We start from the raw sequence: 115,482 nt of genomic DNA on the forward strand, positions 1-115,482 counted from the left end.
TCCATCCACAGACGAATGGATAAAGAAGGTGTGGTATATATATGTAATGGAGTATTACTCAGCCATAAAAAAGAATGATATGATGCCATTTGCAGTAACATGGGTGGACCCAGAGATTATCATACTAAGTGAAGTGTCAGACAGAGAAAGACAAATACTGTATGATATCACTTATATGTGGAATCAGAAAAATACAAATGCACTTATTTACAAAACAGAAATAGACTCACAGGCATAGAAAACAAACTTATGGTTACTAAAGGGGAAAGGGGGAGAGGGATAAATTAGCTGAGCTTTTCTCAAAAGCATGATAAGCAAGTGCTACAATTAGTCTGATGCCAACTTTACAGTTGAGTTCACAGAGATCATGGTCACTGAACAACTGGCTATAGCTTTTCTATTTTACCTTCCTACTCTTCAGGTACCTTCAAGACTTGTACTTGATTCTGGCTGCTTGGCATATACTTTTGTTTAAAGTAATCGCTATAGATATTGTGTCTGTTTTTCTTTTCTAAATGCGAGATAAGTCACAAGTCCTGTGATAGTTTACTCTTTTCCATTAGTCTTTTTTTTTTTTTGGCTGTGCTGTGTCTTTGTTGCTGCTCATGGGCTTTCTCTAGTTGCGGCGAGCCGGGGCTACTCTTTGTTGCGGTGCACAGGCTTCTCATTGTGGTGGCTTCTCATTGCGGTGGCTTCTCTTGTTGCGGAGCATGGGCTCTAGGCGCGCGGGCTTCAGTAGTTGTGGCATGCGGGCTCAGTCGTTGTGGCTCGCAGGCTCTAGAGCGCAGGCTCAGTAATTGTGGTGCACGGGCTTAGTTACTCCGCGGCATGTGGGATCTTCCCGGACCAGGGCTCGAACCAGTGTCCCCTGCATTGGCAGGCGGATTCTTAACCACTACACCACCAGGGAAGCCCTGATTGTGGGTAACTTTTATTTTCACCTTTTTGCTTATGCATGTTTCCTAATGTTGCTACAATTCTTCTGTATTGTTCGGTTTTTAAAATAGGTTTTAAAATGTTAACTGCCTTCATCAACAAACCTCCTCCATCTCTTTGCCCTAGGGATGCAGTTTCATTTAGGGACCCTACACAAAACCCATCATGCTTTCTTTTCCTTCCCATTTTTGCACCTTTTGGGCTCCAGTCTCCACTGTCCTAAGCTGCATCTAGTCCTAATGACAAAAGAATTAGATGTCACTATTTTCCTTAACCCCAAGACTCAACTTGTTTCCTTTCCCCCTTACCTCCTCTGCCTTCATTTCTCCAAGAGAAATAACCTCAAATCCATCCTCTAGAGTTGTATGGTTGAGGAGCTAAATGTGACTATTGACTTAAGAGAAAAACAGAAATGAAACCCACCCCATCCCTTCCTAATTCCTGAATATTTTACTTCTTCCTTTTTTTGGGGAGAGGTGGATGGGTGGGGGTGGTCTTCTCCTTTCACAATCTTTTTCCTTTTCTCTGCAAAGAAATACATAACACACCTCCACCACTCCCCTCAAAAACCCTGGATTCGGGTCATACCCACTGTTAATATCTAGCTACTTACTGCATATCTTGCATAACTTGCTTAACTTGTTTCTTCTGTAATGAAATTAATCATACCTACCTTATTTACATTACAAAGTGGTTGAGTTGGTAAATATAACCTGAAAAAGCTCTGAAGACATAAAATGCACAGTACAAATTCTGAATGAGGCATGATTGTTTGTTCTTTTTCTCCTCCTCTTATTCTTCTACTTCCGGCCTCCTTTGATTACTAGTTAGGTTTTCTTCCTTTTCTGCTCTTTCTCCTTTCCTCTTTCTCCCTCCTCATCAATCTCTTTTCTTATTTATTTATTTATAAAAATTGAAGTATAGTTGATTTACAATATTGTGTTAGTTTCCAGTGTAGAGCAAAGTGATTCAGTTACACGTATATATGTATATATCTATATTCTTTTTTTTCAATTCTTTTCCATTATAGTTTACTACAAGATATTGAATATAGTTCCCTGTGCTATACAGTAAATCCTTGTTGTTTATTTTATATATGGTAGTGTGCCTCTGTTAATCCCATACTCCCAATTTATCCCTCCCCGCCCCCTTCCCCTTTGGTAACCATAGTTTGTTTTCTATGTCTGTGAGTCTGTTTCTGTTTTGTAAATAAGTTAATTTGTACTATTTTTTTGATTCCACATATGAGTGGTGTCATATAATATTTGTCTTTCTCTGACTTACTTCACTTAGTACGATAATCTCTAGGTCCATCCTTGTTGCTGCAAATGGCATTATTTCATTTTTTTTATGGCTGAGTAGTATTGCATGTATGTATGTATATATACATATGTAAATGTATATATATCTTCTTTATCCGTTCATCTGTTGATGGACACCTAGGTTGCTTCCACGTCTTGGCTATTGTGAATAGTGCTGCTATGAACGTTGGGGTGTATGTATCTTTTCTTTTTTTTTTCCATGTTTAAAAATACATTTTAATATGAGAAATAAACTACATCAAAATAACAATAGTGGGGCTTCCCTGGTGGCGCAGTGGTTAAGAATCCGCCTGCCAATGCAGGGGACACTGGTTCGAGCCCTTGTCCGGGAAGATCCCACATGCTGCGGAGCACCTAAGCCCATGTGCCACAACTACTGAGCCTGCATACCACAACTATTGAAGCCCGCGCACCTAGAGCCCGTGCTCCACCACAAGAGAAGGCACCACAATGAGAAGCCTGAGCACCACAACGTAGAGTAGCCCCCGCTCGCTGCAATTAGAGAAAGCCCACACAAAGCAACAAAGACCCAACACGGCCAAAAATAAATAAATAAAAAATAAATTAATTAACAAAAATAATAATAGTGATTGTAGTTGAGGTCTTGGGACTGTTGGTGCCTTTTCTCCTAATTTCTAAGTCTTTTATAATATGAACAGATTTATTTTTTTTCACATGTATAAGAATTTTATTGTTGCATTGTTTTTTAAAATTTTTATTGGAGTATAGTTTCTATTGGAGTATAGATTTACAATGTTGTGTTAGTTTCTGCTGTACAGCAAAATGAATCAGTTATACATATACATATATCCACTCTTTTTTAGATTCTTTTTCCATATAGGTCATTAGAGTATTGAGGAGAGTTCCCTGTGTTATAAAGTAGGTCCTTATCAGTTATCTATTTTATATATGGTAGTGTGTATATGTCAATCCCAATCTCCCAATTTATCCCTCCCCCGCTTTCCCTCCTGGTAACCATAAGTTTTTTTTCTACATCTGTGACTCTATTTCTGTAGATAAGTTCATTTGTATCATTTTTTTAGAATCCACATATAAGCAATAGTGCATGGTATTAGTCTTTGTCTGACTTATTTCACTTAGTATGATAATCTCTAGGTCCATCCATATTGCTGCAAATGGCATTATTTCATACTTTTTTATGGCTGAGTAATATTCCATTGTATATATCTATCACATCTTCTTTATCCATTCATCTGTCGATGGACATTTAGGTTACTTCCATGTCTTGGCTACTGTAAATAGTGCAGCTATGAACATTAGGGTGTGTGTATATTTTCAAACTATGGTTTTCTCCAGATATATGCCCAGGAGTGGGATTGCTGGATCATACAGTAGTTCTATTTTTATTTTTTTAAGGAACCTCCATACTGTTCTTCACAGTGGCTGCACCAATTTACATTGCCACCAACAGTTTACGAGGGTTCCCTTTTCTCTACATCCTCGTCAGTATTTGTTATTTGTGTTCCTTTTGATGATAACCATTCTGACAGGTGTGAGTTGGTATCTCACTGTGGTTTTAATTTGCATTTCCCTGATGATTAGTAATGTTTAGCATTTTTTCATGTGCCTGTTGGCCATCTGCATTTCCTCTCTGAAAATGTCTATTCAGTTCTGCCCATTATTTAATCAGGTTGTTTGGGGTGTTTTTGATATTGAGCCCTATGTGCTGTTTGAAAATTAAGCCCTTGTCAGTCACGTTGTTTGCAAATATTTTCTCGCATTCTATAGGTTGTCTTTTCATTTTGCTTATGGTTTCCTTTGCTGTGCAAAAGCATTTAAGTTTAATTAGGTCCCATTTGTTTATTTTTGCTTTTATTTCCATTACTCTAGGCAACGGAGCCAAAACGTACTGCTGCTATTTATGTCAGAGAATGTTTTGCGAACATTCTCTTCTACGAGTTTTATGGTGTCCTGTCTTACATTTAAGTCTTTAAGCCATTTTGAGTTTATTTTTGTGTATGATGTGAGGGAGTGTTCTAACTACCCACCTCTTTTCATTTATTCCTTCTGCAAACATAGATCAACGGCTGGGTCAGGCACGCTGCTAGAATGCTTTGAAGAGCTCAACGCTAAAGCGGGAACCCAGCTTACAGACTAGTAGCTGCAGTATGATGCTGTAATTTCTAGAATAGCACAGAGGACCCTGCGATTGATTCTGGGCACAGGAGAGTCTTCCCAGAGGAAGTGGTGGTTTGAAGAGGGCTTTAAAGAATGAAGTAGTTCACAGATAGGCAGAGGAGGGAGGGAAGAGCATCCCAGACAGAAGAGCCACCTGCAGAGAGAGAAAAACGGATAATCCCAGGAAGACAGAGGCAGAAGATGCAGCCAGAATGGAAGATTACAGCCAGATCATGACGTATTTTTTTAAACCTGACTAGAGAGTTCAGACTTATAACCGAATTCAGAGTTTGCTAGCTTTGTTTTCGTTGTGGTCTTGGGAGAGGGCTTACAGGATCACTGAGATGTCTCCCTGTCAGGCGAGAGGGGGTTGCAGGGCACCAGCTGTGTGGGAATAATTAGCATCTTCTCATCCCAAACACTTCCCAACCCTGACCTACTCACTCTTTACTTCTCTCTTGCTTTGTTTTTCTCCCTCCTCGCTACCCTACTCCCTCTCCTTTCCCTACTGCCCTTCACCACTCTGGGCTCTCAGTGCATTTGGGGCAGGAAAGCATGGTCAATAGCATTAGGAATTCTGTGCAAGTGCACTGGTGCCCACGTGGTGGGTGTGAAGGGGAGGAGGTAAAACGGGTCCCCCACCGAGGATCACAATTACTCACTTGGTCATGGGGGGAAGTGAAATAAAGCACAAGGGAACAAAAAATGAGAGCAACGGGCATGGGATTTGTGGGCGGGGTTTTCCTACCAAAGAGGCAAGAGGTAAATTCATGTCCACGTTCGAATTTTTTTTAATGTATGAAAAAAAAGTGGGTCTGAATTATGGGTTGTGAGAAAGTAAAGTTTCCTTTGCTCCTGCCAGAGTCCTGAGCAGCCTCTCAGAGTGATTCAGGGCCATCACCCACCACCCCAGGATGTCCCCCAATTGTGACAGGCAGGACCAACTATAAAATTTCACTCAGAACATATATTCTCAACAGGAGCAGTATCATCTCCAAGGAGATAAAAGTGGTTTGGGGCGGGGGGCAGGGAGTGAAAAGAACCTTGGATATTATTGTACAACAGTTAGTGGCCCTCCAAAGGGCCACTGTACATAAACAAATATATGTTATATCTGTGGTATTAAGATTTTATGAAAGGATAGCCATTAGGAAAATAAAATTGTCTAGAAAGTTTCCTAAGGGGCATGATAATTTTTAAAAAGTTGACAACCACTAATTCAGAGGAAAACATCAAATTCCTACATATGCCCCTATGAGATCAGGCCCATTACCTCCCTGAACACAGAAAGTTCCACACTGGCCTCTGCCGATTCTCCAGTACATCAGGCACACTCATCCGTGCGCACACTGAGCCTTGGCATTATGTGACCTCTGCCGCGGATACTCTGTCCCGGGTTTCCTCCAGGCGAACTTCACCTCCTTCCGGTCTTCGCTCGACTCTTCTCAATGTCTCCTCAGAGAGACCCACCATGACCACCCTATTTAATACTGCAGCACACTCTGGATCCCATTTGCCCTGATCTACTTTTGCTTTTTTTTCCCCATAGCACTTATCATCTTCTTTTCATACATTTAATTCATATATGCCATGTCCACGTATAAATTAGTAAGATTTTACTAGACATTGCATGTTAACTTTTTTGCATCATTACTGCCTATATATTTTAACTTTACCAACAACAACAGACAACAGCAACAAAACCTTCTCTAAAGACTACGGACAGTGATAAGACAGAGCAGTCGTCACTTTGCTATGCTCAAGTATATGGAAGTCTTCTGTTGGTGATGAAATACACAACCCTCTCCCCTCACTGAAGAGTATAGCCTGAAACAGAAATGGAACAAGTTAAAAGATAATACAAAATGACGTGCAGTTTTAAGACAACTAAAACTAGATGTAGGTCCAAAGTCGTTAAACTTTCCACCAACTGGTGATGACTGGCTGTGTCAGAATCATCTCGGGGAACTTTTGAAAAGAGTGTCCTGAGACACATTTCCCAGTTTTCAATTTTAGTATTGTTCAGGGTGGGAGCAGAGCTAATCTCAGGTATTTCTAGCACACAACAGATTTAAGAACTACAAGCTCCATTTTATTAAAGCATTTTTAAAAATATTTATTTATTTGTTGTGCCGGGTCTTAGTTGTGGCAGGCGGGCTTCTTAGTTGTGGCATGCATGTAGGATCTAGTTCCCTGGCCAGGGATTGAACCCGGGCCCCCTGAATTGAGAGCACAGAGCCTTAAACACTGCGCCACCAGGGACATCCTACAAGCTCCATTTTAGAATTAATCAGAAGCACCACAGCACAAGCCAATTTAAAAATTTACATGAGATAAGGACCCAATTTAGTAGCTTTTCACCGAGTCACTGAAGCAGACATAAACATTGTCTTTACACAGGACTACATAGATAGGTGGAACAAGATGAAAAGGAGGCCACTTGCTACAGCAACTGATGGCAGTGTTCTACCGTCTCATTTCCCTGGTCCACCAAGTAGGTTCTAAAGCGATACATTATCAACTTTTCAAACAATTAGACTGAGTGGAACCATAGCAGCGAGGATGCATGCTGCTTCTACCAAATCCACAGGGCCCCGAACACTGGTGACACCAGTGCACCTATATATTACTGAAACAAAAGTACCAAGAAATAATTACATAAGACGCACCGATAGTTTCTGTGTGGGGCAGGGCTGGGGCCGTGGGGGGAGGTGTCAGTGATTAATGTTGATCCTGAACCGCTGAAGGGCTGCAATCCAGAATTTGAAAAACAGACCCACTTCAATACTTCACTTCATAGGTAGGAAAACACGAGTCTGTAGATACGCCATTTCACTATCTCAGTTAAATCTTCCGTGTGACCTTTCGTTTACCAAACTCCCACCATGAAATCTCTCTACAACATAACCTCAAATGATGTCCATCTCCAAGCTCTGCATTCTCTTCCTGCAAAGGCTGGCTTCCACCAAAGGACCTAGAACAAGGCCACCAAACCTCTCACCTGACAAGCCCTGTTGCCAAAGAAAGTGACCCATACTTTCTCCTCGAGGGCAAAAATTCTAAGACAACATAAGTTAGGTAGATCATCCATTACATATGCAATCAACTGGAGCAGTTGCACAGGAATGTCCATTCTAGCCATAAGTAACCAGGAGGAAAAATAGAGCATGGGGCAGACAATGGATAGATGTACACTAAAAATGATAAAACTGTTTTTAGAGACATTTCTCTTGGCTATAACAAATAATTTAAAGTAGGCTGCTTACAGGTAAAAATCACAATGAACAGCATTATCAATTAAACAATTCCCAAAGCTAGTGATTTTAGCTAAATAATTATACATTGGAACCTTCTAAGAAGGCTGCTAATAAACTAAACTGTGTCAAAATTTGCAGTTTTACAGTCAGACTTGAAAGCCAAGGTAAGCAACTACTTTGTATAGCTATTACCTCTGATCAAGGCATAAGAATTCACTCAGACAGATAACATTCATAACCTACCTAAAAATAGGATAGCTCATAATTTTTCTAAACTGTTCTTCCCTGCTGTGGACAGCCCTTGATCTCTGACTATAAAGCTTGGCAAACTTTGTCAAACGCTGTTAGTTTTATAAGTTACTAAAAACCTCTATAAATAAAGCCTCATTTCTCAAATCTGGACAGTTCTCTCATTCTGAATGTCTAAACATTTAGGTCACAAGTTGAAATACCAGTAGCAGAATATTCGTCTTTAGGCAGGTTGTATAGTTACCACATGGCAAGAAACTGACAAGAAAATGTAAACATTCAGAGCATAAAAATACTTCAAAGCATTATGAACTTTGAACTTAGTACACTTTCCTAAATTTTAGTATTTCCAAATACAGGAAAAGCAGACTGCTGTAGGATCTTAGATGATTTAAGCTAACTTAATAAATGAATGAATCTTTTCCAGTCCTGGGAAACGTATAGTCCTAGAAGGAACTATAAATTCAATTGAGTGTGGAAAAAAAGTATGTGGCCAGGGCTGAGGATGTGACTCATGACCACATTACTAATTCTGTCTGGGACCCCTTCCTTAGGGTCATAAGAATAACTAGAAATTGAGGCATGTTAAAGCTGTATCTGGAGCCTAGCCAGAGCGAGAGGGATTCTTTTCTTGGGCCTCATTCATGAAGAGCCTCAAATGTAGGTTTTGAACAGTCCCCGAAAGGGGGTTGGTCATATCTTCAGCCAGAGACATGCCCACTATAAAGGAAGGAGACTTTCAGCCTACAGTTTAACCGGTGTCTCATTACAGCATCCTGCCTCAAGGATTAACTTTGTAAACCCTGCAATTATTGCATGACTATCAAAATTATAAAGGTTTGTAATGTCTCCCTGTTAAAAGCATTCATTTGTTAAATGTATCTAGTTCAATCGTGCCACAATTTTGGAACCCTGCTTTTGCTTCTCTTTGGTTTTCACATACTACTAAATTTGAGAAATGGAGGTGGCTTGGGCTTTAAGAGAGCCTGCATAGGTCACATAGTCTTGGCCCCTCTTGGCCACAGAGAACCAAGGAAGTGGACTCTGCAACATTACATGGCGCTTGCAGGCTGCCAGGTCCCAGTCCCCAAATGCCTCCTACCCTTCTGGTTCCCCAAGCTTCCTCCAAGATATGTTCTTACAAAGCACATTCCTTCCCTTTTGCTCAGTTATCCCATAATACTCCTGAGTAGGGGCAGGGGTAAAAAAGGGAAAGTGGGAAGGATCACCCAGGAGTGCTCCCTGTGATACTGTGATTTATGATAAGAAATATATATTTGGTCTTTGTCCCATTTCTGGCACAGAGCTCCTAAAACCCTTAGAGTTTCCTAAGTGAGGAGAGCAACAAAGGTGACTTTCGTTATGTTGATGAGGTGACTCTGAGGTTCTGGACTGGTTGTCATTGGAGCCAACCAAGGGATTAGGGGGTTGGAACTTTCAGTCTCACCATCCCCACCTCCTACACCAATGGTCAATGATTCAATCAATCATGACTGTAAGGAAGTCTCCATAAAAACTCAAAAGGACGGGATTTGGAGAACTTCTGGGTTGGAGATTCAGGAAGAATTGTTCACTCGGAGAGAGGATGGAAGCTTCGCTGCCCTTTCCCCATACCTTGCCCTGTGCCTCTCTTCCATCTGGCTCTTCCTGAGTTCCATCCTTCTATGATAAACCAGTGATCTAGCAAGCAAAATCTTTCTCAGAGTTTTGTGAGCCACTCCAGCAAATTAATCAAACCCGAGGAGGGGGTTGTTGGAACCTCCAATCTAGAGCCAGTTGATCAAAAACACAGGTGTTAACCTGGGCTTTGACTGGTCTCTGAAGTGGGGGATGGGGCAGTCTTGTAGACAGAGCCCTTAAACTGTGTAATTTGATGCTATCTCTAGGTAGATAGTGTTAGAATTGAGTGGAATTTTGTTGAATTCTCAGACTCCCAGCTGGTGCCCCAAGAATTCTTTGTTAGTGTGGGGACCACCCTGCAACACACACACATAGCAGTGAAGTCCAAGAACGCTTTTACAGGCCCAGGTATGAATGCTGCCATGAAAACCATCACAGCAAATGGGCACCCGCCCTCTTGGGGTTTTGTGGCTGTGATGGTTCATTTTATATGCCAGTTTGGCTAGGTTGTGTGCCCAGTTGTCTGGTCAAACACCAGTCTAGATGTTGCTGTTGAAGGAAACCAGAATACGTTGCTCCAAAATCTGCCTCTTTGACATAAAAATTACTTTGCGCTAAAGGTATTTTTACCAGTAGGTGCAAGAAGGATGCTCTGACTCTCCCCTTTTTCTTCCTGAAAGCAGGAGATAAGACCTTCATATGGAAGATGTGTCCATCTCCTACCAGAAGGAAAGTAACATTCTTATCATCAAGGATGGGAAGTTAAGACTTGGAAAATTCTGTAAAACAGACCTTATTAAAATAATTCCTGTCTTTCCACAGTTTAGTTGCTTTTCCACAATCACCTCTTTGCTCAACCTGGTATAAAAGCATGTAGGTTTTACCACTTCTTTGGCAGAAACATGAAAAACAAAGCTATGTATTATTTAGAAATCTATCTCAAAATGATAAAGAAGATCAAGGAAGTGACAAAAAAAATTTGAAATTATGGTTACTTCTGGGGTAGAGAGGGGGATGGGATAGAGAGACACACAAAGGATTTCAAAGAGTTGATAGTTGCTATAGACTGAATGTTTGTGTCTCTCTGCATCCCCAACCTGCCAGATTCATATTAATCCTTAATTTGATGGTATTTGGAGGTGGGGACTTTGGGAAGTGCTTAGGTCATGAGGGTGGAGCCCTCATGAATGGCTTGAACACCCTTGAAAATAGACCCGAGCGAAAGACTTGTACTCAGAAAACTATAAAACACTGATGAAAGAAATCAAAGATGACATAAACAGATGGAGAAATATACCATGTTCTTGGATTGCAAGAATCAATATTGTGAAAATGACTATACTACCCAAAGAAATCTAATGATTCAATGCAATTCCTATCAAACTACCAATGGCATTCTTCACAGAATTAGAATAAAAAATTTTACAATTCATATGGAAAAACAAAAGACCCCAAATAGCCAAAGCAATCTTGAGAAAGAAAAATGGAGCTGGAGGAATCCGGCTCCCCGACTTAAGCTATACTACAAAGCTACAGTAATCAAGACAGTATGGAACTGGCACAAAAACAGAAATATAGATCAGTGGTACAGGATAGAAAGCCCAGAGGTAAACCCACGCACATATGGTCACCTAATTTATGACAAAGGAGGCAAGAACACACAATGGAGAAAAGACAGCCTCTTCAATAAGTGGTGCTGGGAAAACAGGACAGCTACATGTAAAAGAATGAAATTAGAACACTCCCTAACACTATACACAAAAATAAACTCAAAATGGATTAAAGACCTAAATGCAAGGCCAGACACTATAAAACTCTTAGAGGAAAAAATAGGAAAAACGCTCTTTGACATAAACCACAGCAAGATCTTTTTTGACCCACCTCCTAGAGTAATGAAAATAAAAACAAAAATAAACAAATGGGACCTAATGAAACTTAAAAGCTTTTGCACAGCAAAGGAAACCATAAACAAAATAAAAAGACAACCCTCAGAATGGGAGAAAATATTTGCAAATGAAACAATGGACAAAGGATTAATCTCCAAAACATACAAACAGCTCATGGAGCTCAAAATCAAAAAAACAAACAGTCCAATCAAAAAATGGGTAGAAGACCTAAATAGACATTTCTCCAAAGAAGATATACAGATTACCAACAGACACATGAAAGAATGCTCAACATCACTAATCATTAGAGAAATGCAAATCAAAACTACAATGAGGTATCACCTCACACCAGTTAGAATGGGCATCATCAGAAAATCTACAAACAGCAAATGCTGGAGAGGGTGTGGAGAGAAGGGAACCCGCTTGCACTGTTGGTGGGAATGTAATTTGATACAGCCACTATGGAGAACAGTATGGAGGTTCCTTAAAGAACTAAAAATAGAACTACCATATGACCCAGCAATCCCACTACTGGGCATATACCTTGAGAAAACCATAATTCAAAAAGAGACATGTACCACAGTGTTCATTGCAGCACTATTTACAATAGCCAGGACATGGAAGGAACCTAAGTATCCATCGACAGATGAATGGATAAAGAAGATGTGGCACATATATACAATGGTATATGACTCAGCCATAAAAAGAAACGAAATTGAGTTATTTGTAGTGAGGTGGATGGACCTGGAGTCATACAGAGTGAAGTAAGTCAGAAAGAGAAAAACCAATACCGTATGCTAATGCATGTATACAGAATTAAAAAAAAAAAATAAGGTACTGATGAACCTAGTGGCAGGGCAGGAATAAAGACGTACACAGAGAATGATCTTGAGGACACGGCGGGGAGGGGGAAGCTGGGGCAAAGTGAGAGTAGCATGGACATATATAAACTACCAAATGTAAAATAGTCAGCTAGTGGGAAGCAGCAGCATAGCACAGGGAGATCAGCTCGGTGCTTTGCAACAACCTACAGGGGTGGAATAGGGTGGGTGGGAGGGAGGCTCAAGAGGGAGGGGATATGGGGATATATGTATGCATATGGCTGATCCACTTTGTTGTACAACAGAAACTAACACAGTATTGTGAAGCAATTATACACCAATAAAGATTTATTAAAAAAGAAAATAGACCCCAGAGACCTCTCACACCTTCCACCATGTGAGGACACAGCACAGATGTCATCTGTGAAACGGGAAGTGGGCATTCGCCAGACACCAAATCTGCTAGCGCCTTGATCTTGGACTTCCCAGCCTCCAGAACTGTGAGAAATAAATGTTTGTTGTTTATAAACCACCCAGTCTATTCTTTTATAGCCGCCTGAATGGTCTATGGCAGTAATATTCTATTTCTTAAGATCTAAGTGTCTTTCTCTCTCTCTCTCTCTGTCTCATTCTCTGTGTGTGTGCATACATACACACTGTTATTAATACATAAAAGATTCAATAATTTAAAAAATCTTAAAAAAATAAAGTAGGTCTTGTGACCCAGCAATTTCACCCCAAGGTATTTACCCAACAGAAATGTATACGTATGTTCACCAAAAGACATGAACTGGATCATTCATGGAAGCTTTAGTCCTAATAACTCACAACTGGAAACTACCCAAGTGCCCATCAATGGTTGGATGGATAAATAAATTGTGTCACATGCACACAATGAAACACTATAGAGCAATGAGAATGAACGAACGAAACCCCCACGTGGCAACATGAATGAATCACACAACCTTGATGGTAAATGAGAGGAGTCAATCACACAGGAGTACATTCTGTGTGATTCCATTTACGTCAAGTACAGAAACAGGCAAAACGACTCAATGCTGTTAGAAGTCCCTTTCTCCATGGGAGAAAGGTTGAGACTGGACAAGAAGGGCGCTTCGGGAGCTGTAATGCTGTTTTTTCATCTGGATGCTGGTGCATGTGCGTTCAGTTTGTGAAGAGGTACTGTGCTGTACATTATGATGTGTGAACTTTTCCTGTATGTATATTATGCTTGAATAAAGGTTTTTTAACATCTTTATTGGAGTATAATTGCTTTACAATGGTGTGTTAGTTTCTGCTTTCTGTATGTATATTATGCTTGAATAAAGGTTTTTTAACATCTTTATTGGAGTATAATTGCTTTACAATGGTGTGTTAGTTTCTGCTTTTGAATAAAGTTTAACAACAAAGTCGGGTGAGAGGTCAGGGTGGTGATGGGTGTGCTGTTTTCTATCAAGGGGACAGGATCAGGTTCTCGGATAAGGTGAAAACTGGACGGAAACCCTGAGGGAGTTCGCTGTGCAAGTATCTGTATACCTTGAGGAAGAATATTAAGAATATTGTGATGAAGATAATGGGCACGATTAGATCAGTTGTGATACCTGAATCCTGGAATGCTAAGTAGCCTTAGAGACTGGGAGATGTGACACTGACATGGGAGAAAACTGATGACTATGAACAGTGCAAACTGGATGACACATAGCATTTGTAATAGCCACAATTTAATTTTTCGATTACGTAAATACACATAAAATGAAAAGAAAGAAAGAAAGAAAAAAGAATACGCTGGTGAGTGCTCACTGAGCTTATTTTAGACAATGAGTTCTTGAAGATGAGAACCTGGTCCACCTTGAAATTCCAGTGTCTACCTCAGTACCTAGCACGTTGCTAACCTACAAATTGAATAATTTTTTTCTATATTATTCCAGCTGCTCCCAGGATTTCCTTCTGGTTTTTAGAGACTTTTTGTTTCGGCCTCGTGGTCTCTAACTTTGCTCTTTGCCCTTTCTTCTTTTGAAAAGGAGGGAACAAATCGTGAGGCGTGAAACAACGTGTTTTCGTCCATCCCAGTGGCGGAGCTGGCCTCCTCCTTTCTAAGCCGTTTCCAAATGATCCCAACACCCCGTCTCTCAGCCTAGCAGAGCCTCCTGACTGGACGCCACACATTTTAAAATTTACCCCCAACTCGACCCCTCCCAATGCACACACCTTGTCCCATGGGTCCTAAGGGGCTCATTTCTAGTGTAGCACTTACTACACGTCACTGTGACACTTTGTTTGCCTGCCTCGCTCACTTACAAGCTGAGCAGTTATGGGGTCAAAGTACATGACTCTGACTCTTACCCTATAGTCTTTTTAAAAATTAATTTTTAAAAATTTAATTGCACTGTAGTCTTTGAAAAGTGTTGGTTGAAGGGGTGGGTCAAGGTTAAGAGAATCAAGAAAGGCAGACTTGGGGTTGGGAAGTTTGTTGATGGCTGTTTGATAGGGTAAGAATTGGTACTAGGAAAATAAGAGGCAAGGACGTCTAGTTTCAAAGCAAACAACAACCACCCCAAAAAAATCAGAATCGAAAAGAAAAAGAATGCTAACCGAGGCAGCAAAGATGCCAAGCCCACAGAAACCAGCCATAAGTTAACCACTGTATTAGTCAGGGTTCTCCAGAGAATAAGGCGAAGGGGGGTGGAGGGAGAGAGAGAGTATTTATTTTAAGGAATTAGCTCACAAAGTGTGGGGACTGGCAAGTCTCGAATCTGTAGGGTAGGTCAGCAGCTTGGAAATTCAGGCAAGAGCTGATATTGCAGTTTTGAGTGTGAAATCCACAGGGCAACAGGCCAGACTCGGGAGGGTTTCTATGTTATTCAAGTCTTGATGAGAATTCCTTCTTTTCCGGAGACCTCAGTCTTTTTCCTTAAGATCTTCAACCAGTTGGATGAAGCCCATCCACATCATGGAGGCTAATGTGCTTTGTTCAAAATTAAATACTCACCCTACCTTAGAAGTACCTTCAAAGCGTAGGGCAGGCAAATTTTTTTACCTCTACCCCCTTAGGGTTTTCAGCTGGGTCTGCGAATTGACATAAAACAGAGTAGCGGGAGAAAAGCATACAGGCTTACTTAGTACAAGTTTTACGTGACGTGGGAGCCCTCACAAGAAAATGAAGACCCAAAGAAATGGCCAGATCTATGTGCTTTTATACCAGATAGAACAAAAAGAGGTGATTGTAGAAAAGTAACTGAACTGTGGGGAGGCTAAGGAAAGAAAGGAATTATTTTAATAAGGTCTGTTTTACAGAATTCACTAGGTCTAGGTCTTGTGAGTGGAAACTTTGCTTCATTTTTCTTCATAGCACTTTTCACCACTTAATATATTTATCTATTATCTGACTCACCTTCTTCCTCACAACTTGAAACCAATAAAAAATGTGTCTTATTTCTATTCACTGCTGTATCTCCAATTCCAAGAAGAGCGTCTGGTACATAGAAGGTGCTCAATAACACCGGTTGAATGAAAGGATGAAAACCTTTGCTCCCTACATGAGTAGTATGATTCAAGCTGTTTGTGAAAATGAAACAATTCTAACGATGGCTGATGAGCAATGTCCTGTAAAAGTTTCCTCTGTGTTAAGTAAAATGAGAACAGGGAATTTCTGAGGTAAAATTAAATGTAGCTTAAAAAAAAAAAAAAGTAGTTGGCCAATGGAGCAATGGAGAAAGCATCAGCCTCAGCGCCAGCCGACTTAGACTGGAATCTGGCTCTGCCAGTCGCCAGCTGTGTGCCGTGAGCAAGGCTCAATCTCTCTTGTTTCCACTTCCTCATCTGTATAGTATCTGGGATGAGTGGGTTAGGCCGGTATACAGATGAAAACGCTCAGAACCAGTATGTGCAAAAAAAAAAAAATTGGTACCACAAACTGTCATCAGTATCTAAGGCCAGGGAAGGCTTTGCAGATCAAGCATCCCCACAGAACTTTCTCTACATCCTCCTCCAATTTAAATTTTATATTATAATCATACCTCATCTTTAAAAAAGGCATCCATCTTCTCTAATTAGTTTTCTCCTCAAGCAACAACACTTTGTTTTATGTTGTTGAAATATGATTCACATACTGTAAAATTCACCCTTTTAAGCTTCACCATGCAGTGGTTTTCATTACATTCACAAGGTTGTGCAACCATCATCACTCTATAATTCCAGAACGTTTTCATCACCCAAAAAGAATCTTCACACCCATTAGTCACTCCCCATTTCCCCCTCCACTCAGCTCCTGGCAACCACTAATCTGCTTTCTGTCTCTTTGGATTTGCCCAGTGTAGACATCTCACATAAATACAACCAGACAATATGTGGCCTTGTGTGTCTGATTTCTTTCACTTAGCATAATGTTTTCAAGGTTTACCCATGTTGTAGCACAGATCCGTACTTGATTCCTTTTTATAGCTGGATAATATTCCACTGTATGGACATGCCACATTTCATTTATCCAGTCTTCAGTTTATGGGTATTTAGGTTGCTTCCATTTCGGGGCTATTGTCAATAATGCTGTTATAAACATTTGTGTACAAGTTTTGTGTGAATGTATGTTTTCAATCCTTTTAGGTATGTATTTAGGAGTGGAATTTTTAGGTCATATTTAACTTTTCTACATCTAATTCTCATTTATAAATATAGTAACTCTATATTTAACTTTTAGAGGAAACTTGTCAATCTGTTTCCCACAGCAACTGCACTATTTTACGTTCTTGCCAGCAATGTATGAGGGCTCCAATTTCTCCACATCCTCATCAAGTATTTACTGTTTTATTACTACTTATCATTTTCCCTCACCCACATTAACATTGCAGCAGCCCTAAAAACTATTTAAATTAAAACAAAAAATTTCTATGACACTCATATATTTAAAAATGACTCCAAGGTCATTTTCTAATTATTCCTGGCAGAGAATATTCAGTATTGCAGCTGCCTTGGCTAGCGAGGGATCAATGCACCATCACACCGTTTCTTACAGAATCCCGGGACAAAAAACCACTTTGGGAACAAATTTCTGTCTTAGAGAGCTGCCCGGAGTAGGCACAAGAGTAGCACTTGAATAGCTCTTCATCTGCATTTCACGTTTTTTTACTCTATTCTCTTACTGTCCCACTGCGGGCGGTCTACCCCTAGGTGGAACCCGGGCCGCCTCTGTTGCGCAGGCACAAACCCTTAGCCCAACCTCCTCCCTCCGGCCCCGCCCCCCCAGGCCCGCCCCTCCGCCGACATGCCCCCCTATCTCGGCGCTTTGGGGCTGAGGGAAGAGGAGATGAATGTTAAAGAGGGTCTGCGGCCAATCCGCGTGCGCCTCCGGGAAGCGGCGCTCCACACTGGCAGAGTAAGTCTGATGACGTAGCCACTCTCCAATCCGCATTCTGGGGGCGGGACTCAAGTCGGGCGGTGCAAGGCAGGAGGAGGAGACCGCCGGGTGGAATCACGTTACCTGGGACTGGAGCCGGAAGCTACGTCTGGCAGTGAGCGCCCCCCAGCACCTAAGGCTGCGATGGTGAGTGAGGACGCATGCGCGGGACTACGCGCCGGGGGTTCGGTGTCCCTGCCCCCCCATCTCCTTGGTCGCCCAGTCCTGAGCCTGCACTCCGCCCTCACCTCCTATCCGCCCCGGGACCGAGAGGGAATGGAGATGGAGGGGTGGCGACGTAGAGGGCTGAGCAGGGGACGGTGGGAGGGTGTACAGAGGCTGGGGAGTAATCTGAGGGGGAGCGGCGGGCCACAGGTGGAATTGGAGACCGGGCTGAGGGGAGTTGTCTGTGGGGTAGCAAAGGTGGGGTGTGGAAGGCCGGTGGAGCCCAGGGGCAGAGAGTGAGGACTGACGGAGGCTCAGGAAGATCAGTGTTGAAGGCCATGTAGCGGGAAGAGGGTCTGGAAGGGCCCTGGCTGGGGAAAGAGGCCTGGGGGGCCATTGTCAAGAGAGAGTATTGGGTTTGCCAAGGGCTGTTCTTGGGTTTGCCAAGGGCTGTTCTCTTAGCCTGCTGCTCACTGATTGCATCTTTACCCACTAGACTTCTGCACTGACCCAGGGGCTGGAGCGAATCCCAGACCAGCTCGGCTACCTGGTGCTGAGTGAAGGCGCAGTGCTGGCGGTGCGTTTTGGAAAAGGGAGGGGGGGCTCCTCCAATACACATCGCCCGATGATGCCTTCTAACGTTGCCCAGTTTAACCTGATTTGTCTCTGTTCTTGATTTTTACCTGGTATCATGCCTGGCATATAGGAATTAAATTCAGGAATTAAATCAATTAATCTATCTCTGGAATCTTAGTCCTGTAACTGTTTTGAGGTAAAAGAGGTTTACTGACTTTACCAAAGCCAAAGTAGTTACAGGTTTGTTGATAACTGACATTACCTGAGTTATTCTTGAGTATGTCTTTATTTGGTATTTATTGAAGAGGCTTGGTATTTTGTTCTGCAGTACAATATAGTGTCAGTGCTCTAGAAGTTTTCAATCTAGCTGGAGAGACAAGGCTTAAGGTTAAAAGTTCAGCTAGAGAGACAAGGCTTAAGGTTAAAAGTTCAGCTAAAGTATTGCACGTGGTAAAGATAACTGAAGGAGTCCAGAGAGTGAAGGATTCAGCCCTTTGTGTTATAACTTGTGTTTTGGCAAGGAAACTTTCTTGGAAGAGACAAGAATTCAGCTGGCCTTAAAAGATGGATGGTTGTGAACAGGCAGAAAAGAAAGAGCATATTCAGGGCTGGGAAGTGGACATATTTGCAGGAGTGTGACATCAGCCTGTCTGAATTGCTGGTGGGTTTATGTTGAAAAGATTTGGAAACGTTTGGGGGAAGAAGAGGATATGTTAAGGAAAGATCTGATTGTGGAGGACTTTCAAGGCTGGGTTAACACCTGTGGATTAATCTTGGGGGGTAATAGGAGCTTTGAAGGGTTTTTGAACAGAAACAGCTGATGAAGTGATTGAGCGGAATTGTTCTATTAGGTGTAAAGATGAGCCGGAAGGAGAGGGATTCAGAAGCAGGGATGCTGTTGCCAAAATCTAGGTATGAAACAGCTGGTGGCAGTGAGAAGGAGCAAGGAGAGAAGAGATTTTTTAAAGGAAGAATCGATATGTCTTCGTAATGACTAGAGATAGGTAATAGAGGAGATAACTTTTCCATGCTGTAAGACTTTGAACTCAAGCCTAGAATTATGGTGCCTTAACAAACAGGGACTTAAGAAAGGAAGTTGATTGGGGAGGGGGAGAGGTAAGGGGAGTTTTGGTGGCTCAACTTTAAACACTGAGTTTGATATAGAATAATAGCAATTAAATATATAATGCTAGGAGTTATTCTAAGCATCTTACTAATATGCTCTTGTAACCCTCACAACAAGCCCATAAGATAGGTATTGTTGTCCCCAATTTACAGATGAGGTAACTGAGGTACAGAATGTCCAAGAGAGCAAAGCGTGCTGAATTTGACTCAGTGGGAGGCCCATATTGAGGAGGTAGGAAGAGGAAGTTGAGATCATCACGAGAAAAGAGGAAGCCCAGGCCACTGTGACATCATTACCCAAGGGCTAGGTAGTAGGAAGGGGTTCAGGGACAAAGGGGATGTTATGTTTCAGATTCTGCAGACAGGGCAACAAACAGGAAGACTGAGGAAAAGACGGCGCCTGGGACAAGTCTGTGGTGGGTGGGCACTGATGTTTGAGAATGTGATTTTATCAAGTAAGTGGGAACAGGGAGAGAAATCAAGATTCAGGGATTAGGAAAACAGCGTCAGTAAAGAAATGGATGAGAGTCACTGCTTCCCAGGAGGAAGCCCGGTATTTTAAGGTTGACAAACAGGATGGCATCAAGAGGGGCAACAACGTCACAGGGCAGTTTTCAGGTGGGTCTTTCCAAAACCGGGGGTGACCTTGGAGTATTGGAAAGTGGAGGCAGGTTACAAGTGCTAGAGCCAAAGTGTCCTCGGAATTTTCTCCCAATTCTGTTCCCTAATTCCTGCCATCTTCCCTCCTCTGTCTGCATGCAGTCATCTGGGGATCTAGAGAATGACGAGCAGGCAGCCAGCGCCATCTCTGAGCTGGTCAGCACGGCCTGCGGTTTCCGGCTGCACCACAGCATGAACGTACCCTTCAAGCGCCTGTCGGGTGAGCCCCTGGCCCTGGTGACGGTGTTGGGGGGTGCTGCTCCCCGAGGCTTCTCTTCTCAGGGAAAAGCACCTGTCTCCTACCAGCCGCCCACCACCTCCCTGGGGTCCCTGGTTCTGGCCACTCTGTTCCCCTTGGTATTCACCCCTGCATCAGAATTATGAGAAAGCAAGAGAAGGGGATTTAATGGAGACCTCCCATCTTCAAATCTCTGAGCTTGCAACTGTCAAATTTCTTTGGCTTTGGAGCCCAGCCAGTTTATGGTGACCCCCAGGGAGGCCTTCGCACCCCACTAACTCTCTGCTCCCTTCCCTCTCCCGGGGCGGGGGAAGGTGTGTCTCCCCTCCAGTGGTCTTTGGAGAACACACGCTGCTGGTGACCGTGTCGGGACAGAGGGTGTTTGTGGTGAAGAGGCAGAACCGAGGCCGGGAGCCCCTTGACGTGTGAGCCTGCCAGAGGGCGAGGGGCAGAGGTGGATGGGGCCGTGAGCCTCTGTGATGAGGAAGACGCAAACCTCCCCCCGCCTCTCTTGATTGCCATTAGAACTAAGGCTGTCTGCTCACCCACTTCCCCACCCCTACCGGGAAGGGCAGAGGCTTGGGGACTCTGTACTATGTTAAGGAGAGTGAGGGCGAGGGGACCTCCCTCTCCTCACACCTTCCCTCCTAATAAACGTGAGTCTGATGTTCCCAGGCCCAGGGATGTGTCGTGTGTATTGGGGGAGGAGGGTCACACCCCATGTGTCTTCCAGCTTCTAGGGCCTCAGCCCAGAGGAGTGGAGCAAGGCCACCTCTAGACATCTAAAACTGGGACTCAGAAGAAAAAGAAAATGGGTGGGAAGGGAACTGAGGGGAGCTATTTGGTGTACATGCTAAAGGAAATCTTTCTGAGCCCCTGGCTCTCTGCTCCTGCCACCAACACACAAAGAACAGTCATTCTTCTCCCTCCTGAACAGGTATTTAATAGTCTTATTTCAGTTGGAAGCAGTAGTTGGAGAATAAGTTACAGGAACAGACAAACCAAAAAAAAAAACCCAAAAAACCAAAAAACCCCACATAAAGTGCTTCAGACTGCAAACGTAAACATGAGGACGAGGGGAGGCCACCAAGCTCTCTCCCCTGACCTGAGACAGGAGGGTCATGTCATTGTCGGGTCCCTTTACCATCACCACCCTCTGATCTCAGCCCTGCGGGTGGGAGGGAGGGAGGGAATGTCAGAGGCAGGGAAGACAACTTAAAGGAACGAGGGAAACACTTTGTAAACTTAGAACCAGGGGGCAAGGGAGCTCCTGGAGCCCTTGCCTTGGCCGAGGGGTGGGGCCAGCCCCCCCAGGAGGTCCGGGAAATACTGCTGGCTTCACGCCGCAGCCATCCCTGTCCATTTCACAGCTTCTTCCCTCGTCCCTCATCAGCAGACACAGACAGGCGGCCCTGAGGGCCTCCTCACCCTCGGTGGGAGGCATCCCAGGGGAGGCACAGCCTGGAGGGAGCACCGCTCCGGGGGCTGTTGATTTCCAGGAGTGTGAGAGGGAGGAGAGCTGGATGGCGCTACTTGACGGGCTCCACCACCAGGACCTTGCACTCGCGCTTGGCGATCTTGTCCAGAGAGAGCACAGCCTTGTCCGGGGGCAGGTAGAGGGGGCGGCTGACAGGCGAGGCCACGGGGGGCGTGATGGCCCTGCGCTCCATCACGCTGCCCGACCTGGGGGAAGGCAGAGGCTATGAGCTCTGGTTGGACCCAGGGCCCCTCCCTGCTCCCTCTCCAACTCCAGCCTCTACCAAGTCCACTGGCACCCCTCCCGCGGTTCCGTACCTCATGAGGTGGCTGCGGGAGGGCTGTTGGTGGGAGAAGGACTGAGAGCGGCCCAGGCTCGCCTGGTGCCTCTCGACCAAGTCCCGGACGGCAGGGCTGCTGGGGCTGCTCTTGCGAGAGACAGGCCGGGCCTCTGGCGGAGGGTGGGACACGCTGGCGGTGAACTGCAGCTTCAGTTTCATGTGCTGGCTCAGCTGGGGTAGGGAGACATGGATCAGCCACCCAGCTCGGCTTCCAGGCCCCGGACCTCCTTTCAGGTCATCTTCCCCACTTGACAGGCCGAAGTCGGATCTAAATTCCACCTTCCCTCCGCGCGGCTTTGTAGCACCACCCATTATGCTTCAGCCACAGAAACCAGCGGCCCTGACTCCTTCCACCTGACGCTCTGCCTCACCCAGCACACAGCCTGGCCCCCACCAGCCCACCTCGAAGAGTCCCGTCCTCAGAGCCTGGAAGGCCACACTGAAGGTGAGCGCGCTGCCCTTCCGGGAAAAGCCGAGGTTGTTGAGGGGTGTATGGCAGACAATGGAGTCCAGGGCTGCCTGCATGGCCCGGCGCTCCTCCTCACACAGCTGCTTTCCTGGGGGGGACAGAAACGGGGGCTGGGAAACACATCTGTATGGTGTTCCTCAGTTTGCAGAGGGCGTTCACGAGCACAGTCTTGTTTTGATCCTCAGAGCCACTCTGTGGAGTAAACTGAGTATATGCTATTGTTTGCTGAATTTTATAAATAACAGTAGCTAATACTTACTGTGTATTGAGATCTATTCTAACCACTTCACATAATATTAACTCACTAAGTCGCTGTAACAGCCCCACGAGGTATTATTTTCTCTGTTTGAGAGATGAGAAATCTGAGGCTCAGAGAGATTAAGTAACCTACCAAAGGTCACACAGCTAAGAAGTGGAAGAGGTACAAGTCAAACATACCAGGGAGCCCAGCTCCAGTGTCAAGGCCCTTAAAATCACTCTGCCCCGCGGCCTCTCTAAACTCTCCATTGTGACACCATGGAGACCACCCTGGTTCAGAGCCGAAGCAGCCGGCCACAGTCACCCATCTCTGTGACTGCTTCCCTTCCCCTCCCCTCCTTCGGGACAAGGTTAGGCCTGGCAGCCACCTACCAGCCTGGGCGTGCTCCGGGGTCCACACGAGCCTCACAGCAAGGAAGTCTTGGAGATTGTTGAGCAGCGTATAGGTGACAGTGAAACGCTCGTAGGTCCGAACAGGGGACTCACAAGAAGCAGTCATCACAAAGCACGGGCGGTCCAGGCGGATGCTGGGCAGGCTAGAAGCAATGAGAGAGGGAAGCAGGATGTGTGTGTTTTGAAACAAAGATGAACAGGATAGTACCCAGGCGGGGCCAGGGTGGGGTGTCCCACAAACTCACCGGTAGTGGGTATAGATGCTCTGGGTAAAGGGCAGCTTCGGCGTGGACCACTGAACCACAGCGATCAGGGGAACTTCTAGGCCCTGCCAGAGGGACAAAGGGAAACATCACATGTATCAGAGGTTCCCTCTCCCCTTAGTCAACCCCCTGGCCTCTTCCTCCCACTGCATTTTCTCACCCTTTCTCCTGAACACACCAGTCTCTTATACTCACCTCCTTGGCCCCTGGAGGGGGCTGCTCACCCCCTCTGAGCTGGAACAGGAAGTTGTGTTCCTCCAGAGCACTAAGCAAGCAGGGGAAGCAGCCAGAGGTACCAGGGAGCCGGCAGAAGGAGCCCATAGAGACTTCCCCAGATTGGTGACTAGTTCAGAAGAAAGGGACCAGAGCTGGATCTTTCCACACCAGAGCTCTCGGCCCTGCCCCCATCCCCACCACTGTGCGGCCCTGCCCCTCCCCAGGACCTCACCAGACATTGTCCACCAGCAGCACAGAGCCATCGGGCATGACAGGCAGATAACTGGCATTGAAGTTTGGGAGAATGCGGATATCCCAGATGGAAATTTCCTCCTGGGAGGAGCTGTTCAGCACTGTCGGAGGTAACCAGCTCAGCTCAGAGTATCTGGACCCCTTGGACCCCACCTTTTCCCCCCTAAAATGGATCTATCCCCACCAGAGTAACTGACACCCAGTCAGTGCCCTTGCTGCTGCCCAAGAACTGAGCCGCCAATCTGCTCACCCTTGAGCACGGTCAAGTGTTTTCCAGCCACAGTGAACTGGCGACATTTCAGAACTGGAGGAGGCAGCAGAGTCAGCAGGGTGCTCACTGCAGGAGAGGGCGGAGGCAAGAGATGATGGGCTGGGTGAGCCTCATTCCAACCCACAGTTCTAATCTTGCTCTTCTCTCCAGCTTGGGCACTTGCCAGTATCACCCCTCCACTGTCCCCCAAATTCCAGACTCCAGCATTTCCTCTCTGCATTCTCCTCCCCACCTTGGGCCTTGAAAGCGCTCTGCTCGCCCCGGAAGGTCTCCCCAGGAGATCGGGTTTGCAGCAAGCGCAGGTAGCCTTGATCTCTGACCTCTGGTGCCTCAACCTCCCGCTTCCACACGGTCACTACAATCTGAGCACAGGGGACACAGGACCACAGTCGAGAGAAAAGACACACAGCCAGCCTCAGAAAGGGCGTCTGAATTAGGACAACAGCTCCACCCCGTGCCAGCCTTACCTTGGCCTTAGGTGTCCCTGGGGGCAGTCTATCCAGTGAAACGGTGAGTGGGAAGATGACCTCATCTGTGGACACAATTGGTTCCTCCACAGGCAGCTGGGTTGTGAAAAGGGTGAAGAGGTCAGAAGAGTCAAGGCCGCCCGCAGCGCCAGCGTTCCCTTTAAGATCCGCGGTACGTGGTTCTCGCCCTCCCCTCTCCTCACCCGTCATCGGCCTCCCGCTTCCCTCCAGCGTCCCTCTCCCCTCCGGTCTTTGGAGCCCAGCAGACCGCCCCTCCGCCCTGTGCCGTGTCGCCCCGAGCTCCTCACCGTGGTCGCTCCCCCTGAGGTAGCAGGGCCCGGGCCGTGGGTGAGGAGGGGGCTGCAGCCTCGAAACAACCCCCCACCACCAGGGTCCCCGCCCCCCGGGGGTTCGCAATCCTGGTCGCCGGAGCCACCGCCCACGGGCGCCCCTCCGGCGCTGACCGAGGCCAGGGCGGCCAGGGCGGTCGCCAGTTCTGCCCAGGCCCCTCGGGAGCCCAAGCCCGGGCCGCCTCCGGCGCCGGACCCCACGCCGCCCCGGCAGCGCAGCACCAGCAGGAAGCGGACAGTCTCCCCCAGGTAGAGGTGGTTGCGCCGGGGCAGCGCCCGGTACCGGCCCGGGTCCCCAGCCAGCTCCGCGCGTGGTGGCAGCGGCACGGCGGGGAAGTACATCGAGTAGTCGCACTGGGACTCCATGGGCGGTGAAGGCGGCGCGGGCCGGGGAGCGAGGTGGGCCGTGGCCGGCGGAGGGCGAGGGGGCCGCTGGGGTGGGCCCGGGGAGCCCCGAGCCCCGACCGGTGCTGCGCGCGGCCGGACCGGCCCGACAGACCAGCCGGGGCCGGGAACCGGGGCAACGAGCCCGGAACCGAGACCCCGTGGGGCCGGAACCGGGGTGCTGGGCCGAATGACTGGAGAGACACCGGAAGCGGAAGGGAAGGGGCGTGGCCTCGGAGGCGCCGGAATTTGTGGGCGACCGGATTTTGGACAAGAAGAGCGGCGTGTTCCTGTGGTTAGCCCGCTGCGTGAAGGGTTTAGGTGAGACTGCAGACAGACCCCTTCTTAGAGAAGAACTATGAAGAGAACCCCCTCCAACCCCGTTTCTCCCAGGAAGATGCTCCATCCCCTTCCCTTCCGCCCTATATAGAGCAGGTCAAAGTTTCAAATTATTTATTCATTCAACAAACATTTCATAGTGAAATGAGTATAGCCCAGTAACAAATATTTCATAGAGAGATGGACGCGTTATTCCTATCCCTTGTGTCCCAAACAATTTCTGCCGTACTCCATGGTTTGCTCCTCCAGGGGGGCTTTGAGAGTGCTGTTTGGACCTGGGGGGGGCACGAGGTGCTGGGAAGGGAAAGGGGCAAGATGGGGGGAGGATGCTTCTAGGACTAGGATTCCTCGGCACAGGCTGGGGCCTGTGGGGCCCACATCCGTGCTAAGTTCCACTGGTCCTTTGGGGAGCAGACATGGTCTCTGGGGGAAGCAGAAAGGGCATGTGGCTGCCTCACATTCATCACTGTGCCCCTGTGGCTCAGCTGCTTTTCAGCCTAAGACTTAGTGGCCTGCTGCCTAGGGGGAGGGTAGCCTTGAAGTCTTGAGGGGCACAGAGACTGTTGGGGGGAACTGCTTGGCATCTAGTTTGTCCTTGTACTGTAGCTCAGGGGTAGCCAGGCGCTCACACTCCTCCTGGTCTTGGAGGCTCAGGCCACTCTGAAGCACGTAACCCAAAACCTTACCTGATCCAAACTGGAAAGGGCGGAACCGCCGGTCAGTGATGTACTTGGGGTCTAAAGCCTCACCCCCCACCAGACAGTGTTTAGCCAGGGCCTCTCGGCGAGCCCGGAGCTCCGCCACAGCACTGTCCAGCCGGCTCTGGCCGTATTGCTTTATCCGGGCCCACAGGCTGCGGTTGAAGTGAACATAGAGAGCCCAGTCCAGGTTGTTCCAGGCTCGGGCCCTTGCAGACAGCTGCCTGTCCTCAGCAGTCAGTCCACCATCGCCGACAGCACTTCCGCCCTGCCCACCTCCAGCCTGAGCGTTGTGCATGAAGCCCACCACATCATCTAGACTCCAGCACAGGGCATCTGCCAGCAGGACCAATGACTCGTCAAAGTACTCGGCCACCAAGACCAGGTCAAAGACAGAGTCCAGCCAGGCCAGATTCCACTGGATGAAGGATGAAGACCTCAAATCTAAAGAGGCAGAGCTGGACGTCTGGCTGTGACCATCAGCAACAGTGGGAACGGGATGGAAGAGAGCATTGGGATCCAAGGTGTGGGCTCGCAGGCCAACACCAGAAGGCAGCTGTGGCGGGTTGGGATCTCTGGGGGGATGAGGATTCCCTCTCTTGGTCCTCATCTCTGGGGGAAAGGGGAGGCCAAAGTCAAACCATAACAAGTTGCGTGCATAGTGGTCCCCACGGGCCCCGGGCTGGTAGAAGGCTCGGGGATTGTCCAGGAAGGCAGCCAAGGACGGTGATTTGCGGAAAGCCGATGATGTGGATTTATAGTAGGAGAAGGCAGAGCGGGCCAGAGCCGCTGGGTCTCGGACAATGGAAAAGAAGAAGCTGTCAGAAGGCATGACCTGAAGTACCTGCAGAGAAGAGGAAACAGACATAAGGAGAGAGAACTAAGCCAGGAAGAAACTAAGAGCAAACCCAGTGCCCACGGATCCCCCAGCCTCCTCCAACCTCCTTCTGACAGCTCTGCTGGGAACCCCCAGCTTCCTTCACCAGCTACATAGATCTTGGGTAAGGCACTTAACATCTTTGAGACTCAATTTGCTTATCTGCAAAACGGGGATCCATCATACCTTCCTTCCCAAGTGATGATGGAGGTTACATGAGATAAGGATAGGAAGGAACCTGGAACATGGGAAGCTCCTGGAGAACATTAACTTCCTTGGGCCTTTCTGTCTGCCTTGGTCAGTAACACTTCTAGGAATCAAGCTTTGTGTTCACTTCTCCAACAAAAACCTAAGTGCCTACTCTGGGACTCTGTCACGACTCCAAGAAAGGAGCTGGCCTCAGGCCTTCTCAGGAGGATCACTGGCAGCAAATAGGGAGGAGACAGAGCAGTCGCAACGCTGTCTCAGGTATAGGCGTCAGGGGCAGGCCAAGCCCAGGATGGCCGAAGGACAGGGCACTCCTGGGGCTCCTTGGCATCTTGCAGAGCAAGAGACACCCCTGGAATGGGCACTGGGGAGCCATGGCCACTCGGTAGGGTGCTGCTCTGAGGCCTAGGATGTGTGGTCCCACTTCTGGGCAAGAAGGAAGGTGGGGATTGGGCTGAGCCACACCCTAGCGTGGTCCTTCAGGCAGATCCATGCCAGAACTCAGCTCTGGGGCTCCTTGAAGGGTTTCTGCCTCTGAACGCGACCTCTGTCATTGAACCTGACTCCCTGACAAGTCTTCCAGTCTGCTCTGCCGGTGTGGGCATGCCTGCAGGGCGAGCCTGTGAGCTGTATGTCTCTTTGAAGGCATAGGGAAACAGTGCAGAGAACGGTCTGTGGCATCAGATGGACCTGGAATAAAATCCCAATTCAGCCATTTACCAACCCTGTAACTTTGGGCAGGTTATCGAACTTCTCAGAGCCTTCTCAGAGCCTCCATCAGTAAATCTGGGTTAACACTTACCTTGAAGGATGTGGAAGTGTGGGGAACATGGGGGGTAGTGAGGGGTGGTGACAATCATCCTAAACTCCAGAGGAACCTGCCTCAGTGACCACTGTCCTCGCCTCACTCCCAGCAGTGCCCCCTCGCTTCCCATTAGATCACATTCATGCTGCTCAGCTGCTTTCTCCTGCTCCAGCTCCAACAGGACTGCTTTTGCAGCCACCACTGAAGTTCTACCACCTACACACGCACACACACCACTGCCACCATGTCTTTAAGATGTTTTGCTCTAAGAACACCTGATATTTTTCTTACTACAAAGTCATGTCCACCCTTTTCTATAAAACCCACCTCTCCAGAAAGCCCCACCTCTTTTGATGACTATTCTCCCCACAGTTCCGAATACAAACACACATACACACGCACACAGCCCACAGAAGGCACTTTGACTTTGGAGCAGCTGGGCCTGGGTTCAAATGCTAGCTCTGTGGCTTTCCGTTAACAGAGGCCTGTCACTGAGCCTCTCTGAGATTCAACCTCCTCATCTGTGTAGTGGAGACACTTATAATGCCTTCCTGGCAGGATGACGGTAAGATGACTATCCAGCACCCAAGAAGTATTCAGTGAAAGTTCGCTCTTTCCCTGTATGTGTTCATTTGCCCATTGATTTTCTTCCTCCAAGAGGTTCGCGCGCGCGCGAGTGCGTGCGTGCGTGCGTGTGTGTGTGTACACGGATGACCTGTGAGTGCGTGCACTCATCTCCCCCTTTAGAACTGAGGCTCCGGGGGTTGGGGGTGGGGCTGGGGCTGGGGCTTGGCATGTAGCTGATCTTCAAAATCTGGCAGACGTGGTGAGGGGAGTGAGATGCAGCCGGGTCAGAAGGCAGTGACTGCACAGGGCCCTGGTAGTGCCAGCGGAAGGGGCCAGGAAGGGCCAGGTACCTGGAGGGAGGGTTGGCGGGGTGGGGTCAGAGTTGGCGGGACACTGATGCCAGCAGGATAAATTGGTCAAGGAGAGAGACTGCAGTAAACTCTAGATGGAGAGGGCAGAACTTCGGCTGCCAGAAAATTCTGAGGAAGGGACAGCTGAGGAGGGGGCAGCAGGACTCACCTTTGTGGCCCCCATGCCCAACTCTTGGGTGAGGGGATGCCTGGGGAGCCTCCAGGCCTGGGGTCTCCTCCCCTGGTGGTCTTGGCTACAGGCATGAGCCCATCTCTCGCCAGTCCTGTCCACCCCCTCGACACTCCTCACCTCTTTCAGGTTGAACCTCATGTGATGACAGAGGATGTGGAAGGGGGACTGGGTGCCTCCACCCTGAGGGCGGTAGCCTTTGACCCGAGAGGCCTGGAAAAGCTTTGGGTAGCCGAACTGATAGCGGGCGGGGAGGGCGAAGCGCAGCCCGTGTCGGTCCCCGTAGCGGTGAAGTAGACTGAGCACAGAGCTGCTCCCGGATTTATGCGTCTTCAGGAACACGAGTCGCTGCCGTGGCGGGCAGGATGGAACAGCTGGTCCCGGGGTTGAGGCCCAGGACTGTCGGAGCTGCAGCCCAGGTAGCCTGGGGAGAGACGGGAGGGGAAGTGTCGTGTCCCTCACCAGCAGGTGGATGAGTGTCTTGAGGAGAAAGGACGAGGGCGTGGAGCGTCCTCTGAGTCCCCAAGAGTCACAGCCCCAGGTGGGACGGGGAGGAGCAAGTGGGGGGGCATCTGTGGGGCGTTGGGACAAGATGGGAACTCACCTCCTCTGGAAGGGACCCCCCCAGAGCTGGAGGGCAAATCCGATGGTCATGAAGACTCCCAGAGCCACCCCCAGGCTCCGAGGCCCCCAGAGGCGCATGGTCCTGGTAGGAGACAGAGGGCCCATGTGGCAAAGGGAAGGGGGTTGCTAGAGCGGGGCAGGGCAAGGGCCAGGCACAGAGGCAGAGACAGCTTGAGACAGCCGTGCAGCCGCGGAAGGCGCCGGTTCGAGTTTGGGGGTTCATTCCCCAGGTCTGCTCGCAGCCCCGGTTGAGTCTGCCCCCTGAGTTAGCAGATTTTTGCCTCTGTCAGCGTCTAGAAGGGAAATGAGGGGGAAGGAGGAGAGTCTAAGGAGGGGGTAGAGCCTTCTCTCCTGCTGCTGCTGCAGCTGAGACCTCATTCCGGGCAGGGGGGCAGCGGAGGGGGGAGCCCCCTCTACACCCAGATCTTCTAGGTGCCCCACGACTGCTTCTCTGCTGTCAACCTGCAGCTCCTTCCAACCTCCACTGACAGCTCCTCACTGAGCCCCAGGGATTTGGAAGGCAAGGGGAGAAAGATCAGACCGGTCCGCTCATACCAGTGAAACAGACATCACCGGGCCCCTGACCACCTCCTCTGCCCCTCTGTCTGTGACATGTCGGGCTGAAGAGCCCCATTCTGAGGCTGAGAGGAGAAGCCATAAGGAGCGAATGAGGGCCAGACAGGGCACCAGCTTAGGAACCCAGGGAGGTGAAACCACAGGAGCAACTTTGTAAAGAATAAGAGCCGACCAGCTCATCTAAGCTCAGGTATGCTTTCCCTCTTGGCGCCAGGCAGAGCCCAGTGTGTGAGAGGGCCTGGGGGGGTATAGGGTTGTTTAGGAAGCCCAGATCCCACACACCCCCATTCCCACTTTCCAACCCCAGCAGTGCACCCAGAGGGGATTGAGAGGGTGGGGCTGGAGAGAGACTGCGACACAAAGAGACAAAACCCGAACGCCGAGCTTCAGAATTCCTTCCCAGGCCCCAGCTTCCCAATCTACTGAGAGTCCAGACCTGCCCCTTCAATTCCAACCCGCAGCCCCTCCACCAAGCCCCGACGGCCCCCTTCCAGGACGAGCCCGGAGCGACCCCAGGCAGAGAACCCACACTGGCCACCTAGAGACCCGCCCCCTCTGGCATCATCCCCCAATTTCCTCCCCCAACCCAGCCTCCAGGATCCAGCCCCGCACTGGACTCCTTCCTGTGTCCAGATTTCTTCTATTCCTTCCATCCATCCCTGTCTCCTCCCATTACCCCCGATTCCAGCCCGCAGTTCCCTCCAGCTTTGGTGACTGCTCAGTCTGTTGCCAGCCCTGAGTCGGCTCCCTCTGGGGTTCTCTCTATGAAACCCCCCCAAGTCTCCTCCCATAAACTCTAGAGTCCCTCCACTGGCCGAGGCCTCGGCTTCACATGCCCACTCACCAGGCCACCTGAGGAGCAGCAGGGAAATCGGGGTCTGGCCCTCCCGCCTGCTCCAGCCACCGCCCGGTTTCTCGCTCGGCTCAACTTTCCCCCTAAACTTTCTCAGCGCCCAGGCTCCTCCCCCTCCCTCCCTTTGTCCCGCCAGTCTCTGCAGCTGATTCGGCTTTGATCGCGTCTCTGGGTCTCTCCCTCCCTGCACCTTTCCCTCTCCTTCAGGGCACCCAGCCTGCCATTGGAAGACACCAGTCCTACCCTCCTTTGGCACTTAGGAATCAATTATACTTTTTCTTTCAGCTTTCTGCAGAACAAAAGCCTCATTCAGGCGACCAAAGGAAAGAAGGAAAGAAGAAAGGAGAATGACAGACAAGAGTTGAAAGCAGACATTGTAAAGGACATGACAAGGTAGCCAGAGGCTGACACAGAGAACTGGGGCCCCGACTCTGACGGCAGGGTCAGTGGTGTGGTAATATTAACGGTGGCTTGGGTCCAAAAGAGTTTTGCAGTCCCCTCCCCGCAAGTCTCCCCATTTTGCAGATGAAGGTGCTCAGACCCAGAGGGTGGACAGCTTGCCCAAACTCAATCCCAGGGGACAGGTTCCAAGATAAGCAGGCAGAAATGAACTGCTGGTCACAGAGGCTCTGGGCTAAAGGTACAGAAAGTCACACATAGGGTCCAATAAATTAGCCATTTATTTATAAATAAAATCGAGCCGAACACTGAAACATGAAACGGGGAAGCTTGTGAAGGATGTGGCGGATGGCAGAGGCCATGAGATATGCTTTTATTTCTTCTTTCTTTTTTCTAGTTTAAGAAAGTGATACTGAAAAAACTCGATAGAACCCGACCCATAGATCCTGACATCCTAGTCCCCTGCCCTGCACCCCGCAAACACCAGCTTTGTCTGTTTCTGAGACCGGGTGCCCCCACCCATTCCCCACCTTCAACTTCCTTCAAACCCCTCCCCCCGCAACTCTAAAACTCCTCCCTTTTTCTCTGTTGGGGCTCACCACCAGCCCAACCATAGAGGCTGGGTTAGAGAGACCACACCTCCTTCCTAAATAAATACCCCCAGCCCCTCCTCCCCAGATACCAAATGAAAAAATAAATATAGTGAACACCCATCCCCAACCCAACCCACCAATGGAAATCTGGATTTGGGGCCCCAGCCATTCACCCAAAAAGTCCCTTCTCTACCCTCTCTGCAGCCCCCTCCGACTCCTCCCCAGACCCAGCAGACGGGGGAGGAGGGGATGGGCCACGAACCCTTCTGATGCCAGGGCACCCCTCCCCAGTTATCGAGGTCCGAGCAGGGCCAGGGCTGAGAGGAAGAGAATGAGGAGGGGTTGGGTGTGAAAACTGACAGACGTCCCTCCAGTCCTGCTCCTGTCTTGGCTGTGGCGGATAATGACACCTCCTCCTTTGCCCCCAGCACCATCCCTTCGAGGAGGGCGAGGAGGCCGGGCCGGGGGGGCCACAGCTGCTGCCCCAGCCATCCAGTCATCTGCATAGTGCTGTCCCTCTCCAGAGCCGCTAGCGTCCTCTGCAGGGAGGAGGAGGATCGGAAACAGACAGGGATGGAAAAGAGAGGTAGCGGGAGACAGAGAGAGAGAAGGAGCCACAGGCAGCGAGGGAGAGAACTCGAGATAAAAACAGTGATAGGTGGAGGGGTGGAGGAGCAGGCAGGGTGAGAAGAGGGAGAAAGCGAATGACAGGAAGGTGAGCAGAGAGATCAGACACATGAGAATGAGGGAAGGCAACGAGAGACAGGAAGAGACAACGAGGCAGACAAAAAGGAGAGACAGATAGAGAGAGAGGATAAACAGGAAAAGAGAGAAAACAGACGTACACAGAAGCAGCGAGCAGACGGGAAGGGGGGAGAGACAGAGACAGACAGTGGGAGAGAGGAAAAAAATAGATGTCAGTGCCTTGTTTCCCTGGCAAATTCTACTTTGGGGAGCCAGCCCCATGGCGCCCGCACCCCACTTCCCCACCTCCCGGGATTGCCCACTCTTAGGAGCTTCCCACCGTTCTGTAAGAGTGTTTTGGTGTCTCCCCCAGGGAACCATGAACTCAAGGATAGAGACCCTGTCATTGGTGCTCTACCCCCTACCTTTGAGTAAAGCGCTCAATACGTGCGTGTAAAATGTGTGAGTCAATGAATTGATGGTAACGGAGAGACGCCAGGGGAGGGACTACAGAAAGCAGGGGGCGGGGCTGCGGGTTGGCCCGGGTCCAATCGCGGAAAGCCGGGCGGAGCGAGGCCCTCGCGGCGGCCCGGGGCCTCACCCCAGTCCTCCAGCTCCAGGTCGCGTCCCAGGGCGGCCGCCTTCATCCTGGTCGTGGCCGCCCGGAGCTGCAGCCGCCGCCTCCGCGTCTGGAGGTCGGGGCTCGAGGCTTCCGCATCCAGCTCTGGGTTGTCGATCTGCCCGGCCTGGGGACCCCCGACCACGGGCGACAGGTACCTGCGAGCAGAGCAGCCCCGGAGGCTCCCGCCCCGCCCCCGGAGTCCGCCTCGCCCTCCCGCCCGCCGCCGCCGCCGCCGCCGCCGCCCGGCTCTCACCGGCCCCGCCCAGCTCCGGTCCAGCAGGGCGCCGCTTCCTGGGAGACGTCCGCAGCCACGCGGGGGTCCCCGCACACTGTCAGGGGCAGCCCGGCCCAGAAGCCCCTCACCCGGCCCAGCCGCTCGCGGAGCTCCCACACCTGGACGCAAAGAGAGCCCGGGAGGAGCTGGTGCGCGCGCCCCCCGCCCACCGCCGCGCCTGCGCCCCCGCCTGCCGCCCGCCACTCACCAGCCGGGGCAGGCTGGCGCCCGCAGCCGTCGTGGGCCGCTCCTCCTCCGCCGCCGCCGCCGACCAGAGCCGGCCCACCTCCTCCCGGGGGGCTGGGGCACGGCGGGCGCGGGCCGGCGCCGGTTGGGGGCTCCCGCATTCCTGGAACACCTGCGGCACCGGAAAGAGACCCCACAGACAGTCGTCCCGCGGTAAAAACTACACTCCAATACTCCAATCGCCCCCGACACCCCAGTTTATCCAGAGGCCCTACAGTGTCTCACTGACACCCTGCACTGTACCCCCAGCCTGGGGCCTCCCCCTCCACCCTTCTCTCTCCGGTCCTCCCGCCAACTCCCACTCTTCTCGTGGCCCCTGTACCTGGGCTGACAGCCCCACGCTGTTTTCCTGCAGATGCATCAAACCCTCCGCGATCTTCACCCCGATGGACTGTGCTGCTAGCTCAAAGGAAAAGGGGCCCTGGATCTTCTCGGCCAGGAACAGGAGACCATCTTGAAAGAGGGAAAGAAAGAGAAAGGGTGAAATGAGGGGACATCCAGGGAGATACTCACTGAAGTAGGATGTTCACGCAAATCCTGACCCCGGCCTTGGAGGGAAGCAGCAGGTCTTAGATGGGGGAAACTGACATGAGAAGAGCCGCTCCTCATCCTCTCCCCTCAGTACCGCTTAACACTCCCTCCCTGGTCCACCCTGCCCACCCCCACACAGACAGCCCTCCCGGGCTTTCCTGAATCCCCTCACCCAGATAGGCCCCCCAGTCAGGATCCAGTCCCTGGCTGCTGATACAGCCGTGGGCCACGTTGAGGCAGAAGCCCCGGCAGGGTGGCAGCGAGGGGACCCCCCGACAAAGGGGGCAGCCTGTCAGACGCATCACAGCCCGCTTGCAGCCTTCGGACAGCGGCATCTGGGAGCAGAGAGCAGGCCTGTGTCATCCACGGTTGGCTGCCCTCAGCCAAGCCTGGTGCTGGGCACAGAGAGAAGTCAAATGCCCCACCCCACCTTTCCCAGGCTCTCAGTGTAGAGCTGGATGTGAACATCTAGGACTGATGACCCCATGTGGTAGCAGGAGTGACCCCAGGACTGCCACAGATCAGAGGAGGGAGGCTCCTAGGGGCCAGGTTGCAGATGCTGCTTCTTGGGAGAGATGGGGCGGTGAGGGATCTGAGAAAAGGTTCAAGGACAAGACTGAGCCCATCATGGTTGAGGAGAGAGGAGGATGAGGATGCAGGAAGTAAGGCTGGGAGGTCAGGGAGAGAATGAGCAGTAGAGAGAGGGCCTTGAAGGCCAGGCCAGGAACCTGGCCTCCAGTAGCAGGGAAGAGGGAGCCACTGAGTGGTCCTGGAGAAAACCAGGAGGGCCAGTACTCCAATCTCAGATGCTATGGAGATGAGCAGGCCCGTAGAGGCTGGCAGGGGGTAAGAGTCATCAGAGGGTCAGAGGTGGGAGGAGATCATGGGTCATGACACAAGGGAGACTCCAGCCTTTCTGATTTACCCTGGGATGCCAGGGCTTCAAGGCTGATATGGGAAGGCCCCAGGCCTCTCCTGCCAGCTGGCACCGGACTCTTCTTCATGGGACCTTTCCTGCTTCTTGTCTCCCTCCCTGGGCCCTGCCCATACTCAGGCTCCCTCTAACCTTAAGCGTTTCGCTGACCACATCTCTTCCGGTCTCCAGGCCCTGGATAAAGGCCCGGGCAGCCACCAGGGCCCGGGTTATCTGGGGGAGGGGAAAGAAGGTGAGAAAAACCACAGGACTGTTGAGGGTCAGTCAACACTGGGACCAAGAGACTGCACCAAGGGGATGAGCAGGGGGGTGAGGTTTGTAGGGTTATCTTGGGGTGGTTAGGAGTGTCAGGTGGTCCCGGGAGGCAGGTTCAAGAGGATCAAAGGAATCACAGTCTAGAAGGACCCAGGGGAACTGGACTTGGGAAGAGGTGGAGGGATTACATTTTACAGGGCTTGGAGATAGAGGGGCTTGTATCAGAACAAACACTGAACCCGAAGCCAGGAGACCTGGGTGTGAAACATAGCTCTACCACGTATTGGCTGTGAGACCTTAACCTCTGGGAAGTTCAGTTTCCTCATCTGTAAAATAGGAATGCTAATATCTACCTCCTAGAGTTATGATGATAATTAAATGAGAGACTATAAATGAAAATTCTTCTTAAATATTAAGTGTCTAACTCACAGTTAGTTGAACCAGAGGAAGCCAAGGTATTGGGATTAGGGAGGAGTTGGCAGAAAGGTGGGGTGAGGGGAGGCAAGAGCAGGTGAGTGGGTCAGCAACTTGTGTAAACTAGGACACAGAAAGGGGGCCATCCAATTAAAGGAGACCAAGGAGCACTGGGTCAGGCAGAGGTGACTGAGGCTCAAGATAGGGGTCACCAGGTCAGACATGGCTGCCATGCAGGATAGAGGGATCACCAGGTCAGGGGTGACTGGGGCATGGAAAGGGGGTCATTGGGCTGGAGGTGAGTAGTACATACTTCAGAGGTCACTAGGTCAAAGGTGGCTGAAACTCAGGCCTTGGGGCCCCTCACCTGCAGGCGGAGGCGGCGGGGTGAGTCCCCAAAAGGCTTCAGAGAGTCATCAGCAGAAGAGGCCAGGCGCGTGAGGCAGAACAGGTAGTCAGGGGAGAAGATGTACTGTGGGTGCAGCAGGGGGAACATTTTCTCCAGGAGCTGAGCCCAGAAATCCACCAAGGCATCATCTAACCCCTCACCGGACCTCTCATAGTAGTCCCGTAGCCGAGAGAACAGGCCACTGAACAAGGGGGTGTGCTGGGCATACAGGCGGCCGAAGGAGCGCTGGAAGAGCAGGGACAGGGAGTGCTCGGCTGATGAGAGCATCTCCCGAAAAACCTCTGTGGCAAGTGCAGAGAAAGGGGTGTGAGGTGGGGTAAGGCCAGAGAAGGATGGACAAGAGAAAGGGCAGAGGCAGGAAGAGATGGGCATGGGGAGAGAAAAGAAAAGTGAGTCAGAAATTAAGCAACTCTTAGAGGTCTGGGCAAATTGGGGCTGGGGGTGGAGGGCAGGACCTTGAGAGAGCCTAGGGTGGGGATGCGGGGGCTAAGCCAGGGCCGGAGTGCCTTAGGGATAGAGTCAGGAGCAGGGACGGGATGCTTGCTCGGGTCATGAGCACAGAGAGGAGGTGCGAGGCCAGGTTTGCGGACGCCAGGTCCTCACCATCAAATCTTCTGTGCCGGGCAGCCAGTGTGTGAACCAAGAAGGAGCCGCTCTCTTCCACCAGGCCTCGGAAGGTGGCCTCAGTCTCCCAGGTCAGCTTCTGCTCTATCTCACTGGAACAGCAAGTGTACTCCTGGGGACAGATCCGGAGGTGCTCACCTGGACAGAGGAGACACGAAGGAATGGTGGGAAGTCGTGTCGTGAAACTGCTTCCTTCTCCTGCTGATCTCTGGGGGCCATCCTTTCTCTTTGAACTGTCTGGTTTCTTTTCTATTGTCTGCCACCACATTCCCACCTGGCTCTACCCCCTTCTTATTGTCCCCTCACCCATCCCAGGTCCACTGGCACTAGCGATAGGATCAAATAAAGATGGGCCCATTTAGTGATCAGAGGGTCCTAGGTAGCCTGCCTAACATCGCACACCCCAGGCCTCTAAGGACTTACAGGATGGCTTCAATGGGAAGAATGGGGTTTGGAGGGGTGGGATTACCTGGTAAGAAAGAAAGTATTGTCATAGAAGGGGCTCATGGAAATAGCGAGGGGAACAAATTGGGCTGTGAATAAAGAAACACAGAGGCGGGTGCTAATTACTAGAAAGGGATTCCTGGGGTGGGGGTGGAGTAGAGAGCTATCATCTGAACAGGAGTGTTATTGTGATCCTGGTAAAGAAGTTCCGGAGGAGAAGAGACATTATTACTATGAGACGAAAAGATTATTATAACGGCCACTCTGAAAGGGAAGAGAGTTATTGTGAGATGGGGGGACCGGCCCCCGCCCCCTCCCTCGCCCCCAATTCTCTAGTCTTCCTTTTTCTCCTCACCTGAGATCAGGGCGGGAGGGAGTAGGCTTAAGCTATATCCCCGGGCCCCCAGGATCTGCCGGGTCTCAGTGCAACTCCGGGTGACCTTTGCCTCGATACCGGGTCCAGGACCAGGACCGGGACACAGAGGCAACAGCAGAAGCAGAAGAGATCGCAGCGCGTACATAGCTGCTGCCACCTTGGGACGGCAAAGTGGGTCCTAAGAAGGAAAGAAGAGCCGCCCGAACTCAGGAAGCCGGTTCTCTGCCGCGGGATCGCCCCGCCGGCCAGAGAAAGAGCGCGACCTCCGAAAACTGAACACGGAGCACGATCGCTGGACTAGGCGGCATCTGCCGAGACAATGGGAGCGGGAGCCGGACAGGAGGCGGGGCCCGGGGCGGGGCCCGGCCAATGATGGTAAGGAGCCGGACTCAGGGGCGGGGTCAAGGGAGAAATTAAGCCAATGTACTGGGGAAGCTCGGCAGTGGGGCGGGACTCGGCAGGACTAAGGAGGCTGGGGGAAGGGCGTGGCCTTCCTCGGGGGCATGGCTATTTGGTTCGCAAGGCGGGGCCCGGGTGGAACCCAGCGTGTGGTAGTTGATGAAGCCAGATTAAAGGAGCTCTTACTAGTGCAGTGTGAAACCCGGCCAATGGGGGGGGGAACTTGGGGGCAGAGGAGCGGGGCTGGGGCGGGGCCGGGAGGAGCCGAGTTAAAGCAGGTGGCCAGCGCGCGGGAGCCCACGTGACACGGCGGCACGCTGAAGAGCTCGTGGCCGCACGAGGCTGCCGGAGCGCCGTGACTGGAACGTGGTGAGCACGAGCTCGCACGCGCCCAAGCCTCGCGACAGTTTGCCCGCCCTGAGACGAGCCGTTGGGCTCGCGCCTGCGCACCGCACACCCCGCGCCTTCCCGCGTTTTTCTGGAGTCTTCTGCCACCCAGAAGGGAAGCGGCGGGCGCCCGTGCCGGACTGTGGGGCTCGTGGGGAAGGGTGACCACAGAGACCCAAGGGACCCGCGGTGGTGACTTTTCCTCAACGCAGCTCGGCCAGAAGTCGCTGTTCCGGGTTCAGACAGTGAGGCTCCCCTTTGACCCAGGCGGTCGCCCTCCCCCACACTCTGGCCCTGAGAGAGGACTTTCCCTTTTCCATACCCTCCTCCACAGTGGCCAGGAATCCCAGACCCAAAGGCTGATAGTCGCTCTCCTGAGCGGTTAGACGGCTCCTCCGCTCAAATAGCGTAGCCCAGCGTTGAGTAGAGATCCCCTCTTCTGGAAAAATGGAGAATGCGAGCTTTCCGTGACTCCTTCAGCGTTTCCGGCCTGGTTCTGATGGCGCCTCTAGCCCCAAATCGTTAAGCGCGTCACAGCCAGGTCCTTGAGGAGTCCCGTTCTAGCCTTTTAGAAATGGAAGTCTAGGTGCTTCTGTGGGGGTGGGGGGGGTTGGGGGGCGGTTCTTGTTTCTCGTTTGCACCCTGTGAGCTGGTTTTCTTTCACTGGCAGTTAACTCCGAATCCTGGGGAGAGGGGTGTGTTTTAAGCTGCCCTGGTGTGTGCCTTCCTCGGTGCTTGGGGAGTGACCCCAAACCGGAGGTCGGCGTTGGGGCCGTGGTGTCTTTCACGCCCTGATGCCTCAGGTCGGGACTGTCTCCGTCTTTTTTTTTTTTATTTATTTAGCTGTACGCGGGCCTCTCACTGTTGTGGCCTCTCCCGTTGCGGAGCACAGGCTCCGGACGCGCAGGCTCAGCGGCCATGGCTCACGGGCCCAGCCGCTCCGCGGCATGTGGGATCCTCCCAGACCGGGGCACGAACCCGCGTCCCCTGCATCGGCAGGCGGACTCCCAACCACTGCGCCACCAGGGAAGCCCACCGTCTCTTTTTTTTTTTTTTTTTTTCTCAGTTGAAGTAATAGAAGATTTACAGTGTTGTGCTAGTCTCTGCTGTACAGCAGAGTGACTCAGTTATATATACACATACGTTTTTTAAAATATTCTTTTCTATTATGGTTTATCCCAGGAGAAACCATAGAAGCTGTGCTGTTCTTTTTTAATTTGACCTGTAGTTGATCTACAGTGTGTGCTCCGTCTTATTTTTTTGTGGGTCCCCCACTCCCCGAGTTCCAAAGCAGTTCCCTTGGAAACAAGGGGGGTCGTCAGGGCTGCGGATGGAGACGTGGTGGGACAGGAAGCCTTACCCCTTCTCTCTCTCTCCCGCAGTTGGACCACCATGGCCACCCTGCGGTCGTCGTCCTCCCAGTCCCATAGCTCCTCCTCCCCGAGCAGTGGGTCCTCCCCGCTGCGCAGAGCTGTGGGGACTGGGCCGAGGAGCATGTCTGCGTCTTCTAGTTCGTCTGTCGCTGTGCCCTGCGATGACAGGGACTCGGACCAGACATCGGAGGGGTGAGTGGGGTTGGTTGCGTTGTCCGCAGCTTTTCTCATTTTCATGTAACAGACGGGTAAAGTGGCAACACGTGTGTGACTATGAAAAGCCAGGAGATGCTATACTGGTTCAGAACAGGCTGGGTTTCAGCTGCCCTACGTGTTGGAGGCGTCGAGAATAATCCATCCTGTTCTGAATCCATCATCCAACTTGTCTGAACCTTTCTTGAACACTTTTGTGTGTTCACGGACAGCCTCCGGTGGGGGCCCACAGATGGGGGAAAGGGAAAAGAGTTCTTTATTTGGTACCTGAAAACTAGTGTATACTTTTTAGTTGGTGTCCTGTAGTTCTTTTGTTTGGGGTTTTATAAAGAGGTCCGTAGCTGTTGGCATTTATGAGCTTATTCTGGAAGATTGTATGAGTATGTCTTGGGTTTTAAAAAAATCTTTCCAGGAAAAAATTAATCAAGGTCTGATTTATCCCCTGGTAATTTTTTTTATTGCGGTATAGTTGATATACAATATTGTATGTTTCAGGTGTACCACATAATGATTCACAATTTTTAAAGGTTATACTTCAGTTATAAGAGTATCCCATGGTAATTTTAATTGGTCTCTTCTGAATCATTTCTATTTGTCAGTGCAGCTGTTTGGCACCAGGTTATATCTATTTTGTAAATTTAACCCTAATCAACAAGACGTGAATTTGTTTTCAAGAGGTAAAATTTAACACCAGGCACGTATTAATCTCTGGTTTGTGTATTAGTAATACATGACTTACTGAGCCATTTTTCTCTACTCAGCAGTGATCCCCTCACTGCTTATGTGAATATCTTTTTTTAAATGTGAATATCTTTTGATTTTCTTATTCAGAGAGGATATTAAGAAAGGGTTGTCCTTTACCTACCTCAGTTCTTCATCTCCAATGCTTTATTCAAGTGAAAGTTTTCCCTTAAGACGTTGTCCCTACTTCCTGGCAACAGTAAGCTCATCTCTTCTTAAAATCTGAATATATTTTTCTCATGGAGAGGGATGTAAAGTTAGAGACAAAAAGAAACTATAATTCATTTACCCTTTTATATATAGGGACTAGGGTGTTGTATCTAAGCAGAACCACACTCCCTCACAGGGATAGTGAATCTTTGTCAGCTGGTGAAGGCAGTGACTTTGAAGACAACTTGAGACGAAATGTAAAGAAGAGAGCAGCAAAACGACCACTCAAAACAACCCCAGTGAGTCAGTTTTGTTCTGTTTTTGAACCTGGTCTGGGAAGCAGCAAAAGAAAACCTAGAAGAGGTCAGCTGATATGCTTGATGAAAAGACAAGGCTTAAAAAGTGTTAAGGGACAGAAGTAGGAAGAAGACAGATTTTGAAGAGCAAAGAATAAGAGAAGAGGGTATTAGGGTATAGAGGAACAGGAATGGGGCTTAGGGACTTTTAAAAGGACAAGAGGCTAGAAATAATAACGTTTACAATATAAAAATCAGTTATTTCTAATCTGAGTCAGTAACTCAAACTCTGCTGTGGAATTGGCAGCTTAAGCCTACCTGTGTGATGAGACTGAGCGTTAATGTCACTTTCACTTTTTAAAGATATTCGTGATCTCTTTATGCTTACTAGGTGGCAAAACGTCCAAAGAAGGGGTCCCAAATGGTACGTGCTCATGGTCAGAAAGAGTCAGAGCCACCAGCCAGTGATCTCTTTGAGGCTGTGAAAGCTGCCAAAAGTGACATGCAGGTAAAACAGAGTGTCTCATCTCTGTTTCTTGATACCATCTTACCCCTCGCTGGGTGGAAAGATAAGTACAAGTGCTTACAAACTTGATTTAATGTAGACATTTTAGTGAACATAACCTGTATCAGGAAAGGCAGATAAGACCACAGAGTGAATCCTTGGAGGGATTGATGTAAGGGGAATCTTACATGAGAGGGAATGTTCCTTTCCTAATAGTATCACAGAACAGAATAGATTTTGCCTTGATTGATTGATGGAGGAGACAAGGAAAGGCATTGGATAATGTAGAGGAGAAGCTTGGATTTGGGTGGCAACTTGTTCACCCTTGTCACTTTTTAGCTCCACTTCGACAGTTATACCTAATTTTTTTCCCTCCCCACATATCTTTTTTCTCTTCTTACATTTCTTTTTCAATAATTTTATTGTAATTACCATCTAAAAACATGAAAGGCATATATGTGCTTAAAAATTTTTTTTCAGTGATCACCCAGGCCTCTAGCCCCAGCTCAAGAAATGAAACCTTAATGGTGCTGTAGAGACCCTTGTGTATCCTCCCTCCACCTTACTCCCCCAGTTCCCTCACCACCCAGAGATAACTACTAGAATGAATTTTCTGTTAACCATTCCCTTGTCTCTCATTATAATTTTCTCACCAATGAATGTGTTTTCCTTAATTTAAGTGAATGAGTCGTTCATTAGTTTTCTATGACTTAAATTATTTCAGTTGTTTGAGATTGACCCTTATTGATGTATAGTGTGGATTTTTCTAGTTTTTAAAAAAACTAAAAATTTTCAAATATACGGAGTTTTTCTGTTTTTGTTACTGGTTTCTGTGTGTTGGAATTCTTTGGGGCCTGGGTTGAAGATGGGTTGTTAAGAGAGGAAACCTACGTTTGCTTTTGGTGGTTGAGTGAGGATGCTCCAGAGTCACTTTTTTTTTTTTTTTTTTTTTTTTTTTTTGCGATACGCGGGCCTCTCACTGCTGTGGCCTCTCCCGTTGCGGAGCACAGGCTCCGGACGTGCAGGCTCAGCAGCCATGGCTCACGGGCCCAGCCTCTCCGCAGCACGTGAGATCTTCCCGGGCTGGGGCACGAACCCGTGTCCCCTGCATTGGCAGGCGGATTCTCAACCACTGCGCCACCAGGGAAGCCCCCAGAGTCACTTTTAATTAAATTATCTGATTGAGGTTATTTTGACTGTAGAGGTAATGTGGATCTTGACTGCAAATCCAGATATGGGAACTGGCTTATGGTTTTGAATTCTCAAGGGACAATTTGTTTTTCCCTCTACCCCACACTAAGGTCATAACAAGCTAGTTTTCTTGCTGTCCCCATCTTACCTATAGGTTTATTTCTCATTCTTGCTTTCATGAGGGTGTGACTCTTTGCAGGAGCCTCCTTTTGGACTACTGTTTTTGGAAGCCCCTTAGGCTCTATCTCCTATGCTCTACATTCCATGCAGCCATCTGGACAGAAAGTTAGTTTCCTAACTGTCTGTAGTTAAGAGACCCCTCAGAGCAAAAGTCAGCTTGCTTATCTCTCAGAACCGCTACCTTCACTTCATTTTTGGCTTTTATGGAATTTTACCTTTTATTCTGGTTTAGCAATACATTTTAAAAGATGTTTTAATATTTTAATCAGAAGTTTAGATGCTTCAGTTAGAAAGCTTATACAGAATTTCTAGTCTGTCATGTTGCCAGAAATAGAAATCATCCACATTGTTTTCCTAGTCTTTGGTAGATGAGTGGCTGGATAGCTACAAGCAAGACCAGGATGCAGGATTCCTGGAGCTCATTAACTTTTTCATCCGATCATGTGGATGTAAAGGTGAGGAAACTCCTACCCTTTTCTAATCCCCAGCCTTTGCTCCTATATTGTAAAACTTTTCCTCCTTTTAGATGTGTAGGATTAGGCATTTCCTAAATAAATGGAGAGGGAAAAGCGTAAGAAAAATTTCACTTATTTAACTAGTGCCGACTACATTGTTGATTGGTAAGTAGGGAAGAGATCCAGTAAGGAAATGTGTTGGTTTGGAGACAAGACACTTTGGAGAAAAATAAATAATCATGCTATTGTGATGGTATGATGTTTACAAATTTGGAAATGGACCATCAGACTTTTACTCTTCCTTTCTCTAAATGAAATAATCTTTTATTTTCTTATTCCTTATTTCTCAGCCACTTCATCGCATATTTCTCCACTGAAGCTGTGGGGCCCCAGGTCCCCAGAGGCCATGACCTAACTTTAGTCTTATACGTCTGCAGATTGTATTATAAGAATCTGGCATAGTTTTCTTTGTTTTTTGATTGTTTGGAATATTTTTTTAACCATAGTTTTCCACTGTTTGATTCCCTTGGGTTTTCTAGAGAGGTTGCCTTATAGCAGGTACTCAGTTAGATGGCAGCAGATTTATGACTAGGATTCAGGTCTTCTGATTCCCCACCTAAGCTCTTTTCAGTATATTTCCTAGCTCATCTTCAAATGTGTATGTTAAATGGTCATGGTGTCCTGTTATTTGCCTTCTAAGTACCTCATCTCCTCCATTTCTCAGGCACTGTGACCCCTGAGATGTTCAAGAAGATGTCCAACTCGGAGATCATCCAGCAGCTAACAGAACAGTTTAATGAGGTGGAGGAAGACAGTCCAGGATCCTCTTGCCACTCTTTTTTGCAAAATACAAGGCCCATTATCCTCCTCTTTCTGATTCTGGGAAATAGGATAGCTTTTAGAAAGAGGAGTTTAATCTCTTGGGAGCAAAAGGGACCTATACACGTTATCTGAATAGGCCTGTAGAGTTGAAAATGAGGTATAAGAGATACATTTTTACTATACTATTGGGTTTTGACATCCAGTCCCTGTGACTTCATAGACCTGGTAATAACTTTTCCATCCTTTTCATAACCTCTTTTATAGGACTCAGGAGACTATCCTCTGATAGCTCCAGGCCCATCCTGGAAGAAGTTCCAGGGCAGCTTCTGTGAATTTGTGAGGACGTTGGTCTATCGGTGCCAGTATAGCCTCCTCTATGATGGCTTCCCTATGGACAACCTCATCTCTCTGCTCACTGGCCTCTCAGACTCCCAAGTCCGTGCCTTCCGTCACACTAGCACCCTGGCTGGTAAGCAGTCACTTTTATTCTGTCAGTGTTCTCTTGGGGGTTGGTAGAACTTTCCTCTGTTCTCTAGTCCTGGATCTTCTTTCCTACCTGCATTCTAGCTCTTTACTTCAGGGTCATGCTTCTTTTATCCCAAACCTCCATCCAGTTTCTCATTAGTGGAATTGTAAAAAGGAGTGGATTACAGTGATAGTTTCCAGCCTTAACGTGTTTCTTGTAGCTCACCACTGGGAATATGCTAAGCATTAAAGGAAGCCCAAAAGAGTTAGGGAGAGAAAAAATCCACTCCAGAACAGTGAGTCTTAGGATTTTAGGGTCACCCTGCTCTAGCTTTTCTTTTTCACTGCCCTTTTTTTCCTTCTTTTTTGAACCTACCCTCCCTCTCTCTGACTTAATTAACGATCTCGTTATCTTATTTTTACTGACTCAAAGCCATGAAGCTGATGACCTCCTTGGTAAGAGTTGCCTTCCAACTGAGTCTGCACAAGGACAACAATCAACGTCAGTACGAGACTGAACGAAACAAGGGGCCAGGACAGAGAGCACCTGAGCGACTGGAGAGCCTGTTGGAGAAACGCAAAGAGGTGAGAAGTGTTCCCTGCCTCTTCCCTCCTCTGCTGCTTCCATCACAGCTGCTGCAGCCCACCTTATCAGTCCCCAAGCTTCTCTCTGCTAAGGCACAGTCCCCCAGGCAAGCTTTGAGATCATGAATGATGGAGTCTGGCAATAGTTTAATAGACTCCTCCGGTCAGAGGTTATTGCATGCTCACTTTGTTTCTGGGATGTGGGCTCAATAGAGCATTTCTAGTTTAGAGTAAATTTTAGAGTTCTCTATGATTCCACTTTTGCTCAGTTTCCATTGTCTGCATTCATTATCACAGGTGTTTAAATGTTGTGCCTGCATCTTGTGCAGGGGGTTAAGCATTGGCTTTCTTGTCAAGTGTGCAGTATGCAGGTTACCACAGGAGTACTGAAGGCCAACCACTGATGCGGGAGGCCAGGTGTTCAAGAAATGGATAGGACACAGGCCTTTCAATCTCTCCTGCGTTTAAATTCTGTTCCAGTTAGCTACTAGCTCCATGGCCTTATGTAATCTCTAAGCTTCAGTTTCCTTTCCTTTAAAAAGGGAATAATTCTTTTTGTGAAGATTAAATGAGATGAATAAATTGCCTAGCTGGGCACATAGTAGGTACTTGCTTTGTTGCCTGTTAAACTTGAAGAAGACCACTGGAGGACATAAACCCCAACAAAATCTTTTACACTGATTAAACCTTCAAACAGCTGTGTCTATCGTGAGACTAACACTGACTTTCCCCTCATTCCCCCTAAGTATCTGAGACCTCCCCCACCATGAGGTTGGCAGGACTTATGTGTAACTATGCCAGTTGACTGTTTTCCAGCCCTCACCAAACATATCTTCCATGCTAAATCATTAGAGAATGATCTATACTTTCCTGATTCTCTTTTGCTATTTTCACTGTCAGTATGTCTTAAATCTTATGTGTACTGGGTCTGTGTCAAATCTTAAATTATATACACTAGGGTGACTCCTATTATTTGGACTTCTCTGGCCTCTTGCTTCATCAGTTATCGTTTTGCTTTCTGTCTTTAATCTCTCCCTCACCACTGTTTTCCTCTCTCCACTTATAAATGTATATAAGCCCTTGAATCTTCTTTCATTCTCCTCTATGAGCTACTCCATTTCTATCCTTCCTTTTAGAATTTCCTTACTTCCTTAATATCCAACTGAATCCTTTCACTACCTAGCTTCTATCCCCATTTTTTTTCTTTCAAGTTATTTTCTACAAACCAGTGACTTTTTTTTTTTGCGGTATGGGGGCCTCTCACTGTTGTGGCCTCTCCCGTTGCGGAGCACAGGCTCTGGACACGCAGGCTCAACGGCCATGGCTTACGGGCCCAGCCACTCCGTGGCATTTGGGATCTTCCCAGACCGAGGCACGAACCTGTGTCCCCTGCATCGGCAGGCGGACTCTCAACCAGTGCGCCACCAGGGAAGCCCAAACCAGTGACTTCTTAATCCCTATAGCCAATGACCTTTTTTCAGTATCCCTTTTCGATTTACATAGAATTTGGTACTGATGACACACTTTTCCTCCTTCCCTCCCTCTCTCCTTTTCCTTTAAGTATGAAAATTTTCAAACGTTCAGAAAAATAGATAACACTGGTAGAATGAACACCACATACAAATCTAGATTTAACTAGATTATTTAATTTAAATCTAGATTTAACTAGATTTAAATTTAGTTTTAACTAGTATTTCACTATATTTGCTTCATCTATTTTTTTTTTACTATTTTGTATTAAATTATGGGCATATTGGTATTTCAACCTAAAGACTTAAGTATGTCATCTCAAAAACATGTTACTACATAATCCTAATACCATTTTCATATCCAAAAATATTAACAGTGATTCCCTAATATTTTTAATCCCAATTCATATTTAAAATATTCCACTTGTCCCCAAAATACCTTTTATATCTGGTTAATTCCAACCAGGATTTAATTAAGAACTATGCATTACATTGGGTTGTTGTGTTTCTTAAGTCTCTTTTATACAGAACCTCTGCTCCCCCCCCCCGCATTTTCCCCCAATATATTGATTTATTGAAGAGTTGGGGCAGTTGTCTTAAAGAATGTTCCCTTGTAATTCTGCTTCTTTGTTATCTGTTATTCATCTAATCTAGGGTTTCTCAACAATGACATTTAGGGAGCTGTCCTGGCATTACAGGATGTTTAGCAGCATCTCTGTCCTCTATCCACTAGATGGCAGTAGTACCTTCCCAGGTTATGACAACCAAAAATGTCTACAGACATTGCTGAATGTCCCCTGGGAGCCACCAGTTGAGAACCACTGATACAATCTCTTCCTTCTCTTTTTTTGTTGCGCTTCTTTTGTCAAACTGCATTTATTAAAACTTTTTTCCCCATTGTTGTTAGTCAAAAACATGTATAACTACCAGCTAGGGCCTCTGAATAGCCAAAGATAGTCAAAATAATGAGACACAGAAGGGATATTATTTTTTCCAAACACAAATCTCTGAGGCATTAGTTGACTATACGGCTTCTTCCAGAATTAGAAGGTTTAACCTTTTTCTATTCTGATAACTTATTGGCTACATTTTCTTTTTCGCTGCTTTTGACTGATTAGTTTAATTACTTTTGTTTGCAAACTCCACCCTTCTCATCAACTTTGTATTTTAGATGTATCTATTGACTGCCTGATTTCACCGGCCTGTCCACTGTCACAAGTGGATGAGTAGGTGATACTCTTTTCCAAGTTATCTAATCCATAGAAAGAGAGAGAAAGTTAGAGGCCTGTAACTTTCATACCTTACTATAGATGTATATTTCTCATGTGGGGGAAAAATGATTTGGGGAGATAGAAGTATTATGAACGTGTGGGAAGTAAAGCCAAATGTCCTGAAAATTTAAAAAAAAAATTAGAAGGTTTAAAAGGGAACAAAGGATACCAGAGGTTCAGACTGTGTCCTCCTATTAATAGGAAGTAGGTGGATGTCATGCTTTTCTTATATTTTTGTGGCCTTATATTATTGGGGGACATGAGAGATTGACCTGTTACTCCCTGTCCTCCAGCTCAGAGAGCATCAAGAGGAGATTGAGGGAATGATGAATGCCCTCTTCAGGGGTGTCTTTGTACATCGGTACAGGTGAGTTACTGGGCTCCTCTCATTGAAGTGGCTGGTCCTCAGTTATGGAGTCTGTAGAAGTGACAAGGTCTCCTCCTAACCCTGAGTTATCTGGTTAGTCCCACAGCTAGCGCAGCTGGGGCAACAAATGTTCCAAATTAGGTTTAGTTTATCCCCGCCTACAAAGGATCGTGTAAATTCTTCTGGGAGAGACGATAAGAGGGTAAGGCATTGCTGAGTATTCTTCTGCTCCAGCTTTGCCTGAGACCTCCCCTGCCCCATCTTTCTGGGGCTTGAGCCTTGAGAGGACAAGAGCAGAGAGCCAAAAGGCAGGACCTTTCTGAGGGTGTACAGCTCGGCAAGCCTTTTCCTAGCCCACTTCACTGTGCCTTACACTGTGCTAAAGGCAGGGGAGTTTTTTTTTTCTGTTTTTTTGTTTTTTTTGGTACGCGGGCCTCTCACTGTTGTGGCCTCTCCCTTTGCGGAGCACAGGCTCCGTTCGCGCAGGCTCAGCAGCCATGGCTCATGGGCCCAGCCGCTCCGCGGCATGTGGGATCTTCCTGGGCCGGGGCATGAACCCATGTCCCCTGCATTGGCAGGCAGACTCTCAACCACTGCGCCACCAGGGAAGCCCGGCAGGGGAGTTTTATACTGGGTAAAGAACTTCTTCCTCAGTATTTGTGTCTCACTCTTACCTAGATTTCAACCTCTGCCTTTCCAGAACCCTTTAGCTGATGTAATCTTTTCTTGAAGTGGAAGCAAAACAGACAGGTGGATATATTGTACAACACAGGGAATATAGCTTATATTTTATAGTAACTATGAATATAACCTTTAAAAATTGTGAATCACTATGTTGTACCTGAAACTTATATTGTATATCAACTGTACCTCAATTAGACACACACGCACACGCACACGCACACACACACACGCAGTTTGGGCAACAGCTAAATTAAATTCCAAAATCGGTTTTTAAAAGGGGCATGGAGGATAAGTTCAACTATTTCATAGGTTGGTTACAGAAAGAAAGTGTTCACTTTTTAAAATATTCACATTGGGAGGAGGAAATGAAAGGCCTAGTACCTGGTGTTTAGGCAAGAAAATAGATTCTCCTGTGACAGAGATATCTGCTGGGATGGAAAGTGAGTTTGGAGAGAAGGTAATAAGGGTCAGTTTCTCTCTGTGCCTAGGGATGTCCTTCCTGAGATCCGTGCTATCTGCATTGAGGAGATTGGGTCTTGGATACAAAGCTACAGTACCTCTTTCCTCACTGACAGCTATTTAAAATATATTGGCTGGACCCTGCATGATAAGGTGAGAGTTGAGTCAGTCCTCTTCCCTGCCCTAGGATGCTTCAGCTTTTCCTGGTACTGCCACTTAGGTGTTTCACTAGTGGTCAGTGATCAACTCATCAAGACACTGAACCTCGAAATTCCCCCAGTATTTGTGAGGGTAGGATAAGTTAGGAGAGAGAAAGATATATCTAGGAGATTAAATGCCTCAAAACCACAGTCGAGTGGAGAAAGACTTTCCCTATGGAAAGGCGAGAAAGTTGACAGGGTGGTAATGCAAGTGCTAGGGTGGTAGCCAAAAGATCCTTTTAATCATGATTGCTAAATTCTGCTGTGATCCTGTTGGATTTTAAGTGAGAAGACAGCTGTTCATTGTCTCTGAGACATCTCAGAGTCCTCGATACAGAGGACACCCAGGCCCAGAATGAGTAATCTGAGAGGGAGGTATGGAGGCCCAGTGAGGGTGAGTAGAGGAGGAGTCAGCCACATTTCCCTTCTCCTCAGTAGCATCGAGAAGTCCGTCTGAAGTGCTTGAAGGCTCTAAAAGGGCTGTATGGCAACCGAGACTGGACTGCACGCCTGGAGCTCTTTACCAGCCGCTTTAAGGTAAAATCGGGACAGTGCTCCTGTGCTTGGCTCTGTCTGTGGTTCCCATTTCCCCACCTCATTTATCCATGTCTATTACTTTTATATATCCATAGATATCCCAGTGTCTGCTTCTACACCCTGTCTTTAGGAATCCCTCAGATTCTAAGAAAGCGGTGTTTTGGGATGGATATAATGAGCTATTGAGCAATGTTCTCCTTTTTACAGGACCGGTTGGTTTCCATGGTCATGGACCGAGAGTATGACGTGGCAGTGGAGGCCGTCAGGTTACTAACACTTATTCTTAAGTGAGTCCTGGGAAGTGGAGAGGCAAGCATCTCAGACTTACCTTTCAGCATCAGGCAGGCCCTTCCAGAGTCCTATCCCTCCGCGGATCATAGGTTGACTCTTGTTTATATACAGGTTGAAAGACAGAGGTCACTCCCGAGTTGCAGGATCTTCAGGGGGCAAATTTCCTATCTTCCCTAACTCTTCATATCCCTCTGTTTTCCACTCTTCCATTTGGAAGTTCTTTGTGAGTTAATCCTTGTTGGTTTTCCCTTTTTGTTTCTAGCCTTAGTTAGAGGCTAGAGGACGACATCCATATCCACCTGCTTGTTCTGCGTTTCTCCTGGCAGGAACATGGAAGGGATGCTGACAGAGGCAGACTGTGAGAGCATCTACCCTGTTGTGTATGCCTCTAACAGAGCCCTGGCCTCTGCTGTGGGGGAGTTTCTGTACTGGAAGTGAGTGGGCCTCTTTTCGTTTGTTCCTTTAACACCATCATCTGTTGTTTTCTCTCCATCATCAGCTGGTGCTCTTTCTAAGGGCTCCCCATACCTATAAAGTCTCCCTTGGTGTCTCCTTCCCTTCTCAACGCCTTGGGGCTTTCCTTAGCTCTGTGCCTCTTTTTTCTTTAATCCTCTCCTTGAACTGTTTCTTCCTTCCATGGTAACTGTTGCACTGCTTACTTCCTTCCGTGCTATGCCCTTTCCCTGTGTCCCCTCTACCAGGCTTTTCTGCCCTGAGTGTGAGACAAGAACGGTGGGTGAGAGAGAGCGACGCCGAAGTCCACGCTCCCAGAGGACTTTCTTCCACCTTCTGCTGTCCTTTTTTGTGGAGAGTGAGGTGACGTATGAAAAGGAGCTGTTGGGCTCTCAGGCGTAAGACCTTCAGGTAGAGAAGGATGGGAGCTGGCACTGCAGGAAGGAGAGAAATGGTTCATTAGTAGCCAATTTCTAGAGTTTTAACATGTGGCGTCAGTAACTTAACATCTGTCTTCTTCCACAGCTCCATTACCACGCTGCATACTTAGTAGACAGCCTGTGGGACTGTGCGGGGCCTCAGCTGAAGGACTGGGAGAGTCTGACAAGCCTGCTGCTGGAGAAGGACCAGAGTGTGTGCCACCTGGTAGCCAGGGGAGGGGACCTCTCATCTCCTAGTAGGAAACCAGGAGAGATTTCTCTCCTGACTTGTGAAAGACATAGGTGTCATGGGCGGTGGGGCGGTGGGGTGGTGGGGTCCTTGGAGATGGAGGGTGGCCACCCTGTGATTCTGTTTTCCATCCTCCTGCCACCTCAGACCTGGGCGACGTACAGGAGAGCACACTGACAGAAATCCTTGTGTCCAGTGTCCGGCAAGCTTCCGAGGGTCACCCGCCTGTGGGGCGGGTCACGGGGAGGAAGGTATGGCAAGAGGGGCAGGGTAGGTTGCTTAGCAATATTAAATCCAGGCAGGTATTGTCTGTCCTAATTCTCAAGTCTTAGGTTCAGGTGCTCCTTCCTCTGCCCCTCAAAGAATTCCATTTCCAGAGAAAGAAATTGAAGGGAGCTGCTGAGTTTTCCTTCCTGGGAAGATAAAATTGTTGGGCAGAGGAATACATGTACACACACTTTTACCCCCACCCCCAAATGATTGTAATTCCAGGGCTTAACACCCAAAGAACGTAAGATCCAAGCCGACGACAAGGTGAAGCTGACTGAGCACCTCATCCCCCTGCTTCCCCAGCTCCTGGCCAAGGTAGAGGGTCCCCACTGCTCAGCCTCTGGGAATGAGCGGGTGGAAGGAACTGGCCTCCAGATTAGCAGTATAGCAGGTAATAAGTAGGCTTCCCTCTCAATCACCACAGTTCTCAGCTGATGCAGAGAAGGTTGCTCCCCTGCTGCAGCTTCTCAACTACTTTGACCTCAACATCTACTGCACCAGGCGCTTGGAGAAAGTGAGGAGAGAGGAGGACACATTCCCTATACTTTGCTACTTTCATCCTAGGGCCAAAGGTTCTACTGCCAGTATCCAGTTTTTCTCAAGAACCTGGATTCTAGAAAAACCAATAAGCCCTCCCTTTCTGAGGCATCTTATGCTTGAAGTTTAAAGCTTTCGACCCTGTTTCTTTCCTCCCCACCTCTAGACCCTCCCGGAGGAGTTGTCCTCCCTGCCCCCCCCACAGCACGGTCTTCTCCCACCGTTTTCTCTCTCAGCACCTGGAGCTGCTCCTGCAGCAGCTCCAGGAGGTGGTGGTGAAGCACGCAGAACCAGCGGTGCTTGAGGCTGGTGCTCATGCCCTCTATCTGCTGTGTAATCCGGAGTTCACGTTCTTCAGCCGGGTGGACTTTGCCCGCAGCCAACTTGTGGATCTGCTGACTGACCGCTTCCAGCAGGAGCTTGAAGAGCTGCTGCAGGTTGGAAGTGGGGCTGCGTGATGGGACACCCCAGACTTGTGTGGGAGAGGCCCCAAGATGGGGGTGTGGATCTGTGAGTTCTTGGGGAAATCCCACTGTGGACCTTCTTTCTTCCTCAGTCTTCCTTCCTAGATGAGGATGAGGTGTACAGTCTGGCAGCCACCCTGAAGCGCCTCTCTGCCTTCTACAAGTGAGCAGCTCCCCTCCTGCTCCTTCTTCTGTTTCTACCACTGTCTGTGGGGTTGATTCCTCTCATTCTCTTCCAGTGTAACGTTTTTCTCTCCCCGCCCCCCAAAGTGCCCATGACCTAACTCGCTGGGAGCTCTATGAGCCCTGCTACCGACTCCTCCGGAAGGCTGTGGACACAGGAGAGGTTCCTCACCAGGCAAGTAGACAAGTTGGAGGCAGGAGAGGAGTTTTAAGGGCTGTGTCCTAGGTGGCCACCACATATGCAGTTTGAGTCCCGGGGCTGTGGAGCAGATGAGAGAGAGAGAGATCTTGATCATGTGTGTCGTTCCTTCCATCCCAATCTTGGAAGGTGACTGTACTTTCCAGCACCTGAAAACAGCTATTCTCTCTGGTTTCTGGGAAGTCAAGGATAATATTGAGGGGGTCTAGGAGACTTTAAATAAATTAGGGAGAGGTGGCATTCCTACTCAGGATAGAATCCTCTGAAGACTTCCAGAATCAGTTTTTTTCTACCGGAAAAGGAATTGGGTCTCTCCTAATCTCATTTTCTCTCTTCTGTCTGCTTTTTTCTTTTTTCCCTCCTTTGTGTGTATCTGCCTGTCTGTCTCTCTCTCCCCACCTGCCCCTTACTCCTGACCCTCATTTTGTCACATTTGGTTGTTACAGGTGATCTTACCAGCCTTGACTCTTGTCTATTTTTCCATTCTCTGGACACTAACCCACGTATCTGGATCAGATGCTTCCCAGGTGAATATGGGTCTGAGTAGGGGGAACGGGAATGGAGGAGTCCGTGTCTTCCTTCATTTCTCCCTGCTGAAGCCATTGTCTCCACAGAAGCAGCTGTTGAATTTGAAGGGCAGGATGGTGGCCTTCTGTGAACTCTGCCAGAACTGCCTCTCAGATGTGGATCCTGAGATTCAGGAGCAGGTGAGCGTTTTCTCAAGTGAGCGTATGTCAGGATGTGAGTCATCCCCCCGACCCCGACCCTGTGGTCTGAGGAAACCCCGTTCTGAGGGGAAATTGGCAATGTAATCTCTGTCTTGGTCAATATTCTGTCCTTTTTAAGCGTTCTTTTTTTCCCTGACAGGCTTTTGTATTGTTAAGTGATCTGCTGCTCATCTTCGGCCCTCAGATGATTGTCGGGGGACGAGAGTTCCTTAGGCCCCTTGTCTTTATTCCTGAAGCCACTCTCCAGTCTGAGCTGGCCAGCTTCCTCATGGACCACGTCTTCATCCAGCCTGGAGGACTGGGCAGTGGTACAGGGGCTGTATACCTGGGGCTCAGGCATATAGGGCAGGAGGTCTGAATCTGTGATTCTGATGTTTCCCATTCTGCACTTGGTGTGAACCAGGTCATTCCCAGGAGGATCATTTACAGATAGAGCAGCTGCACCAGCGGCGCCGCCTCCTGGCTGGGTTCTGCAAGCTGTTGCTTTATGGGGTGCTGGAGATGGACGCAGCCTCGGATGTTTTCAAACACTACAACAAGGTACAGCAGGGCGCCAAGCTGAGCATGGCCATGGCTGCAGACTCTGTAGCACTACAGAAAGGAGGGTTGGAGAGATGATGGTATCAGGCTTAAAAGGAGAAGCAGGGGGGAAGGCCAATAGTTTAGAATAAAAGGACAAAGAAAAGAGACTTTAGTAGTAAATAGTTAGTGGAGAAAAAACTGTTAGGAGGAAGAAATTCATTGGAGGGAAAGTATCTTATTCTTCTTGTCCAGATTTTTTTTTGTGTGTGAATCTAGTCTATGGAATGGGGTAATGTAAGAAAGGGAAATAAGAATGGAAGAGGGATCAGTCCTCACAAGATACCTAGATATATACCTCATTTCCTCAATCCAGCATTGTGTTGATTTCTCTTTATTGAGTACGTACTATCCCAGGCACTAAGGACACCTCAGTGAACAAAATAGTCAACGGTTCCTTCTTCCTGGAGCTTCTGTTCTAGTGGGGAGAGACAAATAGCAAAGGCTTCGGTGCTGGATGACACTGGGCTCTGGCAGGCTTAATATCCTTCTTCTCCAAGAAATGGGCTCAGGGCAGAGTTTCTTCCCTTATTTGCCTAAACTGATTTCTTTGGGGCTTTGTACCTGTTGGTTAGAAGTATGGTCTAGTATGAGTTGTTTTATGCTTAGGTTCACATTTCCCTACCTAAGGCTGTTTCGGAAAGAGATACGGTTAGGGCTGTGAAGAAACAAAACAAAAGAAATAGTTTTTTCCTGTGGTCAAACAGTATCTTCTCCACTTCTTTTCCCTCAGTTCTACAATGACTATGGTGACATTATCAAGGAAACGTTAACTAGAGCAAGGCAGATTGACCGAAGTCACTGTTCCCGAATCCTGCTGCTGAGCCTCAAGCAGGTATGCCCTTCTGCCTACAGTGCCTCAGACCTGACGTGCCCTCCTTGCAGCCCACCCACAGCTGTCTAGAACATGAGATCCTTCAGAGCAGGAAGTTTCTGATTTACTTTGGCTTTTATTCCACATGACAGTCACCTTCACAGTTAACGGAGCCATAAAAAGTATTTTTTTTAACTGTGGGCTGTTTCCACCCCAACCCCATAGAAACTCCACGTCAGTTAGGACATGGGAGCACCAACAATAAAGTGATAGGGAATTCTTAATTCTTTTTCTAGTCTGTTCTCTCTCAACCCCTTCAGTTACTACAGACATTTTTACTGTTACAGAGCAGGGTGAAGCCTCTCTCTGTTGCAAGGGGGTCAGGAATAGGGTCAGTGTCCTAGGAGGAAAGAAAGAGTAAAAATAGCAGATGGTGTCCCAAGCCCTTTTGGATTTCTGGGCAGAGAAGGGAATGCTATACTTCCTTGTTTCTATCTTGTTCCTCCCTTTCCCAAATGTGCCATGTCTCCTGGACACAGTTATACACAGAACTGCTGCAGGAACAGGGGCCCCAGGGCCTGAATGAGCTTCCAGCCTTCATCGAGATGAGGGACCTGGCCAGGAGGTTTGCCTTGAGCTTTGGACCCCAGCAGCTACAGAACCGTGACCTTGTGGTCATGCTACACAAGTAAGGAAGTATTGGTTGGAAAGCAAGGTACTTGAATCTTCCTAAGAGGGCTGAGCCAGAGGCTGGGTACAGGGAGGGCTGGGAGTGAGGTCTCAGAGGGGGAGGGTAAGCATGTCGAGGAGTCGCAGTAGAGTTGGTGAGCGGGTATCCTTTGGAGACAGGCTGGGTCCAGGGGAAGAAGCACTTGGACAGGATGCCTCAGCCCTGGGAGGGAAGTGGGAAGGGACTCTCTTCCTAAAATGATTTTGCTCAACCAAGGGAAGGCATCAGGTTCTCCTTGTCTGAGCTTCCTCCAGCTGGCTCCTCCAGTCAGCCCCCAAATCTGGCATTCCTGGAGCTCCTTTCAGAGTTCTCCCCCCGACTCTTCCATCAGGACAAGCAGCTGCTGTAAGTTAGGGCGTGGGTGGATAAAGATGGGAGTTAGAGAAGAAGGGTGTGGCGAGGGCCTGTGACCACTTCAGCCTCTCCATCCCACCCCTTTCTTAGACTGTCCTACCTGGAAAAGTGTCTGCAACGTGTCTCCCAGGCACCTGGCCGTCCCTGGGGTCCAGTCACCACCTACTGCCAGTCCCTCAGCCCTGTAGAGAGTACAGCAGAGGCCAATCCTCAGGGCTACCCCCGCTCCAAGAAGAGGCGCATTGAAGGTAAAGTGCTGTGAATGCAGGTATCAGGGTGCTCAGTGCTACTTCCTTGATCGCCACTACCTAGATACGCAGCATATTGGCTTTTGCCTCCTTCAAACTCTTGTGTCTGGTCAAATAATTATTTCATTAATCACCTACTATCATTAAGGGTACTCATTTTCTTCAAGGTTTATCTAGCCAACTAAAAACAGCGAACTTCTGTGAAAAATTAAATAGAAACTAATCATAAAACCAGAGATTGAACTCAGAAATCTGTACATTTAGGATGCCTCTCTGTGACGTCTTGTTATTTTCCAATTTTTAAAGATTTTTATATAACCTTCGTGATTTTTTAATCTTCAGATCACTACCTGTCTTATAATTTACCAGTTGTTTTCTTTAAACTGATTTTCTTTTTTTTTAAAAATATAGTCTCATCTTAAGTGGTAATATCCTAGAAATCACAAGTTTGAGGTGTATGTTTGTGCTTTTTACGGTACATTTTATTTTTATTAAAAAAATTTTTTTTTGTGGTATGCAGGCCTCTCACTGTTGTGGCCTCTCCCATTGCGGAGCACAGGCTCCGGATGCGCAGGCTCAGTGGCCATGGCTCACGGGCCCAGCCGCTCCGCAGCATGTGGGATCTTCCCGGACCGGGGCACGAACCCATGTCCCCTGCATCGGCAGGCGGACTCTCAACCACTGCACCACCAGGGAAGCCCTAGGGTACATTTTAAAATGTTAGTAGTCATTCGCCATTCTCCCCATTCCCGCAGCCTAGGCAGCATAACTAATCTACTTCCTGTCTCTGGGTTTGCCTATTCTTAGACATTTTGTATAAATGGAATCATATGGTATGTGGCCTTGTGTGTCTTTTACTAAGCATCATGTTTTCAAGGTTCATCCATGCTTAGCATTTATCAGTACCTCATAACTTTTCATGACCAAAAAGCATTCCATTGAGTGGATATGCCATATTTTATTTATCCATTCATCAGTTAATTGACATTTAGGTTGTTTCCACTTTCTGTTAGGCATAATGGTGCTGTGAACATTCATGTGTAGGTTTTTGTGTGGATGTAGGTTTTCACTTCTCTTGAGATATACCTAAGAACTGAAATTGCTGGATCAGATGGTAACTCTATGTGTAATTTTATGAGGAACTACCAAATTGTTTTCCAAAGTGCCTACATCATTTTACAATCCCAACAGCAATGTACAAGGGCCCTAGTTTCTCTACATTCATGCAAACACTTGTTATTGTCTTTTTTATTTTATCCATCTCCTAGTGGCTGTGGATTGGTATCTCATTCATTGTAGTTTAAATTTGCATTTCTCTAAGGACTAATGCTGTTGAGCATCTTTTCACATGCTTATTGGCTATTTGTATATCTTCTTCAGAGAAATGTCTGTTCAAATCCTTTGCTCATTTAAAAATTGGGTTGTCCTTTTCTTGTTGAGTTCTTTACATATTCTAGACAAAAGTCTCTTATCGGATGTATGGTACAGAAAAATTTTCTTCCATTCTGTGGGTTGTCTTAATTTTCTTGATGGTGTCCTTTGAAAATACAGAAGTTCTTAATTTTGGTGAAATTCAACTTATCTATTTTTTTTGTTGCATGTGCTTTTGATGTCTTAAGAAGCTATTGCCTAAAGTCACAAATTCCTGTGTTTTCTTCTAAGAGTTTTCTAGTTACAGCTAATACATTTAGGTCTGTGACCCTTTTTTTTTTTTTGCGGTACGCGGGCCTTTCACTGTTGTGGCCTCTCCCGTTGTGGAGCACAGGTTCCGGACGCGCAGCCTCAGCGGCCATGGCTCATGGGCCTAGCCGCTCTGTGGCATGTGGGATCTTCCCGGACCGGGGCACGAACCCGTGTCCCCTGCATCGGCAGGTGGACTCTCAACCACTGCGCCACCAGGGAAGCCCTGTGATCCATTTCGAGTTAATTTTTGTGTGTGTTGTGAGGTAGGGTATGAATTCCTTTTAATGTCTTTTGTATACCACCTAAGGACATACTATATGCGAGATACTGTGTTAGGTGTTTTAGAGGCCATGAAGGATTCTCAAGCAGCTTACCATCTAATAGAAAAGAAAGCAAATACATTTATAGAAAATCTGAGTTATGAAGTCACCACTAAGTAATAAATTCCCAGGGATTTGACAGAGGAATGCTATAGAATTCAGGGAAGGAAGGTATCATTTTAAGTTTAGTTGATCTGTGAAGGCTTTATCAAGAAGATGGGATTTAAGCCGGATCTTGAAAAATGGGTAAGATTTATATAAGTTGAACAGAGGAGTGAGTATCATGGGCTAGCAGAAGAGCACAAACAGAACATAGAAAGGTAAGATTTTGCCAAAGCACATAGATGTATAGATTGGTTTGCCTAAAACAGAGTTTGTAAAGGTAGGAGAAAACTGAAAAGATTGGTTCCATTGTTCATTCAGCAGACACTTACTGAGCACCTTGTGCTCAGTTGTGCTGAGAATACTGCAGTGAACTGGGGATGGGGAAATACTGATGAGGTGGGGATTGCAGTCTTACAAAGAGTGATTGGGGAAGGCCTTGGAGAGAACATGAATGCAGGGGAGAAAACTGAAGGAAGTGAAAGAGGGGGTGCCTTGTGTATATCAGAATAGCAGACTAGAGGGTGCAGCCGGTCCAGAGGCCATGGTGGGAATGTCTCTGGCACATTCAAGGAACAGCAGAGAAGGCCGGTATTGCTGAATGGAGACTGTGTAGGATATGAGACCAAAGAGGTCGTAGGAGTCCAGAGCATACGAGCCAGAATAAAGACTCCAGCTTTTACTGACAGTGAGATGGGTAAACATTGGAGGATTTGAGCACAGGATTGACAGGATTTGCCTTAAATTTTAAGGGGTTCCTTCTGGCTGCTGTGTTGAGAACTGACCGAAGGAGAGGCAGGGGTTGAAGCCAAGGAGCTGGTGAGGAGGCTGCTGTGGGGGCCCAGACAGGAGATGAGAGTGTGTGAGCCAGGGGAGCAGCGGATATGGTGAGAAGTGGCCAGATTCTGGACATACTTCCAAGATATCACTAATAGGACCTCATAATAAGAAAGAATGTAAGATGTAAGAAAGAAAGGAGTTGAGGATGACTCCAAGGATTTTGGCCTAATAACTGGAAGGATGGAGTTGATAGCACCTGAGATGGGGAAGGCTGTGAGTGAGAAATGAAACCAGGGCTTTAGTATGAGCCATGTTACTACAGGTGGAGATGTTGGACAGACAGGAATTTGGAGGAGGGGGGCAGGCAGACTTGAGATAGATGTGGGAGTTGGTACTTAAAGTCATGAACCTGAATGGCTAAGGAAGCCAGTGAAGATGGAGATAGGGAGAGGTCCCAGGGCTAAATCTGTGGACATTACACCAGTGATAATAGGTTGGAGAGATTAGGAGTCACGTGGGGGCCCAAGGTTTATTCTCTGGGAACACAGCTCACGGACGTGGCTCTTCCCTGTTTCGATAGCCCTCTGCTTAAACCAGAAGCAGCTCACTCTCCGGTTGCCGGTTTCAGTGTACAAACAAGGCTGTGGGGAGGGAGGATAATGGGGGTATGAACGTTTACAGTTGACAAATTCTAATATGGATTTGACTTATGTTTTAAAAATAGCATTACCTAGGTTTTCTAAGACATTTTGGGTTTTTTTCTCCTCCTCTGCCTTCCTAGAGCTCTGCAGGAGAGAGTCCTTAATATTTTGAGCCCCAGGTCTTCCATTTACCCTTCATATTAGAACTGTGCTGACATTGCCGTTATCTCATTTTTTCTGGCTTCTAAAAAATCCAGTCTCCCGTTTTTCTGTTTCTCCTTAACCCTCATGTTTCCTCCCTCATTTCAGGCCATTCTAAGCTTTTTCTCACTACAGAAATCTTGAATGAATAGGATTTCAGATGTCTTCATTGATTAACTGAGACCTCTCAATCTTAGGGACTCCAACCCTCTCTCACATTCGTGTTTGTATGTTACTGTTTATCTGTGGAATGTATGTCTCTTTCCTTCTTGTTTTCTAAGCTGTGTAATGAGCTTTTCTTGGACAAGTCCTTGGTACAATTCTGTAAACCCTACTTTTTATAGTACATAGGGCTGTACTCGTTTTTAGTCGTGTCATAATGAGACCATCTAGGTTTTCCATTCCCTTCTTTTATAACTTTTCCTTACCAAATTCTGAGCAGGTCTTGAAAAACTAAAAGTGTCTGTGGTGGTACCTGGTTTACAGTTAACATGTGCCTCTGCTGCTTTGCAGGCCCCTCCAGGCGGCACAGAGAGGACATCTCTGCATCACAGGAGGAAAGCCTACAGCTGAACAGTATCCCACCCACACCCACCCTCACCTCAACGGCTGTGAAAAGTAGGCAGCCCCTGGGGGGATTGGAAGAGATGGAAGAAGGCGGCGGCTCAGAATTGGCATTTACCCAAGGGTGCGGCCCCAGGAGAGCCCGGCTGTGACGTCCCAGTTTGGTGTCTCGTCATTTCTGTTGCGTTGTTCCCTCCCACAGCACCCCCTCATTCTCGGGTTCTTCTCCGGTCCTTTCCCCTTTGTTTAGCTTTACATTTTCTCTTTTTCCCTCCACTCTGAGCTTTTTACTGGCTTTCATGCTGGCCACTTTACCTCCTCTTTTTACCTTTGTTTTTAACCCTTGTCACTGATCCACCTTCATTCCCAACAGCCAGCCCCTTTTAGGTGCCCAGAGGTTAAGGTCCTCGAGTCCACAGCATTTCCAGACTCCACTCAACTCTTTGGGTCCTGGTCTGGGCAGCCGGCTGACCCGGTGAGCTTTTCTCATCATCTTCTGTCTTCACTTCAGATGTCACCCATTGTGAGGGGATTCTTTCCTTCTCATTGCTTCTATGCTGGTGCTTTGTGGACTTGTTTTAACCACAGAACACTTCCTTCCAGTGTAACATGGAACCCTAGTATGTAAAACAGATATAAGTAGAGCTGCTTTGATTGAAGCTGGAGTGGGACTCTGGAGCCCTGGTCTGCTTACTGCCCACCCTGTTCCCCTGGGATGCCTCTGAGAAACTCTCCGGGGTCCTTGAAAACCTCTACTCTTTGCCACTGTTTCCAGGCTCAGCCTGATGGAAGAGGATGAAGAAGAATTAGAAATTCAGAATGACTCAAGTGAAGAGTGGCAAGGTACAGGCAAGGTGAGTGGATCCAACAGTCCCTTCTCCCTCTAGAACTGGAAGCAGATGTGAGGGAGAGAAACTATTGTGATTCTCCTCTGTCCTGATGATGCCTTGTCCTTGGAAGCTGCCCAAGATGTTTTGAAAGAATCATAGAGTAAAGGAGGAAGGGTTTGTAAGTTGCTGTTGACTTTGCTTGGACTTTAAGGAAATAGGGGGGAAAAATTTTAAATACCATTGGACTGGAATAGCACTCCCACACTCTCAGTCCCCTTATAGGTATTTTGCCTCTTAATCTACTAAGAATTAAAGGGAGTCCTAGAGCTAGACAGAGATGGAAGGTCACCCAGTCTCCAACCTTGCAGCCCGTTCAGCAAGTCTCTTCATAACACATGCACACAGGCACAGCCGACCTTCCTTCCTGTCTCCTTAGAGGGCTGCCCCAGTCCCTCTTCCTCCAGTCACTCCATTTTCTACCCTTGCCTGCCTGCTTCCTCAGGAGGATATGCTGCCAGTTCAGTAGGAGAAGCATACAATTCGAGTGAGGAGACCTAAAAGTCTTCCCGTTTTACCACTTTATCAAGTTAGCTCCTTAACCCCTCTCAATCCCCTCATCTTTAAAATGGACCTTTTACACAAAATACGAAGTGAAGGTGCCTTATAAACAGAAAAGGATTGTGTGTCTGCTGCTGTTCTGCTCCCTTCTCTTCTCTTTGAAGGTGGAGAAAGGACACAGTAGAAGAGGGGAGTGGAGGTCTTGTGCTCAAAGGGAAAACCAGATAACATGTTCAACCCAGAGACTAGACAGCAAGGCCTCTATCAGTCTTTCCTAAAGTCCCCTCAGGAAAAACCCCATTCTCTCGTTCCAAAGCTGAACAAATTTAAGGGTCTCAGTTGGCAGGCCAGGAGAGAAAGCACTTCTCTGATGACTCTGACGCTGCTGCCCACTCTGACTTTGCTCCTCTTCCCTCCCTGGCTGCTTCAGGGACCTACCCCAGCTTTCAAGCTTGTCACGAGACTGGAAAGGGACCTTTTGTTGTTGTTTGCAGGTGATGGGAGTGGGGAGGGACCTTTCTGATTTTTGATCCCATTCTCTCTAGCAGTCTTCCCCCAGTGAGCACGGGCTGGACCTCTTAGATTTTACAGAGCTGAACACTGAGGTGAGCGTCCCCAAAACAGACTGTGGAAGGCAGGTTAAGAGGAGTTGTGCATCCTTGGGAGACGCTGGCAGGTAGCACATGTGCCTGTCAAGTAGGTGGAAAGAAAGGCCACAGCCCCTGGCCTGCTGTCTCAGCTGCCTTGGGGCTTTAGGGGTATGCTGGGGGAGGGGTGATACAGGAAGAGAATGAGAGTTGTCCTCTGGAGGACCTTGCAATCATCTCTTTGCCCTTTGGTCTGTTGTTAGGTCTCTGTATCTTACTTTCATCTTTCTCATTGTAGGATTTCTGACATGATCCTATGTCCCTCCCCATCTCCACTCCCCATCTCCACTCCGCACCTCTACGACATGACCACTTGGAAAAGGCCAATGGGAAACGGAGCAAAAGGAATCATCACTTCCCCTTCCCCTTCCCCAGGGGAAGGAGAGGTGGGCTGTGCCTTTCTAACCTGACCTTTCTCTGACTGACCTTTCTCTGATGCTGCTAGGATAGAGCAGTCATAAGCCCCCTGTCCTTCCTGGTGCACCATGGCTCTGTCCCTCTGTTTGAGCAGAGTGCCTATTTTCTGCTGTTTGGAGGGGTGGGAGCTTCGCCTCAGTATTGGAGAGGGGCACTGCCTGTGTTGAATGGAAGGAGCCCATTAGTTTTTCTGTATTTTGGGAATGTCTTTCCTAGCCTCTTTTGTGCCTTGCTGATTTAGCTCAATAAACATGTTTGAGTCAATTCCAGGTTGTGGCTCGAGCGATTGTTAAACTGATGGAGGTCAGGTTCTTTCCTGGAGTCTTACGCAGCTCTGCCTAGCCCTGTGGTCCCATGTACCAGGTGCATTGCACCCCTGCACGCACACACGCACGCGCACACACACACACACACACACACCCGCTAGGTGCTTTGTACGCTGGCTTTTAGGGATGTATTGCTTAGTAAGTGGGAGACTGGCTGCCTTTGAGTAGTTTATCTAGTGGAGACAGTTTATGCTGAAGAGGGAAGGTAAGAGTAGCATCCTGATCGGCTGAAGGGTGCACCTACCCGTCTCACCTCCACTGAGGCCAGGCCAGTCCACATATCTTGGCAGCTTTCACTCAAAGGTTCTTTCCAGGGATAATTTCATGCCCTCATCCCAGAGACACCTGTCATAGTTTGAACTTTTATAGAATCTCAGTATCTGAGAGTTGGGAAGAAACTTAGAAGTTATTCTGAATGACCAGCCCCAAATCCTCAACACCATTGTCTCCTTCATCCTTTCCTTCCCTAGCTAGTTCCTTACCAAGTCCTGGCAGGTTATTCTCCAGAATGTCTCAGATCTCTCTCTTCTCTCGGTACTTGCTATCATCTCTCACCCAGACTGCCACAAAATAGCCTCCGGATGCTGGACTCCTTAAAACTCTGACTTGTTCTTGTTCTGCTTCCTGGAACAGCAGAGCGCCTCTGTTCTCTCCTTTCCCTCTGACAAGCAGTCAAATACATGAAAACACTGTCGTCTCTTTCTGCTTTCACTGTTTCCTTCTGTGGTTTAAGGAACTCTTCAGCCTCTCCTTTTAAATAGGACTTCGAGTTCTTCCCTGTCCTGGGCATCTGCTGTAATTTCAAGTTCTCACTGTGTGGTGTCCCAGGCTGGACACAGTCATCCAGCTAGTCTAGGGGTTTCTGCAGGAGGATCCATGATTTCCTGTGATTAGGTCACTCAGCCAAGCAAGCTCATTTCTTCTTTCCCCCTCCCTCCCTGCCAAATAAAAGCTAGAAGTTGGGTTTGTGAGTCTCATTTTAGAAAGGCAGCCTACCAGTGCCCTGGGGATCTTTAGCCTGTATTCAGTGGAACAGTTCCAGAGAGCGGAGCTTTTCTGTGGGATCTGGGAGCAGAGTGGGAAAACTAAAGTAGAGATATAGAGGTAGAGGTCACTAGGGATCCAGGAGGGGGAAGAGGAGTCCCAAGTTATTAAATGCCTGCCAAGCTGGTACTTCACAAGATCAAAAGAGAAAGTTGGAAGCTCTGTAAATGTGGAGATGTTTATGCAGCTGACAGACCAGTGTGGTAGATAGAGCCCCAACCTTAGAATCTGTGCAAGTTTTATAACGTATTCCCCAAATTCTTTGCCACTCTTAATATATTGAGAGTTTGGGACTAAGTCCTTTCCCCTTGAATATGGGCTCTGTGAGTGCTAGATTAACAAAATATGGTGGAGTGTAGCTGGGCCAGTTTCCAAGCCCAGACCTTGAAGAAACTGGTAGCTTCCACGTCCTGTTTCTTGAGATGTTTACTCTTGGCACCCAAGCACCATGCTGTGAGAAAGCCCAAGCAGCCACATGGAAAGGCCACATGTAGGTGTCCCTCCAGCAGACCTAGCTGAGGTCCCAGCCTGTGTTGAGCATCTGCCACAAGACATGGTTCAGATGTGAATCAGATGATCCCAACACCCAGCTTTTGAGTCTTCCAGCTGAGGTCCCAGGCATCAGAGAGCAGAGACAAGCCATCTTTCTTGTACCTTTTCCAGATTCCTGACCCATAGAATCCATGAGCATGATAAAACAATGCTGTTTACACCACTAGTTTTGCTACGTAGCACTAGGAACTGAAACAGAACCTTAGAGTCATAAGATGCCAGAAGTTTGGACATATTTATCAGTTTAAAAATTATTTATATATTAAAATTTAGCACTTATTTATTATACACATTAAGATGTAATGGATGAATTTATGGTGAAATAAATGTTTTTAAGTATTTTATTGGTTAACAGTACAAAAAACACTTTTGCTCTAAAAGAAACGTTGTACTGAGCAAAGTGAGAAATATTTTTATCGCGATTGCACCCCTCCTACCGTCTTGTTGTGGCTTCTTCTTTGTCTTTGGATGTAGGATATCTTTTTTGGTAGGTTCCAGCATTTTTTTGTCAGTGGTTGTTTTGCAGTTGTGATTTTGGTGTTTTCGTAAGAAGAGGTGAGCTCACGTCTTTCTACTCCGCCTGTTTTGAGAAACAATTTTAAAATCATGGCTTAACATTTTCTGAAGTTCTAGTTGAAATTTCATTAAAAACTCTCAAAATAAACTGACCTTCATAACTGAAAAGAGTATGTCTCAAACATATGTAAATCCAAGTAGAATAGGTGCTTCTTTGGCTGCATTTATTACTTTTTAAATAAATGAGTCAAAACCCACTGAGATTCTTCATTTGGAAGACTTGTCAACAGGTCAGAAAATGATTTCCAAATTCAAATAACAGCATTCTTAAAGGGGGTATATACTGTTTGGGACCACAAAACCATTACATCCTGTAGCACATAAGTTGCAGTTGGTCATAATCTTGAATTTGCCTCTCTGACCTTAGGATACTGATCTTGTTAGAGGTGAACCATGGCATGAGGATCCCAGTGAGGGTACCAGTGTCACTTAAAAATACAATGAAGTTAACTTTTTATTACTGTTATCTTTAAAAATTAGAAATACTAATTTTTCCTGCATGACGCCAGTGGATATTTTGTACCATGTGCAGTGCAAATGCCCCACCTTGACAACTACAGCTCTGAAGCGTTTTGTGCCAGTAAGCCCTGTGCTGGCAGAGGCAGGGCTGTGGGCTTCATGAGCAGCAACACCAGCTGGTCAGGCCCAGGCCAGGATGGAACCATAGCTGAGGCCAGTTCCAGCAGGAGAGGTGGAGGCCTCTGCACAGGCTGAACCTTCCCCATGTTGACAAGTGACAGCAAGGAATGCTTTTCAGGGAACTGGCATTGCTGTGCATGGCCTGTTAATCTTACTGTTGAATCATTGCTTTTAAATCATTTAAAATATTTTTCAGTAAGACTTTTTCTTCCCTTGTGACCATGAGCTCTGCCAGAAGGTGAGTTGTTGTTCTCTCCTAAATTATAAAGTGAACAGGGTTTTTCCAGATTGCTGAGAAAAGTCTTCAGCTAAGTGACACTTAAAGTCTTCACTTTGTCCTTTGAACTCCAGTCAACACTGACCCTGGGGGTTACAGGATGAAAGAAGAATTTGTGCTTGGATGACATGAGAGGTTGCGGGGGTGAGGTATTTTCACATGAAAACATTTTGAAGTCTTACTTGAGCTCTATAGTTCCTTCCCAGGGGATAGGGTGGAACATTGCGATCCTGGAAAGGGTCCACAGAACAAGTCACTCTTCAGCACAGATTCACTGAAAACCCTGTGTGTTTAGTTGGGATGGCTGAGAAATAGGCACTGAAGAGTGTGGTCAGGAAGAAGCAGAGAAACAGTGAGAAAACCAGCAGACTCACCAAAGATGAACCTGTGAACCTCAGGAAACTAGAGAACAGGAGCCCAGAATCCTGGGGAAACCTGAAGGAAAATATATTTAATTCAGCAGATTAGACCCAGTGATGGGGCTGAGTGTGCAGTAGAAGCTGAAAAGTAAAGCATCTTGTGTTGGTGCTGTAGCCGCTCACATCAGGAGGGGGAGGCATCCCGATCTGGGAACTCAGCACAGGTTCTCCGCTGACGTGGCAGGGGCTGCTGGCTTTTGTGACAAAAACCTTGTAATTCAATTTAAATTTTCCACTGGGAGAAGCAGCTCAGCATGGTGGTTAATAGTGTGGGTTCTGGAGCTACATTTTTGTTCACTGTGTACTACTAGCCTTGTGATGCTGAACAGTGTTTCCTCTTAAGGTGATTGTTGTGAGTGATTCACATATATTAGCTTCATAGTTACAAATTTAGCATGTAGTGTATACTCAGATATTATCTTCTATTTATATTGTTTTGATGCAGGAACTTAAGTGGCTTATTACACACATTTAAAATAGATGTAAAAATAAATGAGTCTCATGCTACAAACTCAAATGAGGAATGTCTCATATAAAAGAATGGTCACCAGGATTCACTAAGAGAGGGCTTGAGCCAGTCATGAGCAGAGTGCTGCACCTATGCTAAAATCCTCTCAGTTACACTCAAGTAGAGTGTGGTCCCCTGGTGGGCTATTCCTGCTTTACCTAATATTTAAGAGCTGTGAAATTCTGGCACCAGTTCAAAGCCTCAAGGGCCTAATTCTAGAGACTGACCACAAGGGCCATTTTCTCTGCAGCAGGACTTGGGCTGTGGCTGCAGGGATTTCACCAAGAAATGTTAGAGCAGGAGGTGGCCATTAACCAGACCTGTGTTGTCTAACCTGTACCTCAAGGCAAAAGAGGAAAGAGGCCAACAATGATGAATACAGGGCTCATGTAGTTAGATTTAATGACCTTTTGTGTCTCCAGAGCTCAAAATTCTGGATACTGTTCAGGAATAGCCAAGAAACTGAGAAAGGATGAGTACCTTCAATATCAAAATGTAAAAGCATTCTACTTAGGACCATTTGATAGTGACACAGGAATAATCAAAACAATGGATAGATTAGGAAGGAGAATCCAGAAGTAGACCCATTTGTGAGAATTTATGATTAAGACACCAAGAGACTGAGGGAATTTGACCAAGATGGAGTAGGAAGATGCTGAATTCACCTCCTCTCATGGGTACACCAAAATTATAACTATTTAGAGAACAACTGTTGGTGAAAAAGACTGGAATCTACCAGAAAAGATCTTCTACAACTAAAGATATTAAAAAGGAACCACAAGATGGGTAAGAGAGGCAGAGTTGGAGTATAGTCAAGACCTATACCGCCGGAGCAGGCAACCCTCAAACACAAAAGTAATTACAGTTGCAGAGGTTGTCCCCAAGGAGCAAGGGCTCAGAGGCCCACATCAGGCTCCCCAGCCATTGGGAAAATGAATCCCCCAGAACGGCTTGGAAGGCTGGAGGGGCTTACTTTGGGGAGAGCCAGAGGGCTGTGGGAAAGAGAGACTCCACTCTTAAGGGGTACACCCAAAATCCACATGCTCAGGGACTCAGGGTAGAAGCAGTAATTTGAAAGGAGCCTGAGTCAGAGCCACGTGCGATCTTGGAGAGTCTCCCGGAGAGGCAGGAGGCAACGCAACGAGTTCACCCTGGGGACCTAGATGCTGGCAGCAGCCATTCTGGGGAGCTGCTTCTGCCACAAGGACCCTGGTGCTGGTAAGTACCATTTTGGAATTCTCCCTCCAGTTCGTTAGCCTTGGGACCTAGCCCCACCACTGCTCCTCACACCCAACAGCCTGTAGGCACCAGTTCGGGGATATCTCAGGCCAAGCAACTAGCCATGGCTCAGGGGGTTCTGGGGCTGGTACCCGTCTGCTGCTGGTATGTTGGCTGGGTCCTGACATAGCAAACTGCAGGGCTGGGGTGGTCCTGGGGTTGGTGTCCGCCCACTGGTGGGCCAGATTGGGGTCCAGGGCAGCCCCACCCACCAGCAGGAAGGTTTCCTTAAGACCCTCTGAGCTCACAGCCAGTGTCCACTGGGGGGCACAGGACCTGACTTCACCTCACACTAAACCCAGGACCCAGCTCCACCCACCAGTTGGCAAGCACCAGTCCCAAGACACCCTGGGCCCTGAGTCCACGTACTAGTGAGCTGGCACTAGGCTGAGGACCAACCTCACACCAGTGAGCATTCACTAGCCCCACCCACTAGCAGGTAGATATTAGCCACAGACCACAGCATGCCATGGCAGGACCTAGGCCACCCATCAGCAGGCAGGTAGGCACCAGCCCTAGCATCCCCTAGGCCCTGGCCCTGCCCACAAGCAGGTCAGCTTCAGCTCTGGGACACCTTGCGCCTCTTAGCCGGAGAACCCAGGATCTAGCACCACCCAGCTAGCCAGCTGACACCAACATCAAGATTCCTGGGGCCCCCTGGGGTTCTGCAACCAGCTGCCTTGTGACCCGGCCCCAACTAGTTGATGGGCTCTGCGCAAGGCAGGGTCTAGAAGCCACCTGGACTGGGGGCCGGCTCTGCCTACCAGACTGCCCATGGTAATTAGCCACAACAGCCCACATAGGGGGCACCCCTAGAGCATGTAGACCTGGTGACCAGAGGGGAGTGCACTGCTGGGATGTATAGGACGTCTCCTACAAAACTCCACTTTTCCAAGGTCAGGGAATGTAACCAATCTAGCAGTTACATAGAAATAAAAACAGATCAGGCAGAACGAGGTGACAGAGGAACATGTTTTAAGTGAAGGAAAAAGATAAAGCCCCAGAAGAAGAACTAAGTGAAGTGGAGGTGGTAGGCAATTTATTCAATAAAAAGTTGAAGGTAACAATTGTAAAGATGATCAGAGAAATTCAGAGAAGAATGGATGAACAGAGTGAGGAGTTAGAAGTTTTTAAGAAAGAATATACAAAGAGGAATGAAATAGAGATGAAGAATTTAATAACTGAAATGAAAGATACACCAGAAAGAACAGTAGATTAAAGTGATAACACAGGAATGGATCCGTGAGCTGGAAGACAGTAGTGGCAACTGCTGCAGAAGAATAAAAAGAAGTGAGGACAGTACAACTGGACCACACTAACACACACTGTATAGCGGTCCCAGAACAGAAGGAGAAGAGAGAGAGAAAGGGGCAGGAAGCATATTTGAAGAGATAATGGTGGAAAACTTGCATAATCTGGGAAAGAAAACAGACATTCAGGTCCAGGAAGCACAGAGTCCCAAACAGGATCAACCCAAAGAGGATTACACCAAGACACATTGTAATTAAAATGGCAAAAATTAGACAATGTTAAAAGCACTAAGGGAAAAGGAACAAGGTACATACAAGGGAATTCCCATAAGGCTGTCAGCTGACTTTTCAGCAGAAACTGCAGGCCAGAAGGGAGTGGCATGATATGGTGATGAAAGGGAAAAACCTACAACTAAGAATACTCTACCTGGCAAGGTTTTCATTCAGATTTGATGGAGAGATCGAAAGTTTTATAGACAAGCAAAAGCTGAACGAGTTCAGCACCGCCAAACCAGCATTACAAGAAATGTTAAAGGGACTTGCCTAAGCAAAAAAAAAAAAAAAAAAAAAAACCCACTACTAGAGACATGAAAATTACAAAAAGAAAAAGCTCGTTGGTAAAGGTAAATACACAGGAAAGGTAGTAAGTTAACCACATACAAGCTATTAGGAAGGTTAAAAGGCAAAAGTAGTACAATCATGTATGCTCACGATAAGTAGTTAAAGGGTACACAACAAAAAGATATTAAAATGCATTTGAAATCAAGAGATCAGCAACTTAATCACACATATATAGATTGCTATATGTAAACCTCATGGTAATAACAAACCAAAAATCTGTAATAGATACACAAAAAATAGAAAGGAATTCAAACATAACACTAAAGATAGTCATCAATTCACAAAGGAATAGGACAAAAGAAGAAGGAATAAAAGAACTACAAAAACAACCAGAAAACGATTAAGAAAGTGGCAATAAGTGCATACCTATCAGTAATTACTTTAAATGTAAGTGGACTAAATGCTCTAATCAAATGACATACAGTGGCTGAATGGATACAAAAATAATACCCGTATATATGCTGCCTATAAGAGACTCACTTCAGATCTAAAGATACACAAAGTGAGGGAATGGAAAGTATTCCATGCAAATGAAAATCAGAAGAAAGCTGGGGTAGCAATACTTGTATCAGACAAAACAGGCTTTACAATAAAGGCTGAGCAAGAGACAAGAACATTACATAATGATCAAGGGATCAATCCAATAACAATGAATAAAAATATATATGCACACAACATAGAACACCTAAATACATAAAGCAAATATTAACAGACATAAAGGGGGAAATTGACAGTAACAGTAATAGTATGGGACTTTAACACTCCACTTATATCAATGGACAGATCATCTAGAGAGAAAATCAGGGAATCACTGGACCAAATGGACTTTATATATATATTACATTCCATCCAAAAGCAGGAGAATACACATTCTTTTCAAGTGCACATGGAACATTCACCTGGTTAGATCACATGCTAGGCCACAAGACAAGTCTCAGCAAATTTTTGAAAATTGAAGTCATATCAAGTATTTTTTCCAACCACAATACTATGAGACTAGAAATCAACTACTGCAAAAAGCACAAACACATGGTGGCTAAACAAATGCTACTAAATAACCAATAGGTCAATGAAAACAAATCAAAGAGAAAATTAAAAAGTACCTGGAGACAAATGGAAATGAAAACACAACAATCCAAAATCTATGGGACATGGCAAAAGCAGTTCTTAGCGGGAAGTTTATAGTGATGTAAGCCTACCTCAGGAAACAAATATCAAACAACCTGACCTAACACCTAAAACTACAAAAAGAAGAATAAAACTCAAAGTTGGTATAGGGAAAGAAATCATAAAGAGCAGAAATAAATGAAATAGAGATTTAAAAAGCAATAGAAAAGATCATTGAAGTTAAAACCTGGTTCTTTGAAAAGATAAAATTGATAAACCTTTAGCCTGACTCATCAAGGAAAAAAGAGTGCCCAAATCAATAAAATCAGAAACAAAAATGGAAAAGTTACAACCAACACCACAGAGGTACAAAGGATTATAAAAAGTTACTAGACAGCTATATGCCAATAAAATGGACAACCTAAAAGAAATGGACAAGTTCCTAGAAATGTACAATCTCTCAAGACTCAACCAGGAAGAAACAGAAAATATGAACAGACCAATGATCACTAATGAAATTGAATCAGTAATTTAAAAAACTCCCAACAAACAAAAGACCAAGACCAGGTGACTTCACAGGTGACTTCTACCAAACATTTAGAGAAGAGTTAACACCTAACCTTCTCAAACTATTCCAAAAAATTTGCAGAGAAAGCAATGCTTCTGAACTCATTCTATGAAGCCAGCATCACCCTGATACCAAAAGCAAAGATATCACAAAAAAAAGAAAGAAAAGTATAGGCCAATATCACTGATGAACATAGATCCAAAGATCCTCAACCAAATACTAGCAAATCAAATCCAACAATACATTAAAAGGATTATACACCATGATCAAATGGGGTTTATCCCAGGGATGCAAGGATGGGTCAGTATCTACAAATCAATGTGTTACATCACATTAACAAATTAAAGCATAAAAATCATATAATCATCTTAATAGATGCAGAAAAAGCTTTTGACAAAATTCAACATCCATTTATGATAAAAACTCTCCACTGGGCTTCCCTGGTGGCGCAGTGGTTGAGAGTTCGCCTGCCGATGCAGGGTACATGCGTTCATGCCCTGGTCCGGGAAAATCCCACATGCTGCGGAGCGGCTGGGCCCGTGAGCCATGGCCGCTGGGCCTGTGCGTCTGGAGCCTGTGCTCTGCAACGGGAGAGGCCACAACAGTGAGAGGCCCGCGTACTGCCAAAAAAAAAAAAAAAAAAAAAAAACTCTCCACAATGGGTATAAGAATATACTTTGATATAATGCCATATATGATAAGCCCACAAATAACATCATAGTCAACAGTGAAAAGCTGAAAGCACTTCCTCTAAGATCAGAAACAAGACAAGGATGCCCACTGTCACCACTTTTATTCAACAATAGTATTGGAAGTTCTTGCCACAATAATCAGAAAAGAAAAATAAATAAAAACATCAAAATTGGAAAGGAAGAAGTAAAATTGTCACCATTTGCAGATGGCATGATTAATGATTTCCTATATGTAGAAAATCATACAGGTGCCACCAAAAATCTAGAACTCGTCAAATTCAGTAAAGATGCAGGATACAAAATTAAAATACAGAAATCTGCTGCATTTCTCTACACTAACAACAAACTATCAGAAAGAGAAATTAAGGAAATAATCCCATTTGTAGTCATATCAAAAGAATAAAATTCCTAGGAATAAATCTACCTCAGGAGATAAAAAACCTGTACTTGGAAAACTAAGACACTGCTGAAAGAAATTGATTGAAGACAACACAAACAGATGGAAAGACATACCGTGTTCATGGGTTGGAAGAATACTATTAAAATGATCATACTACCCAAGGCAATCTATAAGGTCAGTGCAATCCCAATCAAAATATTAATGACTTTTTTTTTCACAGAACTAGAACAAATAATTCTAAAATCTGTATGGAAACACAAAAGACCCCAAATAGCCAAAACAATCTTGAGAAAGAAGAACAAACCTGGATGTATCAAGCTCTGTGACTTCAGACTATACTACAAAACTACAGTAATCAAAATGGTATGGTACTGGCACAAAAACATTCACATTGATCAACAGAAAAGAAGAGAGAGCTCAGAAATAGACCCATACATTTACAGTCAATTAATCTATGACAAAGGAGGCAAGAATATACAGTGGGGAAAAAACAGTCTCTTCAATAAGTGGTTCTGGGAAAACTGGACAGCTATATGTAAAAGAATGAGATTAGACCACTTTCTCACACCATACAAAAATACACTCAAAATGGATTAAAGATCTAAACGTAAGATTGGAAACCATAAAGCTAGAAGGAAACACAGAACACTCTTTGATATAAATCATAGCAATGTATTTTTTAAATCTTTTGCCAAGGGCCAAGGAAATAAAAGTAAAAATAAACAAGTGGGACTTATTTAAATTTAAAAGCTTTTGCACAGCAAAAAATACCACTGACAAAACAGAAAAACAACTTACTGAATGGGAGAAAATATTTGCAAATTTTATGATTGATAAGGGATTAATACCCAAAATTTATAAACAGCTCGTATAACTCAATACTTTAAAAAAATATTTATTTATTTGGCTGCGCCAGGTCTCAGTTGCAGCACGCGGGATCTTCATTGCCACGTGCAAGATCTTCGTTGTGGCATACGGGATCTTTCAGTTGTGGCATCCGGGATCTAGTTCCCTAGCCAGGGATCGAACCCAGGCCCCCTGCATTGGGAGCACGGAGTCTTAACCACTGGACCACTAGGGAAGTCCCATAACTCAATATTTTTTTTAAAAAAACAATTAAAAAATGAGCAGAAGACCTGAATAGACATTTTCCCAAAGAAGACAAATATTGGCCAACAGGCACATGAAGAGATGCTCAACATCACTAATCATCAGAGAAATTCAAATAAAAACCACGATGAGTTATCACCTCACACTTTTCAGAATGGCTAGCATCAAGAAGACCACAAATAACAAATGTTGGTGAGGAGGTGGAGAAAAGGGAACCATTGTACGCTGTTGTTGGGAAAGTAAATTAGTGCAGCCAATTGGTGGAAACAGTGTGGAGGTTCCTCAAAAAACTGAAAATAAAACCACCATATGATCCAGCGATTCCACTCCTGGGCATATATCCAAAGAAAATGAAACACTAATTTGAGAAGATGCAAGCGCCCCAATGTTCATAGCAGCATTATTTACAATAGCCAAGATATGGAAGCAACCTAAGTGTCTATCAACAGATGAATGGATAAATAAGTGTGGTGTACATATATACAATAGAAAACTACTCAGCCATAAAAAAGAATGAAATTTTGCCATTTGCAACAGTGTGGATGGACCTGGAGGGTATTATGTTTAGTGAAATAAGTCAGACGGACTTCCCTGCTGGCACAGTGGTTAAGAATCCGCCTGCCAGTGCAGGGGACATGGGTTTGAGCCCTGGTCCGGGAAGATCCCAGATGCTGTGGAGCAAATAAACCCATGCGCCACAACTACTGAGCCTGCGCTTTGGACCCCGCGAGCCACAACTACTGAGCCCATACACCACAACTACTGAAGCCCACGCGCCTAGAGCCCGTGCTCCCAACAAGAGAAGCCACCGCAATGAGAAACCTGCAAACCCCAATGAAGAGTAGCCCCCGCTCGCTGCAACTAGAGAAAGCCCGTGCGCAGCAACAAAGACCCAACACAGCCAAAAATAAACAAAGAGAAAGACAAATACTCTATGTTATTACTTATATGTGGAGTCTAAAAAATACAACTAGTGAATATAGTAGAAAAGCAGCACTCACAGATATAGAGAACAAACTAGTGGTTCCAAGTGGGAGAGGGAAGTGTGGAGGGGCAAGATAGGGGTGGGGGATTAAGAGGTACAAACTACTATGTATAAAATAAATAAACTACAACAATCTAGTGTGTAACACAGGGAATATAGCCAATATTTTATAATAATTATAAATGGAATATAACCTGTAAAATTGTGAATCACTGTGTTGTACATCTGAAACTTGTATAATTTTGTACCTTAATTGTACCTCAGTTTAAAAAAAGAATAAGCCTTCAAGGATTGTACAGCACAGGGAATATAGCCAATATTTTATAATTTTAAGTGGAGTATAATTACTTAAAAATTTGAATCACTGTGTTGTACACCTGAAACTAGTAACTCAACTATACATCAATAATAATAATAAATTTAAAAGATGGCAAGTGACTATTCAACAAGTAGTTTGAAGGCATCTGGCTGTCCACCTAAATTGTAAAATAACACCACCTCCAAATTAAAATTATTCATGGGCTAAAAATAAACCCTCATAAGAGTTAAGCATAAAAAGAAACCTATAAAGTTATTTTTATAATTTGGCCCTCCTAAGCAATACACAAAATCCAGAAACAATAAAAGATTGATAATTTTAGCCTTATTGAAAATTAAAATGGGGAGGGAAAAGGGAATGGGCAGGCTGGTGAAAAACAGTAATGTTTTCTACTCTGTTTTTTGAATCTTATACAATGAGAACTTACTGGGAACAACGTGGCTTACAAGACTAAAAAAAATGGAAAATTTTGTGAGTAGTTAACTTCGTGCCGTGGCTTTTCATTCATCCATTGATCACCCAGTATTGAGCTCCTCTATGTGTACTTGGACTGTGTGGAGGTTAATAAAAGAGCCACCACCTAGGGCCCGCTATCTGTGCAATGGTTGTCCAAGAAGGAAAAGCTCACTCAGTTCAGCTTCCTGGAGTGGGTGGGATTTGATCTGACCCTTGCAAACTGGGGAGAAGATAAGGGTCTTCCAGGCTAGGGAGACTGAGGTTGGCAGCCCCACGTGCCCAGCTGCTTGGCACCCACGCTGGGCTGGGCCTCCTTGAAGTGGGTGGGTTTTGCACAGGCCTCCCCTGTGTCGGGAACAGTAGTGGAGGAAGTGGTGAGAGTGGGTCAGAGTCAGGTTTGGAGATTGGCACACCGAGCCTGAGAGAAGTTCAAAGGGTTGAGAGAATGAATGCTACCTGGGCTGGGAGCAGTGAAGTGACTGGAGGCCCTGCTTATCCAGCCTCTCAGGTGTGGATGGGGTGGTAGAGTTTACTTAAGAGGCCGACTGGCTAACACCACAGGATTAGAAGAGATACTGAGTCAGGGGCATGTGTGCAGGGCAGGCCTCAGGGGACCACAGCCCTGAGGTGGGGCCACCTCTCAGTTCTCACCACACCCTGGACAGGAGTCCTCAACACAGACCCGTGGCTCTAAGCTTGAGCTCACCAAGCTACTCTCACTCCAGATGCAAGCTCAGCACAGGATGAGACAGGACACAAAGCCTTCTGATCACTTGTCACTGCTTACAGCAGCATGCTGGTCAATTTTCATTCTGTAAACGAACATACACAGGAAAGCAATTTACAGCAACACTTTGCGGGGAAAGATGGCTTGTGTCCGAGAGGTGGGAGTGGTAAGAAGAGGTCAGGTGGTCAGGATGGGAAGCCTTCAGAATTTCCTGATGGGCTGGAGATGCGTGAAGAGTCACAGGTGGCTATGCGCCTTTGGCCTTCGCAGCTAGAAACCAGTTGCCCTCAGCTGTGGGAAGGAAGGCTGCAGATGGGGCAGAGTTCCATAGGCAAGCCACTGGTCAAGCTGTGCCTGCCCCTTAGGCAGCTCCCCTGCTGGTTCTCCTGCTTACAGGTCTTCCTCTTCCCAAGTTCCACCACTTCCCTACCCCTTAGCTGGGGGTGAGAGGGGTGTCAGAGCCTTCTTCCTAAGGAGAAACAAGGGGGGCCCTCCCTCCCACGGGAAGGACATCTCAGGTCCCCCTGTGGCGTCTCTTCCCTTCCCCCTCCCGCCCTTCCCCAGAGCCTGCCCAGGGTTGGTACCCTAAGGCAGGGCTGGGAAGGGAGCCTGAGCCACCAGCCTGCTCACACTACAGCACAGCCTGGGGACAGGGAAAACCTTGTCACTGTCACTTTAAGTCTCCTGAGGGAGGGGGTCCTCGACCCTGGATTCACCACCCTGAGGAAGACAGAGAAGGAAGTGGGGCAGGTTTGCGGACAGCACCAAGCAGCGCTCCTAGGGCCCGCTCACACGTAAAAACTTCCTGCGATGAGACCGGAAACACAGGTGCTGTCCCCACCACGGCAGCCCCCAGAGCCTGGGCCAGAGGGGAGCCATGGACAGGCCCCGGGCCCTGGGCCTGCTCTTGGCGCTGCTGACTCTCTGCATCACTGCTGGTGAGTGGGGGCCAGAGAGAGGCAGAGGCCATGGGGATGGGGCAGAGACCCAGGCCTGGGTCCTAGCTCCTGTGCCCATATCCCACAGGGACTCCTGAGGTGTGGGTGCAGGTTCAGATGGAGGCCACCGAGTCCCCGTCCTTCACTGTCCGCTGTGGATTCCTGGGATCTGGCTCTGTCTCCCTGGTGACTGTAAGCTACGGGGGCCCCGATGGTGCCGGAGGGAGCACGCTGGCTGTGTTGCACCCAAAGTTCGGCACCCAGCACTGGAACCCTGCCTGCCGGGCCCACTGGGAAACCAGAACCAGCATCTCCCTCACCTTGGAAGAGTCCGAGGGGAGAAGCTCCAGTCCCAACACCACCTTCTGCTGCAAGTTTACTTCCTTCCCCGAGGGCTCCCAGGAGGCCTGTGGGAACATCTCCCTCAGCCCAGACCAAGGTGGGGCTGATGAGGAGAGGGGGCCCTGGGAGGACAGGGAGGGACTTGGGGGTGCCAGGCACCTAACCAGTATGTCTCTCCCTGTGCACAGGGCTCCCTGCTCCTACTCCAGCCACCATGCTGCGAGCTGACCTGGCTGGGATCTTGGGGGTTTCGGGGGTCCTTCTCTTTGGCTGTGTCTACCTCCTCTACCTCCTGCGTCGGCAAAGGCACTGGTGAGACCCAGCCCCTGCTGATCCAAATCCCCACGGCACTGGGCCAGCCACATGCTTTGCCTCTGACCCTCCTAACTCTCTCCCAGGTCTGTCATGAAGCTTCAGCCACCCAGCCACAGCAGCCCCCAGACACAGAGGAGAGCAAGTGTGAGGATCGGGGGATGGCTTTGGAGAGGGGAATGGAGGGGGCTGGAGGTGGGAGCCACGAGGTGGAGCCTCACTTGAGCCTCCTTCCCCGTCTCCCCTGCAGGCAGCCGGCCAAGCCTCCCTGACCTCTCTCCACATCCCCTATGCCACCATCAACACCAGCTACTTCAGCCCGGCAACTCTGCACCGGGTCCTCCCACCCCAGCCCCTACCCAGGTGGGCGCCGCTCCCCAGCCAGAGCCCCGTCCCCTGGGCACCCCTGCCGGCCTCCACTCGCAGCAGCTTCATCTCTGTTGAGAACCGACTCTACGCTCAAGCAGAAAAGGGGCCTCTCCACGCCGGCACCGACCTCATCCCGCTACCGGACTGTCTGGGGCGCAGAGCCATGGAGGGGCGTTAGGAGTTCGATGAGAGGGACCCCAAGTCCACTCTGCCTTTCTCCTCTCCTGGGCCCCTAGAACCCCCTTCTGTTGGGTGTGTGTCCTGGTGGTCCACTGTCTTTGCACAGCTTGTTTTATTCTCAGGCTTCCAGTAAGTGTCTCCACACATACCCCTCCAGGGCCCACTTGCTGTGGATGTGGTCAGCACGAGTGCATGCGTGGGCGCACGTGTATGTATGTGAAGTGACAAAACCCCATCCCGGGTCGTTTCCTGTTTTCAAGTCCCCAGCCCTCCCAGATGAGGTTGATAACTAAACCAACAAGAATGGTTTTTCTGACCTGGGCTTTGGCTGGGCCTTTTTTTCTTTGGGGGGGGGTGGCGGTTAAGATGTTAGAGTGGTTTCAACCCCCTGGGATGCAGGGGCCAGGTTAGACCCGGAGGGGGAGGGTGACTCAGCGTGGGGATCTCTCCTCTGCCTGACAAGGGACAGGGGTGTTCCTGGCCCTGAAGACCTTGCTGAGGGATGCCAAGTGGGAAGACAGGATTGGGGGTCTGGTGGCCCCCAGACAGGATGGCCCATATTCAAATCCCACTGTGTCCTAGGACAGCAGCAAGGGCTTCTGGAGCTTCAACCCAGAAAAGTCCCTGGGACAGGGGCTCCCTGAGATGGCCTGGGGGTGGGGCCCTGATGCCCTCCCTCCACAGAGTGGACATTCAGAGGCAGGGGACCCACCTCAGATCTGCCCACAGTGGCTTCCTCCGGCTCCTCTCCTGTTACTAGGGCACCAGGACTACTCCCCACTGGCCAGTCAGGGGGAGGCAGAGGCCCGCTCAGACACAGGGACTGAGCCCATGCTCCCCCGCCCACTCATCTTCCCATCCGGGAGCAGCCCTCCTGTAAACAGGCCCAGCAGCCTGGGCCTCATCGCACTTTTGCCACATGAGACAACATGGTGAGAGAGCTCTGTAAGCTGCAAGGCTCCACAGAACGTGATGGATTCCGGTGACAGGTGGAGGCCTGGGCCTGGAACCAGGCTAAGGCAGCACCCAACCAGGGTGAATACTGGGGGGTGGGGGGTGTTGGGGGAGACAGCTGGCGCTCAGCCCCTTCCTTGGTCCTGCATGTGGAAAGTCCCAGGCAGTGCCACCTGCTATCCCAGGAACCATTCCTTCTGCCTGGCTCAGGGAGGGCCTGCCCAGAGGCTATGTTCAACCACAGAATCTTCCAGAAACCCAGCTTATTATTGCAGGCATTGTTCAGACATGGTGCTCTCAGAACCCATCCCCATCAAGCCACCAGCTCTATACCACGCAGGAGAGAGGGTGAACCAGACAGGGTGAGGGGGTGGCTAAGGGTCATCAGGCCTGCCTTCCTCAGCCCGTGGGCATCGTCATCTTCTGAGGCGCCCTCAGCACTGGCCTGGGCAGCTCAGTAGTCCCTGCAGGGCTGGGGGTTCAAGGGAGAGAGGTGGGGCTGCAGAAGTCCCCGAGGAAGGTAAAGAGATGTAAGGGAGGGGGTAGCTCAGGGTCAGGCAGCCTTGGGACCACGTCAAGACCAAGCACAGGGGTGTGTGGGCAACGGGGCTCAGGGGAGGCCTTGTAGGAAGCCTCACTTCCCTAGGAAGAGACTATTCATGGGGTGGGGGGGCAGCTCTAGGGCTCCCAGGCCCTCAGCCTGGCCACTTGCCCATCAGAGCGTCAGGGGAGAGGCCCCATTCCATCCCCCGCCCCCCCCCAACCCCGAGCCTGAGCCCACTTTCCACAAGCTCAGGAGGCCACAGCCCAGCCTGGTCCTGCACTACATGAAACCAAAATCCTCGGGACCCAGGAAGTCTCCACAGCTGGCCTGACCCCCACTGCCCAGTCCCAAGTGCCAGAACCAGCAGCAGTGTAAGGGACCAGCTGAGAGAGCCAAGTTGTGGCCCTGCACCTGGAGGTGTGGCTGCACACGGCCCCCCAGAGCAGCATCCAGGCCCCCCCGCAGAACCCAGTCGTGGAGACCATGCTCTGCTATTCCTTCATTCAACACATGGGGAAACTGAAGCCCAAGAGTGAGAGAACTGGCCCAAGGGGACAGGACTGAACCAGCCCCAGCACCTCCACGAGGCATCCAGGACACGCCCTCAGCCAGAATCCCTCAAAAGCCTTGTGCTCTGAGCTGACCTGGCTTGGAATCCCAGGGGCCACTCCCCTGCTGTGGGACCCCCAAGTGGTTTACTTAGTCTCTAAGAGACTCACTTTGCTCCTCACATAAGGGGAGGTAAGGCCTGAGGGGAGTGTGGAGATTGTAAACCAGGACCAAGTACTAAGCAGCTTGGCACGAAGTATCTTATTTACTACTTTGAAAACACCTACCACTTCGGCATGTTATAAGCCCATTTAACAGAGCCCAAGGTCACGCAGCTGGGAGGCAGAGACGTTTTTAGTGGGGAGGAGGGGAGGCGTGGCGCCACCAACCCGCTCTAAAGGGTCCCACTGCAGCTGGCCCAGGAGCCCACCCCGGAGCCCGGGACCGAGCTCAACACTCCCCAGACCAGCCTCATGACCCTCCCTCCCCGTGACTCCCCCCAGCCCCAGTCAGCTGCTTCTCCCTCCCCACCCCACAGCGGGTCCAGCAGGGGGTCCCTGCGAACGCACCCACCCCAGTCTTCTGCCCCTCTGCGGCCCCGGAGCCCTCCTTCTGCCGTCCAGCCCGCACCCACCCTCGGGCTCGCCCCCTGGCCCGACCCTGACACACTCCCAGCCCGCCGGAGCCCTCTGCCCCACCCGGGTCCCGCCGCCTGTCCCCGTGGCCTGAAGCTCCCCATCTGCGCCCCCGCCCGGCCTCCGCAGACCAGCGCCTGCTCCCACGGTAGCCCGCGACGGTCGGCTTTTCTAGGCTTAGGACTCTTGGCTGCCACTGCCCAGTCGTGATGCGCGCCCACACGGAGTGCGGGGCCCTAGGCATCACGACGACCACCCGCCGGGTGTGTGACCTCGGGTCGCCTGTGCGTCTGGGGAGCCTCACACCCTTGCTGGGTTGGCTGCAGAGGTGGGGCAACGTCACGGCCTCGCCCCCAGTCGGGGTGCCCACCAGCTGGGGCTGACCTTAATGGTGAACGGAGGCACCTGGGGCCTAGGGAGAAGAAATCGGTCCCAGGGGTGTCTGAGGGCTCCGCCAGCAGGACGCAGAAGGAAGGGCTGGGCAGGATGTGCTGGGGGCTGGAAGGGGCCAGAGTTGAGGGGCCAGGAGAGCCTCTTGCCTCCCTCGCCAGCACGGGGACACAAAAAGCACAGGACGCTAGGTCTGTTGGCCCAGCCATGGGCGGGAGCTCTCACCCTCAGGTTCCACTCAAACTCTGGTGGGGGTGGGGGAGCAGTGACACCTGGAATTTCCATAACTGGGCCCTCAAACAGCTTCATTTCAGCATCCATGAAGTGGGTCAGAAAGCTATTTGGATAAAAATAAATAAGCAGACATTACAGACTTTAAAAGAAAAAAATCAGGGTGCTCTGAGGAGTAGGCCTCTCTGAGATGACCTTTTTCTCCCCAATTTTTTTATTGTGGCAAAATACACATAAACATGGTTAAGGTGGTAAATTTTAAGGGACAAAAATTGAAATACAGTTGAGGAACAATATTATGGTAATTCCAGGTGTACTGCATAGTGATTAGACATTTGCATACATTATGAAATGATCACCATGATTAAGTCTGGTAACCATCTGTCTCCAAAGTTATTACAATATTATTGAACCTATTCCTTATGCCGTGTATTACATCCCATGACTTATTTTATAACTGTAGGTTTGTACCTCTTAATCCCCTTCACCTCTTTTGCCCCCACCATCCCCTTCTGGTAATCACCCATTTGTTCTCTATCTATGAATCTGTTTTCTTTTTTTTTTTAAGATTCCCCATATAAAGGGGATCATACAGTATTTGACTTTTTCTGACTTATTTCACTTAGCATAATACCATCTAGATCCACCCATTTTGTCACAAATAGAAAATTTTCATTTTTTTTGAAATGGCTGAGTAATATTCCATTGTGTATATATATATATATATATATATATATATAATATCTTCCTTATCCATTCATCTTTTTTTTTTTTTTTTTTTTTTTTTGCAGTATGCGGGCCTCTCACTGTTGTGGCCTCTCCCGTTGCGGAGCACAGGCTCCGGACGCGCAGGCTCAGCGGCTATGGCTCACGGGCCCAGCCGCTCCGCGGCATGTGGGATCTTCCCGGACCGGGGCACAAACCCGTGTCCCCTGCATCGGCAGGCGGACTCTCAACCACTGCGCCACCAGGGAAGCCCTCCATTCATCTATTGATGAGCATTTAGGTTGCTTCCGGATCTTGGCTACTGTAAATAATGCTGCAGTGAACATTGGGGTGGGTATATTTTTTCAAATTAATGTTTTTATTTTCTTTGGGTAAATACCGAGAAGTAAAAAATTCCTATATCATATGGCAGGTTTTTAATTTGGGGGGAACCTCCATAATGTTTCCACAGTGGCTGCACCGATTTACATTTCTACCAACAGTGCACAAGTGTTCCCTTTTCCCCACATCTTTAACACTTGTTATTTGTTGTCTTTTTGGTGACAGTCATTTGGACAGGTGTAAGGTGGTATCTCATCGTGGTTTTGATTTGCAAGATGGCATTTAAAATAAAACCTGAACATGAGTGGGAGTTCTCTAGGCAAAGATTGTGGGGAGACCACTCCAGGCAGGAAAAGATATGTACAAAGCCCCCAACGTTAAAAAGAGCTTGGTGTTGGCAAGGCCCAAGGAAGGTCACGAAACAAGTTGAGTGAGAGCAGTAGGCAAAGCCCATAAAAAGGGATTTGGGTTTTATTGTAAGGGTAGTAGTCACCCTTGTTGGGTTTTAAGCAAAGTAAGATGATCAGATTTACATTATAAAAACATCAGTCTGGTTCTGGGTAGAGAACACTTGCATGAGAGGGAGGGAGCAAGAGTAGAAGTAAGAAAAATGAGGGAGCTACTGCATAATCCAGGCGGGAGATGGGGTGTCTGAGTCAAGGATGGTAAAATGTAGATGGAAAGAAGTGGATGGATTCAAAATGTGTTTTGGAGGCAGAGTTGTTTCTGGCTGTGGGGAGATGGGATCAGGATGGTCTCAGTGGTGAAGCCCAGTTATCCAGCTTGAACAACTAAGTAGGGGGAGATGCCATTCACTGAGATGGAAGACTGACAGCAGCGTGTTCCAAGGAAGGGGTGACAAGGGGCCAATAAAAGCTTAAGTTGAGATGCCTGAGAACAAACGAGGTGCAGGCGTGCCAGTGCCTCCTTAGAGCCCAGGCAGCACCTTAGAAAGGGACAGGAACTACATGCACAACATCGAAAAGAGAAATCAAAGTTCTAAGTAAATGGAGAGAGATACCATGTTTATAGATCAGAAGGCTCATTGTTGCGAGATTAATTCTACCAAATGGATCAAAAGCATCAAAGCATTCTTAATTGATATGCCAGCAGGCTGCATTGTAGAAACTGCCCAGCTGATTTTAAAACTTATATGGAAAAACAAAAGTACTTGGAAAAGCCAAAACGATTTTGAAAAAGAACAAAGTTGGAAACTCATACTATTGAATTCAGAACTTATATAAAGCTGAAGTAATCAAGCCAGTGAGGTATAGGGGTGAAGAATAGATGTGGATCAATGGAAAAGAATAGAGTCTGGAAATAGAGGCCCACACGTGTGTGTATATACACACACACGCACACACACTCACATATACAGTCGACCCTCTGCATCTGCAGATTCAACTAACCGTGGATCAAAGATACTTGGAAAAAATTTTTCAGAAAATTTCAAAAAGCAAAAGTTGAATTAGCAACATGCTGGCAACTATTTATACAGCATTTACATAGTATGAGGTTCTATAAGTAATCTAGAGATGATTTAAAGTATACAGGAGGGTTTGTTATTGTAGGTCTTTTCCTTCTCTTGTGTTTCCTGCCTAGAGAAGGTCCTTTAGCATTTGTTGTAAAGCTGGTTTGGTGGTGCTGAATTTTCTTAGCTTTTGCTTGTCCGTAAAGGTTTTAATTTCTTCGTCGAATCTGAATGAGATCCTTTCTGGGTAGAGTAATCTTGGTTGTAGGTTTTTCCCTTTCATCACTTTAAATATGTCCTGCCACTCCCTTCTGGCTTGCAGAGTTTCTGCTGAAAGATCAGCTGTTAACCTTATGGGGATTCCCTTGTATGTTATTTGTTATTTTTCCCTTGCTGCTTTTAATATTTTTTCTTTGTAGTTAATTTTTGATAGCTTGATTAATATGTGTCTTGGTGTGTTTCTCCTTGGATTTATCCTGTATGGGACTCTCTGTGCTTCCTGGGCTTGATTGACAATTTCCTTTCCCATATTAGGGAAGTTTTCGACTATAATCTCTTCAAATATTTTCTCAGTCCCTTTCTTTTTCTCTTCTTCTTCTGGGACCCCTATAATTAGCATGTTGGTGCATTTAATGTTGTTCCTTAAAAAACTAAAAATAGAACTAGCATATGACCCAACAATCCCACTACTGCGCACATACCCTGAGAAAACCATAATTCAAAAAGAGTCATGTACCACAATGTTCATTGCAGCTCTATTTACAATAGCCAGGACATGGAAGCAACCTAAGTGTCCATCAACAGACGAATGGATAAAGAAGATGTGGCACATATATACAATGGAATGTTACTCAGCCATAAAAAGAAATGAAATTGAGTTATTTGTAGTGAGGTGGATGGACCTAGAGTCTGTCATACAGAGTGAAGTAAGTCAGAAAGAGAAAAACAAATACCGTATGCTAACACATATATATGGAATCTGAAAAAAAAAAAAAAAGGTCATGAAGAACCTAGGGGCAGGATGGGAATAAAGACACAGACCTACTAGAGAATGGACTTGAGGACACGGGGAGGGGGAAGGGTAAGCTGGGACCAAGTGAGAGAGTGGCATGGACATATATACACTACCAAATGTAAAACCGATAGCTAGTGGGAAGCAGCCACATAGCACAGGGAGATCAGCTCGGTGCTCTGTGACCACCTAGAGGGGTGGGATAGGGAGGATGGGAGGGAGGGAGATACAAGAGGGAAGAGATATAGGAACATATGTATATGTATAGCTGATTCACTTTGTTATACAGCAGAAACTAACACACCATTGTAAAGCAATTATATTCCAATAAAGATGTTTTAAAAAAAAGTATATGGGGGGAGGTGGCCAAGACAGTGGAGAAGGAAGACCCTGAACTCACCTCTTCCCACAAATACACCAACACTAAAAGTACTTACTGAGCCACTATCTATGAGAATGACCTGAAGATTAGCAGAAAAGATTTCCCACAACTAGACAAGGAAGGAACCACAATGAGATGGATGGGAGGGGCAGAAACGCAGTATAGTCAGGACCCACTCCCCCGGGTCGGCAACCCACAAACGGGAGGAATATCGCAATCCTAGAGATTCTCTCCAAGGAGTAAGAGGTCCAAGCCCCACATCAAGCTTCCCAATCCCAGAGGTCCTGCACTGGGAAGACCAGACCCCAGAACATCTGGCTTTGAAAACCAGTGGGCCTTATGTTCAGGAGAGCAAGAGGGCTATTAGAGGGCAAATGGAAAACCTCACACACTCTGAGTCCCAGCACAGAGGCAGTAGCTTGAGAGGAACCTGGGTCGGTCTCACTTGCTGATATTGGAGAGCAGCCTAGAGAGGCAGAAGGCAACTGGGCTCCCCCTGGGGACAGAGATGCTGGCAACAGCCATTTTTGGAGCTCATTCTACCATGATAACACCTGCACTGGTAAGCACCATTTTGGAATCCTCCCTCTAGCCTAGTAGCGCTGGGGACAAGGCCCTGCCCACCAATGGGAATAGGCCAGCAGCAGCCTCATGCCCCACCCCAGGCTGCACAGCCAACCAGAGTGGAAGTCTACCTCACCCTCCAGTGGGCCCACAGTCACCACACAGGGCATGGCCTTGTAGCCAACTGGGCCAGGGGCCAACCCCACCTACCGGCACACCCATAGTAGTCAGTCCTGCTGTAGTGGGAGTGCCCATGCCGCACACATAGGAGGCACCCCTAGAGCATACAGCTCTGGTGACCAGAGGGGAGCATGCTACTGGGCCCCACAGAACATCTCCTACATAGGGCCACTTCTCCAAGATTGGGAATGGTAACTGACTTACCTAATACACAGAAATAAACACAGAGAATTGGGCAAAATGAGGAGATAAAGTGTTACAAATGAAGGAACAAGACTTAACCTCTGAAAAAGAACTAAATGAAGGGGAGATAAGCAATCTACCTGAAAGCATTCATGGTAATGATCATAAAGGTGTTCACTGAACTTGGGAGAAGAATGGATGAACACCACGAGAATTTCAACAAGAGTTAGAAAATATAAAGAACCAAACAGGGCTTCCCTGGTGGCACAGTGGTTAAGAATCCGCCTTGCAATGTGGGGGACATGGGTTCGATCCCTGGTCTGGGAAGATCCCACATGCTGCGGAGCAACTAAGCCCGTGCACCACAACTAGTGAGCCTGAGCTCTAGAGCTCGCGAGCCACAACTACTGAGACTGTAAGCCACAACTACTGAAGCCCGAGCACCTAGAGCCCATGGTCCACAACAAGAGAAGCCACCACAATGAAAACCCCACGCATCACAAGGAAGAGTAGCCCCTACTCGCTGCAACTAGAGAAAGCCCACATGCAAAAATGAAGACCCAATGCAGCCAAAAATAAAATAAATTAAAAAAAAGAACTAAACAGAGCTGAAGAATACAATAACTGAAATAAAGAATACACTAGAAGGAATCAATAGATTTGATGATACAGAGGAATGAGTCAGCAATCTAGAAGACAGAGTAGTGGAAATCACCCAAGATGAACAAAAAAGAAAAGGAAGGAAAAAACCTTTCTTTTCCTCTCTTCCTTTCTCTCTCTCTCTCTCTCTCTCTCTCTCTCTCTCTCTCTCTCTCTCTCTCGGCGTCTGTGTCCCCGTCCCCATTCCCGCCTGCCCTCAGGACTACATGCAGGCCCTCACAGGCTTCTGCTACGATGGCGTCGAGGGCCTCATCTACCTGGCCCTCTTCTCCTTTGTCACAGCCCTCATGTTCAGCTCCATCGTCTGCTAGTAAAGGCAAATATATAGTAAAGGCTGAGGATCAATCACTTACATAAGCTAGTACAAAGATTAAAGGAAAAAACATCGTAAAATCAACTATAATTACAATAAACAGTAAAGAGTTAAACATGAAGATATAAAATATGACACCAAAAACAAAATGTGGGTGGGGGGATTTTTAAAATGTAGATCTTTTATAATTCATTTGAACTTAAATGACTACCAGTTTAAAACAAGTAAATATAGTTATAGGTCAACATATATGAACCCTGCAGTAACCACAAGTCAAAAATCTACAATAGATATATAAAACTAGAGAGAAAGTAACACAACCACACCACTAAAGAAAACCAAACCAAAGGGGAAAGAAACGAAAAGAAGAACAGAGAAGAACTACAAAAACAACCAGAAAACAAGTAACAAATGGCGATAAGTACATACATATCAAAAATCACTTTAAATATCAATGGACTAAATGCTCCAATAAAAAGACAGAGTGGCTGATTAGATTTAAAAAGACTCATCTATATGCTCTTTACAAGAGACACACTTCAGAGCTGAAAACACACAGACTGAGAGTGAGGGAATGGAAAAAGTGTATTTCAAGCAAATGGAAATGACATGAAGGTAGGGTAGCAATACTCAGACAAAATAAATTTTAAAACAAAGTCTATAACAAAAGACAAAGAAGGGCATTATATAGTGATAAAGGGATCAATACAAGAGAATATAACACTCATTAACATATATCCACATAATACAAGAGCACCTAATTATATAATGCAAATACTAACAAACATAAGGGGAGATATTGAAAATACAATAATAGTAGGAGACTTTAGCATCTCACATCAATGGACATTCTGTCCAAACATAAAAATCAATAAGACAACAATGGTCTTAAATGACACCTTACACCAGTTAGACTTCATAAATATCTATAGGACATTCCATCCCCAAACAGCAGAATGCACATTCTTTTCAAGTGCACATGAAACATTCTCCAGGGTAGATCACACTCTAGGCCACAAAAAAGTGTCAACAAATTTAAGAGGATAAAAATTACATCCAGCATTTTTTCCAACCACAAAGGTATGAAACTAGAAAACAACTACAGGAAGAAAAATGGGAAAAGCACAAACACATGGAGACTAACCAACATGCCACAAAACAAAACAAAACAAAAAAATGGGTTGATGAAGAAATCAAAGGGGAAACCAGAAAATACCTCCAGACAAAAGAAAAGGGAAATACAACTTTCCATAATCTATGGGTTGCAGCAAAAGCAGTTCTAAAAAGAAAGTTTATAGCTTTGCAGGCCTACCTCAAGAAACAAGCAGGGGTTTCCCTGGTGGCACAGTGGTTGAGAGTCTGCCTGCCGATGCAGGGGACACAGGTTCGTGCCCTGGTCCGGGAAGATCCCATATGCCGCAGAGCGGCTGGGCCTGTGAGCCATGGCCGCTGAGCCTGTGCATCCGGAGCCTGTGCTCTGCAATGGGAGAAGGCCACAACAGTGAGAGGCCCGCGTACTGCAAAAAAAAAAAAAAAAAAAAAAAGAAACAAGCAAACTCTCAAACAACCTAACTTACCATCCAAAGGAATTATAATAAGAACAAACATAGCCCAAAGTCAGCAGAAAGAAGGAAATAAATACCAGAGAGGAAATAGAGACCAAAAAAAAAAAACAAAAAGATGAAACCAAGAGCTGATTTTTTTTTTGAAAGACAAACAAAATTGATAAGCCTTTACCCAGGCTCATCAAGAAAAAGAGAGGACCTAATAAACAAAATAAGAACTGAAAGAGGAGAAATAACAACCAATATCACAGAGATACCAAAAAAAATCGTAAGTGAATACTATGAACAGTTATATGCCCACAAATTGGACAACCTAGAAGAAATGGACAAATTTCTAGAAACATAAAACCTCCCCAGACTGAATCAGGAAGAAATAGACAATCTGAACAGAACAATCACTAGTAATGAAACTGAGTTTGTAGTGAAATTGAGTTTGTAATTTTAAAAAAAATCCCATCAAACAAAAGTCCAGGACCAGACGGCTTCACAGGGAAATTCTACCAGACATAAAAAGAAGAGCTAATTCTTATCCTTCTCAAACTATTCCCAAAAATTGAAGAGGAGGGAACACTCCCAAATTCATTCTATGAGGCCACTATTTCCCTGATACCAAAATCAGAAAAAGACACTACAAAAGAAAATTACAGGACAATATCTCTGATTGATATAGGTGCAAAAATCCTCAACAAAATATTAGCAAGCCGAATTCAACAATATATAAAAAGGATACACCATGATCAAGTGAGATTTATGCCAGGGATGCAAGGGTGGCTCAATACCTACAAAAAATCAATGTGATACATTACACTATTTAAAAAAAAAAAGGGAAGGATAAAAATTACATGATGATCTCAATAGATGAAGAAAATAATTTGACAAAATTCAACATCCATTCATATAAAATCTCTCAAAGTTGGTATAGAGGGAACATATCTCAACATAATAAAAGCCATTTATGAGAAAACTACAGCTAACATCCTACTCAGTGGTAAAAAGCTGAAAGCTTTTCTTTTAAAATTAAGAAAAGAGGAGGATGCCCACACTTGCCACTTATATTTAACATAATGTTGGAAATCCTAGCCATAGTAATCAGATAAGAAAAAGAAAAGACATCCACAACTAGAGAATATCATACTAAGTGAAGTAAGTCAGAAAGAGAAAGACAAATACCATATGATATCACTTATATGTGGAATCTAAAATATGACACAAATGAACCTATTTATGAAACAGAAATAGAATCAGGGACATAGAGAATAGACTGGTGGTTGCCAAGGGGTAGGAAAGGGTTGGATTGGCAGTTTGGAATTAGCAGATGCAAACTGGTATATATAGAATGGGTAAAAAGGGTCCTACCGTATAGCACAGGGAACTATATTCACTATCCTCTGATAAACCATAATGGAAAAAACATGAAAAATAATGTATATATATGTATAACTGAGTCACTTTGCTATACAGCAGTAATTAACACAACACTGCAATTCAACTATACTTCAATAAAAAAAAATTTTTTTAAGGCATCCAAATTGCAAGGGAAGAAATAAAACTGTCACTTATTTGCATATGACATGATACTATATATAGAAAACCCTAAAGTCTCCAAAAAACTATTAGAACTAATAAATAAATTCAATAAGGTTGTGGAACACAAGATTAATATTCAGAAATCTGTTGCTTTCCTATACACTGATAATGAACTATCAGAAAGAGAAAGCAAGAAAACAAGTCTGTTTAAAATCACATCAAAAAGAATAGGTGGAATAAAATTAACCAAGGAGGTGGAAGACCTATACTCTTAAAACTATAAAACACAGATAAACGATATAGAAGGTGATACAAAGAAATGGGAAGATATCCCATGTTCATATACTGGAAGAATATTGTTAATATGTCCATACTAGCAAGGCAATCTACAGATTTAATGCAATCCCTCTCAAAATATCCATGACATTTTCCACAGAACTAGAAAAAAGAATCCTAAAATTTATATGGAACCACAAAAGACCCCAAATTGCTAAAGCAATCTTGAAGAAAAAGAAGAAAGCTGGATGTATTACACCCTCTGACTTCAGACTATACTTCAAAGCTAAAGTAGTCAAAATAGCATGGTACTGGCCCAAAAACATACACATTGATCAATGGAACAGAATAGAGAGCTCATAAGTAAACCCACGCAATTATGGTCAACTAATCTATGACAAAGGAGGCAAGAATATACAATGGAGAGAAGACAGTCTGTTCAATAAGTTTTACTGGGAAAACTGGACAGCTGCACGCAAAAGAATAAAACTAGAACAAATTATCATACCATTTACAAAAATAAACTCAAAATGGACTAAAGACCTATATGTAAGACCTGAAACTATAAAGCTCCCAGAAGAAAACATAGGTAGGACACTTTTTTTTTTTTTTTTTTGCAGTACGCAGGCCTCTCACTGCTGCGGCCTCTCCCGTTGCAGAGCACAGGCTCCGGACGCGCAGGCTTAGCAGCCATGGCTCATGGGCCCAGCCGCTCCGCGGCATGTGGGATCTTCCCGGACCGGGGCACGAACCCGTGTCCCCTGCATCGGCAGGCAGACTCTCAACCACTGCGCCACCAGGGAAGCCCTGGTAGGACACTTTTTGACATAAATTGTAGCAATATTTTTTGGATCAGTCTCCTGAGGCAAAGGAAACAAAAATAAACAAATGGGACTAATTAAATTTAAAAGCTTTTGCACACTAAAGTAAACCACCATCAACAAAAAAAGACAGCTTACTCAATGGGGGAAAATATTTGCAAATGGCATGACTGATAAGGGGTTAATATCTAAAATATATCAACAGCTCATACAACTCAGTATCAAAAAAACAAGCAACCTGGCCAGAAGGTTGTTTGTTAAATAATGGGCAGAAGACCTGAACAGACATATTTCCAAAGAAGACATACACTGGCCAATAGGAACATGAAAAGATGCTCAACGTAGCTAATCAGAGAAATGCAATAAAAACCACAATGAGATATCACCTCACACCTCACAAAAGAATAAATTTAAGAAGGTTGAAATCATATCAAGCATCTTTTCTGAACACAAGGGTATGAAACTAGAAATCAACTATAAGAAAAAAACTACAAAAAACAAACACATGGAGGGTAAACAATAAGTTACAAAACAGTAGGTCACTGATGATATCAAAGAGTAATCACAAAATACCTGGAGACAAATAAAAATGGAAACACAGCAATCCAAAATACACAGGACACAGCAAAAGCACTTCTAAGAGGGAAGTTTATAGCAATACAAGCCTACCTCAGAAAACAAGAAAAAGCTCAAATAAACAATTTAACCTTACACCTAAAGGAACTAAAAAAAGAAGAACATCAAAACTCAAAGTAGTAGAATAAAAGAAATAAAGATCAGAGCAGAAGTAAATGAAATTGAGACTTTAAAAAAATAAAAAAGAACCAAAAAGAGCTAGTTTTTTGAAAAGACAAAAAATTGATAAGACATTAGCCAGTCTCCTTAAGGAAAAAAGAGGGCCCAAATAAATAAAATCATAAATAAAAGAGAAGTTACAACTGACACCATAAAAGAGATTACTATGAACAACTTATGTCAATAAAATGGACTACCTAGAGGAAATGGATAAATTCCTATAAAGTAAATCAGGAAGAAATAGAAAACATGAATAGATTACCAGTAATGAAATTGAATAAGTAATAAAAGCAAAAACACTCTCCCAACAAACACAAGTTCAGGACTAGATGGCTTCATAAATGGATTCTGACAAACATTTAGGAAGAGCTAAACCTATCTTTCTCAAATTATTCCCAAAAATTGAAGAGGAAGAAATGCTTCTGAACTCATTCTAGAAGCCCAGCATCACTCTGATACCAAAACCAGACAAATGAACCACAAAAAAGAAAATTCCAGAGCAATATCCCTGATGAACATAGATGCAAAGTCATCAAAATATTAGCAAACCAAACACAATGATACATTAAAAGGATCATACACAAAAATCAAGTGGGATTTATTCCAGGGATGTAAGGATGATTCAATATCAACAAATCAATGTGTAATACCACATTAACAAATTGAAGAATAAAAATCATATGCTCACCTCAACAGATGCAGGAAAATCTTTTGACAATATTCAACATTCATGTATGATAAAAAGTCTCCAGAGTGAGTTACAGAGGGAATATACCTCAATATAATAAAGGACATATATGACAAACCCACAGCCAATTTTTTCACTCAGTGGTGAAAAGCTAAATGCATTTCCTCTAAGATCAGAAACGACAAGTATGCCCCCTCTTACCAATTTTTTTCAACGTAGTATTGGGTTGGCCAAAAAGTTCGTTCAGATTTTTCCATTAGATGTTAAAAAAACCCAAGCAGACTTTTTGGCCAACCCAATATATTGGAAATCCTGGCCACAGGAGCCAGTAGAGAAAAACAAAAAATCCAAATTGGAAAGAAAATAGTAAAACTGTCACTGTTTTCAGATGATATGATACTACATATAGAAAATCCCAAAGATGATAGCAAAAAAACCTACTAGAATAAATGAATTCAGTGAAGTGCAGTATACCAAATTAATATAAAGAAATATAGCATTTCTATATACTAAAAATGAACTAACAGAAAAATATATTAAAACAATCCCATTTACAATTGCATTAAAAAGAATAATGTACCTAGGAATAAATTTAACTAAAGAGGTAAAAGACTTGTACTCTTAAAACTCTAAGAGAAATTTAAGATGACACAAACAAATATAAAGATATACTGTGCTCACGGAATGGAAGAATATATTGTTAAAATGACCATACTACCCAAGGCAATCTACAGATTCAGTGCAATCCCTATCAAAATACCCAGGACACTTTTCACAAAACTAGAACAAATAACTTTAAAATTTGTATGGAAACACAACACCCCTTGAATAGCCAAAGCAATCTTGAGTAAGAGCAAAGCTGGAGGTATCACACTTCCTGATTTCAAACTGTAATATAAAGCTACAGTATCCAAAACAGTATGGTACTGGCACAAAAACAGATACCTAGATCAATGGAAGAGAATAGAGATCAAAATGAACCCACACTTATATGGGCAATAAATCTATAACAAAGGAGGTAAGACTACATAATGGGGGAAAGACAGCCTTTGCAATAAATGGTAATGGGAAAACTGGTCAGCAGCATGCTAAAGAACAAAACTGGACTACTTTCTCACACCATATACAAAGATAAACACAAAGTGGATTACAGACTTAAATGAAAGACTTGAAACCATAAAACTTCTAGAAGAAAACACAGACATTAGACTCTTTGACATCAGTCTTAGCAATATTCTTTTTTTTTGGATCTGTCTCCTCAGGCAAAGGAAACAAAAGCAAAAATAAACAAATGGGACTACATTGAACCAAAAAGCTTTTCAACAGTGAAGGAAACTATCAATAAAACAAAAAGATCTCCTACTGAATGGGGAGAAGATAATTGCAAATGATACATCTGATAAGGGGTTAATATCCAAATACACAAAGAACTCACGCAACTCAACATCAAAAAATCAAACAACCCAATTAAAAAAAATTTTTTTACGGTCAGGAGACCTGAATAAACATTTTTCCAAAAAAGACCTACAGATGGCCTCCAGACACATGAAAAAATGCTTACCATCACTAATAATCAGGGAAATGCAAATCAAAACCACAATGAAATAACACGTCATATCTGCCAGAATGGCTGTCATCAAGAAGACAAAAAAAAAGTGTTGGGGAGGACATGGAGAAAAGGGAACTCTTGTGCACTGTTGGTGAGAATGTAAATTGGTGCAGCCACTGTGAGCAACAGTGTGGAGGTTCCTCAAAATATTAAAAATAGAACTGGATATGATACAGCAATTTCACTTCTGGGTATTTATCTGAGGAAAACAAAAACACTAATTGGAAACGATATCTGCACCCCCATATTCTCTGCAGCATTACTTACAGTAGCCAAGAGATGGAAGCAACCTAAGTGCCCATCAATAGATGAATGAATAAAGAAGATGTGGTATATTTAAACAATGGAATGTTACTCTGCCATAACAAAATAAAATCTTGCCATTTTTGGCAATATGGATGTATGAAGAGGGTATCATGCTAAATGAAATAGGTCAGACAGAGAAAGACTAATACCATATGAACTCACCTATATGTGGAATCTAAAAAACAACAAAATGAAAGACTCATCGATACAAAAAACAAATTGGTGGTTACCAGAGAAGAGAAGGTTGGGAGTGGGGGCAAAATAGGTGAAGGGGATTAAGAGGTACAAACCTCCACTTACAAAATAAATAAGTCATGGGCACGTAATACACAGCATAAGGAATACGTCAATAATATTGTAATAATTCTGCATGGAGATAAATGGTTACTAGACGTATGGTGATCATTTCATAATGTATGCAAATGTCAAACCATTATGCAGTACACCTGAAACTAATACTGTATGTCAGTTATGTTTCAATAAAAGATAATTAAAAATTAAATTGTATGAGAAGGTTGTGTAGCTTATATGCAAATACTATGCCATTTTATATAAGGGACTTGAGCATCCTGGGAGTTTTGTATTCACAGAGGATCCTGGAACCAATCCCCTTCACAGACACCAAGGGACTGTATATTCAGTTGATCTTCCACAAAGGAGCCAAGGTAATTAAATAAGTTAAGAATAATCTTTTTAACAAGTGATGCTAAAACAATTGGGTATCCACGTGCAAAAAAATAAACCTTGACCCATAGTTTCCATTATATATTTTAAAAACTTAAGATAGATTATAGACAATGTAAAAACTTAGACTATTAAACTTTTAGAGGGAAAAATAGAAAATCTTTGTGACCTTGAGTTAGGCAAAGATTTCTTAGATTCAACACCAAAACCATGATCCGTAAAAGAAAAACATTGACAAACTGGACTTTATCAAAATTAACTTCTGCTTTTCAAAAGATATTATTAAGAAAATAAAAAGATCACCTACAGACTGGAGAAAACACTTGTAAAACACACATCTGATAAAGAACTTGCAACGCAACATGTAAAGGTTTCTCAATAACAAAAATCCCAAGTTTTAAAAATTGGAAAAAGATTTGAACAGATATTTCATCAAAGGACAGACACAGATGACAATCACATGAAACGAAGTTCAAAATTATTATTTATTAGGAAAATGCAGAAGAAAACCACAGTGAGATACCACTACAATACCAAGAATTGGTGAGGATGCAGAGGAAGTAAAACTCTCACACTTCACTGATGGGGATGAAGAATGGCATAACCAGTTTGAAAAACATTTTGACAATTTCTTATAAATGTAAATACATATTACCATATGACCCAACAATCCCACTGCTAGGTATTTACCCCAGGAAATGAAAACATGTTCTCATGCAAATCTGTACAGCAGCGTTCATAGCAACTTTATTCATAACCATCCAAAACGGAGGGAAGAAATTGTCCATCAACTGATCAACTGGTGAGTGGGTCAACAAGTCATGGTACATTCCATACAGTGAATACGACTCAGCAGTAAAAAGGAATCAACTACCAATACACATAATGATGTGGACAAACCTCAAAAATATTTTGCTAAGTGAAAGAAGCCAAACTAAGGCTACATACTGTATGATTCCATTTATATGACGTTCTGGAAAAAGCAAAAGTATAGGGACAGAATTCAGAGCAGTGATTGCCAAAGGCTAGAAATGGGAGGAAAGGATTGACTATAAAGGGACATGAAGGAACTCGGGGTAGTGGAATACTGTGTCTTGATTGTGATGGTGGCTTCAGAACCTTATACCTTTTAAAAGCCCGTTGAGCTGTAATACCTAAAAAAAGATAAATTCTGCTGTATGTAAATCATACCGCAATCGACCTGAATTAATTAAAGTACAATTATCTAACAAAACAAGCAACATGCTAATAGGGAATAAATGAATAAATCTAACAAAAGATATGTAAGACCTTCTTGAAAAATTTGTATAACTATTGAAATTTATTTAATTTTACACCATGGTCATGGATGGAGACTTAATATCATAAATATGTCAATTCTCCTCAAATTAGTCCATGAATGCATACCATTCCAATAAAAATCCCAAAAGCTTTTGTCATGGAAATCGGCAAACAGATTCTAAAATGCAAATGGAGGAGAAAAACACCTAGACTAAATGAGATTTTGAAGAACCAAAATTAGATGAGGGTTTCACATACCAGGTCTCACATACTGATACTAATTAAAAAGTTATTGAAATTAAGAAAATGTGGCTTTGGCACAAATAGAGCAATGAGAAGAGAGCCTAGGAATGGAAACTTTATGTATTAGCGAGATGGCATTATAATTCAGTGGGGAAGGATGGCAAGGACAAGTGGCTATCCATCTGGAAATACTTAAATTCCAACTTTACACCTTACACAAAAAACAGTTCTAACTGGATGAAAAACTTAAATATGAAAAGCAAACTTGTAGTTTTTAACATAAAATACAGGAGGCTGTCTTTATGACCTTAAGAGTAGGACAGGGGCTTCCCTGGTGGCGCAGTGGTTAAGAATCCACCTGCCAATTCAGGGGACACGGGTTCAAGCCCTGGTCCGGGAAGATCCCACATGCCGCGGAGCAACTAAGCCCGTGCACTGCAACTACTGAAGCCTGCGTGCCTAGAGCCCATGCTCCGCAACAAGAGAAGCCACCGCAATGAGAAGCCCTCGCAACAAAGAGTAGCAACAAAGAGTAGCCCCCGCTTGCCGCAACTAGAGAAAGCCCGCGGGCAGCAACGAAGACCCAACGCAGCCAAAAATAATAAATAAATAAATAAAATAAATGAATTTTTAAAAAAAGAGTAGGACAGGATTTCTTAAAAAGACACAAAGGGTTTGATGAATCTGAGATCAGATTTAAATTTCTACAGTTCAAAAGTAAAGGGAAATAACAAGCCACTGACAGAAAAAGGACGTTTGTAACATATATGATTGACAAAGAATTCAAATTTCAAGTATCTAATGAGTGGCAAACCAATTTAGAAATAGGAAACTATGTTACCAAACCTGGCTCATTCGCTGGACAGGCAGCAGGCCAAACACTGAGACGCCGAAGTTTGCAGCAGAGAAAACCTGTATTCACGAGGCGGCCAAGCCAGGAGAGGAGAGAATGGATCTCAAATCTGTCTCCCGGAAGGGGAGGGGCACAGGATATTGATGGGATAAAGCTGAGGCATGGAGGGCACAGGGAAAGGTAATAAGGTGATCAGAGAAAAGAAAAAGTGAGGCAATTGTCCTTCTTCACAGGTGCAACTAAGCTGTGGCTTCTTCATGGGACACATGTTCAGAAAATGACGGTGTTACCATGCTCTGATGGTGGAGTTTTGGGCCCTCTGGCATCTAAAGGTCCCTGAGTGGATACTCACGCATGCCCAGTTGAGGGTGAGTAGTCTTAGTCTCATCTGGCTCAAGCTCGAACTGGACACAGCTGACTCCAAGTTACTAAAAAAACAACTTGGGCAAATATCTTTATTATTTAGGCTGCATGAAGCTTGGAAGACACGCAAACCTTCTGCAGCAGCAGTTAAAGTGAGCTTGAGCAGTGAGCGCAGGTTACAGGTGTAATGGATCTAACTAATGATCACTCCTGGTCTCCAATATTCACAAGATCAATACAATGAGGCAGTTCACAGAAGAGAAAACCAAAATGGGCGAAACATGAGACGTGCTCTTCTCTCTAGCAATCAAGGACATGTCAATGAAAATCGTCATTTTCACCCACATCAGATTGGTAAAAATTTAAATGTTGGAGGCAAAGTGAACAGTGGTGGGAGCGTGTCTTGGTACTGCTTGGAGAACAATTAAATATAATCTCCAAAATTTCAAAGTGCACATACTCTGTGACCCAGGAATTCCACTGTTAGGTATATACACTAGAGAAACTCTTGCACACGTACCCAAAGAAACATGGAAAGAAGTGTTTATTACAGCATTATTTACAATAGTCAAAGACTGAGGATAACGTAAATGTCCATCAATAGGAGAATGAATAAGTGGATCATGGTAAATATTCACACTGAAATATTTAACAGCATTTAAAATGAATGAACTCCAGTTCATCTATCAACACTGGATAAACCTCTCAAAATCATGGTGTAAAGTTAAAAACGGTTCTGACCCCAATTCCAATGAGTGTGGTGTGAGGGTTTTCCCCACACACCAGGCAATGTTCAGACACCAGCTGAGAATAACTCAATTCTGACACTATCTACTTCGAGACAGGGTCAGATTCCACGGGGTAAGGACTCAGTCCTGCAAGACTACTCCTCCCACCATACCACCACTTCAGATGCCAATCACAAGTTCAGGTTGTCACCTGGGCTCCTGACCCATCAGCTATAGATCAGAGGCGCCAACATCCTCAGGTTTGATTAATTTGCTAGATCGGCTCACAGAACTCAGAGAAACATTTTGCTTCCTGGATCACCAGTTTATTACAAAAAGATATATAACTCAGGAATGGCCAGATGGAGAAGATGCTAGGGCAAGGTAGGGGAAAGGGCAGGTATCTCCCATGCTCTCTTGGAGCACTCTCCCATCCACCTCCACATGTTCACCAACCCAGAAGCCCTACAAGCCCCAGCCTTTTGGGGTTTTATGGAGCATTCATTACATAGGTATGGTTAAATTTTGGTTGTTGGTGATTAATTCAACCTCCAACCCCTCTGCTCTTCACAGAAATCAGGGGGTAAGGTCATGGTTCGTTCCTCTGGCAACCAGCCCCCATCCTGTGGTGCTTTCTAAAAGTCACCTCATTAATATAAACCCAGCTGTGGTGAAAAGGGGCTTGTTATGAATAACAAGATGCCCATTTCACCTTTATGGCTCTGAAACAATTTCAAGAACTGAGGATAAGAGACCAAATATTATAACAAAAGATGCTCCTATTGCTCTCATGGCTCAGGAATTTCCAAGGGTTTTGGGAGCTGTGAGTCAGGAACTGTGGAGGAAAACCACATATATATGAGAAATATGTTTTGGTCATCCAAATGACCAAATATATATACTTCTTATCAATCACAATATTGCAAGAATAAGAGGCAAGTTGCAGATGAATGTATCCTGGAAGATACCTTGCATCAATCATCCAGTCCCCAGGGGCCCAAAGCTAACGCCTGGGCTTTAGCCAGCCTCCAAGTCTCTGGTGACAAGAGGCAAAGCCTGGGCCAGAGCAGGATGGAGATCAGACGAGACGTCTGCATAAAGCCAGGACCCCTAAATCACTGACCCTCTGACAGTGAGCCAGAAGAGAAAGAACTGCCATGAAGGGGGAGGTAGTAGAGATTGATTCTTCCGCCATAGCCTTAGAGAAAAGCATGAAAGATATCTTCCCTCAGAGCATCCCTAACCCTCACCCACACTCTCAAGGGTTTAGGCCCGCATTCACGATGCCTGTGAGCCTTAAAAAATACAAAGCTGAAATTTTCATTTAAAGTGACCCTCGACAGGTAGTACACCTGCACCCAGTGATGTAAACACAGACCCCCTCTGGAGGAAGGCACTCACATCTAGGTCTCAAAGAATTCCCACAGATTAAGTTGCAAGTAAGATGAAATATCAATTTAAAAACACAACAAAACAAGTGATCATGAGCAAAAGAACTAGAGAAACAACTGCAAAGTTAGGTCTTCAAAGACTGCTGCTATTAGTATTAGATGGTATTGTTCATAAATCAATAGGTTTAAAGAAATAAAAGAAGATACTGGAAGGATGATGAAACAAGAGAATGTAAAACTGACCAAGCAGATTTGGGGGAAGAAAACACAAGTAGAAACTCTACAAATGTAAAATATAAAAATTGAAATAAAAGAGTCAATGGGTACATGAAACGGCAAATGAAATACAGCTGGAGATAAAATTTGTGGGTTGGCTTAAGATAGGTCCAAAGACATTGTCAGAATGCAGCATGGATGCACAGGGAGGGAAAATAGGAAGGAAAAAAAAGTCAAACATAAAAGAGTAAACAAGTCTGATGTGTCTAACTACTGTATAGCACAGGGAACACTACTCAATACTCTGTAATGGCCTATATGGGAAAAGAATCTAAAGAAGAGTGGATATATGTATAACTGACTCACTTTCCTGTACACCTGAAACTAACACAACATTGTAAATCAACTATACTCCAATAAAAATTTTTTTTAATTCTGCTGTGTCTAATAATACGACTTCAGAAAGAGAGATTAGAGAAAATAGGAAATAAGCACTATTTGACAAGACAATGAACTTTCAGGAAGCCCAATAAATTCACCAAGCGAGCATAAGAAATAAAAAGAAGTCCACAATTATAAACATTCTAGTCTAACTGTAAAATACCAAAGACAAAGAGGAGATGTTAATAGCAGGCAAAATGAAAAATCAGTATCTACAGAATGAGCCAGCTACCTCCTCACTGGAACCCAAAAGAAAGTGCAGTGTTATCTCTAAACTGTTAAGAAAAAAAAGTCAACCTAGAATTATTTACACAGATAAATTATTTTCAAGAACACTAGCAAAATAAACACATTTCCAGACAAAATAAAAGTAACAGAAGGAAGTAAGGTCTGAGGTGCAAAAGGGAATGGTGAGAAAAAAGAAGCAAGGATGTAGGTAAATCAGAAGTAATACAGAGCTTTGGAGAAATGTCTATTTAGGTCTTCTGCCCATTTTTTGATTGGGTTGTTTGTTTTTTTAATATTGAGCTGCATGAGCTGTTTATATATTTTGGAGATTAATCCTTTTTCTGTTGATTCATTTGCAAATATTTTCTCCCATTCTGAGCGTTGTCTTTTCATCCTGTTTATAGTTTCCTTTGCTGTGCAAAAACTTTTAAGTTTCATTAGGCCCCATTTGTTTATTTTTATTTTCATTACTCTAGGAGGTGGGTCAAAAAGATCTTGCTGTGATTTATGTCAAAGAGTGTTCTTCCTATGTTTTCCTCTAAGAGTTTTATAGTGTCTGGTCTTACACTTATGTCTTTAATCCATTTTGAGTTTATTTTTGTGTATGGTATTAGGGAGTGTTCTAATTTCATTCTTTTACATGCAGCTGTCCAGTTTTCCCAGCACCACTTATTGAAGAGACTGTCTTTTCTCCCTTGTATATCCTTGCCAACTTTGTCATAGATTAGTTGACCATAGGTGCGTGGGTTTATCTCTGGGCTTTCTATCCTGTTCCATTGATGGCCAAGAGGCACATGAAGAGCTGCTCAACATCACTAATCATTAGAGAAATGCAAATCAAAACTACAATGAGGTATCACCTCACACCAGTTAGAATGGGCATCATCAGAAAATCTACAAACAACAAATGCTGGAGAGGGTATGGAGAGAAGGGAACCCGCTTGCACTGTTGGTGGGAATGTAATTTGATACAGCCACTATGGAGAACAGTATGGAGGTTCCTTAAAGAACTAAAAATAGAACTACCATATGACCCAGCAATCCCACTACTGGGCATATACCCAGAGAAAAACATAATTCAAAAAGACACATGCACCCCAATGTTCATTGCAGCACTATTTACAATAGCCAGGTCATAGAAGCAACCTAAATGCCCATCGACAGAAGAATGGATAAAGAAGATGTGGTACACATATACAATGGAATATTAGTCAGCCATAAAAAGGAACGAAATTGGGTCATTTGTAGAGACGTGGATGGACCTAGAGACTGTCATACAGAGTGAAGTAAGTCAGAAAGGGAAAAACAAATATCGTATATTAATGCATATATGTGGAATCTAGAAAAATGGTACAGATGAACCAGTTTGCAAGGCAGAAATAGATACACAGATGTAGAGAACAAATGTATGGATACCAAGGGGGGAAAATGGGGGGGGGAGTGGTGGTGGTATAGAAAAAATACCTGTATTAAAAAAAATAAATTTAATTAAAAAAATAAAATAAAATACAAAAAAAGTAATACTGAGCTTATAAAACAGTACCAATGATGTCTAATTTGTGGGACTGAAAATATCAAGGTAGTAAAGCAATTATACTCCAATAAAGATGTTAAAAAAAAAAAAAAAGAAAATATCAAGGTAGGAGTCCCAGGTCTGGTTAAGATGAGTAAATACACTCCATCCTATATCTCCCCCACTGATTACAACTAAAACCCTGGACGAATACATGAAGCAACAATTGGAAGACCCTGAAAAGTAAGGAATAGCGGACAGATTGGAGAGAGAAATCAAAACTCATGGAAGGTATGGCAGTGAGTTTATGGTTTGGTTTGGTTTAGTTTCCTCCCATATCTCTCAGCTCAGACTCAGAGCATCCTGAATCCCAGAACTGCAGAGCAGGCACAGGAAGAAAAAGCGCCAACAAAAACCCTCCTTCTCCGATCAGAGGACGACTACAGAGAGAGTAGAAGGAGAACCCTGGTTTTATTTTGTAATCCTACCCAGCTCTGCCCTGAGGTAAGACCCAAAGATGCACTCTCATGGCAGTAGTGGCAACCCAGCTCTAGCGGCAGCCATGCTCACCCGGACAGAAACTAGGAGAGAGAAAAAAATCCTTCTCCCTGACCACAGAAACTAGGAAAGAGAGTCCTTGTTGTTGAAAGAGCCTGGGAGGCACCCCTCTTGCTTTTTTCTCTCCCCTCCCTCTCACTGCTTCCCCTAAAGGCAGATGCAGTTACCAGAAGTGTGTGCAAGAAGTGATGAGGAAGCTAAAACCTCGGCTTTCTATCTTTAAGAGGAGGAAGCTTGAAAGAGGAATTCCATCAGCTGCATATGGAGCCCATGTCCAAGATACACATACATGGAACTGATCCTAAAAACATACCAAAGGCTTCGAGAACTAAACTGTGCTGTAGATCCCCACTTGGTCCCAGGGTGGCCCATGGGCAGTGGAGGGGCAGGGGGAGAAGGAGAGGAAGCGGGTGGGATGCACACACAGGACAGATCCAAACTCCATAGCTAAATTTTTGAAAATGGAAATGGCTTTGGAATCACAGCCCACAGAAGGCATGTTGGGACTTTGGGCTGAAGTTAGTCAGCCCAACTTGCTGCCAAAACAGAGAAATCAACACCCTCCGAAGATTGTAATAGGACCCAGCATCTCACAGAGCAACAGTTAAAATGTCCAGGATGTAATCCAAAATTACTTGAGATAGAAGGAGACAGAAAAATCTCAACAACCCGCAAGGCAAAAGACGCACACCTCGAGATGACACAAATGTAGGAATTGTTAGACAAAGACTTTGACACGGCAATGACAACCTTGCTCCACGAAATAAAGGTGAACAGTCTTGAAGTGGATGGAAAGACAAACATCTTAGCAGAAAATATAACCCATAAGAAAGGGCCAAATGAAATCTTCAAAGCTGACAGACATGATCTTGCTGAAACAAAAAGCTAATTGGAAGAGTTCAGAATTGAGATTGACAGAGGAAAGAGTCAGTAAACATAAAAACAGATCAAAAGAAACTATCCAACTTGAACAGCCAGGAAAAATCAGATTTATAAAAATGAACAGAGCCTTAGAGACCCAGGGGACAAAATAAAAAGGTCTAACGTATGTGTCGTCGGAATTCCGGAAGAAGAGGAGATAGAGATCAATGCGGAAAACAATATTTGAACAAACAATGGCTGCAAACTTCTCAAATACTTGAAAGAGATCAATTTAAAGATTTAAGAAGCTCAGTGAACTCCAGACAGGATAAACTCAAAACCATCTCCAGACGCAGCATAATCAAACCTTGAAAGCTAAAGATAAAGAGAGAAATCATTATTAAAGAACAAAGATGGAGAATAAAATACGTAAAGGATGAGAATAAAGTGTGGGGATTTGGCAGAGACTCTTATGTGTTCCTCAAGATCTAGATACCTTTCCTACCAGACACACAGAAGTGTGGGCCCCTAGGTACATGCTTTCATGTATTTTTAATGGATAATTTTTAACAGAATACTAAAGAGTTGGAAAAAATATTGAAAAATTGAAAAGGAGGTCTATTAAAACTCACAACACTATTTTAAGTTTACAGACTTTATTTACACCCAAACCAGAATTTATTATAATTTTACCTTCCTGGCTTTAATGGACGCAAACATCAACAAGACACTCAAAACCTACTGAGTTTTTTTGGCATCCCCTGAAACCTTCAGTCTGAGATGAGTGCCTCGCTTGCCTCACCCTAATCCTGTTCCCACATCTAAACACATTTCCTAGCCTCTCATACAGACGGGGGTGGGTCAGACAATTGATTTCTGGCCGATGGAGTGTAAAAGGAAGTGAAGTATGTAACTTCCACAAGAAGTGCTGTAAAACCCTCTTGTGCAATCCTCCAAGCTCTGTCTCCCATCTGCCAGGTGAATGGAGAGGACCCTAAGGAACCAGAGGAGGTGAAGCTGGGAGACAGAAGGAGCCTGGGTCCCAGAATCACTGATGGAAGGAGAGATGCCCAGGAAGCCTTTGACCAGGAACATCCACACTGGAATGTTATAGGATCCAGGACGGAACTTTCATTGTGCTCAACCACTGGCATTTTGGGCTGTTTGTTACACAGTCGTAAGGATTTACTTTACCCGGTACACTTCAGATCCAAGAATGAAGAAATACAGTTGCAGGCTTTCCTGGTGGCGCAGTGGTTGAGAGTCCGCCTGCCGATGCAGGGCACACGGGTTCGCGCCCCGTTCCGGGAAGATCCCACATGCCGCGGAGCGGCTGGGCCCGTGAGCCATGGCTGCTGAGCCTGCGCGTTCGGAGCCTGTGCTCCGCAACGGGAGAGGCCACAACAGTGAGAGGCCAGCGTACCGCAAAAAGAAAAAAAAAAGAAATACAGGCCTTACCTGGTGGCGCAGTGGTTGGGAGTCCGCCTGCCGATGCAGGGGACACGGGTTCGTGCCCCGGTCCGGGAAGATCCCACAATGCCGCGGAGCGGCTGGGCCCGTGAGCCATGGCTGCTGAGCCTGCGCGTCCGGAGCCTGTGCTCCGCGGCGGGAGGGGCCGCAGCAGTGAGAGGCCAGCGTACCGCAAAAAAAAAAAAAAAAAAAGAAATACAGTTGCCATTTCTTTGGTTGACTGTAGACCCCTTTCCTTCCTGTCTACATTTTCCAGTCTACATTGCGGCTCTGCTATCGTGCAGCGGGCGTTTTTCAGCAAAAATCAGGACAAAAATCTGCTGATCAGGGCCTCCCTGGTGGTGCAGTGGTTAAGAATCTGCCTGCCAATGCAGAGGACAAAGGTTCGAGCCCTGGTCCGGGAAGATCCCACATGCCGTGGAGCAACTAAGCCCGTGGGCCACAACTACTGAGCCTGTGCTCTAGAGCCCACGAGCCACAACTGCTGAAGCCCACGCACCTAGAGCCCATGCTCCACAACAGGAGAAGCCACCACAATGAGAAGCCCACGCACCACAATGAAGAGTAGCCCCTGCTCGCTGCAACTGGAGAAGGCCCATGTGCAGCAACGAAGACCCAACACAGCCAAAAATAAAAATAAATAAATAAATATATATTTTTAAAAAATCTGCTGATCATGTCTCCCTATCTACCACACATTTGCCAACAGTGAATTCAGACTCGGATATGAAGCGGGTGGGTCTTGGCTGGAAACAGGTGGCTCTCTCAGATGAAGGCAGTTGGAAGAGAGCTGAAGAAAGGGATGCTTAGATAGGAAGGGGTGGGCAGGGTATAGAAGCATGCTAAGAGACAGGGTGGTGGCCTCAGGCCAGTCCAGCAAGTCTGCTTTTATACCTACAGTCCTGGGGAGGGGGAGGGGGAGGGGGAGAGTGTGTGCTGTAGGGAGAAGGCTGCTTCATTCAGGCAAGAGGGATCCTACCCTGGCCCCAGGCTCTGGAAAGCCTTGAACATAAACACACAAGTGAGGGACTTCCCTGGTGGTCCAGTAGTTAAGACTCCGAGCTCCCAGTGCAGGGGACCAGGGTTCGATCCCTGGTCAGGGAACTAGATCCCGCATGCCACAACTAAGACCTGGTGCCGCCAAATAAATAAATAAATATTTTAATTAATTAATTTATTTTTTGGCTATGTTGGGTCTTCGTTGCTGTGCACAGGCTTTCTCTAGTTGCGGCAAGCAGGGGCTACTCTTAGTTGCATTGCGCGGGCTTCTCATTGTTGCGGAACACAGGCTCTAGGCATGTGGGCTTCAGTAGTTGTGGCACGTGGGCTCAGTAGTTGTGGCTCGCAGGCTCTAGAGCACAGGCTCAGTAGTTGTGGTGCACGGGCTTAGTTGTTCCGTGGCATGCGGGATCTTCCCGGACCAGAGCTCGAACCCATGTCCCCTGCATGGGCAGGCGGATTCTTAACCACTGCGCCACCAGGGAAGTCCCAATAAATATTTTTTAATAAATAAATAAACAAACAAACACACAAGTGAATTCATAGAAGACACATGAACACCTGGGTCACTGGAATCCAGCCCCCACTGCTGGCCCAGGGCAACCTGGGAGCTGTGAAGAGGGAACTCATGACTAACACGCTTCTGGGCCCAGAGAAGTACTTCTCCCCACAGCTCACCCCATGTCCCGACGCAAATGGGACAGGACCCAAATGCCGTAAGGATCTGGGGGTCATGCCCTTGTTGACATTGAGGACTGTCAGTGCATTGGCCTGTGTGAAGGAAACAGCAGAGGAGTACAAACTGACAGAAAAGACAAATTAACTTGTGAAGTCTTTCCCTCAGATAACTTGAAGGCAATCGATTTTTGCAAAACAAGTAACTGCCTCCCAACTGTGCCAAACACCCACTACCTACCTTCTTCTTTCCATGTTCCAATTCCTGGTTCCAGAGATGCTCACGAATTAACACGCTGTGCATAACAGTTGTACATGGCATGGAAGAACTTAAAACAAGTCCTATTATATATCTATATACATGCCTGGGTGTGAATATATATATACAGTATGTATATGCATATATAAAATATATAATATATATGGGTTTGACATATGCATAAAGCAAGCTACCAATGTTGCTTTTAAAAGTGATTAAAATCATGGCATAACTGATAATTTAGATCATGAAATAAAAACATTTTGTAATATTTTCTGCAATAATAACTTCTGATATGTGACCACACCGCACCATGTGAACATGTCAAATAAAATGTGTGACATTTCCCAATCTAAGTGTTCCTTTAAGAAAAGTATTGATGATCCTAGTTGGGGCTGCCACAACAGAGAGAAGTTTCTCCAAACGGAAATGAATAAAACAAAACCACCTCCGAACTACAATGATTCAAGAAATGTTGTCTAATTTGGCATTACTGTCAATGGAAAACAAATTATGTGAAGTATTGATTGTAACAACATACTTAGTGATTTTACTGGGAGAAGGAAAAAAATAAATTTCACAAAATAAATATGTAATAATTTAAGAATTCCGTATGTCTTTAATTTAAAAGTCTTGCAAATATCACCAATGCATTAACAGAAACTGCAGGCTCATGCAATAATAATTAAATACAGTTGTTTCTGTTTTGCTAACTTTCACTGGTACAAAGACATATTTCTCAGTTTTGTATTAAGATGGTCTACTTCGAAAGGCAGAGATACAGCACATCTCTCACTAAGCAGATTATGAGCAGACTCAAATATTTTGACCTAAGGCATGTGGGCCTCTGGTTGTGCTTGGGCCAGGGACCCATGACTGGTAGGGGACAAATCTATGGTCCACAAGGAAGGTGACCAGCCCGCAGTGAACCTGACCACACCCTGGGGGCCACACCCAAGAGGGGCCAGGAGACACCCCCTCGATCAGGACCCTTCTGCTGCTCCCATTGTCTGAGCAGAACGGGGCAATAGTCCATCAACCCCCGGGTAAGGGCAGGGGTGACAAGCACACAGGGTAGGCGCAGGAGGGAAAAGGAGAGACGTCCGGCACATTGTGGCAGCCCTATCATCAGAGGCCCAACAGGAGGACTTTATCCTGTTAGGCTACAGGAAGCACAGCTGAGTAATGCCTCGAGGTTTGGTACCTTCTCCACCTTTTTTTTTTTGGCCGCATTGGGTCTTCCGTTGCTGCGCGCAAGCTTTTCTCTAGTTGCAGCGAGCGGGGGCTACTCTTCCTTGAAGTGCACAGGTTTCTCATTGCGGTGGCTTCTCTTGTTGCGGAGCACCGGCTCTAGGTGTGTGGGCTTCAGTAGTTGCAGCATGTGGGCTCAGTAGTTGTGGCACATGGGCTTAGTTGCTCCGTGACATGTGGGATCTTCCCGGACCAGGGATCAAACCCGTGTCCCCTGCATTGGCAGGCGGATTCTTAACCACTGTGCCACCAGGGAAGTCCCACCTTCTTCACTTTTAGAAACAAAATTCACCAATTTGTACTGAGGAACATTGCTTTTTGTTTGTACCTAATTAATTTTCTACAGAGATCACAGTTTAATAAAGTCCCATGACAGATTGTGTCCCGGGGGCAAGCACTGGGGGTGTGGGCCACTCCCAGTTTTCAGATATCATCCCCGGATTTTGGAGATGCCTTTCTCTCCTTCGGTCCTTGGTGTCGCCACCCTCACTCACTCATCTCTGCAGATACAAACTCCCTCCCTGCTCCCCTGGGGTCTCATTTGCCCTCATATGCTTGTGTTCATTTCAGCGTTAACTCTTTTCATCACAATTTTGCTTTGTCCTTCAGTGTATCACTCTAGAGCCATTGGTCCAGTTTTGTGAATCAGGAATGTAATGAAGCCCAATAGTAACACTAAAAAATAGACAGGGGAGGTAGAGATTGAAGCAATGTGTCTACAAGCCAAGGGATGCTGAGGATTGCCAGGAGCACCGCAGCTGGAAGAGGCAGGGCAGCGTCCTCTCTGAGAGGCGTCAGAGGGCATATGACCCTGATGACATTGTGATGGTGGATTCTGGCCTCCAGAATTGTGACAATAAATTTCTGTTGTCTTAAACCAAAACCAGATAAATACCAGGGACCAGTGACATGCAATGACGTGAAGTTTTGTGGGCTGTGATGAACTGCATCCAGTGTTCAGGACCTTAACTGAGATCTATTTGCCAATTCGGGACTTGCAAGCACATTATCAGCCTTTCAGAGTGAGAGATTACTAAAAAGATATTACAAAGAGAGAGAGAGAGAGGGAGGGAGGGAGGGAGGAAGGGGAGGGAGTGAGGGGAAAGAAAGAAAAAGGAGGATTTATATATCAATCATAATTCATCATAAATTTGAATTCTGTGAAATACACATAAATAAGATAATTTTGTGGCTTTTTATCCTAAATTTGCCAAGTAACCTGAGGATCGCTGGGGAGACCCCACAGACAGGGATGTGCTGGAGCTGACTGTTAAATTTGGGGGAATGTTGCAAGCCAGTTGTTAAACACAGCCATTATTAAAAATTAAATAATATGTGTACAACAGTGTGAGTGTACTTAATGCCAGTGAACTGTACACTTAAATGGTTAAAATGGTAAATTTTATGTTATGTATATTTTATACAACAAAAAAATATTAATCAAGAAAAAATAAAATAATATAAACTTACAATTAAATTATATTAAAAATGAGGGAAGCTCATCATTTCCTACTTCTTTAACCATAGTTCACTACTACGTATGCTCTCGAGGTTACTGTGCTATTGTATCCTCATGGTGGGAAGGCTGTACAATGACACATGTTATACATTTCCTCCTGACTCACATTCAGTGATTTCACATTGGTAGTTGTATTATCTGCTCAGGCTGTCAGACCAAAATAGCACAGACAGGGTGGCTAAAAAACAGAAATGTACTTCTCAGTTCTGGAGGGTGGGAAGCCCAAGATCCAGGTGCTGACAAGGTAGGTTTTACTCTAAGGCCTCTTTCCCTTGGCTTGTAGGTGGCCGCCTTCCTGCCCTGTGTTCACAATGGCCTCTGAGTGTAGACTCGTGGAGGAGGCAGAGGGGGCACTCTGGGGTCACTTCTCATGAGGACATTACTCCTATTGGGCCAGGGCCCCCTCCTCATGACCTCATTCAACCTTAAGCATTTCCTTAGGGACGCATCTCCAAATACAGCCACACTGGGGGTTAGGGCTTCAACATATGGATTTGGAGTGAGGGGGGCACACAAACAGTCAGTCCATGCAATAGTTAACTTGACACATGGAAATTGGAAAAGCCTACAAATCAGGACTCCTTTTCTAGAGATTGTTTGGTGAACACTTACCAGCACACTGCTCTGAGGGGAAGTGCAGACAATGATCTCTTGGTCCCATTCTTCTGAGTATCCTGCACTTCTCCCAGCCTGGGAGCTCAGCAAGGTCGGGGGTCAGCCTTTGATCCCCAGCTCTCAGCCCTCTGCTCTCATTTCCTAGAAGCCCAATCAGCATTTGTCAGATTGACCAGGAGCTGAAATGCATCCTGGTGGCATGAAAAGGAGGCTGACAAGAGAGGAAGTCTCGGTCCCACAGAGAAGAAACTTGTGAATATGACAGAAGCAGGAACTACAGACGCAGCCTCTGGAGTTGACTGTGGGACGGATGACTTCCCTTCCCTGAGCCTCGGGTTTCTCATCTGTAAAGTGGGGGTAGTAACAGTACCTCCCTTGGAGGGTCCCAGTGAGGACAGGATGAGGTAACACAGAGGACCCTGCACATGGTCTGGAAAGCTACATGGATCATCACACAGATACCTATCCTTTAAAGATCTCTCCTTCTTCCATAAACATTCAGTCAGCACTGACTGCCCCACTCACTGTGCCACGTGACAAGGACCCCCTGAGCCAGTGTCCCAATCAGTCCTCAAGCTTCTCCCTGTGCAGAAGGAAGACAACACAGAAAAGGGAAGCGTTGGCTGTTAACGGGGCCAGAGGGTTGTTGACCTTCATCACTGCGTGGAGAAGTGGTAGGGAGCACGGGCTCTAGGCTCAGACCCAACGCCACAGCGGACATTTACATGTGAGGTGACCTCAGTTAAATCTCATCATCTCACTCGGGACCTGAGTTTCTTCCTGCATAAAAATGAGGATCAAAATAGACCCTGCTTACCTCCTGGGGCTGCTGGGAGAGTTAAGAGCTATTTTAAAACCTAACCTGGATGTGTTTTAATCAGGTATGGTAAGACACACATGCAAATGACTGTTATGAAGGAAGCAGTTTATATTCACAAAACCATAAAAACAAGATGCCCAGCACTCCACGCAGGGCCATGCAGGGACGCACTAGGGTCAGTCAGGAGGCAGAGGGAGGGAGGGGGAAACATGGGCAGGAGCATTTGTTGTAGGTTCTGTGAGAAAGACAAGGCAAGGGAGAGCAGGCAGGTTTAGGATCAGCTGGTATGAATAATGTCTGCGGGCTCTGGGGATTACGGGCTGTCCCTAGTTGCCTGGCACCTGGCCTTAGGATGAATATGGCAGAAGAACATGGGCCTCCTGGAGCATAAGAGCCAGATGGAGGAGGTGGTGGGGAGTGTGGGCTCTGGACTGGTTGGTTTGCATATGACAGGTGAGCTCCTGGGCACGTCCATTGCTCTTCTAAGAACTGGCAGCCCTGGGAGGGACAGTCTCTCCCTGGTCAGTGAGGCCCCAGATGTCAGAGCATCAAGAATACAGCAAATAAGAAAACATGGCCAACACGAGTGCAAAGCACCCGACACACAGGAAGTGGGAGATGTCATCCCTGCCTGTTTCAACTTTGTGGGGCCTGGGTCTCCCTCTACTTGCCTCACATAGTGAAGCAAGCTGAGAGTCTTCCCTTCCCAGCTGGACTCTAGTTCCTGGAGGGCTCACTGCACGCCTGCACCCAACCAGGGCAGGAGAAGCCTTCTCTGGGCCCCTCCCTGCCTGCAAAACAAGAGGAAGTACACAGAGTGCTGATGTCGGCAGAGGCCCGTGGACAGCCCACGGGAAAGAGCAGAGACCAAGACCTTGCCCTTCGTACCTCCCCCTTCCCTGTGCTCTTTCTTTGCCTCATGTGTCCTGCCTCACCTCAGGGGCCACACTCACATCCCTCCTGCCTTTGTTTCCCCAGACCCTGAGAAGGGGCCGGCTGAATGAAGCACAATGAATGACCCCCCAGGATGGGCTGTGGAAGGAAGGGGAAGTGAGGGAGGTTAATGGGGGTGGTTGGTGGGGGAGGGGCAATCTTGGGTAAGCATGAAGCTCACGAGGCAGACAGACCTGAGTGCGGTCCAAATCCAGACCTGGAGGGAACCAGAGTAAGTGAGGTCACCTCCCTGTGGACTTTGAAAGATGCTTGGGCTGAATTGGTGACAGGAGTTCATCCTCCCTTCCCCCAACAGGAATGGGAGAGTTTGGGACTCTCCATGACATTAAGGCTCTGGGCCTCAGTTTCTCCCTGGGTAAAATGAACATAAGGATACATCACCACAGAATGTTGTAAAGCTGAAAATGAGAAAACGCAGGTTTAGGGCTTGACTCAGAT

At 46.2% G+C, this 115,482-nt stretch overlaps 6 protein-coding genes and 1 long non-coding RNA gene across 7 annotated transcripts; 3 read left to right on the plus strand and 4 right to left on the minus strand.

The window, feature by feature from the left end:
* The first annotated feature begins 17,653 nt into the window (after positions 1–17,653).
* LAMTOR4 (late endosomal/lysosomal adaptor, MAPK and MTOR activator 4) lies at positions 17,654–21,052 on the plus strand. Its single transcript, XM_082671164.1, has 4 exons — positions 17,654–17,766; positions 18,281–18,361; positions 20,248–20,365; positions 20,715–21,052. The coding sequence occupies exons 1-4, from the start codon at positions 17,764–17,766 to the stop codon at positions 20,810–20,812; spliced, it is 300 nt and encodes a 99-aa protein (XP_082527290.1). The 5' UTR covers positions 17,654–17,763; the 3' UTR covers positions 20,813–21,052.
* A 263-nt stretch (positions 21,053–21,315) lies between these two features.
* TRAPPC14 (trafficking protein particle complex subunit 14) lies at positions 21,316–25,695 on the minus strand. Its single transcript, XM_082671409.1, has 11 exons — positions 25,098–25,695; positions 24,790–24,885; positions 24,555–24,684; positions 24,302–24,388; positions 24,032–24,152; positions 23,779–23,926; positions 23,566–23,648; positions 23,300–23,463; positions 22,603–22,757; positions 22,178–22,371; positions 21,316–22,066 (listed from the first exon to the last, which is right to left on the minus strand). The coding sequence occupies exons 1-11, from the start codon at positions 25,503–25,505 to the stop codon at positions 21,913–21,915; spliced, it is 1,740 nt and encodes a 579-aa protein (XP_082527535.1). The 5' UTR covers positions 25,506–25,695; the 3' UTR covers positions 21,316–21,912.
* Positions 25,696–26,025: 330 nt separating this feature from the next.
* GAL3ST4 (galactose-3-O-sulfotransferase 4) lies at positions 26,026–31,658 on the minus strand. The gene is made up of 4 exons (XM_082670385.1): positions 31,601–31,658; positions 30,161–30,473; positions 29,677–29,980; positions 26,026–27,404 (listed from the first exon to the last, which is right to left on the minus strand). Exons 2-4 carry the CDS (start codon positions 30,283–30,285, stop codon positions 26,382–26,384), a joined length of 1,452 nt encoding a protein of 483 aa, XP_082526511.1. The 5' UTR covers positions 30,286–30,473; positions 31,601–31,658; the 3' UTR covers positions 26,026–26,381.
* A 699-nt stretch (positions 31,659–32,357) lies between these two features.
* GPC2 (glypican 2) lies at positions 32,358–38,574 on the minus strand. Its single transcript, XM_082670384.1, has 10 exons — positions 38,394–38,574; positions 37,574–37,732; positions 36,929–37,251; positions 36,025–36,105; positions 35,131–35,293; positions 34,750–34,880; positions 34,390–34,539; positions 34,161–34,300; positions 33,887–34,062; positions 32,358–33,140 (listed from the first exon to the last, which is right to left on the minus strand). Exons 1-10 carry the CDS (start codon positions 38,557–38,559, stop codon positions 32,893–32,895), a joined length of 1,737 nt encoding a protein of 578 aa, XP_082526510.1. The 5' UTR covers positions 38,560–38,574; the 3' UTR covers positions 32,358–32,892.
* Positions 38,575–40,592: 2,018 nt separating this feature from the next.
* On the plus strand, positions 40,593–64,304 carry STAG3 (STAG3 cohesin complex component; the record flags this gene model as incomplete). Its single annotated transcript, XM_082670383.1, is given in 34 exon segments — positions 40,593–40,765; positions 41,874–41,976; positions 42,368–42,481; positions 44,208–44,304; positions 45,029–45,105; positions 45,391–45,595; positions 46,025–46,176; positions 49,210–49,283; positions 50,456–50,579; positions 51,065–51,163; positions 51,371–51,450; positions 51,781–51,888; positions 52,156–52,270; positions 52,433–52,538; positions 52,724–52,827; positions 53,069–53,161; positions 53,271–53,360; positions 53,620–53,820; positions 53,940–54,010; positions 54,118–54,205; positions 54,676–54,756; positions 54,844–54,936; positions 55,097–55,265; positions 55,361–55,497; positions 56,270–56,371; positions 56,890–57,038; positions 57,297–57,425; positions 57,525–57,682; positions 61,923–62,097; positions 62,347–62,448; positions 62,700–62,724; positions 62,726–62,827; positions 63,907–63,966; positions 64,247–64,304. Coding segments are annotated over 34 exon segments (3,765 nt in total). The 3' UTR covers positions 64,256–64,304.
* A 2,426-nt stretch (positions 64,305–66,730) lies between these two features.
* LOC309832888 lies at positions 66,731–91,134 on the minus strand. Its single transcript, XR_014297719.1, has 3 exons — positions 90,848–91,134; positions 68,214–68,274; positions 66,731–66,927 (listed from the first exon to the last, which is right to left on the minus strand). It is a non-coding gene; the product is annotated as an uncharacterized lncRNA (long non-coding RNA).
* Positions 79,105–80,418, plus strand: PVRIG (PVR related immunoglobulin domain containing; the record flags this gene model as incomplete). The annotated part of the gene is made up of 5 exons (XM_082670592.1): positions 79,105–79,217; positions 79,306–79,656; positions 79,748–79,871; positions 79,958–80,018; positions 80,122–80,418. Exons 1-5 carry the CDS (start codon positions 79,157–79,159, stop codon positions 80,416–80,418), a joined length of 894 nt encoding a protein of 297 aa, XP_082526718.1. The 5' UTR covers positions 79,105–79,156.
* Positions 91,135–115,482: the final 24,348 nt, after the last annotated feature.

The sequence above is a fragment of the Grampus griseus genome (genome assembly GCF_964374135.1).
Source record: "Grampus griseus genome assembly, chromosome: 14".
Classification (NCBI taxonomy): domain Eukaryota; kingdom Metazoa; phylum Chordata; class Mammalia; order Artiodactyla; family Delphinidae; genus Grampus; species Grampus griseus.

What these genes read in the sequence shown, in the direction of transcription:
- LAMTOR4 (XM_082671164.1), top strand. An exon ending in GTGAAGGCGCAGTGCTGGCG is followed by an intron (nt 18,362 to 20,247) that starts GTGCGTTTTGGA and finishes GTCTGCATGCAG; the next exon opens with TCATCTGGGGATCTAGAGAA. An exon ending in ACCCTTCAAGCGCCTGTCGG is followed by an intron (nt 20,366 to 20,714) that starts GTGAGCCCCTGG and finishes TCTCCCCTCCAG; the next exon opens with TGGTCTTTGGAGAACACACG.
- GPC2 (XM_082670384.1), bottom strand. Translation starts at nt 38,559, where the DNA reads ATGTACGCGCTGCGATCTCTTCTGCTTCTGCTGTTGCCTCTGTGTCCC. An exon ending in CCGGCACAGAAGATTTGATG is followed by an intron (nt 37,252 to 37,573) that starts GTGAGGACCTGG and finishes CACTTGCCACAG; the next exon opens with AGGTTTTTCGGGAGATGCTC. An exon ending in CCTGGAGCTGGAGGACTGGG is followed by an intron (nt 33,141 to 33,886) that starts GTGAGGCCCCGG and finishes TCCTCCCTGCAG; the next exon opens with AGGACGCTAGCGGCTCTGGA.
- TRAPPC14 (XM_082671409.1), bottom strand. Translation starts at nt 25,505, where the DNA reads ATGGAGTCCCAGTGCGACTACTCGATGTACTTCCCCGCCGTGCCGCTG. An exon ending in GAGCGCTTTCAAGGCCCAAG is followed by an intron (nt 24,389 to 24,554) that starts GTGGGGAGGAGA and finishes CCTCTCCTGCAG; the next exon opens with TGAGCACCCTGCTGACTCTG. An exon ending in CTGCTGGTGGACAATGTCTG is followed by an intron (nt 23,927 to 24,031) that starts GTGAGGTCCTGG and finishes CTTCTGAACTAG; the next exon opens with TCACCAATCTGGGGAAGTCT.
- GAL3ST4 (XM_082670385.1), bottom strand. Translation starts at nt 30,285, where the DNA reads ATGGGCCCTCTGTCTCCTACCAGGACCATGCGCCTCTGGGGGCCTCGG. An exon ending in GGGGGTCCCTTCCAGAGGAG is followed by an intron (nt 29,981 to 30,160) that starts GTGAGTTCCCAT and finishes GTCTCTCCCCAG; the next exon opens with GCTACCTGGGCTGCAGCTCC. An exon ending in TGAGGTTCAACCTGAAAGAG is followed by an intron (nt 27,405 to 29,676) that starts GTGAGGAGTGTC and finishes TCTTCTCTGCAG; the next exon opens with GTACTTCAGGTCATGCCTTC.